Here is a 144,179-nt window from a genome sequence, read left to right as displayed (position 1 = left end):
TGTGACCTAGAGTTTATCTTAGTGGTCGTTTCCTACACTCAGCATGTGCTCTGATACCATCTTGTAGCGACCCGACCTCAGATGGTCAAGTCTCTGTGCTTCAGTGTCATCCCTGGATCGGTAATGCTGACACACACAGTACTCGAAGGATTTATAACAGAGTAGCAATCACACAGTTATTACATCGAATGTCTCAAGAGAGAACTTATTACAATAATATGGCTTAAGGCCATCTAATATGATAACAGCGGAAGGCTTGGAAGATAAAGTGAGTCCATCAACTCCAACGGCATAGCTGAGCTGCATGGCAATGACCTAACGAACCTTACTCCTCGTCTGAAAAGTCTGCAACATAATACGTTGCAGCCCGAAAACGGGTCAGCACATGGAATATGCTGGCAAAATAACACAGTAGAGCAAGAACAGAATAATGCTATCACTACATGCATATATGGCTGGTGGAAAGCTCTATGGTTTATAGTTTTGCGAAAAGCCAGTTTTTCCCTACAATAAAGGAATAGATTTTAATTTTACTATCATGGTAGTTGAAACAACATTGAGAAGGTTCCTCCAACTCAATCCCAATTGAAGTGATTAACAACCCAACAATATTAATTAAAAGTGATGAGATACATGTGATAACCCAAGTACTAGATACTCAAGAATTGTCCATAACTGGGGACACGGCTAACCATGATTAGATTGTACACTCTGCAGAGGTTTGCGCACTTTTCCCCACAAGACTAGACCGCCTCCGTTGGATTTCTCGCACTATGGGATGTTTGAGAAACGGATGACCGAGACACAGTCTTTCAGAAACATTAACTCTCTACTCCGGACAGACCATACCAAACCTACATCCCACTACCTGCTAATCCGCCTCTTCAAGAGCTTCACGTAACTTACTCAACCATGCTAGAGCCCATAATAGCTTGTGGCTGCACACGGAAGTTTCTAGAATGAATCATCTCAGTTCCCTTTGAGCCTGGGTGGCGGTCCATAGGAAGATCACATGGGTACTCCGGGATTTCCAAAAAATACAGGCAACACTGGGTACTCCAGGTGCCTCAATCCACCCAGTTGTTTGATTAAGTTGCCACCTTAAGTTGAACCGTTAATTTAACAATCTCACATCTGTCATGGATTTCACTCAAACCCAAACCATGTCTACGAGCATAGCATAGCATAGTAATATAAGCAACGCGTAGAGTAACTCCCAAGGGTTTGAATGTCACAGAGCAATAGGTTCTGCCTCATCAAATACTTCCCAACCCACAAGTTAATGACATCCTAATCATGCAATGTTTGAGGATTAGAACTAATGCATAAAAACTGGGTGATAAAAGGGGTATGATCAAAGTGTTACTTGCCTTGCTGACGATCTGCGAAACCTAGGAACTCGTAGTAGCACGCTTCGCACTCCGGGTGTTCTATCGCAAGCAAACAATAGCATACATAAGTAACAAGCAACGATGCACAAGAAAAACTCAAATAAAAGAGGTTGACCAGAAAGTTCAAATTAAGAACTGCGGTTCGCAAAAAGAATCAAATCAAACGGAGCAACGAAACTCAAACGGCGAAAGAAAGAAGCTTCGTTTACTAATCTGAAACTAGGTCAAATTTTACAGTAGAGAAAACTTGTTTGAGTTGGTTAAACGGAAAGAGGGTTTCGAGATGAAACTCTAGGCGCTTGAATCGCCTGATTCCGACTAACGAGCGAAAAGATAAACAGAAACTAAGATCGGATCAGAAATCGCGGAATAAATCCGATAAAAGAAAACTGACGAACAGACTAACGAACGAGCGTTCGTTAGCTGTTTCTAACGGGCGAAGAACCGTTCGTTAAAACGAACGTTCGGACGAACGTTTTCTAACTAGAAGAACAGAGAAAAACCGGCGAATCCAAAAAAAAACGGATATAGGGTTTCTAAAAAAACCAAACGGTTTTTATAAAAAAACCGGCGGCGGAGTCCGGTGACTACCTCCAGCGAGGCGGGGCAGCGGCGGGGCGGCGGCTCACGGGGCGGCGACGGCGGCGAGTGGCGGCGGCGGCTAGGCGGCGCGGGCGGCGGTGGTGCGGTGGGGTGTTGGGGTGGCGGGGGCGGCGGTATATAAAGGTGGGGCGGCAGCTTGGAGTAGGGGCCAAGGCGGGGCGGCGCGGAGTCCAACTCGGACTCCGGTCCGAGTGGCGGCGGCGGCGTCGGCTGGGCCGGCCTGGCTCGGCTGGGCCTTAGGCCCAGTCGGGCGCGAAACTTTTTTTTTAAAAAAAATATATTCCGCCAACAGAATAAAATCCTAGAAAAATACAAAAAAAATCTAAAAAAGCCAAAACAAATTTTCACCGTCTAAATAAAATATTTAGAACAAGATGAACATTTTCTTGGCCCTAAAATGCAATTTCGAAAACATGCAATTTTTCTAATGCAAATAAAATCTGAATAAAATCAAATAAAAAACAATTTAATGATTTTAATATTTTCCCTCCAATATTTCATTTATTTTGGAGAAGTCATATTATCTCCTCTCTTTAATTTTTAATGTGAAATATTTTTCAGAGAGAAATAATTAAAATCAAATCCTCGTTTTATTATTTGATGAAAGAATCAAATATGAAAACCGGGAAATCCCCAACTCTCTTCGAGGGTCCTTGAGTTGCTTAGGATTTCGAGGATTATGGCACGGAAAAACAATAAAATATGATATGCAATGATGATCTAATGTATAACATTCCAAATTGAAAATTTGGGATGTTACAATTTGGGCACCTCATTAATGAGAAAACTGAAATTACTTCTCTCTTGCTTTCTTACCAAAACGAATCTATTAACGAGATAAAAGCTAGCCTAGATGCCAATTTCCGCAACATTCTTAATCTTTCTTCTACCATTAATGGATATGTGCTCTGTCAAAATAGAAAGATTAATTCCATAGATAACAAGTTTGCTCTCTTTTTCTCCAAAACCAAAGATGGCAATACCTAGATCTATCCTCGCTTTTATGCCTAGCTAGGGGCGTTAAACGATAGCGCTTGTTGGGAGGCAACCCAATTTTATTTTCATTCCTTGCTTTTTGCTCCTGCTTAGTAATAAATAAATTATTTAGCCTCTGTTTCGATTGTGTTTTTTGTGTTTAATTAGTGTTTGTGCCAAGTAGAACCGTTGGGAAGACTTGGGGAAAGTCTTGTTGAACTTGCTGTAAAAAACAGAAACTTTAGTGCTCACAAGAACTTCTGTAATTTTTATTTGAAGAGTGATATTTAGTTAATTCTTTTTTCAGATTATTAATAGATAAATTCCTCACGTCCAGCAATTTATTTTAGAATTTTTGGGTTCCAGATCTTGCGCTAGCTACAGATTACTACAGACTGTTCTGTTTTTGACAGATTCTGTTTTTCGTGTGTTGTTTTCTTATTTTGATGAATCTATGGCTAGTAAAATAGTTTATAATCCATAGAGAATTTGGAATACAGTAGGTTTAACACCAATATAAATAAATAATGAGTTCATTACAGTACCTTGAAGTGGTCTTTTGTTTTCTTTCGCTAAAGGAGCTCATGAGTTTTCTATTTTGAGTTTTGTGTTGTGAAGTTTCCAAGTTTTGGGTGAATTCTTTTGATGGATCATGGAACAAGGAGTGTCAAGAGCCTAAGCTTGGGGATGCCCATGGAACCCCCAAGATAATCCAAGGACACCAAAAAGTCAAAGCTTGGGGATGCCCCGGAAGGCATCCCCTCTTTCATCCACTTCCATCGGTAATTTACTTGGAGCTATATTTTTATTCACCAACATGATATGTGTTTTGCTTGGAGCGTCTTGTATTATTTGTGTCTTTATGTCTTAGTATGCCACAATCATCCTTGCTGTAGACACCTTTTGAGAGTGCCATACATGAATTAAAATTTGATAGAATACTCTATGTGCTTCACTTATATCTTTTGAGCTAAGTAGTTTGCTCTATGTGCTTCACTTATATCTTTTGAGCTAAGTAGTTTTGCTCTATGTGCTTCACTTATATTTTTTGAGCATTATATCCCTACTCACTCACATTGATATCTATTGATGGGCATCTCCATAGCCCGTTGATACGCCTAGTTGATGTGAGACTATCTTCTCCTTTTTGTCTTCTCCACAACCACCATTCTATTCCACCTATAGTGCTATATCCATGGCTCACGCTCATGTATTGCGTGAAGATTGAAAAAGTTAGAGTATGAAAAAAATTGCTTGGCTTGTCATCGGGGTTGTGCATGATTTAAATATTTTGTGTGGTGAAGATAGAGCATAACCAGACTATATGATTTTGTAGGGATAACTTTCTTTGGCCATGTTATTTTGAGAAGACATAATTGCTTTATTAGTATGCTTGAAGTATTATTATTTTTTATGTCAGTATAAAATTTTGTCTTGAATCTTTCTAATCTGAATATTCATACCACAATTAAGAAGATTTGCATTGAAATTATGCCAAGTAGCACTCCGCATCAAAAATTCTCTTTTTATTATTTACCTACTCGAGGACGAGCAGGAATTAAGCTTGGGGATGCCTGATACGTCTCCAACGTATCTATAATTTTTGATTGCTCCATGCTATATTATCTACTGTTTTGGACTATATTGGGCTTTATTGTAACACCCCGGATGTAATTTACCTTATTTGTACTCCAACTCTTGCCGTTTCCGGCACTAAGTTATTTTATTTCTCCGTTGTCGGGGTTTTGTATCCGTGTGTTGTTGTCTTTGTCATGCATCTCATATCATGTCATCATGTGCATTGCATTTGCATACGTGTTCGTCTCATGCATTCGAGCATGTTCCCCGTTGTCTGTTTTGCATTCCGGCGCTCCTATGTCCTCCGGTGGTCCTTTCTACCTCTTTCCGTGTGTGGGGTTAAACGTTTTTGGATTGGACCGAGACTTGTCATGCGGCCTTGGTTTACTACCGGTAGACCGCCTATCAAGTTTTGTACCATTTGGACTTCGTTTGATACTCCAACGGTTAACCGAGGGACCGAGAAGGCCTCGTGTGTGTTGCAGCCCAACACCCTTCCAAACTGGCCCAAAACCTGCCTAAACCCCTTCTATCATCTAGAGCGTTCGATCACGATCGCATGGCTGCAAAACGCACCTCATTTGGAGCTTCCTAGCTCCCTCTACCTATAAAATATCATCTCCCTCAAAAATTCCGGATCCAAAACAACCCTAACCTAGCTCCTCTTCCACCGCGCCGCGCCGGACACGTCCGTGCCGGCCGGACAAGCCGCCGCCGCTGCCCGCGACGAACCAGGGCGCGCCACACGTCCCGGGTCGGCCCCCACATCGCCGCGCCGCCCGAGGCCCGCCGAGGCCTGCGGGAGGCCCCCGCGGCCCACGTCGCCCCGCCGCCTCACTACCGCGCGCCCCTTCACCGGACTTGCTCCGCGCCGCCGGAACGCCCTCCGTCGCCGGAGTTGCTCCGCCCTGCCGCCTCCTCCACGCCGGCGCGCGCCGCGCCTCACAGCCGCGTCCCCGACGCCGGCGAGCGCCGCGCCTCGCCGCCCTCCGTAGCCGGGGCCTTCCCCAGGTCCGGCCGGTCTTCTCCTCCACGCCGACGCCGACTCCGCCCCCCCCCCCCGCTTCAAGTCCGGCCACTACCGCCATTAACCCCGACGAACCTCAAAAATCGCGCCCCGATCCAGATCTGAGCGAGGGGTTGACTTTTTCTCCTCTAACCCTAATTTTCTTGCCTACTTTGATATGCCATAACTCTGCATCCGTAGCTCCGATTCGTGCGTGTAGCATATCAAAATGTTCGTCTCGACGAGTACATCATTTCATCTCATTGCATCATTTTCATTTGAGCTCATCTTGATGCCCGAAATGCTGTTGGAAGAGGGCTATGTGATGAATTTGTCAGATTTGTTTCAGCAAATGGCCTTTTGTCATTTTTGCTATGATTAATGTGTGCATGCTATGATCCTGAGCTCTACATGTGTTTTGTTGAATGCCATTCCATCTTTACAGGGGTGTATGCCATGTATTTTTATGATCTTTGTGGTGACTAGCACAAGTATGCAAAGTAGCCTACTCAATGATGCTGATTTCAGGGGACTTAGAATTTCACTAAATCCTTGTCCTGATATTGTTTTTATGCCATATGTTCATGTTGTTTCCTAGTGATCCATGCCTCTTTTGAGGATGATCAGTAAGGATGTTTTGTTAATATTGTGGTGATCTATCCATCCATGTCTTTGTTTGCATTTATGGAGCACCCTAGATTGAGTCAATCGAGCTCTACTTTTGCTATAAAATGTTCCTGGCAGATTGTTGACATGTTTAGCGATTTTGCCAAGGATGTTGCTATTGATCCGTGCATGCTATGTTGTTGTTCTTGCCATGTCTAGCTTCTATGCCATGTATTCTTGATGGGTGTATGCTTAGATTGTCATGCCATGTTCTGTAGTGAGTGCATCGAGCTCGAAAACATGCCTACTCGTTAACTGTTTTGCATGCTCCAGTTTTTCACTAAGTCTGAATCTGTTTATGTTTTTGCCATGTTCACATGCTTGCAATTGTATTTTGTGATCCCTTTTGACTCAAGGTTACTAAGGGACTTTTGTTAAGTGCTTTGAGTAGCTTCATGCCATGCCTTGCTTTGCCATGTTAAGTTCCTGTAGCATGTAGTTTTCATGCTCTAAAGATTGCTTCCTGATGATAAATTCCAGACTTGTGTTAATTTCACTAAGTCTGAAGCCTGTTATCATTTGCTCTTTTGTCATGCTTGTTTGAACCTGTTAATGGATGAATTAGCCGTAGCTCAGTGTTCATCTTTTGTCAAGCATCATGAGTGGATCCCCACCATGTATTTTTTGTCATGTTTGAGTGCTGTAGCATATTTATCTTGTTGCATTTAGATGGTCACTTGTTGATTATCGCAGACCGGTGCCATATTCGTTTTGCTTCCCATTTCCAAACCGTGCATCCGATTCTGGTGATCTTTATATCGATTTCGATCGAAATCAACTCACCTTTCCAGTGGCACTTTTGGATTCCCAAGTTGAGGCCAGGTTCAATCATTCCTTTGTAAATCATGCATAGGCATCACATATCGCATCCCGCATATCATACCATGTTTGCATCATGTTGCTTGAGCATGGCACGTGGTTGATTGTGTTCCTTTTGCCTGTTGTTCTTGTTTGGGTAGAGCTGGGAGATGAGTTCGTGAACGAGGAGCCCGTTGAGTTCGTTTACGAGGATCAAGGCAACTCTGAGAACTTTGCAGGCAAGATGACCATACCCTCGAAATCACTTCTATCTTTGCTTGCTAGATGCTCGCTCTTTTGCTATGCCTATGCTACGATACCTACCACTTGCTTATCATGCCTCCCATATTGCCATGTCCAGCCTCTAACCCACCATGTCCTAGCAAACCATTGTTTGGCTATGTTACCGCTTTGCTCAGCCCCTCTTATAGCGTTGCTAGTTGCAGGTGAAGATTGGAGATCGTTCCTTGTTGGAACATTGTTTATTGTTGGGATATCACAATATTATCTTGTTTATCTTAATGCATCTATATACCTGGTAAAGGGTGGAAGGCTCGGCCTTATGCCTAGTGTTTTGTTCCACTCTTGCCGCCCTAGTTTCCGTCATATCGGTGTTATGTTCCCGGATTTTTGCGTTCCTTACATGGTTGGGTTATAATGGGAACCCCTTGACAGTTCGCCTTGAATAAAACTCTTCCAGCATGGCCCAACATTGGTTTTACCATTTGCCACCGAGCCTCTTTTTCCCTTGGGTTCCGCGGACTCAAGGGTCATCTTTATTTAAACCCCCGGGCCAGTGCTCCTCTGAGTGTTGGTCCAACCTATCAGCTGCCGGTGCCCACTAGGGGCAACTCTGGGCTGGCCTACCGGAACCTTGGACAATCTGGTGTGCCTTGAGAACGAGATATGTGCAGCTCCTATCAGGATTTGTCGGCACATTCGGGTGGCTTTGCTGGTTTAGTTTTACCATTGTCGAGGATGTCTTGTAACCGGGATGCCGAGTCTGATCGGATTGTCTTGGGAGAAGGAATATCCTTCGTTGACCGTGAGAGCTTGTGATGGGCTAAGTTGGGACTCCCCTGCAGGGATTTGAACTTTCGAAAGCCGTGCCCGCGGTTATGGGCAGATGGGAATTTGTTAATGTTCGGTTGTAGATAACATGAAACTTAACTTAATTAAAATGCACCAACCGCGTGTGGAACCGTGATGGTCTCTCGGCGGAGTCCGGAAAGTGAACACGGTGTTGGAGTAATGTTTGACGTAGGTTGTTCTAGGATCACTTCTTGATCATAGTTGTTCGACCATGCTTTTGCCTTATCTTCTCGCTCTCTTTTGCGAATAGGCTATCCACCATATATGCTAGTCGCTTTCTGCAGCTCCACATCATACCTTTGTCTTACCTTTTAAGCTTAAACAGTCTTGATCACGAGGGTGTGAGATTGCTGAGTCCCCGTGACTCACAGATTACTTCCAAACCAGATGCAGGGACCGATGATACCGCTCCAGACGATGCGCTTGAGCTCAAGTGGGAGTTTGATGAAGACTCTCGTCATTACTATGTGTCTTTCCCAGATGATCAGTAGTGGTGCCCAGTTGGGGCGATCGGGGACTTTGTCGCATTTGGGGGTTGATCTTTATTTTGGTACTGTAGTCCGACCCTGAGTGTATTGGATGAATGTAATGACTTATTTATGTATTTGTGTGACGTGGCGAGTGTAAGCCAACTATGTACCTTTCCCCTTTATTTATTTACATGGGTTGTTGTGAAGATTACCTCACTTGCGACATTGCTTTCAATGTGGTTATGCCTCTAAGTCGTGCTTCGACACGTAGAAGATATAGCCGCATCGAGGGCGTTAAATTTATTTTCCACTTTTATATTATTTTTGGGACTAACCTATTGACCGGAGGCCCAGCCCAGAATTGCTGTTTTTTTGCCTATTTCAGTGTTTCAAAGAAATGGAATATCAAACGGAGTCCAAACGGAATAAAACCTTCGGGAACGTGATTTTCTCACCGAACGTGATCAAGGAGACTTGGACCCTGCTCCAAGGAACAAAAGAGGCGGTCACGAGGGTGGGGGCGCCCCCCTAGGGCGCGCCCCCCTGCCTCGTGGGCCCCTCGGTGCTCCTCCGGCGTACTTCTTCCTCCTATATATACACACGTACCCCCAAACGATCAGAACAAGAGCCAAAAACCTAATTCTGCCGCCGCAACTTTCTGTATCCACGAGATCCCATCTTGGGGCCTGTTCCGGAGCTCCGCCGGAAGAGGACCGTCATCACGGAGGGCTTCTACATCATCCTAGCCTCTCTGATGAAGTGTGGGTAGTTTACCTCAGACCTTCGTGTCCATAGTTAGTAGCTAGATGGCTTCTTCTCTCTTTTTGAATCTCAATACAAAGTTCTCCCCCTCTCTTGTGGAGATATATTCGATGTAATCTTCTTTTTGCGGTGTGTTTGTTGAGACCGATGAATTGTGGGTTTATGATCAAGTCTATCTATGAATAATATTTGAATATTCTCTGAATTCTTTTATGTATGATTGGTTATCTTTGCAAGTCTCTTCGAATTATCCTTTTGGTTTGGCCAACTAGATTGGTAGTTCTTGCCATGGGAGAAGTGCTTAGCTTTGGGTTCGATCTTGCGGTGTCCTTACCCAGTGATAGAAGGGGCAGCAAGGCACATATAGTATCATTGCCATCGAGGATAACAAGATGGGGTTTATTTCATATTACATGAATTTATCTCTCTACATCATGTCATCTTGCTTAAGGCGTTACTCTGTTTTTAACTTAATACTCTAGATGCATGCTGGATAGCGGTTGATGAGTGGAGTAATAATAGTAGATGCAGAATCGTTTCGGTCTACTTGTCACGGACGTGATGCCTATATACATGATCATGCCTAGATATTCTCATAACTATGCTTAATTCTGTCAATTGCTCAACAGTAGTTTGTTCACCCACCGTAGAATACTTATGCTCTTGAGAGAAGCCACTAGTGAAACCTATGGCCCCTGGGTCTATTCTCATCATATCAATCTCCATCACTTTAATCTTGCTTTGCTTTTTTACTTTTCTTTTACTTTTTACTTTGCATCTTTATACCAAAAATACCAAAAATATTATATCTATCAGATCTCACTCTCGTAAGTGACCGTGAAGGGATTGATAACCCCTAATTGCGTTGGTTGCGAGTAGCTATCGTTTTGTGCAGGTACGAGGGACTTGAGTGTGGCCTCCTACTGGATTGATACCTTGGTTCTCAAAAACTGAGGGAAATACTTATGCAGCTCTGCTGCATCATCCCTTCCTCTTCGGGAAAACCAACGCAAGCTCAAGACGTAGCAATACTCTTCACAAATCTGAAAATTTTGCCATACTTGAATATTGTTATGAGAATTATGCTTCTAATGCTTATGTTAAACTATATATTGAGGACTACTTCGCTGTCCAAGAAGAGACTAACATTTTGCAGGAGTCTATGGAAGAAGAAATTGATGAAACTGTTAGCTCATTGGATGAAAAAGATGAGGAGGAGAGCGAAGAACAAAAGGAGGAAGAGCGGATTGTTCACCCGTGCCCACCTTCTAATGAGAGTAACTCCTCAAGTCATACATTGTTTAATTCCCCTTCGTGATTACCGAAGGATGATTGCTATGATGACTGTTATGATCCCTATGATTCTATTGAAATATCCGTTTTTGATGATGCTTGCTATGCTTGTGGCCAAGATGCCAATATGAATTATGCTTATGGAGATGAACTTGCTATAGTTCCTTATGCTAAACATGAAATTGTTGCTATTGCACCCATGCATGATAGTCCTATTATCTTTTTGAATTCTCCAAACTACACTATATCGGAGAAGTTTGCACTTATTAAGGATTACATTGATGGGTTGCCTTTTACCGATGCACATGATGATTTTGATGAGTATAATGTGCTTGCTGCTCCTACTTGCAATTATTATGAGAGAGGAACTATATCTCCACCTCTCTATGTTTCCAATATGATAAAATTGCAAGAAACTGTTTATACTATGAATTGGCCTTTACTATGTGTGCATGAATTGTTATTTTATGACATGCCAATGCATAGGAAGAGAGTTAGACTTCGTCATTGCCTGATATATGTTGCTTTGTGCTCACTACTAAATTACAAATCATTGTTAATTAAAATTGGCTTTGATATACCTTGGGATCCGGGTGGATTCACTACTTGAGCACAATATGCCTAGCTTAATGGCTTTAAAGAAAGCGCTGCCAGGGAGACAACCCAGAAGTTTTAGAGAGTCATTTATTTCTGTTGAGTGCTTTCATATAGTTTAACAACAACAAAAATAAAGAGGGGAACCAAAAACTTTTCAAAAAGAAAAGCGAAACTGAGAAAGACAAGCATTGTTGAAGTGGGAGAGCTCCTTGAACTTTGTTCATGCTCACATAAACTTTGGGAATCTTGATTACAGAAACTTTTCAACAAAAATAATTATCCCCTTGTACAATTCCATTGTATTATAAAAATAATGTGCCAAGGATTGCCTTTAGGATGTTTACGATGCTTGTTGGTTTGTACGGTGCAGGACAGAAACTTTGGATGTAGTGCGCGATTTTACATTTTTAGCTGGAACGTCAAATGGTTCTGATTCTTTCTGCACTGCCTTCATATACAAATTGTTTATTTTTCCTAATTTCGGTAGAATTTTTCAAGTATCAGAAGTATGGTGAATGTTCAGATTATTACAGACTGTTCAGTTTTAGACAGATTCTGTTTTTGATGCATAGTTTGCTTGTTTTGATGAAACTATCAATTTATATCAGTGGATTAAACCATGAAAAAGTTATACTACAGTAGACACAATGCAAAAAAAAATTATGAATTGGTTTGCAACAGTACTTATAGTGGTGATTTGCTTTATTATACTAACGGATCTTACCGAGTTTTCTGTTGAAGTTTTGTGTGGATGAAGTGTTCGATGATCGAGAAGGTCTTGATGTGAGAAGAAGGAAGAGAGGCAAGAGCTCAAGCTTGGGAATGCCCGAGGCACCCCAAGTAAATATTCAAGGAGACTCAAGCGTCTAAGCTTGGGGATGCTGGGGAGGCATCCCCTCTTTCTTCAACAAATATCGGTATGTTTTCGGATTCGTTTTGTTCATGCGATATGTGCAATCTTGGAGCCTCTTTTGCATTTAGTTTTCATTTTTCTTTTATGCACCATGCTGGTATGAGATAGTCCTTGGTTGATTGATAGAATGCTCTATGCACTTCACTTATATCTTTTGAGTATGGCTTTATAGAATGCTTCATGTGCTTCGCTTATATCATTTGAAGTTTGGATTGCATGTTTCTCCTTACATAGACAACCGCCATTTGTAGAATGCTCTTTTGCTTCACTTATATTTGTTAGAGCACGGGCATATCTTTTGTAGAAAGAATTAAACTATCTTGCTTCACTTATATCTGTTTAGAGAGATGACAGGAATTGGTCATTCACATGGTTAGTCATAAAATCCTACATAAAACTTGTAGATCGCTGAATATGATATGTTTGATTCCTTGCAATAGTTTTGCGATATAAAGATGGTGATATTAGAGTCGTGATAGTTGAGTAATTGTGAAATTGAGAAATACTTGTGTTGAGGTTTGCAAGTCCCGTAGCATGCATGTATGGTGAACCGTTATGTAACGAAGTCGGAGCATGAGGTGTTTATTGATTGTCTTCCTTATGAGTGGCGGTCGGGGACGAGCGATGGTCTTTTCCTACCAATCTATCCCCCTAGGAGCATGCGCGTAGTACTTTGTTTCGATGAATAATAGATTTTTGCAATAAGTATGTGAGTTCTTTTGACTAATGTTGAGTCCATGGATTATACGCACTCTCACCCTTCCATCATTGCTAGCCTCTCTAGTACCACGCAACTTTCGCCGGTACCATAAACCCACCATATACCTTCCTCAAAACAGCCACCATATCTACCTATTATGGCATTTCCATAGCCATTCCGAGATATATTGCCATGCAACTTCCATCATCATCATATACATGACTTGAGCATTCATTGTCATATTGCTTTGCATGATCGTAAGATAGCTAGCAAGATGTTTTCATGGCTTGTCCATTCTTTGATGTCATTGCTACGCTAGATCATTGCACATCCCGGTACACCGCCGGAGGCACTCATATAGAGTCATATCTTTGTTATAGTATCGAGTTGTAATATTGAGTTGTAAGTAAATAAAAGTGTGATGATCATCATTATTAGAGCATTGCCCAAAAAAAAGAGGCCAAAGAAGCCTAAATAAAAAAGGGGGGCCAAAGAAGCCCGCAAAAAGGGAAAAAATATAAAAAGGGGCAATTCTACTATTCCTTTTTTCCACACTTGTGCTTCAAAGTAGCACCATGTTCTTCATATAGAGAGTCTCTTGAGTTATCACTTTCATATACTAGTGGGAATTTTCATTATAGAACTTGGCTTCTATATTCCAACAATGGGCCTCCTTAAGTGCCCTAGGTCTTCGTGAGCAAGCAAGTTGGATGCACACCCACTTAGTTTCTTTTGTTGAGCTTTCATACATTTATAGCTCTAGTGCATCAGTTGCATGTCAATCCCTACTCCTCACATTGATATCTATTAATGGGCATCTCCATAGCCCGTTGATACGCCTAGTTGATGTGAGACTTTCTCCTTTTTTGTCTTCTCCACATAACCCCCACCATCCTATTCTATTCCACCTATAGTGCTATGTCCATGGCTCACGCTCATGTATTGCGTGAAAGTTGAAAAGGTTTGAGAAACGTCAAAGTATGAAATAATTGCTTGGCTTGTCATCGGGGTTGTGCATGATGTGAATGCTTTGTGTGGTGAATATTGAGCATAGCCAGACTATATGATTTTGTAGGGATGAGCTTTCTTTGGCTATGTTATTTCAATAAGACATGATTGCTTGGTTGGTATGCTTGAAATATTATTGTCTTTATGTGAAAGGATAGATTATTGCTTTGAATCACTTGTGTCTTAATATTCATGCCATTATTAGATTACATGATCAAGATTATGCTAGGTAGCATTCCACATCAAAAATTATTTATTTTATCATTTATCTACTCGAGGACGAGCAGGAATTAAGCTTGGGGATCCTGATACGTCTCCGTCGTATCTGTAATTTTTGATTGTTCCATGCCAATATTATTCAACTTTCATATACTTTTGGCAACTTTTTATACTATTTTTGGGACTAACATATTGATCCAGTGCCCAGTGCCAGTTCCTGTTTGTTGCATGTTTTTTGTTTCGCAGAATATCCATATCAAACGAAGTCCAAACGGAATAAAAACTGACGGAGATTTTTTTTGGAATATATATGATTTTTGGGAAGAAAAATCCACGCGAGACGATGCTCGAGGGGCCCATGAGGTAGGGGGGCGCGCCCCAGGATGTCAGGCGCGCCCCTGACACTCGTGGCCACCCCGTAAGGCGGTTGGAGCCCTTCTTTCGCCGCAAGAAAGCTAATTTTCGGATAGAGATTGTGTCAAAGTTTCAGCCCAATCGGAGTTACGGATCTCCGGGAATATAAGAAACGATGAAAGGGAAGAATCTGAGAACGCAGAAAAAGAGAGAACAGAGAGACAGATCCAATCTCGGAGGGGCTCTCGCCCCTCCCGTACCATGGAGGCCATGGACCAGAGGGGAAACCCTTCTCCCATCTAGGGAGGAGGTCAAGGAAGAAGAAGGAGGAGGCGGGCTCTCTCCCCCCTCGCTTCCGGTGGCACCGGAGTGCCGCCGGGGGCCATCATCATCACCGCGATCTACACCAACACCTCCGCCATCTTCACCAACATCTCCATCACCTTCCCCCTTCTATCTACAGCGGTCCACTCTCCCTCAACCCGCTGAACCCTCTACTTGAACATGGTGCTTTATGGTTCATATTATTATCCAATGATGTGTTGCCATCCTATGATGCCTGAGTAGATTTTTGTTGTCCTATCGGTGGTTGATGAATTGCTATGATTAATTTAATTTTCTTGTGGTTATGTTGCTGTCCTTTGGTTCCCATCATATGATTGCGTACGTGGATCACACCCTAGGGTTAGTTGTATGTCGATAGGACTATGTATTGGAGGGCAAGAGTGACAGAAGCTTCAACCTAGCATAGAAATTGATGCATACGGGATTGAAGGGGGACCAATATATCTTAATCCTATGGTTGGGTTTTACCTTAATGAACATTAGTAGTTGTGGATGCTTGCTAATAGTTCCAATCATAAGTGCATAGAATTCCAAGTCAGGGATGACATGCTAGCAGTGACCTCTCCCACATAATACTTGCTATCGGTATAGTAAAGTAGTCAATTGCTTAGGGGCAATTTTGCAACTCCTACCACCACTTTTCCACACTCGCTATATTTACTTTATTGTTTCTTTATCTAAACAGCCCCTACTTTTTATTTATGTACTCTTTATTATCTTGCAAACCTATCCAATAACACCTACAAAGTACGTCTAGTTTCATACTTGTTCTAGGTAAAGCGAACGTCAAGCGTGCGTAGAGTTGTATCGGTGGTCGATAGAACTTGAGGGAATATTTGTTCTACCTTTAGCTCCTCGTTGGGTTCGACACTCTTACTTATCGAAAACTGTTGCGATCCCCTATACTTGTGGGTTATCAGAGAACTATAGGTCCAAAGAAATCACATTCCAAGTGGCCCCGTTTAGTAGTGGATACCACGCCCTCTTGGGATGGGAGGCGTTCACGATCTTCCAAGCCATACCCCATTATGGGTACATGAAGCTCAAAATGCCAGGCCCAACGGAATCATCACTCTCATTAGTGATCCGGACACAGCACTCCGCGCCGAAAACAAAACAGCCGCATTAGCCCTCGAGGCATTATCCGAAGCCCTTTCGGCCGAGGAATTAACTACGCTACGCTCCACAGTGGACAGGGACGATGTGATACTTGACAAGAGATCCAAGTCCACCTCTTTTAAACCAGCGGATGAAATAGTCAAATTCCAAGTCCACCCAACGGACCCTACAAAAACTGCCTCCATCGGGGCACAGTTAAACCCCGCCGTGGACGCCGCACTACGAGAGTTCCTGCGTGAGAATTGAGACATATTCGCCTGGCACCCCTCAGACATGCCAGGAATCCCACGTAGGCTAGCTGAGCACAGCCTCAATATCCTAAAGGGATTCAAGCCGGTCAAGCAGGCTCTTCGGCGTTTCTCTGAACCTAAGAGACAGGCTATGGGAGAGGAACTAGCCAAGTTATTGGAGGCCGGATTCATTAGAGAAATAAAACACCCGGACTGGCTAGCTAACCTGGTGATGGTACCAAAGAAGGATAAATCCTGGCGCCTATGTGTCGATTTCAAGGACCTTAACAAGGCTTGCCCAAAGGATCCCTTCTCCCTCCCCCGCATCGATCAAATTATCGATGCCACCGCAGGACACGAGTCATTGTGTTTCCTCGACGCATACTCCGGCTACCACCAAATCAAGATGGCAGAGTCCGACCAAGCCGCAACGGCATTTATCACACCATACGGCCCATTCTGTTTCAACACAATGCCTTTTGGGCTCAAAAACGCCGGCGCAACGTATCAGCGCATGATTCAGACATGTCTGGAGAAACAGATCAGCAAAATAGTAGAGGCATACGTAGATGATGTGGTCGTCAAAACCAAACACGTCGACTCTCTAATAGACGACTTGAGGCTCACATTCGACAACCTCCGAACATACGACATCAAGCTCAATCCGGAAAAATGCGTTTTCGGCGTACCAGCCGGAAAGCTCCTGGGTTTCATTGTCTCCAGTAGAGGAATTGAAGCTAATCCGGCCAAAATTCGAGCTTTGTCACAGTTGGCTACCCCAACAGACCTCAAACAAATCCAGAAATTAACTGGATGTGTGGCGGCTCTAAGCCGCTTTATCTCCCGCTTAGGAGAAAAGGCATTACCCCTTTATCGCCTCCTTCGGCGCACCGAACACTTCGAGTGGACGGACGCCGCCATAGCCAGATTGGAAGAAATAAAAGCCATACTGGCAACCAACCCAATCATGGCCGCGCCAAACATTGGCGAACCAATGCTGTTATACATTGCGGCAACTCATCAGGTTGTAAGTGCAATGCTCGTCGTCGAACGAGAAGCGGACGGACATAAATTCCCTCTTCAAAAGCCGGTATATTATGTATCCACTGTCCTCACTCCATGCAAATCACGGTACCCACATTATCAAAAGATAGCCTATGCAATATTCATGGCATCCCGGAAGCTGCGACACTACTTTCAAGAGTGTTCGATTACGGTAGCCTCGGAAGTGCCACTTAATGATATTATAAACAACCGCGACGCCACGGGCCGGATTGCCAAATGGGCCATTGAGCTCCTCCCGTTCGACATAACATACAAACCTCAACGAGCCATTAAATCGCAAGTATTAGCCGACTTTGTCGCCGAATGGATGGAAGCCGAACTCCCAAAAGAGTACGGCGCATACTCCAATCGGATCATGCACTTCGACGGCTCCAAAATGCTGGCCGGTCTGGGGGCTGGCGTCGTCCTGACGTCCCCAACCGGAGATACCGTTTAGTACGTACTGCAGATACTGTATACAGACTCCAATAACGCAGCCGAATACGAAGCCATGTTGCATGGTCTTCGGATGGCAGTCTCCATGGGCATTCAACGCCTGGAGGTGCGTGGCGATTCGAACCTCGCAATATCCCAAATAAATGGAGACTTCGATGCCAAGGATCCGAAGATGGCGGCCTATCGAAACACTGTCCTAAAGATGTCAGCTCGGTTCAAGGGGCTCGAATTTCACCATGTGGCTCGGGAAAACAATCAGGCGGCGGATATCCTCGCCCGCATCAGCGCAAAACGCGACGCGGTCCCCCCCAACATCTTTTTGGAGAGGTTGTTTAAGCCATCGGTGGTATGGGAAGGGGACACTGGTAACAATAGTCCGGACCCGGCCAAAATGCCCGATACCGAACACTCTGACATAATCAGAGGCTCTGCCACCGAAATAACACCTTCAGCCCACATAATAATGGTCATCATCGCCCCGTGGACAGAACCATTCCTAGCCTACCTAACTAGGCAGGAACTTCCCGAGGACCAAAATGAGGCACGCTGCATAGTGCGGCGATCTAAAGCCTACAGGGTCCACGAGGGAGAGCTGTATAAGAAAAGCACTACCGGAGTCCTTCAAAGGTGCATCTCCGAAGAGGAAGGGCGGAAGCTTTTGGCAGAAATTCATGCCGAACTCGGCGGCCACCACGCCACAGCCCGGGCCCTTGTAAGCAAGGCCTTCCATACAGGTTTTTATTGGCCGACGGCCCGGGCAGACGCACAAGACATGGTCCAACACTGCGCCGGTTGCCAGCTTTTTGCAAACCAAAGCTATATGCCACCCACCGCCCTCCAAACAATCCCCATTACCCGGCCTTTCGCGGTCTGGGGGCTTGACATGGTTGGACCCTTTAAAGGGGGAACCCATAAGAAAAAAAATACTTACTCGTCATGGTGGATAAATTCACCAAATGGATAGAAGCCAAACCTATTAAAACAGCTGAATCCGGACCGGTGATAAACTTCATATCCGGGGTTGTACACCGTTATGGCGTCCCTCATAGCATCATCACTAACAACAGCACGAACTTCACGGCCGACGAGGTAAAACTCTGGTGCAGCAACATGGGCATCAAGCTCGATTATGCTTCTGTCTATCACCCACAAACCAACGGCCAAGTTGAGCAATGCTACGTCTTGAGCTTGCGTTGGTTTTCCCCGAAGAGGAAGGGATGATGCAGCAGAGTAGTGTAAGTATTTCCCTCAGTTTTTGAGAACCAAGGTATCAATCCAGTAGGAGGCCACGCTCAAGTCCCTCGTACCTGCACAAAACGATAGCTACTCGCAACCAACGCGATTAGGGGTTGTCAATCCCTTCACGGTCACTTACGAGAGTGAGATCTGATAGATATAATATTTTGGTATTTTTGGTATAAAGATGCAAAGTAAAAAGTAAAAGCAAAGTAAAAAAGCAAAGCAAGATTAAAGTGACAAAGATTAATATGATGAGAATAGACCCGGGGGCCATAGGTTTCACTAGTGGCTTCTCTCAAGAGCATAAGTATTCTACGGTGGGTGAACAAATTACTGTTGAGCAATTGACAGAATTGAGCATAGTTATGAGAATATCTAGGCATGATCATGTATATAGGCATCACGTCCGTGACAAGTAGATCAAAACGATTCTTCATCTACTACTATTACTCCACTCATCGACCGCTATCCAGTATGCATCTAGAGTATTAAGTTAAAAACAGAGTAACGCCATAAGCAAGATGACATGATGTAGAGAGATAAATTCCTGCAATATGAAATAAACCCCATCTTGTTATCCTCGATGGCAACGATGCAATACGTGCCTTGCTACCCCTTCTGTCACTGGGAAAGGACACCGAAAGATCGAACCCAAAGCTAAGCACTTCTCCCATGGCAAGAACTACCAATCTAGTTGGCCAAATCAAACGGATAATTCGAAGAGACTTGCAAAGATAACCAATCATGCATAAAAGAATTCGGAGAAGATTCAAATATTATTCATAGATAGACTTGATCATAAACCCACAATTCATCGATCTCAACAAACACACCGCAAAAAGAAGATTACATCGAATAGATCTCCACAAGAGAGGGGGAGAACTTTGTATTGAGATCCAAAAAGAGAGAAGAAGCCATCTAGCTACTAACTATGGACCCGAAGGTCTGAGGTAAACTACTCACACTTCATCGGAGAGGCTATGATGATGTAGAAGCCCTCCATGATGATGGACCTCTTCCAGCGGAGCTCCGGAACAGGCCCCAAGATTCGATCTCGTGGATACAGAAAGTTGCGGCGGTGGAATTAGGTTTTTGGCTCCTGTTCTGATCGTTTGGGGGTACGTGTGTATATATAGGAGGAAGAAGTACATCGGTGGAGCATCGAGGGGCCCACGAGGCAGGGGGGCGCGCCCCCCACCCTCATGACCTCCTCTTTGACTCCTTGGAGTAGGGTCCAAGTCTCCTGGATCACGTTCGGTGAGAAAATCACATTCCCGAAGATTTTATTCCGTTTGGACTCCGTTTGACATTCTGTTTCTCCGAAACACTGAAATAGGCAAAAAAACAGCAATTCTGGGCTGGGCCTCGGGTTAATAGGTTAGTCCCAAAAATAATATAAAAGTGGAAAAATAAAGCCCAATATAGTCCAAAACAGTAGATAATATAGCATGGAGCAATCAAAAATTATAGATACGTTGGAGACGTATCAGGCATCCCCAAGCTTAATTCCTGCTCGTCCTCGAGTAGGTAAATGATAAAAAGAGAATTTTTGATGTGGAGTGCTACTTGGCATAATTTCAATGCAAATCTTCTTAATTGTGATATGAATATTCAGATTCGAAAGATTCAAGACAAAAGTTTATATTGACATAAAAATAATAATACTTCAAGCATACTAACAAAGCAATTATGTCTTCTCAAAATAACATGGCCAAAGAAAGTTATCCCTACAAAATCATATAGTCTGGCTATGCTCCATCTTCACCACACAAAGTATTTAAATCATGAACAACCCCGATGACAAGCCAAGCAATTGTTTCATACTCTAACTTTTTCAAAACTTTTTCAATCTTCATGCAATACATGAGCGTGAGCCATGGATATAGCACTATAGGTGGAATAGAATGGTGGTTGAGGAGAAGACAAAAAGGAGGGGAAGATAGTTTCACATCAACTAGGCATATCAACGGGCTATGGAGATTCCCATCAATAGATATCAATGTGAGTGAGTAGGGATTGCCATGCAACGGATGCACTAGAGCTATAAATGTATGGAAGCTCAACAAAAGAAACTAGTGGGTGTGCATCCAACTTGCTTGCTCACGAAGACCTAGGGCACTTGAGGAGGCCCATCATTGGAATATACAAGCCAAGTTCTATAATGTAAAATTCCCACTAGTATATGAAAGTGATAACATGAGAGACTCTCTACTATGAAGATCATGGTGCTACTTTGAAGCACAAGTGTGGTAAAAGGATAGTAGCATTGCCCCTTTTTATTTATTTTCTCTTTTTTGGGGGCCTTCTTTTTTTCTTTTGCATTTCTCCCTTTTTTGGGACAATGCTCTATTAAATGATGATCATCACACTTTTATTTATTTACAACTCAATGATTACAACTCGATTCTAAAACAAAGTATGACTCTATATGGATGCCTCCGGCGGTGTACCGGGATATGCAATGAATCAAGAGTGACAAGTATGAAGAAATTATGAACGGTGGCTTTGCCACAAATACTATGTCAACTACATGATCATGCTAAGCAATATGACAATGATGAATGTGTCATGATGAACTAGATGGTGGAAAGTTGCATGGCAATATATCTCGGAATGACTATGGAAATGCCATAATAGGTAGGTATGGTGGCTGTTTTGAGGAAGGTATATGGTAGGTGTATGATACCGGCGAAAGGTGCGCGCTATTAGAGAGGCTAGCAAAGGTGGAAGGGTGAGAGTGCGTATAATCCATGGACTCAACATTAGTCATAAAGAACTCATATACTTATTGCAAAAATCTAGAAGTTATCAAAGCAAAGGATTACACGCATGCTCCTAGGGGGATAGATTGGTAGGAAAAGACCATCGCTCGTCCCCGACCGCCATTCATAAGGAAGACAATCAATAAATAAATCATGCTCCGACTTCAGGACATAACGGTTCACCATACGTGCATGCTACGGGAATCACAAACTTTAACACAAATATTCTTTAAATTCACAACTACTCAACTAGCATGACTTTAATATTATCACCTCCATATCTCAAAACAATTATCAAGCTTCAATCTTTTCTTAGTATTCAACACACTCAAAAGAAAGTTTCACAAATCTTGAATACCAAGCATATTATTATTAAGCAAATTACCATGCTATTAAGAGACTCTCAAAATAATTTAAGTGAAGCATGAGAGATCAATAGTTTCTTTAAAACAAATCCACCATCGTGCTCTAAAAGATCTAAGTGAAGCACATAGAGCAAAATTATAATGCTCAAAAGATATAAGTGAAGTACATAGAGCAAAATTACTTAGCTCAAAAGATATAAGTGAAGCACATAGAGCAAAACTACTTAGCTCAAAAGATATAAGTGAAGGACATAGAGCAAAACTACTTAGCTCAAAAGATATAAGTGAAGCACATAGAGTATTCTATCAAATTTTAATTCATGTATGGCTCTCTCAAAAGATGTGTACAGCAAGGATGATTGTGGCATACTAAGACACAAAGACACAAATAATACAAGACGCTCCAAGCAAAACACATATCATGTTGGTGAATAAAAATATAGCTCCAAGTAAATTACCGATGGAAGTGGACGAAAGAGGGGATGCCTTCCGGGGCATCCCCAAGCTTTGACTTTTTGGTGTCCTTGGATTATCTTGGGGGTGCCATGGGAATACCCAAGCTTAGGCTCTTGCCACTCCTTGTTCCATAATCCATCAAAAGAATTCACCCAAAACTTGAAAACTTCACAACACAAAACTCAAAATAGAAAACTCGTGAGCTCCGTTAGCGAAAGAAAACAAAAGACCACTTCAAGGTACTGTAATGAACTCATTCTTTATTTATATTGGTGTTAAACCTACTGTATTCCAACTTCTCTATGGATTATAAACTATTTTACTAGCCATAGATTCATCAAAGCAAACAACACACGAAAAACAGAATCTGTCAAAAGCAGAACAGTCTGTAGTAATCTGTAGCTAGCGCAAGATCTGGAACCCCAAAAATTCTAAAATAAATTGCTGGACGTGAGGAATTTATCTATTAATCATCTGCAAAAAAATTAACTAAATATCACTCTTCAAATAAAAATGACAGTAGTTCTCGTGAGCGCTAAAGTTTCTGTTTTTTATAGCAAGTTCAACAAGACTTTCCCGAAGTCTTCCCAACGGTTCTACTTGTCACAAACACTAATTAAACACAAAAAACACAACCAAAACATAGGATAAATAATTTATTTATTACTAAGCAGGAGCAAAAAGCAAGGAATAAAAATAAAATTGGGTTGCCTCCCAACAAGCGCTATCGTTTAACGCCCCTAGCTAGGCATAAAAGCGAGGATAGATCTAGGTATTGTCATCTTGATTCTTAATTCTTTTAGCGATGTTATGCTCGAATCCGGGAGGTTCCTTACGTTTCCCTTCATATTCAGAGATCTTGAGATCTAAAGAATCCAACCGCTTATTGCATAGAGTAATCAACATATTCATGCGGTGAAGATTTACGCTAACACTCTTAAGAGGTTCAAGAGATTTCTGTAAAATCTTAGTTACTTCGCAAATTTTCTCAAAAACTTGCGTTTTCTCTTGGGTATGATGGGGCCCCTTTTGTTGAGGTAAAGTTCCTACTATACCTTCTATAATTTCATGCACGATACTGGGATCAATTTCAATAAAATTGCCTTTGGCAACACAATCCAAAAGTTGTCTATGAGACATATTAAGCCCAACATATAAGTTGCGAAGCAAAATTCTGAAATTTACTTCTAGGGTGCATTTACGATAAGATTCCATTATTCTAAACCAAGCATCCTTTAAGTTTTCTCCTTGCTTTTGTTTGAAGTGGAGGACTTCAAACTCAGGGGACAAAGGAGCAGAAAGAGGACTAGCCATGACGACAAACAAACAAACTAACACACGAGCAAACAAGAGCAAACGGGCAAAAAAGCAAATAGAGAGGGAGGATAGAGAGAGAGAGGGCGAATAAAACGGCAAGGGTGAAGTGGGGGAGAGGAAAACGAGAGGCAAATGGCAAATAATGTAATGCGAGAGATAGGGATTGTGATGGGTACTTGGTATGTTGACTTTTTGCGTAGACTACCCGGCAACGGCGTCAGAAATCCTTCTTGCTATGTATTGAGCTTGCGTTGGTTTTCCCCGAAGTGGAAGGGATGATGCAGCAGAGTAGCGTAAGTATTTCCCTCAGTTTTTGAGAACCAAGGTATCAATCGAGTAGGAGGCCACGCTCAAGTCCCTCGTACCTGCACAAAACGATAGCTACTCGCAACCAACGCGATTAGGGGTTGTCAATCCCTTCATGGTCACTTATGAGAGTGAGATCAGATAGATATAATATTTTTGGCATTTTTGGTATAAAGATGCAAAGTAAAAGGTAAAAGCAAAGTAAAAAACCAAAGCTAGATTAAAGTGATGGAGATTAATATGATGAGAATAGACCCGGGGGCCATAGGTTTCACTACTGGCTTCTCTCAAGAGCATAAGTATTCTACGGTGGGTGAACAAATTACTGTTGAGCAATTGACAGAATTGAGCATAGTTATGAGAATATCTAGGCATGATCATGTATATAGGCATCACGCCCGTGACAAGTAGATCGAAACGATTCTGCATCTACTACTATTACTCCACTCATCGACCGCTATCCAGCATGCATCTAGAGTATTAAGTTAAAAACAGAGTAACGCCTTAAGCAAGATGACATGATGTAGAGAGATAAATTCATGCAATATGAAATAAACCCCATCTTGTTATCCTCGATGGCAACGATGCAATACGTGCCGTGCTGCCCCTTCTGTCACTGGGAAAGGACACCGCAAGATCGAACCCAAAGCTAAGCACTTCTCCCATGGCAAGAACTACCAATCTAGTTGGCCAAACCAAACGGATAATTCGAAGAGACTTGCAAATATAACCAATCATGCATAAAAGAATTCAGAGAAGATTCAAATATTATTCATAGATAGACTTGATCATAAACCCACAATTCATTGGTCTCAACAAACACACCGTAAAAAGAAGATTACATCGAATAGATCTCCACAAGAGAGGGGGAGAACTTTGTATTGAGATCCAAAAAGAGAGAAGAAGTCATCTAGCTACTAACTATGGACCTGAAGGTCTGAGGTAAACTACTCACACTTCATCGGAGAGGCTATGATGATGTAGAAGCCCTCCGTGATGACAGCCCTCTTCCGGCGGAGCTCTAGAACAGGCCCCAAGATGGGATCTCGTGGATAGAAAAAGTTGCGGCGGTGGAATTAGGTTTTTTGGCTCCTGTTCTGGTCGTTTGGGGGTACGTGTGTATATATAGGAGGAAGAAGTACGTCGGTGGAGCACTGAGGGGCCCACGAGGCAGGGGGCGTGCCCTAGGGGGGGGCGCCCCCCACCCTCGTGACCTCCTCTTTGACTCCTTGGAGTAGGGTCCAAGTCTCCTGGATCACGTTTGGTGAGAAAATAAAGTTCCCGAAGATTTTATTCCGTTTGGACTCCGTTTGATATTCTATTTCTCCGAAACACTGAAATAGGCAAAAAACAGCAATTCTGGGCTGGGCCTCGGGTTAATAGGTTAGTCCCAAAAATAATATAAAAGTGGAAAATAAAGCTCAATATAGTCCAAAACAGTAGATAATATAGCATGGAGCAATCAAAAATTATAGATACATTGGAGACGTATCAAGCGAGCAAATGGTCTTATCATGAGCGGCATTAAACCCAGATTAGTGCGGTCCTTAAAGGAGTCTAACACGCATTGGGTAGAGGAGCTCGACTCCGTACTCTAGGGGCTGCAGACCATGCCGAATCGCACTACCCGATATACACCCTTCTTTATGGTGTACGGCGCAGGGGCAGTTCTGCCCTGCGACATAATCCATGACTCACCTCGAGTGCGCATGTACGAAGAAAGAGAAGCCGAGCTCGATCGGCAGGATAGTCTGGACACCCTAGAGGAGGAGCGCGACGTGGCAAAAGCCCGTTCCGCATTTTATCAGCAACAGGCTCGCAGATACCAAAGCAGAGAAGTACGGGCCAAAACTTATAACGTTGGTGAGTTAGTTCTACGCCTACCGGAGAAGAAAAAGTCCAAGCTCGAGCCCAAATGGGAAGGTCCCTTCATTATTGACCAAGTCCTGACCGGTGGAGCGTACCGTTTGCGGGATGCATCGAATAATCGACTTGAGCTGAACCCATGGAACGCAGCCAGGCTCCGAAGATTCTACGCCTAGCGCCGGACTCTATGTTCGTCTCCTTCCTGTGTCCATTTTTTGCACATACATTATTTGTATTTTTTCTCTTTCTTTCTTTTATTCTTTATCTAGGCCTTCAAGGGCCAACTTGTGCCTCGCTTGCACATTATAGATGCGCTAACCGCGCTCATTATACCTGGGGGCTTCTTACACAGAAGCTTAATTATCTATCTGGGCTTCACGCCCCGCACATGTGTTATTGATACGTCTCCGTCGTATCTATAATTTTTGATTGTTCCATGCCAATATTATTCAACTTTCATATACTTTTGGCAACTTTTTATATTATTTTTGGGACTAACATATTGATCCAGTGCCCAGTGCCAGTTCCTGTCTGTTGCAAGTTTTTGGTTTCGCAGAATATCCATATCAAACGGAGTCCAAACGGGATAAAAACGGACAGAGCTTATTTTTGGAAAATATGGAAAATTCGGAAGGAAAATCAACACGAACTAGTGCCCGAGGTGGTCACAAGGCAGGGGGCGCCCCCCCCCCCCCAGGGCGCGCCCCTACCCTCGTGAGCCCACCGTAAGGCGGTTGACGCTCTTCTTTTGCCGCAAGAAAGCTAATATTCGGAAAAAAAATCATGGCGAAGGTTTCAGGCCAATCGGAGTTACGGATATCCATATATATACAAAACGGTGAAACAGAGCCAGAAAAGAACGCCGAAACAGAGAGAGATAGAGAGACAGATCCAATCTCGAAGGGGCTCTCGCCCCTCCCATGCCATTGAGGCCAAGGACCAGAGGGGAAACCCTTCTCCCATCTAGGGAGGAGGTTAAGGAAGAATAGGAAGAAGGGGGCCCCTCTCCCCCTCTCCTCCGGTGGCGCCGGAACGCCGCCGTGGCCATCATCATCATCACCGCGATCTCCACCAACACCTCCGCCATCTTCACCAACATCTCCATCACCTTCCCCCCTCTATCTACAGTGGTCCACTCTCCCGCAACCCGCTGTACCCTCTACATGAACATGGTGCTTTATGCTTCATATTATTATCCAATGATGTGTTGCCATCCTATGATGTCTGAGTAGATTTTCATTGTCCTATCAGTGGTTGATGAATTGCTATGATTGATTTAATTTGCTTGTGGTTATGTTGTCGTCCTTTGGTGCCCATCATATGAGCGCGCGCATGGATCACACCATAGGGTTAGTTGTATGTTGATAGGACTATGTATTGGAGGGCAAGAGTGACAGAAGCTTCAACCTAGCATAGAAATTGATGCATACGGGATTGAAGGGGGACCAATATATCTTAATGCTATGGTTGGGTTTTACCTTAATGAACATTAGTAGTTGCGGATGCTTGCTAATAGTTCCAATCATAAGTGCATAGAATTCCAAGTAAGGGATGACATGCAACTCCTACCACCACTTTTCCACACTCGCTATATTTACTTTAGTTGCTTCTTTACCTTAACAGCCCCTAGTTTTATTTTCGTGCTCTTTACTTTCTTGCAAGCCTTTCCGAAAACACCTACAAAGTACTTCTAGTTTCATACTTGTTCTAGGTAAAGCAAACATCAAGCGTGCATAGAGTTGTATCGGTGGTCGATAGAACTTGAGGGAATATTCGTTCTAGCTTTAGCTCCTCGTTGGGTTTGACGCTCTTACTTATCGAAAACTGTTGCGATCCCCTATACTTGTGGGTTATCAAGACGTTTTTCTAGCGTCGTTGCCGGGGAGAAATAGCGTGGGGTGAATATTCTCGTGTGTGCTTGTTTGCTTTATCACTAAGTAATTTTTATTTGCTGTTCTTAGTTGTTCTCTATCTTTAGTTATGGATATGGAACACGAAATACAAAAAAAAATTAGGTGTAATTTCTGCTCATGGAGATGGGGAACCTCCTAAAACCCTCGATGCTGGTTATATGAAAGATATTATGTACTACTTTAATAATCCTGAGAAAACCCCATTCAATTATGTAATGGGAGTAATGTTGGATCAACGTGAATATTTTAGGATTACCGCTTGACACAAAAAGGGAAACTATTATGGGATCAAATTTATATATTGAAGTGGTATGCTAGACAACTATGCTTGGAATATGATTATACTTGTTGCTCTAGGATGAATTCTCCACACCTCCCCTTTTCATGCAAATTTAATGATAATGAAACCTTGGCTTCTTATGCTAGAGGTATATATGATTACTATGATGTGGAACAAATAGAAGAATTTGTTGCTTTTATTGGTGCTTATGAAATTGAATCTATGTTTAAAGAGTTTGATGATATTGATGATGCTTGTTATAGATCTGAAAATTTAGCTATCCTCAAATATTGCTATGAGACTTATGAATACAATTATGAAATTAATGCACTTATTAAGAAATTCTCCGCTGTCCAAGAAGAGACCAATATTTTGCAGGAGTCTATGGAAGAAGAAATTGATGAAACTGTGAGCTCATTGGATGAAAAAGATGAGGAGGAGAGCGAAGAACAAAAGGAGGAAGAGCGGATTGATCACCCGTGCCCACCTTCTAATGAGAGTAACTCTTCAACTCATACATTTTTTAATTCCCCTTCGTGCTTACCGAAGGATGATTGCTATGATGACTGTTATGATCCCTATGATTCTTTTGAAATATCCCTTTTTGATGATGCTTGCTATGCTTATGGCCAAGATGCCAATATGAATTATGCTTATGGAGATGAACTTGCTATAGTTCCTTATGCTAAACATGAAATTGTTGCTATTGCACCCACGCATGATAGTCCTATTATGTTTTCGAATTCTCCCGATTATACTATATTGGAGAAGTTTGCACTTATTAAGGATTATATTGATGGGTTGCCTTTTACCGTTGCACATGATGATTTCGATAAATATAATATGCATGTGCTTGCTGCTCCTACTTGCAATTATTATGAGAGAGGAACTATATCTCCACCTCTCTATGTTTCCAACATGATAAGATTGCAAGAAACTGTTTATACTATGCATTGGCCTCTACTAGGTGTGCATGAATTGTTCTTTTATGACATGCCGATGCATAGGAAGAGAGTTAGACTTCGTCATTACATGATATATGTTACCTTGTGCTCACCACTAAATTACAAATCATTGTTAATTAAAATTGGCTCTGATATACCTTGGGATCCGGGTGGATTCACTACTTGAGCACTATATGCCTAGCTTAATGGATTTAAAGAAAGCGCTGCCTGGGAGACAACCCGGAAGTTTTAGAGAGTCATTTATTTCTGTTGAGTGCTTTCATATAGTTTTAAAACAACAAAAATAAAGAGGGGAATCCGAAACTTTTTCAAAAAGGAAAGCGAAAGTGAGAAAGACAAGCACTGTTGAAGTGGGAGAGCTCCTTGAACTTTGTTCATGCTCACGGCAACTTAGTGAATCTTGATTACAGAAACTTTTCAAAAAAATAATTATCCCCTTGTACAATTCCATTGTATTATAAAAATAATGTGCCAAGGTTTGCCTTTAGGATGTTTACGATGCTTGTTGGTTTGTGCGGTGCAGGACAGAAACTTTGGCTGTAGTGCATGAATTTTAATTTTTTACTGGAACGTCAAATGGTTCTGATTCTTTTTGCACTGTCTTTCTGTACAAGTTGTTTATTTTTCCTAATTTTGGCAGAATTTTTCAAGTATCAGAAGTATGGTGAATGTTCATATTGCTACAGACTGTTCTGTTTTAGACAGATTCTGTTTTTGATGCATAGTTTGCTTGTTTTGATGAAACTATCAATTTATATCAGTGGATTAAGCCATGAAAAAGTTATACTACAGTAGACACAATGCAAAAACAAAATATGAATTGGTTTGCAACAGTACTTATAGTGGTGATTTGATTTATTATACTAACGGATCTTACCGAGTTTTCTGTTGAAGTTTTGTGTGGATGAAGTGTTCGATGATCGAGAAGGTCTCGAGGTGAGAAGAAGGAAGAGAGGCAAGAGCTCAAGCTTGGGGATGCCCGAGGCACCCCAAGTAAATATTCAAGGAGACTCAAGCTTCTAAGCTTGGGGATGCTGGGGAGGCATCCCCTCTTTCTTCAACAAGTATCGGTATGTTTTCGGATTCGTTTCGTTCATGCGATATGTGCAATCTTGGAGTGTCTTTGCTTTAGTTTTCATGTTTATTTTTTGCACCATGCTGGTATGAGATAGTCCTTGGTTGATTTATAGAATGCTCATTGCACTTCACTTATATCTTTTGAGTATGGCTTTATAGAATGCTTCATGTGCTTCACTTATATCATTTGAAGTTTGGATTGGCTGTTTCTCTTCACTTAGACAACCGCCATTTGTAGAATGCTCTTTTTCTTCACTTATATTTGTTAGAGCACGGGCATATCTTTTGTAGAAAGAATTAAACTCTCTTGCTTCACTTATATCTATTTAGAGAGATGACAGGAATTGGTCATTCACATGGTTAGTCATAAAATCCTACATAAAACTTGTAGATCACTGAATATGATATGTTTGATTCCTTGCAATAGTTTTGCGATACAAAGATGGTGATATTAGAGTCATGCTAGTGGGTAGTTGTGGATCAGTAGAAATACTTGTGTTGAGGTTTGTGATTCCCGTAGCATGCACGCATGGTGAACCGTCATGTAACGAAGTCGGAGCATGATTTATTTATTGATTGTCTTCCTTAGGAGTGGTGGTCGGGGACGAGCGATGGTCTTTTCCTACCAATCTATCCCCCTAGGAGCATGCGCGTAGTACTTTGTTTCGATAACTAATAGATTTTTGCAATAAGTATGTGAGTTCTTTATGACTAATGTTGAGTCCATGGATTATACTCACTCTCACCCTTCCACCATTGCTAGCCTCTCTAGTACTGCGCAACTTTCGCCGGTACCATAAACCCACCATATACCTTCCTCAAAACAGCCACTATACCTACCTATCATGGCATTTCCATAGCCATTCCGAGATATATTGCCATGCAACTTTTATCATCATCATATACATGACTTGAGCATTTGTTGTCATATTGCTTTGCATGATCGTAAGATAGCTAGCATGATGTTTTCATGGCTTGTCCGTTTTTTGATGTCATTGCTACGCTAGATCATTGCACATCCCGATACACCGCCGGAGGTATTCATATAGAGTCATATCTGTGTTCTAGATATTGAGTTGTAATATCGAGTTTTAAGTAAATAAAAGTGTGATGATCATCATTATTAGAGCATTGCCCCAGTGAGGAAAGGATGATGGAGACTATGATTCCCCCATAAGTCGGGATGAGCCTCCGGACTTTACAAAAAATAAAAGAGGCCAAAGAAGCCCAAATAAAAAAAGCAGGCCAAAGAAGCCCACCAAATTTTTTTTAATAAAAAAACAAAAAATGAGAGAAAGAGAGAGAAGGGGCAGTGCTACTATCCTTTTTCCACACTTGTGCTTCAAAGTAGCACCATGTTCTTCATATAGAGAGTCTTGAGTTATCACTTTCATATACTAGTGGGAATTTTCATTATAGAACTTGGCTTGTATATTCCGATGATGGGCTTCCTCAAATGCCCGAGGTCTTCATGAGTAAGCAAGTTGGATGCACACCCACTTAGTTTCAGTTAGAGCTTTCATAGACTTATAGCTCTAGTGCATCTATTGCATGGCAATCCCTACTCACTCACATTGATACCTATTGATGGGCATCTCCATAGCCCGTTGATACGCCTAGTTGATGTGAGACTATCTTCTCCTTTTTGTCTCCTCCACCATCATATTCTATTCCACCTATAGTGCTATGTCCATGGCCTTCGCTCATGTATTGCGTGAAAGTTGAAAAGGTTTGAGAACGTCAAAAGTATGAAACAATTGCTTGGCTTGTCATCAGGGTTGTGCATGATTTGAATATTTTGTGCGGTGAAGATGGAGCATAGCCAGACTATATGATTTTGTAGGGATAACTTTCTTTGGCCATGTTATTTTGAAAATACATGATTGCTTTATTAGTATGCTTGAAGTATTATTGTCTTAATGTCAAAGGATAGACTATTGCTTTGAATCACTCGTGTCTTAATATTCATGCCATGATTAGACATATGATCAAGATAATGCTAGGTAGCATTCCACATCAAAAATTAATTTTTTTATCATTTACCTACTCCAGGACGAGCAGGAATTAAGCTTGGGGATGCTGATACGTCTCCGTCGTATCTATAATTTTTTATTGTTCCATGCCAATATTATTCAACTTTCATATACTTTTTGGCAACTTTTTATATTATTTTTGGGACTAACATATTGATCCAGTGCCCAGTGCCAGTTCCTGTCTGTTGCATGTTTTTGGTTTCGTAGAATATCCATATCAAATGGAGTCCAAACGGGATAAAAACGGATGGAGCTTATTTTTGGAAAATATGGAAAATTCGGAAGGAAAATCAACGTGAACCAGTGCCTGTGGTGGTCACAAGGCAGGGGGCGCCCCCCCTAGGGCGCGCTCCCTACCCTCGTGAGCCCATCGTAAGGCGGTTGATGCTCTTCTTTTGCCGCAAGAAAGCTAATATTCGGAAAAAAATCACGGCGAAGGTTTCAGGCCAATCGGAGTTACGGATCTCCATATATATATGAAACGGTGAAACAGAGCCAGAAGAGAACGCAGAAACAGAGAGAGACAGAGAGACAGATCCAATCTCGGAGGGGCTCTCGCCCCTCCTGTCGTGGTTTTGTCACGGCAGATGTCCTAGAGAAAGGACTTAGTCATGGAGCCATCGCGACGGGTTAGCTTGAAGGGGTTAAGGCGGACACAGGGACGCAAGAGAGTTTATACTAGTTCGGCCCCTTCGATGAAGGTAAAAGCCTACGTCTAGTTGTGATGGAATTGATGGGGTTTCGATGACCAGGGAGCAAACAAGCTTCGCCTGTCTCTCGAGTTGTTGTCTGTTGTCCTTGAACCGCCGCCGGGTCGTCCCCTTATATACACGGGTGACGCCCGTCGGTTCACAGAGTCCCAATACCGGCTCATAGATGTGTCCGGTTTGGTCTCTACTTATTCCTAACTTACAATACAAGTTAAATACCAACGCCGGTTTACGGCTACAGGCCTTGAACCAACTATGGGCCTTGAGCCCTCATCTGCCTTCTTGGGCTTTAACATACTTAACTACTAACGAAGTTAACCCGGCCCAGATAGGCCGGTTTATGCCCGGTAGTGATATCGCCAACATTAGGCCCCAGATTGATTTGAACATGTTCATGTCAATCCTTTAGCAAAAATCTTCATCTTTAATATCTTCTTGTAGTTTGTTGAACCGCCGTGATGTCATCTTCTCTGGTCGTTGTAGACCGGCGTGGCGTCACCTGTTATAAAGGACCTTAATAGTTCTGCGACAATTAAGGCGACATCTTCGTTTCCAAACCCACGGTCCCTTGATTTTTGCGCCTGACTCCTGTCCCTTGCCTTATAAATAGGACCGAAGGGTCATTTCTTTTTCCCCTCCGTGCCCTTGTGCTTCGTCTTCCTTGCGTCGCCCAGCTTCGGAGCTCCGCCGCCACCGTCAACCTCTGCATCAACCTTGGCCGCTGCATCAACCTGGGCGCACCAGAGCACCGCGGCAACCTTCCGCATCTTTCTCATCTCCAGTAAGTCTTCTGTTCTTTTCAACACAGATCTGCTCTAGGGTTTCATGTTCTTCTAGTGTTCATCACCTGTTTTGTGTTCATCGTCTATTTCGTGTTCATACGATAACTCCTAGATGCATCTGTGAATCCTTACTCTGTGTAGCGGTAGTTTTTAGCATCCGCCTTCAGTTTCATGCCTCAAGACCATAGATCTATATGTATCTCTGCCCATTGATTCAGTACTGTTCTTTTTTGAACCTTGAATATTTTCCTTATTTTCTGAACTTGCTTCAGATCCGTCGCTGTAGAGAAGTCTTATGAAATCTGTTTCTGTAAACTTAGTCATCTGCTTCAATGTTTAGACCAGGCGGTTTAACTTTGTAGAAAAAATTTCCAAACCGGTATATACCATTAGTCCCCTTGTTGAACTGCCAGATGTTGTTGCTTCATAAAACTCCGATTTAGATAGATCTGTCTCCGGTTTAACATTGCACATACCAATGTACTTTAATCAATGCATTTTTGAACTGGGATCACCTACCTTGTAGATTTCATCATGGCCAAGCAAGTATATGAGTGCAACTGGGTTCCTTCTCGCGTCACAGAGGCTCAACTGGACGATTTAGTCCTGATCGGCGCCTTAGGCAGCAAAGATACCATCCATTGGAGGGCTCCTAGCAAAGAATGCCCTCCCACACCTCAAGAAGGAGAGGGCGGCATTTTCGTAGATCACTTAGCCCGGGGCTTTAAGCCGCCTGCTTCTAAATTTTACCGGGACGTTTTAGCCGATTTTAAACTCCACCCACAAGACACTGGTCCCAACTCTGTTACAAACATGTGTCACTCCCAAGTGCTCTGTGAGGCGTTCTTTCAAGAGGATCCCACAGTGGAGTTGTTCAGAGACTGTTTCCATCTAAACCGCCGTACTGAGTTTTCTGATGGTTCCAATACGGAATTGGGCGGTGTGGCGATTAAGAAAAGGAAAGAGGTCACATACCCTCATGCCAAGCTGCATAGCCACCCCAAAGAGTGGAATCAAACATGGTTCTATTGCGAAGACACCTCCCCTGCTGGTGAAAATCCTTTGCCTGGCTTTCGTCCGGAGTGGCTTAGCAATACACACCCCTTTTCGCAAAGGTTGACTGCCAAAGAGAGAAGCAAATACGCTCCTCAACTGTCCAAACTCAGAGCCTTTATAGCCAATGGTTTAACAGGGGTTGATCTCGCTCGTTGTTGGATATCATGGAGCATACTACCCCTTAGTCAGCGCTCCGGTTTGATGTGCGAGTATACTGGCAGTGTTGATGACCCACTGCGACATGCCAACATCCAGCTCACTGATGAAGAAATCACAGAGGCTGTGAATAAGATGCTGAATGAACCGGAACACATATGTGCTAAAACCGGCCTACTTCCCTTCTGTGCCACCAACAAACCGCCAGCTGTAAGAGTTTGATTTTACTTTTTGCTGAATCTATTATTGATATATCTGGTCATTGTTTAATATCAGTGTCTGTGTAACCAGGGCAATGATCCGTTTTGGAGCAAGAAACTGCCGCAGGAGAAACCAGAAAAACCAGACAAACTGGAAAGAGCAACCCGGCAAAAGACTAAAGCTGTGAAGAAGACTGCCCACAGGAAAAGAACCACTGCATCCTCTAATCCGGCCCCTGATGATGATGTGGATAATCCGGACCTTGAGGTAGGGCTTGACTCACTTGGCTTATTTTTCATGTGTCTTATTGATGATGATATTTGTCAGGATGATGCCGAAGCCAGCCATGCTGATGCTGCAGAGGTAATTATTCTCTCTTCCGATTCAGAACCTTTGCCTTCACTAAAAATCCGTCAGGCAAACCGGAAAGTTAAATTTTCTCATCCTCTTGCTTATTTGGATCCCAAATTTCTTATGAAGACCCAACAGCACGAAGCTCGTCGCACAACCCGGCACAGCGGCCAGGTAGTTACCTCTGCCGGTTTACCGAACAGTCCGGTTCGGAAACGCCAATCAGAGGTCTCTAATTTTCTTGTCAGTGCTTGTCCTAAAGCGGGCTGCTTTCGTCAACCTCTTAATCCATCTGAGTCCAATTACCAGGTTACTTCCCACTCATCCTCTGGCCATTCATCGGCTACTCAGCTGCCACCGCTCAAAATGGTGCTTGGGTAAGTTATACTTATCATAATATTTGCAGTACATCACCTTGGAACATATGTTGTATTTGATTTTGTTATTCCTTTCAGGGCCAAGCCTAGGCCAAGCAAGAAGGCTCGCCTGGACAAAGCGGCCGAAGAGGATGCCGTCCATGAACCGGGCAAAACACCGGATCTTGAAGCGGCTATTCCTGAGGATATACCCAATGATCCACCGTAGCAAGACGACGATCTTATTGCTGAAGAGAGACCTGTTGATACCTCAAGTCCTGTCAATCAGCCCACAAGCTCCATCCGAATTGAGAAATCCACCGGTCCGACAAAGCCTACTGACAAGCCAACAGCCCCAGTGCAAACCGGCGATGCCAAGGATGATGAGGTTGTCATTACTGGCATTGGCCATACAGAGCCAAGCAATCCTGTCGCTTTGTCCAAACATACTGCCAAGGAAGAATTTGCTGCCTTTGGCAAAGGCAAGTGGAATGCTAATTTGGCGACTTACGCTGCTCTGAATGCCCAAGATATCCATTCCGGCTACCTGAACCGGCTGTATACCAGTCGTGACTATGAAGCCGGTCTGGTTAACATGATGAAAGATAAATATGAGGTAACTTCCATATGCTCTTTCCTGCTTGTATATTTCAATTCTTGTTGACGCTCCTAGCCCCCGAGGGCCGGTTTGTAATCTTCTTTCAAACCGGGACTTACTAATATAAATCTTTAATGCTTTGAAATTCGCTGATGTAGTCCCCAAGGGCCGGTTCAACTTAGCGTAGTTAAACCGGGACTTTTAAGTAATTGAGATCCCCGCATCAGAATATATACGAGCAAATAGCCATTAGCCCCCAAGTGCCAAGTTGAATACTTGTATTGATCTTGGGACTTTGTAAGCAATTGAAAAGATGAAGATCGAATATGCATTAGCCCCCAAGTGCCAAGTGCATAACTTGTTATGTGGTTGGTACTTCAATCCTTGTACCGTTTTGCTGAATCATATAACTGTCTGCATGTAGGCTGAGCTGAAGACGAAAGAAAGCCAAGTCGCCGATCTCCAAGAAAATCTGAAATCCCAACAAGCTGAAACCTCCAAAGCAAAAGAGGAATTAACCAGCGCTTTAAGCGCCATGGAACAGCTTAAGGAGAGCTTCAAGAAGAAGCGGGCGGATTGGGCCACTGAAAAATCCGCTTTAATCAAACGAGCAGAAGATGCCGAGGCTGCACTAAAACCGATGGTGGATGAACTGACCAGCATAAAGCGGCACGTGCATGCCATGACCACTGCTATCTTTGGTAAGCCGGTTTGACTTCTGAATTGATTCAGCCGTCTTACAGAGCTGCCGGTTTGTTAACCCTTTATGATATTTCAGGGACACGCATTGGTCACTTGGGGTCAGATGTGCGGAAGAAATTGAAAGCTGCCTATACGTTGATCGAACAACTGTACACTGGTGCACAGCGTATCATCTGTACTGCATCCCACAACAAACCGGCGCCCACTTTGATTCAGGACACTCTGATGAAACTGTCGGTGCTTCCTGCCCGGGTTGAAGAGCTGAAGAAATCTGCTGCTCGAACCGGTGCGATCAATGCCTTAATCCGGGCAAAAGCTTGGGTGCCGGATTTTGACCCTATTGAAGCGGCTCAGGGCTATCCCAGCTTGAAGGAAGACGGGTCAGAGTTTAGTGAAGCGAATCTGCGAGCTATAAACCGGGAGGTGCGTCCGCTAGCTTGTCAATTGGCTGAAGAAGCAGACTTGTCTCATTATCAAGCCCAATATGACAATCAAAACAAGCGAGTAGCTGCACCAATTCATGAAGCAGAAAATCTTATCCCTCCAATCCTTAAGCATACTTACGCTCCCGATATTGACCCGTCTTTGCTGATCCATGATGAAGCTGTCTTTCAAGCATTAATGGGAATCGACTGGACAACTGTTGATTTCCAGCCGCTGGGTAGAGAAACTGAAGCTGAAGCAGCGCGGGATGACCCACAACCATCAGGACGGGCTGGTGACCAAGCTTGAACCGGAAGCCGGTTTAAAACTGCTTCTCCCTTATGAAAAACAATGATCTTATTGTGGGCACCATGTTGCCTTGTAATAGGCTAGCTGATACTTTTGATGCTGATATGCCTTCGTGCATAATTACTGCAACTTGCTCTTCCTTTGGGTGATGAACTTTCCAAAGTACTTTCTGCAATAAAAATCTTAAAGTGCCACCACGGTTGTACTGTCAGGCGGAATATGATGTCTGCATACATGAAATCAAAACATCCGATTTTTTTAAGTATATGACCAAATTTTGAGATACATAATATCTGCCGTCGTTTGGATGTGAAGTTGGCTTGGCCAATCTTGAAGTGGAGTTTTATAAACCCACACTGTTGGAGGAGATAGCAGCTCCTGTATATATATGATGCCGGTTTACCATGTAAACTGTGCCGGGTTATAATAAACACCGTGTTACTCCGTAATAGGATGTCAACAAAAAATCAAACCGAGCAAATAGTCTCCGGATTAAAATGGACCGTGTTCCGTCAATTGACAGTTTGAACCGGCTTTAAAACTTTGTCGGTTTAAAGAACGCAATAAAAAGAAAGAAATATCTTTCAAAGAAAAAGGTGAAGCAAAGGCAATGACAAAACCGTTTGCAAAAAGAGGCTTATTTGAGCTGATCAGATGGCGTTACCATGGTCGGACACGACCAAGCTCCCGATAGGTGTAGCTATGGTTCAAGTCAGCCAGGTCCCCAAATGAAACCATGGCATTTATGCCGATCAAGTGGCATGGCAATGGTTCGGGTTCGACCAAGCCCCCAAGTGATTCTGTGGCCTTAGGCCGATCAAGAGGCATGACTGGTTCAGACGTGACCAAGTCCCCAAGTGATCTGGTGGCTCTCGCCTATCAAGAGGTATTGCATTGGTTCGGACACGACCAAGCCCCCAAGTGATATAACATGATGCTTTTGAAAAGCTAACTCAAGGGGTAAACCAGAGGCCGCTTTAGAACAACTCCGTGTAACCACACATGATGTAAAAGAACAGATACCCCGCTTTAGCTGAGGTTCCGGTTTATTATATTTAATCATAATATATACATCGTCGTAATATGTACATAGGTAGAGCCAATGGCTCAGGTATAGTAAGGCCGAAGATGAGCTATGTTCCACGGCCTGTTGGTCTCCTCCTTTGATGTACATGAGTTTTTATGCTCTCGAATATCGATCAGATAGTATGACCCATTGTGCAGATTCTTGCTGACCATGAAAGGCCCCTCCCAAGGTGGGGATAGCTTATGCATATCAGTCTGATCTTGGATGAGCCGAAGCACCAAATCTCCTTCCTGAAAGGTTCTGGTTCTGACTCGGCGACTGTGATAACGACGAAGATCCTGTTGGTAAATCGCCGATCGGGCGGCTGCTATGTCACGCTCTTCCTCTAATCGGTCCAAAGCATCTTGCCGTGCTGTCTCATTGTCCGCTTCAACATAAGCCGTCACACGAGGTGAATCATGACGGATATCACTGGGGAGAACCGCCTCTGCTCCGTAAACCATGAAGAATGGTGTGTATCCTGTTGATCTGTTGGGTGTGGTATTGATGCTCCATAACACAGATGGTAATTCTTCTACCCAACAACCCGGCGTTCTCTGCAAAGGAACCATGAGCCGGGGCTTGATGCCTCTCAAGATCTCTTGATTAGCCCTTTCTGCTTGACCATTGGACTGTGGGTGTGCCACTGATGAAACGTCAAGCCGGATGTGCTCCCGTTCGCAGAACTCCTTCATGGCACCCTTGGACAAATTGGTACCATTATCTGTGATGATACTGTGTGGAAAGCCAAAACGGAAAATCACTTTTTTGATAAACTAAACCGCCGTGGCCGCATCACACTTGCTAACCGGTTCTGCCTCTACCCACTTTGTGAACTTGTCAACCGCCACCAGGAGGTGGGTCTTCTTATCTTTGGACCTTTTGAAAGGCCCAACCATATCTAGCCCCCAAGTCGCAAACGGCCAAGTAATTGGAATCATTCTCAATTCTTGAGCCGGCACATGAGCACATCTTGAAAACTTTTGGCAACCATCACATCGTCTGACCAGATCCTCCGCATCAGCATGAGCAGTTAACCAATAGAAGCCATGGCGAAACGCTTTAGCTACCAAAGATTTTGAACCGGCATGGTGACCACAATCTCCTTCGTGGATCTCACGCAAAATTTCACAGCCTTGTTCAGGAGACACACAGCGTTGAAACGCCCCTGATATACTGCAATGATGCAAGTCGCCATTGACAATAGTCATGGACTTGGATCGCCGGACTATCTATCGGGCCAGAATCTCATCCTCTGGTAACTCGCCCCGGTTCATGTACGCCAGGTAAGGAAGCGTCCAATCCGGAATGACATGAAGAGCTGCCACCAATTGAGCCTCCGGATCAGGAATAGCCAAATCCGCTTCACCAGGGAGCTTGACCGACGGGTTGTGCAGCACATCCAAAAAAACATTGGGCGGGACCGGTTTGCACTGAGAGCCCAGCCGGCTTAAAGCGTCTGCCGCTTCATTCTTCCGTCGGTCCACGTGGTCCACCTGATAGCCTTAAAATGACCTGCAACAATATCCACCTCACGAGGATATGCTGCCATGAGTAGGTCCTTGGAGTCCCAAGTGCCAGACACTTGTTGAGCCACGAGGTCCGAGTCACCGAAGCACTTAACTCGACTTAGGTTCATCTCCTTAGCCATCCGAAGACCATGGAGCAAGGCTTCATACTCAGCTGCATTGTTAGTACAAGGAAACATTAAGCGGAGAACGTAACAAAACTTATCACCTCGTGGGGAAGTTAATACGACTCCAGCCCCCGAGCCTTCCAATTGCCTGGATCCGTTAAAATGGATGGTCCAATATGTGTGATCTGGCTTTTCCTCACGTGCTTGCATTTTCGTCCAATCATTGATGAAATCAACCAGTGCTTGAGACTTCACCACCCTCTGAGGCACATACTGCAATCCGTGCAGCCCAAGCTCTATAGCCCACTTGGCAATCCGACCAGTCGCTTCCCGGTTCTGGATGATATCCCCCAAAGGAGCAGAACTGACCACCGTAATTGGGTGCCCTTGGAAGTATTGCTTAAGATTCCGGCTTGCCATAAAAACTCCGTACACCAGCTTCTGCCAATGCGGATACCTTTGCTTGGACTCAATGAGTACCTCGCTGATATAATAGACCGGACGTTGAACCGGATGCTCCTTACCTGCCTCCTTTCGCTCCACCACAATAGCCGCACTGGCCGCACGAGCATTAGCAGCAACATATAGCAGTAACGGCTCCTTGTCAATAGTAGCGGCGAGCACAGGCGGATTGGCCAATTGCCGCTTTAAGTCCTCAAATGCTTCATCAGCAGCAGAACTCCAGACGAACTGAACCGTCTTCTTCAACATCTGATACAAAGGGATTGCCTTCTCACCAAGGCGGCTGATAAACCGGCTTAACGCGGCAATCCGGCCTGCCAGGCGTTGAACATCATTGATACACTTCGGTTTAGCCAGGGAGGTGATGGCTGTGATCTTCTCCGGATTAGCCTCAATTCCCCTGTTGGACACCAGAAAACCCAATAACTTGCCCGCCGGTACACCAAAGACACACTTGTCCGGATTAAGCATCATCTTGTACGTCCTTAGGTTATCAAAGGTTTCCTTCAAATCGTCAACCAGAGTCTCCTTCTCCCTGGACTTAACCACAATATCATCCACGTAAGCATGTACATTACGGCCAATCTACTTGTGAAGACAATTTTGTACACACCGTTGATAAGTTCCCTGGGCACTTTTGAGCCCAAAGGGCATAGACACATAGCAGAAGGCTCCAAAGGGAGTTATGAATGCCGTCTTCTCCTGGTCCTTAACTGCCATTTTGATCTGATAATAGCCAGAATATGCATCCAAAAAACTTAAACGCTCACAACCCGCCGTAGCATCAATGATTTGATCAATACGGGGGAGGGCAAAAGGATCTGCTGGGCAAGCCTTATTAAGATATGTGTAATCCACACACATGTGCCAGGTGCTATTTTTCTTAAGGACTAGCCCCGGATTGGCAAGCCACTCAGGGTGAAAAACTTCAACAATAAAACCAGCTGCAAAGAGCCTGGCTACCTCTTCTCCAATCGCCTTGCGTCTTTCTTTGTTAAACAGGCGGAGGAACTGTTTCACCGGTTTGTATTTAGGATCCACATTAAGGGTGTGCTCAGCGAGTTGCCTCGGTACACCTGGCATGTCAGAGGGCTTCCATGCAAAAATGTCCCGATTCTCACGGATGAACTCGATGAGCACGCTTTCCTATTTCGGATCCAAGTTGGCACTGATGCTGAACTGCTTGGACGAATCACCCGGTACGAAGTCAACAAGCTTAGTTTCTGCTGCCGATTTGAACTTCAGGGCCGGATCATGCTCCGTAGTTGGCTTTTTTAATGGAGTCATGTCCGCCGGATCAACACTGTCCTTATAATACTTCAGCTCCTCGGTGGCACAAACCGACTCTGCGTAAGCCGCATTTCCTTCCTCGCACTCCAAAGCGATTTTACGGCTTCCGTGAACCGTTATTGTCCCCTTGTAACCCAGCATCTTGAGCTGCAAATACACATAATAGGGCCGTGACATAAACTTGGCGTAGGTCGGTCGCCCAAACAGGTGATATGGACTTTGGATTTTCACCACTTCAAACGTCAATGTCTCCGACCTGGAATCGTGATCATCTCCAAAGGCCACTTCCAGAGCTATCTTACCAACAGGATATGCTGACTTGCCAGGTACTACACCGTGGAACACCGTATTAGACGGTTTGAGATTTTTATCTGTTAGTCCCATACGACGGAAGGTCTCATAGTATAAGATATTAATGTTGCTCCCTCCATCCATGAGAACTTTGGTGAACTTGTAACCTCCCACCTGAGGCGCCACCACCAGAGCCAACTGACCCGGATTATCAACCTGGGGAGGGTGATCCTCTCTGCTCCATATGATTGGCTGTTCAGACCGGCGTAGATAACGGGGCACGGCCGGTTCAACAGAGTTGATTGCCCGCCTCTGAACCTTCCGGTCTCGCTTGTCCAAGCTAGTGGTAAAGACATGGTACTGCCCACTATTCAATTGCTTTGGGTTGCTCTGGTAACCTGACTGTTGCTGCTGCTGGTTGTAACCACCCTGGTTGTTCTGATTATTTTGACTGTTATGTCCGCCCGGATTACTGTTAAATCCTGAACCGGAATTTCCTCCACCGTAACCCGGCCCGGATCCTGAGCCACCGCCGGAGCCGTGATCATACCGGAAAGCATTAGAATTCTTGAACTCCTGCATAATGAAGCAATCCTTCCAAAGGTGGTTTGCTGGCACCTCCTTCATCCCATGTCTTGGACAGGGCTGGCTCAGTAGATAATTTAGGCGGTCCGGGTTAGGGTTGGGTGCCCCACTGCAATTTTTCGGTTTACCCTTGCGTCGCTGGCCATTGTCCTGCGCGTTGGTATTAGACACAAAGTCCATGTTACCATCCGCTTTACGCTTGCCTCCACCACCATTGCCTGCCCAGTGATGCTGCTGGCCTTTGGAGTTGTTGTTCCTCTTTCCCTTCCCTACCTTGTCATCATCAGATTCGGGATCCTTGGTACTATCAGAATCAGCATACTTTACCAAAGCAGCCATGAGGGTCCCCATGTTAGTGCAATGGCGCTTCATCCATCCCAACTTCAGCTTTAGGGGCCCAAACCGACAGTTGCCTTCTAGGGTTAAGACTGGTGTCAGCGTTGATGCGTCTGATGAATGCAACACTTGTGAGACCCGGTGCACCCAATGAGTCGTCGATTCTCCTTCCTCCTGGACACAGGCAGCTAAGTCTACTATCGACATGGGCTGCTTACATGTATCCTTGAAATTATTGATAAACCGGGCTCGTAATTGGGCCCATGAACTGATAGAATTGGCCGGTAAGCTTTTTAACCAAGTGCGAGCCGTTCCTTCAAGCATCATGGTGAAGTATTTCGCACATGCCGCATCATCCACATCCAGCATCTCCATGGCCATCTCATAGCTCTCCACCCATGTCTCTGGGGTTTGATCCGCTGTGTAATTTGGTACCTTGCGCGGACCCTTGAAATCCTTGGGCAGGCGCACATTGCGTAAAGCGGGGACAAGGCAAGGCACCCCCAAAGAGCTAGAAGTAACACCGGGTTCGACCGAAATAGTTGGACGAACCGGCGTAAGCTGCCGAGCCTGATATTGTGCGGCTAACTCGGCCTCCCTGCGTGCTCGGGCCCGGTCCACCACTTCCTGAGCGTTATCAGCACCACCCGTCGGGTTGTTGCCATGGGGTGCTCCACGTCGTTCATTACTTGATACTGCCAGTTCCTCCATACGCCTGCTATAGCTCCGGCTTGGGCGAGGGGTCGAGTGGATCCGGTCGCGGCTGTACGAGTATGCTTCCTGTTGGTCCAAAGCTGTCCTAAGAAGCTCCTTGACCCGTCGCGTCTCTATCGCCTGCAGTGAGTCACCTTCAGTTGGAATGGCCTCCAGCCGTGCAGCAGCGGCGACGAGATTGTCCATTGGGTTGGAGTAGTGACCCGGAGGTGTTGAAACAGCCTGAGGTATAACGGTGTTTTGACGAGGCGGATCCATCCGACGAGGCTGAACCGGTGCACCGGTCCCAGGAGCTTCCGCCCGGTTTCCCTCCTGCGGATTACTGGTTCCTGCTCCCGGGGTGTTGAAAAGTTCTCTGGCCTCGAAAACCGGAGGCAAACGGGATTGGTATTTCCTCCTCATGACTTCATGCGACGCGTTCTGGTCCAACATGAGCCTGTAGGCTTCTGCGTCTAGAGCGGCCCGCTCTGTGGCCATCCTGGTATCCTCAGCTGCCAAGTCCGCCTTGGCCTGGGTGATCTGCTCCCTTACCTTTGCAATCTCCGCGTTGTGGATGTCCTGATCCGCTGGATTAGCTTCCGCCATAAGCACAGCCAATGCATCAAATAGCTCTGATAGAACTTGAGCCGGCGGGCGCACAGGGCCTCTTGCCCCGGCAGCCGTCGCCGCTGCTGAACTGGAGGTTGTTGCCGCAGCGGTCGAAGAATGAAGTGTTGCTTGTGTGCTGGCCATGAATATTCCAACTCGGTTGGGCAGATCAGAGGGGTCCGAATACTGTCGCCGTCGGAACAGCCCCCAATCCAGCCATCTTGTAGCTGATATAGAGATTCGGTTTCTCCGGTTGATGACTCATCGCTGGAGTAAATGACAGTCTCGCCGCCAGATCCCGATCCATCCTCATGACCTCCTCCATGGATGACTCCCTCGAAGGCAAGCTTCATGGCCGGTTTAACCCGGGCAGATCGCGCACGCTGAGCCGTTTCGACGAGGTCGGTGCAGATATCCGGCTCAGGGCCCGGTTCTCCGATCTTGCCGATGAAAACGTGTATGCCACCAAAGGGGACCCGGTACCTGTACTCAACTAAGCCGGCCTCGGGGCCCCAGCCTGCATCGTCGATGTAAAGCTTGCCGCGACGACTCTTAGTCATCCGGCCTACGGCGTAGCCCTCGAGTCCTTCAAAGCGGCCCTCCAAGAACTTGAAACCATCGTGCGATAGCCCCACGGTGGGCGCCAACTATCGTGGTTTTGTCACGGCAGATGTCCTAGAAAAAGGACTTAGTCGTGGAGCCATCGCGACGGGTTAGCTTGAAGGGGTTAAAGTGGACACAGGGACGCAAGAGAGTTTATACTAGTTCGGCCCCTTCGATGAAGGTAAAAGCCTACGTCTAGTTGTGATGGAATTGATGGGGTTTCGATGACTAGGGAGCAAACAAGCTTCGCCTATGTCTCGAGTTGCTGTCTGTTGTCCTTGAAGCGCCGCCGGGTCGTCCCCTTATATACACGGGTGACGCCCGTCGGTTCACAGATCCCAATACCGGCTCATAGATGTGTCCGCTTTGGTCTCTACTTATTCCTAACTTACAATACAAGTTAAATACCAACGCCGGTTTACGGCTACAGGCCTTGAACCGACTATGGGCCTTGAGCCCTCATCTGCCTTCTTGGGCTTTAACATACTTAACTACTAACGAAGTTAACCCGGCCCAGATAGGCCGGTTTACGCCCAGTAGTGATATCCCCAACACCTCCCATGCCATAGAGGCCAAGGACCAGAGGGGAAACCCTTCTCCCATCTAGGAAGGAGGTTAAGGAAGAAGAGGAAGAAGGGCCCCCCTCTCCCCTCTCCTCCGGTGGTGCCGGAACGCCGCCGTGGCCATCATCATCATCACCGCGATCTCCACCAACACCTCCGCCATCTTCACCAACATCTCCATCACCTCCCCCCCTCTATCTACAGCGGTCCACTCTCCCGCAACCCACTGTACCCTCTACTTGAACATGGTGCTTTATGCTTCATATTATTATCCAATGATGTGTTGCCATCCTATGATGTCTGAGTAGATTTTTGTTGTCCTATCGGTGGTTGATGAATTGCTATGATTGATTTAATTTGCTTGTGGTTATGTTGTTGTCCTTTGGTGCCCATCATATGAGCGCGCGCGTGGATCACACAATAGGGTTAGTTGTATGTTGATAGGACTATGTATTGGAGGGCAAGAGTGACAGAAGCTTCTACCTAGCATAGAAATTGATGCATACGGGATTGAAGAGGGACCAATATATCTTAATGCTATGGTTGGTGTCGGTGTCAAAACCGGCGGATCTCGGGTAGTGGGTCCCGAACTATGCGTCTAGGCCGGATGGTAACAGGAGGCAGGGAACACGATGTTTTACCCAGGTTCGGGCCCTCTTGATGGAGGTAAAACCCTACGTCCTGCTTGATTAATATTGATGATATGGGTAGTACAAGAGTAGATCTACCACGAGATCAAGGAGGCTAAACCCTAGAAGCTAGCCTATGGTATGATTGTTGTATATGGAGTTGATTGCCTACGGACTACAACCCTCCGGTTTATATAGACACCAGATAGGGTTAGGGTTACATAGAGTCGGTTACAATGGTAGGAGATCTTGAATATCCGCATCACCAAGCTTGCCTTCCACGCCAAGGAAAGTCCCATCCGGACACGGGACGAAGTCTTCAATCTTGTATCTTCATAGTCCAGGAGTCCGGCTGAAGGTATAGTCCGGCTACCCGAACACCCCCTAATCCAGGACTCCCTCAGTAGCCCCTGAACCAGGCTTCAATGACGACGAGTCCGGCGCGCAAATTGTCTTCGGCATTGCAAGGCGGGTTCCTCCTCCAAGTCCTTCATAGAAGATTGTAAACACCAAGAGTAGTGTCCGGCTCTGCAAAATAAGCTCCCACATATTGCCATAGAGAGAATGATATAAACACAAATCAAATCTGCTGACGTATTCCGCAGTGCGTCATCACACTACGGCCAAGTCCTTTACTCGAATCGTTTTTACTTTTCCACCTCAGCATGTTTTGTGAGGCGGTTTCCTTGGCACGTCTTGTCAAAGCAGAGATCGTGTACCCCCTTTACGGGATTCTCATCAATACGGACGTGGGTAACCCAACCGCGCCATTTATCACGTCGCTTGGGAGGCAAGCGAGTTTTACTATGCTGGTGGGGACGCACAACCGCATCCGCCCATATAAGGGGATAACGATCCACCTTTTTACCTACGCCTTCTTCCTCCTTTGCCTATCCATCTCCTGCGCACTCGAGCTCTAGCGCCCAAGCCCGCACTTCCCACCTCAACCTTCTCCAGCAATGTCCGGAGCGGGAGGCAAGTGGATGGTCTCCTCCGCTACGGAGGGCCAAGTCAAGAAGCTAAGGAAGGCCGGATACCTGTCTAAGGACATCGCGCACCGGCTTCCCGAAAAGGGGCAGCTTCTCCCCACCCCAAGGCCCCATGAGAGGGTAGTATTTCTTCCCCACTTCCTCCGTGGACTGGGTTTTACACTCCACCCATTTGTCCGGGGGCTCATGTTCTACTACGGCCCGGATTTCCACGATCTGGCCCCGAACTTCATCCTCAACATCTCGGCGTTTATCGTCGTGTGTGAGGCTTTCCTCCGCGTCCGCCCTCATTTCGGCCTCTGGCTCAAGACCTTCAACGTCAAGCCCAAGGTGGTGCGCGGCAGCCAGGCGGAGTGCGGAGGCGCCATGGCGGGCAAGATGGTCAACGTCCTATGGTTCGAGGGCTCTTTTGTGGAGACCCTAAAGGGGTGGCAATCCGGGTGGTTTTACATCACCGAGCCACGCGATTCGAAATGGACCGCAGCCCCCGAGTTCTGATCTGGACCCCCCACGCGGCTTATGTCCTGGAAAGAGACGGGCCTGTCGTGGGGTGACGAGAAAGAGGTGACCGGACTGCAAACATGCATCCAGTCCCTGGTGAACAAGCCAATCCGGCTTGTTAATGTAATCCAGGTTATGCTCGTTCGCCGGATCCTCCCGTGCCAACAACGGGATTTTAATCTGTGGGAGTTCGACCCGGCGCAGCACCAAACCCTTAGCAGGCTCTTTGACACGACGTACGAAGATGCTTGGAAGGTGCTATTCAAGGGCGCCAAGGCTCCCGCATCCGCTTCCGAGGACCGCGGATACAGCTCGCAGCGTCACGCTAGCGAGGTAAGCTATCTTCACCTTTTATAGGATGTTAAGCTTTCTTCATAGTTTGACTCTATGCGGGATCTAAACTCCCTTACCTTTGACAGGCTTGGCGGGCGATATCCGGACCGATTAACTGTCCGGCTCCGCTGCCCGAAGACCCAGCCCCAGCTCTACTAGTGAAGCTGCTGGTTCCGGCGCCTTATGTGGTGCCGGAGAAGAAGGCCAAGAAGAAGAGGACCACGGGGACTCGAAAGAGTGCCCGTAACGTGGTGGTGTCGGACTCGTCATCCGACGAGTCCGAGACGCCCTCTTCCCGTGAAAACGAGGAGGAGGAAGAAGAAAACTCTCCCCCCCAGCGGAGGGAGGAGAGAAGAGGAAGGCCGCCCCAACGGGGGAGGTCGAGGGGTCTAGGAAAAGGAAGACCCCTCCGCCGGACTACTCCCCCAACGCCGAAGAGGGCGAAGAGGAGTGGCCAAACAGGGCCAAGCATCCGACGAAATCGTAAGTTCGGACATCAGAGTAACTCATGATGTTCCTTTGTTGCATAGCTTTCCCTAATGTCGAACGTAATTATGCAGCCCGCCCCAGGCCGAGTTCAACGAATCGTCGGGCGGCTCCCTGGACTCATCGGACGTGAACTCAGTTCCGCCCACTGCCTCCCCCTGCACTGCAGACGATGCCAAAGTGGCGTCGTGACAAGCTCCGGGGCAGGAGGAGGTGGTCCCGGAGGAGCCGCAAGGCAACCTCCCGGACTCCAGGAGTGAAGGGGATAAGGCCCCCCAGGGCTCCAAGTCCGGCTTTGTGCCGGACACCGCGCCGAAATCTTCCACAGTTCCGGACCGCGGTAGGCGAACTCCTTCCAAGAGGAGCAAGCCTTCTGAGCCGGCGGCTTTCGTCCAACCGGAGGTGCCGGACAATCTGCTGGAGGTGCTTGACGGTGCCTCCATCGACGAGGGGCACCGTACTATTATGAGTACGGTGATCCAGAAGGTTCAGTCCGCCAAGAGCGGACTGACTGAAGCTTGCGCTAGCCTTCTAACAGGCTTCGAGGTAAGTAAAAATATGTAAAAATATTACCGCATAGACAGTAGCCCCTGATGCTCTGTTTGGCGTTCGGAAAGAAAAGCCGAATAGAGGATCTATTAAATTTCGCAGGAGTCTAACAAAAAGAGTCAATATGCGTATGCAGGCTTCACTGCTATCCACCGCCGCACTAACTGCGGAGGTGGGTGTCCTGAAGGAGGACCTCGAGCGGACCGAGCAAGAGCTCGGCCTTGCCAAGCGGCAGCTCAAGGAGAAAGAAGGTAAGAAATACCTTACAGAAAAAGTGCCTATAAAAGGCTTGATTGCAAAAAGAGTAACAGGATTGTACTGCTTATTGTAGGGGCCACGACTGAGGTGGCGACCCTTAAGCAGGCGCTGTCTGAGGCTGAAAAGAAAACGGCCGTGGAGCGCATTGAGCGAGACAGACTTGGGGCTCAGGTCGGCGAGGTGCAGCAAGAGCTTCAGGCTCTCATGAAAAAACATGAGAGTTTGGAGCTTGAGTCAAAGGCGCAAGCATCCGAGCTCGCGACGGCCCTTGAGACTGCCAAGTCTGCCAAGGCCGAAGCCCAAAAGCCCTCCAAGAGTTGGAGGAGATGAGGAAGATAGCAGCGGGTAAGGCATTCTTCATGCAAAGCAGAAATATAAAAGTAAACTACTTGTTACTTACCCGAATCCGGAGCTCTCCAGGGGCATTCGCAGATCTTCCCCGCAGCGTATCCGACGCCGCCGCATTCTACCGAGCTGAAGAGGGCAGCTCGACGGAGAAGGTGTTCTGGTCTCAGTATTCTGAGGCCGGACACCCTGTGCCTTTGAGCGACCAGCTGAAGCAGCTGGTCGAGCTCCACGAGGCGGCCGAACAGGCCATGAAGGGCTTCATAGTTCAGCTGTGGCCTGGAGAGGCCCTTCCTGGGAGCTATTTCTGGCTGGTGCGGCGGCTGGTGGAGGCCTGTCCGAGGCTTGAGGTCATCAAGCGCTCCGTCTGCATCGAAGGTGCCCGTCGGGCCCTTGCCCGTGCAAAGGTGCACTGGGGTAAACTGGACGGTGAGAAGCTTGTGAAGGACGGGCCGCCGCCGAGGAAGGAGCATCGCAAGCCCGAGAACTACTACAAGGATGTTCTTGCAGGTGCCCGCCTTGTGGCGGATGAATGTACCAAGGATGTGATTTTTGAATGAACTCGCTCGTGTTTATCCTGTGCGCTGAAAACTTGTTCATATGCGCTAAGCAATGCTTATTGAATTTAAAATATTACTTTCTGTGCGGCCGTTTATCAAAAAATTGAGAGATGGCCACTCGTCGGCTTCTGCCCCCATGCCACTAGTGCTGGGGTGTTCGGGATAAACCTGAGCGCTCTTTTTCCCATAGTTGGGTCCTTCGAGGGAGGCGCTCAGCACAACGAACCAGGCAATCGGACTATAATGCTTGAACACTCTCACTTAGCCATAGAACTCTATAATTTTAAATTTCAACTAAGCCCCTAGTTCGGAAGACCGAGTTCGGGGCGCTATCCACGCCTTGGCCGGACAAAGCCAGCTCCTCGCTCGAAGCGGCATAAGTCTTTAGGGACTCGAAAAACCTCTCGAACAGCGACCGGTCTCTCGCCTCATCATGACAGTCAGTTTTAGCTTTCTCCACTGAGGTGCTTAACACAGCTGAACCGGGGCACAATCGCAGTGGTTCTCCTAGTGCTACCTTAGCCGATAGAGCGGAACGTAAGGCACCAAAACATAGGAGCCAGGCAAACCCAACTATTGACCCAAATCATGATTCGGAGCCGATGCATATAGTGCTATAAGTTCGGGGTGCCGCACTTGTGAAAGTGTACGAACTTCTCACACCATTATGAGGGGTACTGAAGCCCCTGGCTTGTTTGCCGTACCATGGTGTACGGGTGCAATCATGTCATTTAATAAACATAAATGTGAAAAGAAGATAATGCAAAAAATAGACAAGAAGCTAAGCATTGTTTATAGAGAGGCTATTTATCAAAGCCGAACGATACAAATAGTGCGGTAAGCAAAAGATATTGGACTATTCAGTATGTCCTGACCAGGGGCAGGCCGTGGAATTGTATTTAAAACAGGTATACCGCTCATAACGGAGACCACCTGGGAGTTCCATAATGCGGCATGGCTTGTCTGCCTCGCTGGATCTTGCATCGTTTGTGCGGCAGCCGAATTGCCGAACAGGTCGTCCGAAGTATGGAGTCTTGAAAGTAAGAAAAATTAAAAAAAAAAAGAATCCGGCAGCCCCTAGTACGTTTTAAGCCGTATTTTGGGCGTGCCGTTATTGTGCCCCTTCCCCTGTGCCCATGGTATTTCAAGGGCGTAGTTATGTACGCGAGGTACTGGTTTCACTATGTCGCGGAAGCTGGGGTTGGGGCCGCATTGCTACGCTTGCTCAGAGTGTGCCGGGCGGTCCTACTGTGGGTTACTCCGGGCGCGCTTGGCAGTGTCTGGCTTTTTAATGGCCGGACTGGAGAATTACCTGAGAAGGCTACTTTGTACCTCCGCTGCGAGAGCCGCCGTATGCTCCTCCGTACGGAGGGAGCGTTCAGTGTTTCCGTTGACCGTAATTACTCCTCGAGGGCCTGGCATCTTGAGCTTGAGATATGCGTAGTGCGGCACCGCCTTGAACTTTGCGAATGCGGTTCGTTCGAGCAGGGCGTGATAGCCACTGTGAAGCGGGACTATATCAAAGATTAACTCTTCGCTTCGGAAATTGTCCGGGGATCCGAAGACCACGTCAAGTGTTACTGAGCCTGTACAGTTGGCTTCTACACCTGGTATAACGCCTTTAAAGGTCGTTCTTGTGGGCTTAATCCTTGAGGGATCTATGCCCATTTTCCGCATTGTATCCTGATAAAGCAGGTTCAGGCTACTGCCGCCGTCCATGAGGACTCTTGTGAGATGAAATCCGTCGATGATTGGGTCTAGAACCAATGCGGCGAAGCCGCCATGACGGATGCTAGTGGGATGGTCCCTTCGATCAAAAGTGATCGGGCAGGAGGACCATGGGTTGAACTTTGGGGCGACTGGCTCTATCGCGTATACGTCCCGTAGCGCACGCTTCCGCTCCCGCTTGGGAAAGTGAGTTGCGTATATCATGTTCACCGTCCGCACTTGTGGGGGAAAGCCCTTCTTTCCATTGTTGTTCGGCGGCTTGGGCTCCTCGTCGTCCCTGTGCAGCCCCTTGTCTCTGTTTTCGGCCCTTAACTTACCTGCCTGCTTGAACACCCAACAATCCCTGTTAGTGTGATTGGCTGGCCTTTCGGGGGTTCCATGTATCTGGCACAAGCGATCGAGTATTCGGTCCAAAATGGACGGGCCCTGAGTATTCTTTTTGAATGGCTTTTTCCGCTGACCGGATTTATAGCCTTTGAATCCGGCATTGACTACCGTGTCTTTATTGCTGTCGCTGTTAATGCGGCGTTTTTGCTTATTCCAACGTGTCCTGCCACTTTTGTCCTTGGTATCCGAATTACCAGGGTTCTTTGATAACTTGTTACTGCGAGCTAGCCAGCTGTCTTCTCCCACGCAAAAGCGGGTCATGAGTGTCGTGAGGGCTGCCATGGATTTCGGCTTTTCCTGTCCCAGGTGCCGGGCAAGCCACTCGTCGCGGATGTTATGCTTGAAGGCTGCCAGGGCCTCTGCGTCCGGACAGTCGACTATCTGGTTTTTCTTTGTTAGGAACCGTGTCCAGAATTGTCTGGCCGATTCCTCTGGCTGCTGAATTATGTGGCTTAAGTCGTCGGCATCCGGCGGTCGCACGTAAGTGCCCTGGAAGTTGTCGAGGAATGCGGCTTCCAGGTCCTCCCAAGAACCGATTGAGTCTGCTGGCAAGCTGTTAAGCCAATGCCGGGCCGGTCCTTTAAGTTTGAGCGGGAGGTATTTGATGGCGTGTAGATCATCGCCGCGCGCCATGTGGATGTGAAGGAGATAATCCTTGATCCATACCGCCGGATCTGTTGTGCCATCGTATGATTCGATGTTTATGGGTTTGAAACCCTCTAGGATTTTATGATCCATTACTTCATTCGTGAAGCATAGCGGGTGTGCGGCACCTCTGTACTGCGCTATATCACGACGCAGCTCGGAAGAGCTATGTCTGTTGTCTTCGGCCCGGCCGGATTTGTTGTATCCGGCGTGAAGATCATTGTCACATGTCGTAGGGCGCCTGCGCGATCCGTAGATCGATCTTGTTTGTCTTGCCTTATCCTCCAGTATGTCTCGCAGGTCGGGCGCATTTTCCCGTGCCTTAGTTGAGCGGCGTCGGGGCATGGCTTGGGTGGAGGGCCGAGAGGCCTCTCTGTCGCGGCCGCGAGGTGGCCGGTCTGCCATGTCATGCACTGGTGATGTAGGTGCTTCCTCCTCTGATCGGGGTAGCGGCCTGCGCTTCGGGTAACTCTTGGAGGGGCGTTCGAGTTCATACTCTTCGGCTGCAAGGACTTCAGTCCATCTGTCAGCTAGCAAATCTTGGGCAGCTCTAAGCTGTTGCTGCTTTTTCTTGAGGATGCTTGTTGTGGCTAAAAGCCTGCGTTTAAAACGCTCTTGTTCGGCGGGGTCTGATGGTATGACAAATTCATCGTCATCGAGGCTTGCCTCGTCTTCGGAGGGAGGCGTATAGTTATCATCCTCGACCTCTCGGTCTGCCGCTCTCTCATGAGGGCTGGCTTTTCCATCTTCCTGTGCCGAATCTTGCTGAGGTGGGTGTTCTTCGGCACTATCCGGGGTAGTATTATCTCCCGTGCCGGAATCACCGTTTTTGCTTTGGCGGGATTTAGAGCGGCGCCGCTGACGCCGGCGCTTTGGCTGTTTCTTGGGGGCGTCATCCCCCACTGTTCCATCGCCATCTCCATCTTTTGGAGTATCCACCATATATATGTCATATGACGAGGTGGCCTTCCAGCGCCCTACAGGTGCTGGTTCCTGTTCGTCTCCTACATCGTCGTCCATGCCGTCGATGTCTTCGGAGCTGAAGTCAAGCATGTCGGTTAGATCGTCGACAGTGGCTACAAAGTGGGTGGTGGGTGGGCTTTGAATTTCCTCATCGTCCGTATCCCACCTTCGCTGACCATAGTCCGGCCAGGGCTCTCTTGATAAAGAGAGAGACTTAAGAGAATTCAGGATGTCGCCAAAAGGCGAATGCTGAAAGATGTCTGCGGTGGTGAACTCCATTATCGGCGCCCAATCGGATTCGATTGGCAGGGGCGCGGGGGGTTCGTAGTCCGGGGAGGAGTCCGGATCCTCGGAGTCACAGGTCGTGCAGAGTGCGGGGCTAGCGTTCGGCTCGATCGCTTTCGGGATCGCAGCCCCCGAGGTGACGTCCAACCGCTCATCCTCGATTGGCGCAATAGGCTCCGAGTTAGGGGTCAGAACCGATGCGTGTGCGGCCTCCAGGACACTGTCCGGGGGCAGAGCTCGATCATGCCCCTCGAGATAGTGCGGCGCGCTTGGCCGTGGCTCGAGCCCGTCGAAGATCAAGTCTCCGCGGATGTCAGCCGTGTAGTTTAAGCTTCCAAACCTGACTCGATGGCCAGGGGCGTAGCTTTCGATCTGCTCCAGGTGGCCGAGCGAATTGGCCCGCAGAGCGAAGCCGCCGAAGACGAAGATCTGTCCGGGGAGCAAAGTCTCACCCTGGACCGCATTGTTGTTGATGATCAAAGGAACCATCGGGCCTAAAGGCGACGACACAGAGGAACTCTCAATGAAAGCACCAATGTCGGTGTCAAAACCGGCGGATCTCGGGTAGTGGGTCCCGAACTGTGCGTCTAGGCCGGATGGTAACAGGAGGCAGGGAACACGATGTTTTACCCAGGTTCGGGCCCTCTTGATGGAGGTAAAACCATACGTCCTGCTTGATTAATATTGATGATATGGGTAGTACAAGAGTAGATCTACCACGAGATCAAGGAGGCTAAACCCTAGAAGCTAGCCTATGGTATGATTGTTGTATATGGAGTTGATTGCCTACGGACTACAACCCTCCGGTTTATATAGACACCGGATAGGGTTAGGGTTACATAGAGTCGGTTACAATGGTAGGAGATCTTGAATATCCGCATCGCCAAGCTTGCCTTCCACGCCAAGGAAAGTCCCATCCGGACACGGGACGAAGTCTTCAATCTTGTATCTTCATAGTCTAGGAGTCCGGCTGAAGGTATAGTCCGGCTACCCGAACACCCCCTAATCCAGGACTCCCTCAGTTGGGTTTTACCTTAATGAACATTAGTAGTTGCGGATGCTTGCTAATAGTTCCAATCATAAGTGCATAGAATTCCAAGTAAGGGATGACATGCTAGAAGTGGCCTCTCCCACATAATACTTGCTATCGGTCTAGTAAAGTAGTCAATTGCTTAGGGACAATTTCGCAACTCCTACCACCACTTTTCCACACTCGCTATATTTACTTTAGTTGCTTCTTTACCTTAACAGCCCCTAGTTTTATTTTCGTGCTCTTTACTTTCTTGCAAGCCTTTCCGAAAACACCTACAAAGTACTTCTAGTTTCATACTTGTTCTAGGTAAAGCGAACGTCAAGCGTGCATAGAGTTGTATCGGTGGTCGATAGAACTTGAGGGAATATTTGTTCTACCTTTAGCTCCTCGTTGGGTTCGACACTCTTACTTATCGAAAACTGTTGCGATCCCCTATACTTGTGGGTTATCAAGAGTTATTCTTCCACATGTACCTTTTCTTCGCCACTATATGCATCGATATGACTTAAGTTTTGGCCAAGCTGGGTTGCCTGGCTCTTGTATTTATGCCCTACGTTCCCGTTAATTCGGCTAGGGCATAAGGGGAGCACCTCTGCGATTGTTACTGCCGGGTCAGCCGGATGTGTACCTCAGACTGGGTGAAGTCGAAAGCTAGCGTTCTTAAGGAAATATTCGGTCGGCGAACAAAAGATGATTTTTATTTATTTATTTTCCATATGTGCCCCCAGATGTTTTTGCCTGCGTTTCCTCTCGCAATACGGACATGCACTTTAGGGCAAGCATACCCAGGGAAAGGAACCCTTAACGGAACCATTCTCCCTGGAAGATGTTTCTTACTACCCATGTAATATACCATAACTAGTTGGGCACTTGTCTGTTCAAGCACTAATGACCCCTACGCCTGGTTTCCATGCATACCCCGGTTCTTATATAACTAGACGGGTATTCGGACACACTCCGGACTATTGGGTCCCGAGGTTGAAGCGAAAAGGTCCACCATGACAAATGATCTACAATCCGGCTAAAAGGCATTATACATGTCACTTTAATTACATAGTCATGTAGACTGACTAAATTCCTCTTCTATACCATCCAACAGGCGGTCTAGCCTACAATCCTATTGGAAATACTTTGCGGCTAATTCTACTTGCCCATACACTAAGCTAACGGGGATCTCTTTCCCATCGGGCCCCACAGGTCCGACCTCGGCCATGTGGTTCAGGTCAGTCTTGGTATACCGCGTCTTCACCATGGCCCAGGCTTCCCTGGCACCTTGACGGCAGGCCGATATCTTCCATAACCGGAAGCGCCGCCGTGCTCCCTTGAGCTTCTCCGCAAGCTCTCCAATGCCTTCTGGCAGGGAGACGGCTGGCCACAAGGCCTGGGCAACACCTTGCATCACCTGCCAAACTTGTTCGTGCAGTTGTGAGAGCTCGGATAGAAGATCACCCGCAGACCCGGGCATCTCCTTCGCGCGACGACCCGTCAGCATACCTGCAGACATAACTCTATTGGCCGGCTTCTCCACCGACCCCATTTTTAAGGGTTCATTCAAGCACTTACTGAAAATGTCGCGTCGAAGCCGCTTATTCTCCTTCTCGGAGTCCGCAAGCTGGGCTCGAACATCTTTCAGTTCCACGCTCAGCTTGGTATTGGCGTCTTGGAGATTGTTTTTCTCCCGCCTGACCTCAGTCAGCACGCGTTCACCAGCCTTTAGCTGTCGTACGGCATGCTGGTCCTCCGGATTCTCTCCGGATTCATCTGCAATATCTATTGTTAGATCTGCAGCCACGCCGCACGCTATATGGTACCTGTCATTCTTTGAAAGAAATGTTACCGGCTGGGGACGTTTTAGGTTCCTTTAATGCGGCAACAGCGGCCCGAAGTTGGGTCTTGCATTCCTCCAGCTCCTGTGACAGTCGAGTATTCTTCTCTGTAAGAACCTGCACAATAAGATGATCCTTAAATCAGTTCTGCTAACTGTTTCAAGTCTCAGGGGCTACTGATACATATAATCGTCAGATTTGCTTACCCGTACATCCTTTACATACTAGTCCATGGCTCTGGCTAGACCATTTTGAGCAGCACGGAGGTACGCCTCTCCAGAATTGAAGGCATCAAATGCCTCTGGTGAGAAGCAAGCGTCGCGGAGTACGGCCCGGCGACGCCTATGATTCATGGCGCTCTCCACTTCTGAATTCGTAGCGGATAGCCTATCCGCATCCTCTGTAGGGGGAGTATCCAGTGTCCGCCCCATGTCGGCTTCCGCCTCCATGTCCAGTCCTGGAGCCCGACTAGTGGAAGCGTGATCGGCAGCCTCACCGGACATATTCCGGTGAGCGTTTTTTGTGTTAAAGAAACATGGACGTCATTACATTTCAAGAAAGACGACAACCACGGAGCGGGGTTTCTGTCATACCTCTGCACCGGCGTCTCCGTCCTGACCGCCTTCCTTTTTGGCCTGCCCGGCCTCGGTGCCTCTTGTTGGCGAGTTGCTGCGGGTTCGGCATGGCGTCCCGAATGCCTTCCCTGTAAAACACCATATGTATATGGTAGGTGAAGTGTCTAAAAGGGGATCCTAGTTTTTGGAGTTGGGATTTTTGGTTTTTCTTACGTGCGACGCAGGAAGCAGTCCGGGATAGTCGGCCGTAATGGCCACCATGGCGTCATCACAACTTAATTGATAGAACTGCCGGTCTATCAGCTCTATGAATATGTCCGGATCTTCTTCAAGTCCGGGACCGAGGGCCCGGTCAGGGTCCTTTGGTTGTGGAGATGTGTTGCTGACCTCCCTTATGGCTTTTCGTAGTTCCTGCCACAAAATGGCAAGGTGAGTACCTACGACAAAGAATGCGGGAAGAATGGGAGTAAGGAAATATAACTCACCCAAATTGGAGGCTTGTACATGGAGAATCCATCCCGTGGCTTGATGCGGATGAACTCCTCTTCCTCTCCCTTGAACAATTCAGACAAATTTTTTGCTAAAGCGGCAGCGTTTTCCGGACCTTTACGCCCGCAACGGGTGGCGTCATCTTCCCCGTTAAAACACTACAAGGGGTGCCCTTGATATTGAAGTGGTTGCACTCCCCGCATTATGCATATTGACATAACCTCGATTACTGTCAATCCTGATTGAGCCAGTGCTTTAATCCGGTTCATCGGGTAAAGCACTTCTCCGTTGTCTTCCTCCTGGGGGCTCCGTGGGCGCCAACTTCGGTGTTTCTTCAGAGGAGCATTGCTGAACTCAGGAAGACCCCGCGAACAGGGTCCGGAAGGGGGACGTCCTCCATATAAAACCATTCCGAAGGCCAGTCTTCGGACGTCTTCTTCGGAGTACCGGACAGGTATCCGGTTTTGGCGATGCGCCATATTTCGGCTCCGCCCACTTGATAAAGTGACCCCTTCTGTGTGCGAGGGACGAGGCAAAATAACCTTTTCCACAGCTCGAAATGAGTCTCGCAGCCCAGGAATAACTCACAGAGGGCAACATAGCTGGCGATGTGTAAAATGGAAGCAGGGGTGAAATTATGCAATTGAAGGCCGTAAAACTCCAGGAGCCCGCGGAGGAATGGATGAATCAGAAATCCGAGTCCCCTCAATAAATAAGGAACAAGGCATACCCGCTCCCCCGTAGAGGGGCTGGGGAAGCTCTCCGCTTGCTCCCCGCCATTGTAGGTGGCGAGCCCGGCTCGGACGGGCACCATATACACTGGAGGGAGAAATCCCTTAGTCTGCAGTTCGACTAATCGACTGTGTGGGACTGAACATCTCTCCCAATCACCGGGCTTAGGGCTACGGGGCGGCAGGAGGAGCTATGGAGGTCGGCCATGCTGGAGTGGATCTTTCCGAAGCGCGCTCCGATGGATTCTCGCTGGGGGAGGATGGTATGGATTGGATCTAAGAATCCCCATCCCTTTAATAGACAATTTATTTATCTGGCTAGGGGGGCGAGTGTAAAAACGCCCTGGCGCCTCGCATTCATTCGACGCGTGGAAGATAGCCCTTATTGGGCGCAGAAGCCAAGAGGTTAAACATTTATGGGACCGGACACTGCTTAACAAACGTTCGAAATTTGGAGAAGAACCTGCCTTGCAATGCCGAAGACAACACTGCATGCCGGACTCATCGTCATTGAAGTCTGATTCGGGGGCTACTGAGGGAGTCCTGGATTAGGGGGTATCCAGACATCCGAATTATATCCTTTGGCCGGACTGTTGGACCATGAAGATACAAGATTGAAGACTTCGTCCCGTGTCCGGATGGGACTCTACTTGGCGTGGAAGGCAAGCTAGGCAATACGGATATGTATATCTCCTCCTTTGTAACCGACCTTGTGTAACCCTAGCCCCCTCCGGTGTCTATATAAACCGGAGGGTTTTAGTCCGTAGGACAACATACAATCATACCATAGACTAGCTTCTAGGGTTTAGCCTCTCCGATCTCGTGGTAGATCAACTCTTGTACTACTCATATTATCAAGAATAAATCAAGCAGGACATAGGGTTTTACCTCCATCAAGAGGGCCCAAACCTGGGTAAAACATCGTGTCCCCTGCCTCCTGTTACCATCCGCCTTAGACGCACAGTTCGGGACCCCCTACCCGAGATCCGCCGGTTTTGACACCGACAAGGAGCCCATGTCTACGTCTCCAGCCAGTCCCAATGGATTGAGGGAGTCGCAACCCCGTGACTACCGGCGGCCGTCCCCAAGCACGCTGACACGACACCAAGCCGTGGTCATCAACGCCGATCTTCTCGACGTAGAAGCAGGGTCCTGACCACCAAGAACAACCACCACACCCGTGAGGAGAGAGAGCTCACCGCTCGCGGGCACCACCCGGACCGCGTCCAACCTCACTTACCATAACCGAGTGCCTCGACCTGCCTCGGGCCTATATCTGCTTTGCCCAAGCACGAGCCCCAGGTCGGAGCCGCCACCACCGCTTGTGCCACTGGTATCGCTTCCAGCACCTGCTGAGCCTCGTGCACCGCTGGCTCAAACCCATGAGAAGAGAAGGTCGTACCACCACCCTGTGCCGCCTACTGGAACATGGCCATTAGATCCGCGCCACCATCACCAACACAAGCACACACACACCCCCATACTCGGCTGCCCGCAGCCACACGAACCCGCTGGAACGAGCCAACCGAGCCGTCACCACCTCCACGAGCAAGACCCACCATGCTACCGCCTCCACCACGCTGTTGTCGCCTTGGCAGAGGCCACATGCCCATGCTGCCCGCAGCCCGCGACGCCGGCCACCGTCAGGAACCAGATCAAGCCGGATCTTGATCCGCCGCAACCACGAATGCTAGCCCATGCCACCACCACGAAGCCACCGATCCCAAGAGCCAGTGCCGTGGGGAGCTGACGCCGCTCCCCCGCGCCTAGGGCTGAAAAAAATGTTCGAAGCTTGCGAGCTAAACAAGTAGCTCGTGACTCGGCTCGAGTCGACTCGAACTCGAAGAATAACGAGTCGAGCCGAGCTTTAGTTTAAGATCGTTTATAGACCAAGTTGAACGAGCCAATCTCAAGAGTACTCATATAACTCGTTAGGCTCAATACAAAAGATCAGCCACTCCCAATACAAAAAAAGACCATCCACTCAGCACCTATGTCCTAGGCGCACAACATAAGGCCTAGTTTTCGAAGGCCCAGCCGCCCAAGAGACTCATGCGTTACAAGAAAATTACTATTGTTTAGTAATATATATGTTTAATATATACATAATTATTTTTATAATATTTAAGGATTTTATGTTCATATCTTTAACGAGCTTAACAAGCTTAAGGAGCCAGCTCGCGAGTTATACGAGTCGAGCCAATCTTGAATTTGAGCTCGTTATAATAACGAGTCAAGTCGAGCTAGCTCGTTAACAAAACGAGTTCTGGCGACTCGGCTCGAATTCCAGCCCTACCCGCGCCCGACGCCAGCGTGGCGTCCCTGTCCTACGGCGCCGCCCTGTGACGAAGTCCCTACGCGAGGGGCGAAATGCCCCGCTGATGCCAGCTAGCCACTGCCTGGCCGCGCCCCGTGGTGGCGATGAGGGGGAAGGAAGGGAGAGAAGGAAGTTTGCTGCGGCGGTGGGCGGACCCTCCTTGTCACCCATGGGAGCGACGTGGTAGGAGAAAGGCAGATGAGTTCAAACACAATCTGCACCTGACCAGGGCATCACTTTTGTGATCCATCTTGCGCCTCTATAAAGTTCTGGTTCGTCTTCATCATCTTCATCTTCATCAATCGCTTGTCATCCTACTCCCTCGTGACATTCCAAGAAGAAACCTACACTCCACAAGTCACACCATATCGGGACGGAAGTTGTTCTCGACATGGACGGCACCACAGCCAACACGGCCACCACGACCAGTCCCGGGAAGGGGCCTAGATCTTGATTGTAATAAATCTTAACTTAAAATAAGGAAGCATATGTACAGAAGTACAACGCACAACCTTTTATTTGAAATAGACAGTAGTGTTGTTGTTTTTAACACAATATAGACGCAAGCGCTTATACATATGTACATATACTCACTCCTATGAACGTATACACGCACATCCTACTTCTATTAGCACCTTCAACAGATTGAGCTAGCATATCATCATGACATAAAAAATTACTGTTGCTAACAAACAAGTGATGACATACGTTCACCGGACCGCTGCTACCCCATTTTTTTTCTTGGACAGAACTTTTGGATCTCACGTGCGAGCGCACTCTGTGTGCGCAATTCTTTTTAATAATTTCAAAAAACAAAAAAATGCCGAATCTGTTTTGGAATGAAATATGATCAAGTGTTGTACTCGTATAAAAAGTTTGGTCAAGAATAGATTTCCGTTGACTTGAGGGCAAAAACATAAATTTATGACGACAACATAGCATGAATAGTATTTGTATATAGCATTTTTTGACGAATTTTAACCCCGGATATATTGAAAATCATTCCCTGATTGAACCTTTTTATATGAGTAGAATACTTGACATGTTTGAGCCGAAAAAAGTTTCAGAATTTTTTGACTGTTTTCTAATAATTACTAAATTATTTTGCATGTAGGGTGGGCTGGCACCCAAGAGCACCAGTGTATTTCCTAGTACACTACCGGATATTCGATTCTGAGCCCGTGCTCAACTGATCCCGAAATCTCGCATGTTCGTTCGCATAAAGATCAGCGCCCTCAAACGTATTACAATCGGTATTCGGTCCGTATCGTTTCTGATATAGGCGGATGCGCTGGCGCATTTATTTCGACGGAAGAAGTTAATGTAGTCGCGGATCAGCTGAAACGTAAACAGCCCAGTCTGTTTCCTGAACCAGGCTGAGCCGTCCCGGGGCCATGGCCAATATGGACGTCTGCACGGCCCGTCCCTTATCATCTATCCCTTGACTCGATTCCCAGCACTCCTCATCAAATAAGTAAATAAAACTCGATTCCGAGCTGCATCGAACTCTTCTTCAAGCGAGCCACACTCCATTTCGTCGTGCACCTCCTGCTTACAGCTGCTGGCTACACAGGCACAACTTCACCCTGAAAGTCATGGCGTCCTCACATACTGCGCGTGCTCGCCAAAAGAACGAAGCATGAACTGCTAGGACTACCAGTGTTCACCTCGAATACAACTTCCCTCGTTTGCTCCGGTAGGCAGGCCGGTCGTGCTCCACGCGGCCGCCGGCGAGCTCGCCGTAAAAGAGCCAGTGAACTGCAAAGCTCACGAGGTAAAGAGAAAACCCTCCAACAACAGCATTGTGTGGTTATCTCAAAATGTAGGAAAGACATAAGTCATCATCACACCATCGTCACATATAGACAATATCAGAGCAATTAGCTATCTCCCAACCATGTGCACACCTACAGAACATGCCAACCAAAGCACAAGCAAGATCATAGTGAACAAAGTTTACTCAGTACTATAGTTTGGCCTCAAGTCCCGAACTGGACGAATAAGCGTGGAGCAATGCTCACTGAAACACACGAGAAAAATCCTCAGACTACAACACACATACTAAAAAATATATAGTTAGCATATTTGATTATGATTAGTGATCATCACCAAGCAGCCAAGTGCACGTGTCCAGGTGGCGCCCTTCCATTCCATAGTTCTTGCATTTCCCCGGCCTCCGCCGTTTCTTCAGAGCATCCGCCCCGGTCAGGGCAAGTGCCCAAGCCATCCCTCTTCTCTGCAAATGGTGCACCGCTCACCAGCAATGCCTTCAGTCCAGCCAACATATGCTCAAACGCTTCCGCACTGGCATCCCCCATCCGAACAACATTCATGGCCTGAACATACAGAGTCGAACAACAAATTGTGCCAAAACAGCTACCAGTGGCCCCAGGGAAACTGAAGAACATCACAAAAACATTTTTCATAATGGAGAGATCTTTACCCATGCACACAGAATTGTTAAACACAACTAATGGCTATTCTTGGCCTCCGGCTTGCCCTTCACACACAAAAATAATAATACCGTCAGGAATAACACAACTAATTCACTCAGTGCACACAGAATTGTTAAACAATTGTCCATACGCACCAAGCAACCACAAGCGATCTCCTGCATTGATTTCGTAGTCTGCTCTTGACATACCATATCCCGAACCCAATTTCCCAGGTTGTAGAAGTCATATGCCTCACCGAGCGAATAAAAAATGAGTCTTAGTTCTGGGCACACCATGCTTTTTGTAGGCTCCTCTGCGTACTTGCGGATTGACTGCTCAAACGGACTCATCCTAGATGGACATAGTGTTCTATCCGGTCACACACTCCCGAGGCGTAATCTGAATTTACAAGCAAGCACCAACTATGTAAGTCTCGACATGATAAAACAGTCAAAATATTTACACCTGATATGAACACTCCCAGTCACCCCACCTTGTTTTTTTTACTCAGATGTTCACAAATGATCTAAACAAGGAAGACAGCTCTATGGAGTATTAGCCGCAAATACTACGAAATCATGAATCAGAGTATTATTCTGATCATATTTCAATTCCTAAGTAACCAGTCCGTTTTTTTTTCTACTTCATCAGATTTCTGAATATATACGTATCACTACCTGACAATTGCATTTCCATAAGTAATTTTTTCGTCAAAGTCTAGATTCAGTTTGATGCAGTCATTTTTTTGTTCAAGACCAAGAACTATGATTTCTAAGTATTTTCACTGATTATCATGGCTCCATGCTGGAGTACTAGGAAGTAGGAAAAAACGGAGCAGCTACGAACAAATTAAAATGCAGAACAGAGGAACAGAAGTGGTTTGCGGCTGCACCTTTTTGTCCATCCAGGGGGCTCAGGATACACTCTGTTGGCAGATTATGCGGATCTCATCGGCGAGGCCTCCCGTCGACGCTGCTCGTCGGCCTCTGGGTGCCCCTGGCTAGCGCCGCCCACTCTCTGCGCGCAGCCGGACCCAGCGATTGAGTCAGCAGGCTCACCGCCGGTGCCATCACCCAGCGGGACGACTGCAAGCGGAACTGGATCTAGGTATTCGAAGTTTTCCGCGTACTCCTCCCGTAGGGGAATCTGCCAGACATAGCCATTTGCGGGCGGCGTAACAATGGTCAGCCGTCGCGCCATGTCCACTGCATTGCCAAGAAAAAAAGATAGATCTCCAGCCAGAGGGCAGGGTTTCCTTACCTGTCGACCGCGTCCAGCAAAAACTCCATGCTAGCGCCCTCCATCTTTGGTTACCTGCAGCCGCTGCAGCCTTCAGCCGGATGGAGATGTGTTGTCCTCGGCGGCGGCCGGTTGGTCGGCTCAGCTTTGACACGTCCGCCTGTCCCGTAACTCCCTTCCACGGCTCAGGTTACAAAAGTAAACGATCTGGTCCACGGACCAGCCAGGCCCGCGCGACGACGGACGTCCACACATACGATTCCGGCCCTCATACACGCACTGTTCGCTACATACACGGCGAAGTATATCAGTTTTCCAGCGTACCGGCACAGATCTGTCAGAAGGAGTTATGCGAATCCCTAGGTGAGAACAGATGGTAAAGATTTCGGATGCCGCTGCGCCCGAGCACCAAAACGCCATGTCCAACCCTACTATATTAGTTAACGTGCAAAGGTAGTAGGAGTACCAGACTTTAATAATTAAGTGATTGATTTCTATGTTGAACTGATCTCCTCATGGGACGTTAGCACATACGGCCGGGACGTAACACTTCCGTTCGTCATTGATGACGTCCTCATTTTGTAGCATAATATAATGCGTCTTCATCGGATGATCATCATATATCAGCATACAATATATACGGATAAAGTGAGCATCCAGGTTCGTTCTGTCTGCCACCTTGAAGTTCTAGAGTACGTAGAACCTGAGAAGGTTCGGTGCCCATTAGAGTGTCGGATGCATGCAAGTTCAAACACGGTCTCCACCTGACCTGAGCAACACGGTTGCGATCCATGTCGCGCCTGTATAAATGTCCAGTTCGTCTTCTTCACCTTCATCGATCACTTGCCATCCTTACTCTCCTGTGACATTTCAAACACAAACCTACACTCCACAAGCCACGTTCTTGTCGCCAACATGGACGGCACCAAAGCCAACACCACCATGATGATCAGTCCCCGGAAGCCGCGGGTGATGCTCTACTCCTCCCCGCTCATTGGCCACCTGGTCTCCATGGTCGAGCTCGCCAAGCTCTTCGTCGCCCGTGGGCTAGCCGTCACCATCGTCCTCATGGACCCGGTGTACGACACCGGCGCTACGGGGCCCTTCCTGGCCGGCGTCTCCGCGGCCAACCCCTCCATCTCTTTCCACCGTCTACCACAGGTCAAGCTCCTGGAGTCTGACCACTCCATGGTACCGGCCTTAGCTATCGCCCGCCACTCCAACCCGCACCTACGTGACTTTCTCACCGGCGCCTCCCCAGACGTCCTCGTGGTGGACTTCTTCTGCAGTGCCGCTGTGGACGTGGCCGCGGAACTCGGCATACCCGTCTACTTCTTCAACACCTCCGGCGCCCAGATCCTGGCTTTCATCATGCACCTCCCGGTTCTGCATGGTAAAAGCACGAGGAGCTTCCGGGAAATGGGCGAGGAAATCGTGCACGTCCCGGGGATCACCTCCTTCCCGGCGACCCACACCATCCAGCCGCTCATGGACCGTGACGGCGCGTCCTACAATGCGTTTCTAAACGTCAGCCTCAACCTGTTCCGGTCACAGGGCATCATCGTCAACACCTTCCGCTCGCTGGAGCCTCGTGCCATGGACACCATCCTCACCGGGCTCTCCGCCCCACCCGGCCTCTCGACACCCCCGGTCTACTGCATTGGGCCGTTGATCAAGTCAGGCGAGGTGGGCGTGAAGCGCGGCAATGAGTGCCTCACATGGCTGGACATGCAACCCAGTGCCAGTGTGGTGTTCTTGTGCTTTGGCAGCCTTGGCCGATTCAGCGCTAGACAAACCATAGAAATGGCCACTGGGCTGGAGGCTAGTGGACAGAGGTTCCTCTGGGTTGTGCGGAGCCCGCCAAGCGATGACACGACGACAGAGCCGGACTTGGATGTGCTGCTTCCAAAAGGTTTCCTAGAACGAACCAATGGCAAGGGCCTTGTCGTGAAGTCTTGGGCTCCACAAGGTGACGTGCTAGCACATCAAGCCGTGGGTTGTTTCGTGACACACTGTGGGTGGAACTCGGTGCTCGAGTCTATTATGGTTGGCGTGCCTATGGTGGCGTGGCCGTTATACGCGGAGCAGAGGATGAACGCTGTATTTCTCGAGGAAGAGATGGAGTTGGCCGTCCGGATGAAAGGGTATGACAAGGAGGTGGTGGAGGCTAAGGAGGTTGCCAAGAAGGTCAAGTGGATGATGGATTCAAAAGGCGGGAAGGTGCTCCGAGATCGGACTCTAGCGGTGATGCGGCAGGCGAAAGAAGCTCTCCTCGAGGATGGAGAATCAGTGGCGACATTGACAGGGCTTGTGGATGCGTGGATTCATGCTTGACATGTGCAACATCATTTATAATTGTTTGTGGAAATAAGGAGTGAGTGTTATATATTTCACTTTCAGGTGTGATTTTAGTTTCTTCATTTCTGTAACATGTACTGCCTACACATAATGGAGAAATTTCCATACATGCCACTCCAAGCTTCCCATATGCTGATATTTTGTCTAAAAAATTCACAGATCTATAACCCTATCAGATTCTTCTCGTATTGACTATCTTACCCCGTGAGTCTAGGGGGTGAGAAAATGGATAACAATGAAGGTAAACTAATAGATGTGGTGCATTTCAAACTCGACCATGGCCAATCTGAGAGGCGATCAGAAGTAAAAGTCCCCTACCCGCACCAGTTAATCTGCTTCCACGCCCCTGTCGGCGATGCCGTTGGCACACTTGATGTTCCGTTCTCCTGCGTGGTTCAGGCAAAGCCACATCGAGGACGCCGTGTCGAGCCTTGATCTCACATGTGGGAATTGACTGAACGTTCTAAAATTTCCCAGATGACTGATTAATAGCAAACGCAAATAAAATTTTGTATCAGTTGCTTACCACTATCAATATTTGATCATGTTGAAGATCCAAAACCCAATCGGATTCTTCTCAGATTGGCCAGAGGTCGAAGAATGGAGAGCATTGACGGTCTAGAAACCGATGTGGTGCGTTTTTACCCCGTTGTTGATTTTAGTGGCATCTTTGTATTCCTTAAGTTTCACCGTGTTGAACAATATATTCGGAAAAATTAGCAAAAATTCTAAAACAAATCTGAATTTTTTGCACATGAAAGTTGAGAAAATCTTCTAGGTGCGTGCTAAATCGAGGCGTAGAGCCCAATGGGCAAATCGGCCCATGGAAAACCACCCGGGCATTTGGTCGCTCGCTCGATGGGGATATTCTTCCCCAATTCTCATCCTTTCCTTGAGTGAGAGATCCACGGCTAGAGAGACCGTGGAGAAAATCCACGACTGGCGCACGAGAGGTAACGGTGCAAGGCACACTTAGCGACCTCCTCCGGTGATTACCCCAAGCACTACGCCTAGCGGTTTTTTGGACATGATCTCCTCCCTCTCCCCTGTCATCCAAATTGACGTGGTGATCTCCCCGTGGTGGGAGGAGAGGATCTCCAATGGCCATGGAAACCCCCCTGTGAAGGATTAGATCCCTGGGATGCTTTCTCCTTGCAACCAAATTAGGCCTAAGGAAGGGAGCTGACGAACGCTAGGGGAAGTGGTCCCGACGAAGGATTCGCTCAATCCAGGAGAAATGATCCAACGAACTTAATCATTCGCTGGAGGACAACCCTCCCAGCGAACACCCCCCCCCCCCCCCCCCCATACATCATCTCTGTGCCTGAACCATCAGGTAGGGCCAGAAAGAAAAGGCCATTTTGTTAGGATGCACTGCAAATTTTAGAACTGTTATTTTGGAACTCATTTGAGTGCAGAATAAAATGCAGTCACGTTCAATGATCAGGTATTGTACACCCTCAAACGAACAAAAAATAAAAAAAAAGCGTATATAAATTCCATGTGAGAAATGATTCAAAAACTGAAAATGTTAAAGATCAAAAAAAGAATTTTCCATTATCAAAATATAATAAAAATTCCTTGACATAAAAATACAAATGCCATGATCCAAATATTAAAATTGCTATGCTTCTGCATTTTCTTTGTTATGATCTCAATAATCAAAATGCCATGATCCAACTAATAAATTTGACATGCTATTAATAATAAAAATTGAAGAAAATATGCCCTAGAGGCAATAATAAAGTTGTTATTTATATTTCCTTATATCATGATAAATGTTTATTATTCATGCTAGAATTGTATTAACCGGAAACTTAGTACATGTGTGAATACATAAACAAACATAGTGTCCCTAGTATGCCTCTACTTGACTAGCTCGTTAATCAAAGATGGTTAAGTTTCCTAGCCATAGACATGTGTTGTCATTTGATGAACGGGGTCACAACATTAGAGAATGATGTGATGGACAAGACCCATCCGTTAGCTTAGAATAATGACCGTTTAGTTTTATTGCTATTGCTTTCTTCATGACTTATACATGTTCCTCTGACTATGAGATTATGCAACTCCCGAATACCGGAGGAACACCTTGTGTGCTATCAAACGTCACAACGTAACTGGGTGATTATAAAGATGGTCTACAGGTGTCTCCGAAGGTGTTTGTTGGGTTGGCATAGATCAAGATTAGGATTTGTCACTCCGTGTATCGGAGAGGTATCTCTGGGCCCTCTCGGTAATGCACATCACTATAAGCCTTGCAAGCAATGTGACTAATGAGTTAGTTGCGGGATGATTCATTACGGAACGAGTAAAGAGACTTGCCGGTAACGAGATTGAACTAGGTATGATGATACCGACGATCGAATCTCGGGCAAGTAATAGACCGATGACAAAGGGAACAACGTATGTTGTTATGCGGTTTGACCGATAAAGATCTTCGTAGAATATGTAGGAACCAATATGAGCATCCAGGTTCTGCTATTGGCTATTGACCAGAGATGTGTCTCGGTCATGTCTACATAGTTCTCGAACCCGTAGGGTCCGCACATTTAACGTTCGATGACAATTTGTATCATGAGTTATGTGATTTGATGAACCGAAGTTTGTTCGGAGTCCCAGATGAGATCACGGACATGACGAGGAGTCTCGAAGTGGTCAAGACATAAAAATTGATATATTGAAAGGTTGCATTTGGACATCGGAATGGTTCCGGGATGTTCGGGCATTTTTCCGGAGTACCGGGAAGTTACCGGAACCCCCCGCGGAGTTAATGGGCCTTCATGGGCCCTGGTGGAGAGAGGAGGCAGCGGCCAGATGGAGGCGCGCGCCCCCAAGCCCAAATCAAATTGGACTAGGGTTGGGGGGCGCCCCCCCCCCTTTCCTTCTCCCCTCTTCTCCCTTCCCTCCTTCTCCTAGTCGGAATAGGAAAGGGGGCCGAATCCTACTTGGACCGAGAGTCGAAGTAGGACTCCCCCCTTTGGTGCGCCCCCTCTAGGGTCGGCCTCCTCTTCCCCCCTCCTTTATATACATGGGAGGGGGGCACCCCAAAGGTACACAAAAGTTTCTCTTAGCCGTGTGCGGTACCCCCCTCCACAGTTACACACCTCAGTCATATCGTCGTAGTGCTTAGGAGAAGCCCTGCGCCGGTAACTTCATCATCATCGTCGCCACGCCGTCGTGCTGACGAAACTCTCCCTCGCCCTCAACTGGATCAAGAGCTCGAGGGACGTCATCGTGCTGAACGTGTGCTGAACACGGAGGTGCCGTACGCTTTGGGTCGTGAAGACGTTTGACTACATCAACCGCGTTACTAAACGCTTACGCTTTCGGTCTACGAGGGTATGTGGACACACTCTCCCCGCTCGTTGCTATGCTTCTCCTAGATAGATCTTGCGTAATCGTAGGAATTTTTTGAATTACTACGTTCCCCAACAAAAATACCATGCTATTAAAAATAAATTTCCATGTACATATCAAATTTTACGATGAGAATGATTCAAAAACTGAAAATGCTATAGAGCAAAAAGGAATTGCCCATGATCAGAAGAGAATAAAAATCCATGGCATAAAAATAAAAATGCCATGATCCAAAGAAAAAAATTGCCATGCTACAATATTTTCTGCCTTGATCACAATGGTGAAAATGATATGATCCAAATAATAAAACTACCCTATTAGTAGTAAAAATGTCATGCTCTTCAGAACTTTCATGGTCTAAAGAAATAAAAATGTCATCATTTTAATAATAAAAAATTACATAGAATAAATAAATAAAAATGTGATGTTACCTACACTAAGACTACCATGGTCTGATTAAATAAAAATTCCATGGTCTAAAAAAATAAAAAAATCCATGATCTAACTGAGAAAAATGCCATGGTCTAAAATAATAAAATGCCATCGTTTTAATAATAAAAATGCCATAGTCTAAAAAAACTTAGAATGCCATGCTACCTACACTAAACTACCATGGTCTAATTAATGAAAATGCCATGGTCTAACAAATAGAAGTGCCATGATAGCTTTGTCATGTGAACATATAGTTTTTTTTAGGAAATTTGGTTCTTTTTGAAAAATATGTCAAATTAAAAGAAACCATGGCAACTAGTTTGACATGGCAAAATGTGGAGGGGACAAATATTCTATGAAGAGTTTTGTAATGGGCATTATACAAGAAATTGCCCATGAGGCAAGACCCTATAATACACACATTAGCATATAGAAAAAAAAACACAAGTTTTGAGTCGACAAAAGCAAAAACAAAAAAATCATACTTCAATGTGGAATACATGGCAAAGAAAAATTGCCAATGGCAAAATTTTGCCAGGGGACAAAACATTGTTGTCCTTGGTGCTTTCGCTGGGAATTCCGTCCGAGCGAACGTTCGCCAAGTAATATTTCCGTTTTAAAAGGGAAAATAACTGATACTACTACTAGAAACAAACCAGTGGACTGTAAGCTGCGCTGCCTATCCTTCCACGGTTTCCACCTACCCACCGGTCAGCTCAGTCCACGGCACCGGAGCATGCTCTCCGTCGGCGGCCGCTTCCAGGGCGGAGCTCCCCCATGGCGACGGCCCCGGCCACGCTCGCGCCTGGCGTCTCCGCCGGCCTCCAGCAGCGGCGCCGGCGACTCCGAGTTCGACCCTCGATTTCACCGCTCCCTTTCTTGAATTCCTGCCGCAATTTCTCATTTTGATGGAAACGTGTCTGGCTCCTGCAGAAAGGCCAGACCTTTGCTCGTGGAGAGGTACCGCGACGGCGCCGCCAAGAGGTCTCTTCTCTTCTGAAATCCATGTGTTTGCTGATACGCCTGACTGAATTTGTTTGCTGATACGCCTGACTGAATTTGTTTGCTGATACGCCTGACTGAATTTGAAGAGTTATCATGTCTGTATTTGCGACGAGTTTCTCATCGTCTGATTGATGTGGCGAACAGGTATATGTTGGACGGCGACTCTAAGCTGCAAGTTCACTGGGAGAAGCATGATGAATCTTCGATGAACACTGTCGAAGATGAAAAGGCGAATTCTTCGATTCCCCGGGCTGTTAGTGATTTTGTGCTTCCAGCAGGTTTTCCAGGTGAATGCTGGTATCCCTCTGTGGTTTGGTTATGCATCTATGCATTACTTTTGCTCTTTGTCATGGAGTATGAACTGTGGAGGTTCAGGTTTACAATCTAGGAAATGCAGTGATTGAGGTGTTTTCTAATCATAATGCAGCAAACAAATTGTTTTGCTAGTTCTCTCAGTATGCTGCATAAGAGGTCATTATTGCAATTTGCAAAGTTGCAGACTGACACAATGTCTGAAACTATATACCAATTCTCAAACCTATAACTCTCTGCTGTCCCTCGTTTATATTTCAGAATCTGTCTCGGATGATTACCTGCAGTACATGCTATTGCAATTCCCCACAAACGTGACAGGATGGATCTGTCACACGTTGGTTACATCAAGTCTTCTGAAGGTATCCCATAATCTATTAATCAAGATGTTTGCAGAAGTAAACAATGTTGTAGTGACTGAAAAGATGGGTTGATACATCTTACGTGATGTGGTATATGATCATATGGATTGCATTATTTGATAGCTCCGAAATGGCTTCAAGATTTTGCCACGTGCTCTCAAACAATCGTAGTCTGAAAAGACTTCCAAGTCATGATCTTCAATTATTATGTCAAAACTGATGATTAGCTGATCATAGATTGGCACAGGCTGTAGGTGTTGGGTCCTTCACAGGAACTTCAGCAGCTGCTGCTGCCGCTGCTATCAGGTCATTACCATCTTTGTTATGTTTTATAGGCTATTAAGAAACCCGGAACTTTAGTATTAATTTATGTTCTTTGGAAGACAAAGAATCTTCGTATAAGTTTTAGCTTAGTTATGTTTCATCCTGATTTGATCACTATTATTATATTTGTATACACAACTCATGTCTTAACCAAATAATGTATCAACAATTCAACATACCAGAGGGCACATACCAACATGCTAACAGTCAACAAGAAACATGAATGCAAGTGGATCAGCTCATTTTATGCTCGTGGTTAACTCACCTACTTTGTATTTGCTGATGTAAATCCTCTTCTGTAGATGGGTATCAAAAGATGGCATCGGAGCTTTTGGGCGTCTTCTTATTGGTATGATTATGCCTGACTATTTATTCAGAATATTTTGTCCTGGAATATCAATGAATGACTTGTTTTAGGTGGACGATTTGGAACACTTTTTGATGATGACCCAAAGAAGTGGCGGATGTATGCTGATTTCATTGGGAGTGCTGGAAGGTTCATGCACTAACTCTGTTAAATTATAACAGCAAATGTATAAAATCAAGTGAAGAAGCAAACCCCGCTTAATATCATCTATTTATCTGTGCAATATGGCAGCATCTTTGATCTCACCACTCCTCTCTATCCTGGCTACTTCCTCCCACTTGCATCATTGGGGAATCTTGCAAAGGTATATTGAAAGCAGCACATGTGACTAAAGCCTGACTCGAACTTTGTAGAGAGCTCCCTTAGAAAATGATTTGACTCTGGACTTCTTAAGCAGGCTGTAGGAAGAGGATTTAGAGATCCTTCCAATCGTGTTATCCAAAATCACTTCGCAAAATCTGGAAATCTAGGGGAGATTGCTGCGAAGGTACTAGCTATTTCAGTACTCTTCTCTCTAATAGTCAGTTCAGTGTCCTATTGTTCAGTCAATTCTGTGAAACCGCAGAAAAATGGTACTGGTTGTATAGGAAAAAAAAATTATTATGAGTATCCAAGAGTTCCTTTGGAGTTTCATGATCAAATGGACTTAAAACTTCTTCCATTATGCACCAATCATGTTTTTTGGTTCATTACTAAAAGATCTTGCTGAATATTTTGCAAAATTTTCACCAAGCAAATGTTATGTTTTTTTCAGGAGGAAGTATGGGAAGTAGGAGCTCAGCTGGTAGGCCTTTCTATAGGTGTACTTATTCTGGTAATACTATTTATTAAGTTCTCTTTATTTGTAATAACCAACCTCCTTCAAGTATAACAACCTTGAACTTTCCTCACTGTTTGTATTTCATTCCAGGACACGCCAGGTATACAGTCTTCATACTTAACTCTTACTCTGACATGGCTGGGTGTTCGTCTTCTGCATCTTTGGTTTCGCTACCAGTCCCTAGTAGTTCTCAAGTTCCGCACAGTAAGGTGCTGGACTTAAATTATGTTTGCTCAATTTAATAAAGCTCCATGTTTGCACTTTTAGACCATGTATTTTCACCCATATACACAAGTATATAATATTAGTGTACTGGTTTTTAATTCATTGCCTTTATACCCTCTTCATGTCTATTGGTAGGTTAACCTAAAACGTGCTCGGATTCTTGTGAGGTCACATGTTGCAAATCATACAGTTCCTGGTGACATGTTCTTCACTTCTTGATTTTGCGTTTTTTTTTTCTTGGTTGCTTTTGGAAAAATTGTTGATACTTGTTTTATCCTTCTGTTCTAGGCTATGTTGCTTGCAATGAGGAAGAGAATATTTTAACATGGGAGAGATTCTTGCAACCCCGAATTTCTTTTGGTGTGCCCATGGAGAGGATGCTCGGTGGAGAGGAATCCACTCACATGGACATGGTTTGTATCTTTAGCAATTTTTTTCTTTTATGGTATGAGTTTTCGGAATGCAAAACTGGGAAGTTGTTTCTTGACTTCATCATTACAATGTTTTTTGTAGTTGAGCTTCCTTGGTAACTAGTAGAACTGAAGGGACAAAAGGGAGTTTGCTTTGTTAAATATCTACATAGCGATATGTATAGTCGTAACAATTGTTTAAGGACTTGTCCAACACCTAATTTCCAGTGAGGCACTGTCATCGATTTGCACCCAGTTTTAAACGTAAAAATGCAACATCAAGTGGAACTCACAGCCAGAATCTTGTAAATTTGCCTGCCACGCCAAGCTGCAAACTTCTCCCCATTAATGCAGTCATTTCACAATAGTGTCGTGAAGTAAAATATCTTGCATCAAAGACAATGCAAAATTAGTCAGTGTGAGCATAAACCAGCTGTATCAGTCTGGTAGAGTTGAAATCACCAGAGCCATTTGCTGGTGGTTGCCTTTCAGTTTCCGAGTGGTACTTGCAACCAATTTCATAACTCCACATATGGCTTTTGGTACCACTTGCTCATGCGTGTTCTGAACTCCCAAAACAGGTGAATATGCTGCTGAAGCTATACAAGAATGAGAAGTACATCCTCTGTGTTGAGCAGCTTGGGTCAGAAGAGGCAACATACCTGGTTACATTCAAGGTAAAGTACTGCTAAACATCGGTGTATGGAAATAATTATGCATCATGAATCAACAAATGCATGCTTGTTTTCAGGAGGCGGCAACGAGCATGTCGGTCCTAAGGAGCCTATGGCAAGCCCACTGGCTTCACCAAAATCGACTGAAGGAGGACGACGTTTTCGCCTGGCTAGAAGAGAGCCTCGCTGCATTGGAGGATGGGTTTGCAAACTTCATCAAACAGATGGAGGAAGCTGGCTGGGATCAAAGCCAAATCTTCTTGAAGGTGCCAAAAGAACCTGTCTTGGTGTTGGAACACCTTGACCAGGAGGTGTGAGATGACAGATGGATCATTTTTGGGGTTTGACCAATGCTAACCAAATCAGTTCCAACCGAACAACAAACTGAAGCTCAAAGCCTCTGATGGTAGATGCTTAGTGAGCTAGTAACAGTCTACAATGAAAGAAACATTGTTTGGCATGTGGCTCAATGTTTTGTACTGTCAAAAACAGAAATTCACGGTTAATCTAGCATCACTCAGCAGTCAGTATAGTGGCATATTGGTGGATTTCTGACCCAGTGACATAATCTCAGGCATTCACATGATGGCACACTGTTGTCCAGTTGCTATAGTTAGTTACTTTGCTTAGACATACCATTTGTGCATATTAATTGCTTAACTTCGTGGACAAGAAGCAGACAACAAACACTGAAACACATATGGCAAATGGTCAGTAACTTGTGTTCGAAACTGCATTCAAGCAACTGAGTAGAAGCAGATATAAGGAGGCATATATACACATATTTTAACCCCTAAAGCACACCAGGATGCAAAAGCAACACATACCTAATTCTAAATGTTTATTGCTTAAGATGGCTGTGGCATACTGCCATAGTACCACAAGGCTTCAGCACATCAGGATTCAAAAGCAACACAAAACTAACTCTGTTTGTTGCTTAAGATGATCGTGGTATACTACCACAGGGCTTCAGCGTGTTAAGCTAGGACTAAGACGGGAGATGGTACCCAAAATGAGCTCCAGCAGCGGCTGTCAATAGGTTCTTTCTGCCAAAATAGCTGCTGCACTAACTACATCTATATCATCAAGCTTTGGATTTGCCCTTTCCCTTTGCCGTATGAGTGAAGCGAGTCTTCTTCGCCTTCTTGCTCTTTCCACCACCACCATCCGAGTCGTCATCACTACTGTTGTCGTTCTTGCCATCTGGTTTCTTCCGTGAACCTGACCCGTATACATATTCCTTGACCTTCTGGCTGGTCCTCTCTTCCGTGGGATCGATGTCATTCTTTGGTTTCCAAATGAAAATGGACCTGCATGGACAGAACCTCGTAAGGGTGAAGAAGATCTAGCATTGGTAGATATGATGCTGGGTAAATACAGATCGAATGGTCTACCTTGAGCTTCCTGTGGCTAGGATATCATCTTGAGGATGTAGCTTGTTCACTGGGCTGATAGTGGTTATGTCGGGGTCCATCACCTCGGCCAGAAGCTTCCCAGTGCTGGTGTCTATGAAATCAATGGGATGTAGAGCAACCCCATTGTAGTTTTCACTTATGTAACGACCAATAACTGCAACTGTTTCTGAGTAATCCTGCAGAACAATAACATTTCATATCAAAGTTGGCATGTTGCTTTTTGCAACTTGGCAACAAAAACAAAATGGAAGGAAAAAAAAAGGGAAACAATTCATAGCTAGAACTGAACCTTTGGATCCCACTCTGCTTTGAAGGGAGTCAAATGACGATTGAAATCATGGCTGTGAACAATTTCTCTACTTGGGGATTCCAGATTACCAAAAATATAATCCCAAACACGAATTCGATTGTCCTGACATGTTGTCATGATCTTATTCCCACTTCGTGGAGAAAAATATCCTGAATTAACAACCCGTCCATGAGCAAGGCTGGCAAGAGCGGACTTGGGATCAAGTTTCCTTGTATCCCAAATACGGGCCTACAATCATAGAGTGATGTGAATTATTAGATATCGGGTAAAGAAAGGGATTTGTATGTATGCATAGCAGAGCACACTCACAAAGTGGTCATTCCCGCTGCTCAGAAGAACTTCAGGTTGTGCAGGGTTGCAATGAAGGCCAGTTACCTTGCTACCTTTTTTATGTATAAGAACTGGTTGCCCAATTCTTTCCTTCGACCGTCTATCCAATCTGCAAGAATTAAGGTGTAAAACATACATATAGCTAACAAGGCAAGATACTCTGATACGGCAAAGGCGTATATGGTATATGTCACATATGACAATGTACAGTCATATCTCTGAATCACATATGGCAGTATACGTCTATATCTTGAACTCAAATAAAAATAGAAACTCATCACTGATAACTTCATTTGGAATTGAGTTCCCAAGAAAATGCATGGAATAAGCCATATTAACATCCAAGTCAACAGTTTCAAAAGAAGCTGCATATACTGCATGTAAGCTATTAATTTCAGAGAAGGTATGAAAAAGCTCCTGGGGATACTCATTTACTCACAAGTAAAGAAACCCAAAACTATCTGCCACCAAAAGAAGACCTTTCTCGGTGTTTAAGTCCATCCCATATATCATGCGCCAAGTGCTTGGACCCTGTTAAAAGCAACAAACAGGGGTGATTAAATCAAGTCCAAAGTGGATGCCAAAAAAAATTCAGAACTATGCAAAGAAATGTTCACCTAACACAGCACAAGATGTATAAAGATAATATCAAAATGCAATGTGTACAAAATCCATTTTAGCGCAGCAATCTGTATAAGCTTGATCAGAAAGCAATGGGGAAAACTTACACTCCAACCATCTGGGTTAAGATTTAACAAGGGCGAGCCAATTCCAGTGTCTAAGTCTGTGCTGCTGATAGTCCCATCAGACGAAGCTGTGTATAGCACTCCATCATTGGTGGTGTCGAACCTGAATAAGATCATATCAAATTGCCACATTTCACCCTTGGAGAACAGAACTGATAATAGCCATCAAGCTAATGCTCTTACTTCATACTGTTCAGAATGCAGGAGTGCACAGAATCATAAGTGATCTTCTCATGCAACTTAACATAATCCCAAATGCCTAGTAGCCCTTTCTGTGGAAGAAAAAGAAAGGGGAAATTTTTAGTCACCTAAAAATACCTGCAATGTGACCATACTTACAAGGAACTAAGTGGACAACACAGCCAGGTGGTAGGACCGTAATACCTTGTCTCCTGATAAAAGCACATTGTTCTTGGTTGGATGAAATTCCAGGCAGGTCACACGTCTTTGGTGAAACTTTATGTTGCCACACTCCAATTGATTAGGTACCAGAAACCGAGGCTTAACCTAAAATTAGGGAGAGGAATTTATTTTAAACATAATTTGTACTAGAGAAAGCAGTGATATTTAGTGCTGCAACTGATAATGATGCGGAAAAAGGACAGTGGTCATCAACTCACGAACCATGGAGATCTTGCCTTTGACTTGACTCTGGAAGACATAATCCAGTGAAGTGTTTGTGTTCCTTCTAGGGGCTGGGATAACACCATGCTCCATTGCTACCCTGTGTGGGCAAGTCAAGGTCGTATGGCCTGCAAAGTGCAAACGGCGAAACCACCAGTGACCCTGAAAGTCTCCATCCATGCCAAGCTTTCGAGTAGTAAATGCCAAATGCATAAGTTACTATTAAACACTCAAAAGGAAACAGCAATCAGAGATTCATGTCTGCAGATACATGAGAAAATGGTATGTGGAGGTTCATCAATACTGAACTATTTTTATCCATCTTATCTCAATAGAAACGCAGACTTTTTTCAGAACTATCTGGAACAAGCAGTTAGTCTAAAGTCTAAACTCCAGTGAGTATGCACACAAGGAAGTACTAATTCATAAAACAGAGTTCCTGAGCTGTCCTCTTCTCACTGGGATATATACTGCTAGTGTCTACTTCCCAGAGCACAAACGAACAAACAAACAAGCAAGCGAGCGTAGTTACGGATATCAGGACCTGGCATCTTGCATAGGAAGCAAGGCTTCATGGGGCAATCGATGTACACCGCGCCCTTGAACCCTGCCTCATGCCCTGTCTTCTTGCACACCTGCAACCAGACATAACAGAGCACACATCAAAATTACTACAGTAAAAGAACACTCAAAAGTTCAGACACCATCAAGGATAAAAAATTTCCCAACAAAGAAGCTTGAAACGATGCTCAAGTGGGCAGATCCTAAATTAGTCCTGATAAATGCAGAATGAAGCAGCCATTTCCACAGCAAACGCAAGGGGAAGCAACCGCCTCTGCTCTGAACTGAACTCCCAAAACATCCGCGGAGGCTAAGCGACTGCGGCACGGAACTTCAGCCCGAAATCTCGGAAATACACATTCTTTACGGGAAATCGTGGACAGCGCGTGGCAAAATCGGGAGCAAAATGCTCCGAGAAAACAGGGGAAACCCCGGCGGCGGCGGCCGGCCGGAAACTACCTTGCAGACTTTCTTGAGGCTGATGGTAATCGGTCCCTTCCTGCCGCCCCTCCCCGCTGCTGCGGGGGACTTCCTGGCCGCTGGCTCGTCGGCGACCGCCTCTTCCTCCTCCTCTTCGGAACCCTCGACCTCCATCTCCTCCTCTTCCTCGTCGCCGCCGTCGTCGTCAGAGGAGGACGAGGAGGAGGCGTCCTGCTGCTCGTCGGAGGACTCGTCGGCCGCGCGGCGGCGGCTGCGGTTGTGGACGAAGCGGGCGCGGGCGGGGGCGGCCATTGTGGGCCCCGTGTGTCGGCGAGGCGGCGGAGGGGGGCCTGGGGAAGCGGGAAGAGCGAGGGGAAGGGAGGAAGGTGTGTGGTGTGGGCAGAGACGCGACGGCGGGGAACCAAAGCGGTTGGGGTGCTTGGGGTCGGTTGGGCTCGCGCCGTTTGGGCTTGTGCAAGGCAGTGATCTAGGGCACACCTTGGCTGGCTTTCTCAAGAAAAAATTGCTTATATTTCCTCTGTACAGGTTTATAAATCTCACTTATATATTTTATCAAAATTTTAATTATAGATTTAACTAGAAAAATATAAGTCATACGTCATAAAATTCATATCATTGAATTTGTATTCGAAAGAAATTCTGAATTGTATTCTTTTTATACATATACTGCCTTAGTCCGAAATTACTTAAATTAATTTAATTTTTATTCAGAAGAATGTATCTAGTATTTAATTAATTAAATTTAGGGCCAGAGTACGACACAGTATATGAAGGGGGCTAATAAACCTGGGCAAAGGGGTGCCTTGCAAATAAAGTTTTGTTGAAAAAAAATTCCTAAAAAGAAGTGTGGTTGCAAAAAAAAGATTATTAATCCAAAGCAAAGTACGACGGCAACAAATAACAAAAAAAATCAATTGCGACAAATACAAAATAGAAAATAAAACTAAAATAGGTAAAAGAAAAAAGTTGACTAAACCTTAGAAGAGATGGAGGCATCATTTCTACTCTCTATCTCTATCTTTATCTTTACTACCTCCCCTTCATCCAACCTTTCTCGTATGATAATCAATCACCTTAATTTACTAATCTTCTGAACCAATTTCACTTTAATTTATTATCAAACTTCTCATCACAATATTAATGTAAATCACAGTAGGATTTGATAAACATATTTACACAATTGCATTAATATGGGTAGGTAAATCACAAGTTAACGTACTACCCCTTCCATCTCAAATTACTTGTCGTTCAAATGGATGTATCTAGCACTATTTTAGTGCTACCGAAAAAGGCTTTACGCCCCGCTTTATAAAAGGTGGCAAAAGTTGTGTTTGCTTAGTGTCCCATGACAGCCCTTCTAAAAAAATGGTTGTCTATCATATTTTTGGTCTTTGTTTGGTTTCTTGTGAAAAAATGATTGCAAGTGAGCATGAAGGATTCCTTGACAGAAAATTCACAAGCTAGTTCTTGCCAACATTAGCTAGGACCAAAGGGGACATAAACCAAATATACCCTGAAAAAAGTTATATCACCTAAACTTATGTTGACATATGTATAAAGTACCCTTTTGCCTCCTCATGTGAGTACACGCGCAATTAGGGTTTCTTGACCTCCCGTCGGTGCCGCCATCGGTCTGCTTCGTCTCCAGTGGCCTTAGGTCCATGGAGCGAGTGGTGGACCTCGGGCCTTGCTAGTGAGAGGGTTCCTACTTCATTGTAGGTGCTTTTTCAAGGTCGATTAGGGTTTCTGGCATGCTTAGAAAGGCATGGTGGCGGCAGCTCCCTGAAGATAGAGTAAAGACCTCCCCGCCTTGCCCCTGTTCCAGCGGTGCGTCTAGCATCATCGTAGGGCGTGTGAAGGTGTGCCTCCGACAAATCCTGTGGGCTTCAGTCGGTATTGGTCTATGATGGATGTCCGTGGATCCATTCTTTCTTCGTGTGTCTATAAGTTGGATCCTTCCGGTCTACGCAGTGACAATTGATGTTTTAGTGCACTGGTCATGTGGGGCCTTAGTACGACGTCTTTCCAAATGTCTATTACAACAAGTTTTTCCGGCTTTGGCAAGGCAGGGGCAATGACGGCAGCGCTCCTTCGGCTCGCTCCGATGGGTGTCGTCGCTAAGTGGTCTACGAATCTGGATATAATTTTTATTATTTTTTATGTTCTTTGTACTGTCGTGACATGTGATAAATAGATGGGAAATTTTTCCTTCAAAAAATAATAATAATATGAAGTGTTTGCATTTACGATAACTTGATAAAGATGTTCCTGTAGGCGGCTCATTCGACCGCAAAGGCAATGACTAATGCCGGACATGCGAATGTGACGACTTGTTTGCATGCATGAGAGATGCCAGCCAAATATCACATTCGCTGACTTGGTCTCCCTGAACCAGTTTGGCGACAACAATTTCTTCGACATCTCCCTCTACCATAGCTTGAGTTCCTGCCAATGTCGGTTAAGGGACGACCTAGGTGCATCAAGGGGTCGTGTTGCGCGGCCAACATGATAACCCTAGATGCACGGACCCTTACGGGACTTTTACAAAATCTCCTTCTAACTACCCCCCCCCCCCCCCCCCTGATTTTGGGATGGGATGGGCTCCATCCTCTTTCAATCTTAAATCTTATTGGTCCACAGTCGATAGTCCGTTAAACCCATAGAAGAACTCCCCGTTGATGTAGCATTACTCATGCCGCAGTGTCTAAGCAAGCTCAAGGCATTGGGTGGCTGTGCTAGAACAAATGTCAAGATTTTCTCAAATTAATATTGGACCAACACATGTTCTAGCCACGTACCCTATTGTTGAACCACCTTGGCGCGCCTTCATGCCCGGTTGTCGCCATACCTAGGGCACATTTGGTCCATTTGTCGTGTTCATATTGTTAAACCATTAGAATGTTAAATTGTTAGATGAATGTTAAAAATATACATAACTGGAGTAATATATTAAAAACTTATTAAAAAACTCAGCATGACTTTCACTAAAAGTGAATCAAATTGGGTGCCAGAAAATTGGTGAATCAACATTTCATCAAAACATTGACACTTATGTACATTTTCCTGAAAAAGAAACCACACAACGCAATACACATATCACAAAAAAATTCCTTGGCTTGATGGTTGTTACCACATGCATGTCATACACACATAATCATTCATACATACATGAAGAAATTGAAAACAATGTGGAGTCTTTTCATATGATGACGTGGCTCCTATCCATGCTTCAAGATTTGTGCTACGAATCGGACGACAACCAATGCGTTCACGCCCAGAGACAAAAATCTAACATGAGATCTTTAGTGTTTCGGTAAATTAGCAAAACAAGAAGGGTCTAACATGACATCACCCCTCTGTTTGTGGTCCTCACGTTGTCAACTACGCTCTCTTCCTTCCCAGTGTGTCGCTGCCGTTGTCAACGTTGTCTCGTGTTGTTTGTCTAGCCCAAAACCACGTTGCCACACCCAGCCCCGCTTCTGATGTATTGAGAAGAGCAACTAATTAACGAGTGCTCCTTCGGAAGCCTCGCAATGATCAGCGCCATTTGGCGCGTTCTCAGCCATTCGCCACGTGTCGTGCTCTGGGCGCTCCCTCCGAATTTTATTTTTTAAATTTTTTTACACGTGTTTTTCGGCTTTTTAAACGGTTTTTTCTCTGGGTTTTTCCAACGTTTCAGTTTTCTACCAGTCTTCCTTAGCTTTTAGGTAAAAAAAATCGTTTTTTTTGCGCGAATAAAATGAGTTTTCTTTTCTGGATACATTTTTCGAGACGTCATATAAGTACACGTAAAGTTTGGATGGCATGTATAGAAATTTCTCTATTGTGTGTTGATAGTACATGTTACAGAGAGGAAGGAACAAAAATCACACTTTTAAGACTCAATGCTCACTACTTATTTCCATGATCATTTATAAATGACGGTGCACATGTCAAGCTTTAATCCACGCATCCACAAAGCCCATCATGGTCGCCTCTGATTCTCCACCCTCGAGTAGAGCCTCATTCGCCTGCGGCATCACCGCTAGAGTCCGCTCTCGGAGCATCCTCCCGCCCTCCGAATCTATCATCCACCTGACCTTTTTGGCAATCTCCTTTGCCTCCACCACCTCCTTGTCTTATCCTTCCATCACAACAGCCAACTCCATCTCTTTCTCGAGGAACACCGCATTCATCTTTTGCTCCGCGTACAATGGCCAGGCCAGCATAGGCACACCTGCCATAGTAGACTCGAGCACCGAGTTCCACCCGCAGTGTGTCACAAAACTTCCCATAGCATGATGTGCTAGAACGTCACCTTGTGGTGCCCATGACTTTTTTTTTGAAATAGACGCAGGAGAGCTGCGTATTTCGATTGATTAGAAGAAGCGGTAAAGAAACCGATGCTCCGTTAATTAAGGGAAACTGAGCTAAAACCTTTACAAAGAGTACACCACACCTAGGCTCGGGCACAACAGGACATACAGGAGACAGCTACGAGCATGTAAGACGACATCACCGTCGCCGGAGAGAAACGACATGTCCGACGAAAGAGGAGCGAACAAGTGCCTCTCCGACCCCGAGAGGGCACCCAACCTGACTCGCCTGGCGCCGCAAGCATGTCGTGTGCGCACCAAGTGCCCACCACCATCGCCCCCGACGGACATGTCACCGAGGGGAGCTCCTGCCGCATTCCTGCCGACCAACGACCAGCCCAGACGGATGCACCACCAATGGCACCAAGCACACCAAAACGCTGCCCGCTTCAGATCCACCGCGCCACCACTATCAAGTGCTCCGAGCATCCAACTTGGCTCCAAGGCAATGCTTTCAACAAAGTAATGACGCCAATGGCGCCACCATTACACACGGTTTTCACCGGGAGACAAGTACTCGAAGCAGGGAGAGGTGTCGGATCCCCTCGATGGCGCCTCCAACAAGGCAAAATCACACCCGAAGGCATCATTCGCCACCAGCCCAGACCGAAGTCGAGCATGACTTTTGTCAGGGAGCCGAGCACCTATGCCGGAGACGGCGTCTCCAACACACCACCACCAAACCGGAGCAGCAGACGCCACCTGCTACACCGCCGAAGAACCAGCCGAAGCGCCGCTGGCACGCAAGCCAGAGCAACCCGAAGGCCGTGCCCCGACCATGCCACCGCGGACCACCATCCCTACAGGAGCCACCAAGCAACCCGACTGCAGACAGTCGCCGGCTGACCCACCTCCGGGCCTCCGGCCGCCAAATTCCGGATCTGGCCGCTCCAGGCCAGAGGCCGCCCGCCGCCCGCGCCCCTAGCAACACCGCCAGCCATCGATCTGGACCACCTCCAGATCCACCACGCCCGCCGCACCGACGACATCCCAGCATCACGCTGGAGGAGAGAAGCAGGGCCGCTGGCGAGCGCCCGGGCCACCACCACCCTCGCCGGACCAGATCTGAGCAGGGGACGCCCCGAACCGTCGCGAGCAGGCATCACGGGCGGCCACCACGCTGCCCCCGCAGCCGTAGCGGCGGCGCCACCGTCGAGAGCCCCTGGGGCCGCCGCCCCAGCTTCCTGGCGCGGAGCCCTGCCGCGGCACCGCCGCCCGTAGCTCCATGCCTCCGCCGTGTCACCGCGTAGATCTGGATGACATCTCGCTGCAGCACGGCACCTCGCGCCCGTGCCCCGCGCCCAAAGCTTCCCTGCCGCCACCTTCCTTGGGTCAGCCCGAGCTTCGCTGGGATGAGCCCTCCGGCGGCGGCGGGACGAGAGGAGGAGAGGAAGAGAGCTGCGACGGCTAGGGTTGTCTCCCCCGAGCCGCCAGGGAGGCGACGCGGGGGTCTGGTGCGCTATTGGTGCCCATGACTTCACAATGAGGCCCCTGCCCTTTGTCCGGTCCAGGAAACCCTTCGGAAGCAGCACATCCAAGTCTGGCTCTGTAGTTGTGTCATCGCTTGGCGGGCTCCGCACGACCCAGAGGAACCTTTGTCCACTAGCCTCCAGCCCGGTTGCCACTTCCCTGGTTTGTTTGGCGCTGAACCGGCCGAGGCTGCCAAAGCAGAGGAACACCACACTGGCCTTGGGTTGCGTGTCCAACCATGCGAGGCACTTGTCTCCACGCTTCACGCCCACCTCCTCTGACTTGACTAGCGGCCCAATGCAGTAGACTAGGGGCGTCTAGAGGCCAGCTGGGGCGGAGAGCCCCGCGAGGATGGTGTCCATGGCACGAGGACACTACTAGGGAAAATCCTATACACAGAATCGTACCAGCAGCGCGCTTTAAAATCAGGCGCTGCTGCTAAGTAGCAGCAGCGCGGGCCGTAGAAACTCGCTGCTGAAACAAGTTTATCAGTAGCGCGTGTCGTGGTTCTAACTCTGACAGTGATGTAGGGGGGTGTGTATGGAGAGGCTAGATCTCAGCTATCGGGAAGTTGTAAACACACGAGGATTACGAGTTCAGGCCCTTCTCGGAGGAAGTAACAGCCCTACGTCTCGGTGCCCGGAGGCGGTCGACTGGATTACGTGTGTATGAATAACAGGGGTGCGAACCCTTCATACTGAGGAGGGGGTGGCTTGTATAGAGTCCGCCGGCCCTCTCCTGCCCTCAGTGATGCAGGGTTTAAGGTACATTTAAGGTTGGGCGTTACTGGTAACGTCCCTAATAAAGTGCTATAATGACCATAAAGACTACTTAATAGCCGACCGTTTGCCTGCGGAGTGACTTTAGGTCTCCTGGCAGTCGAGTGGCTGGCTTCATGGTCGAGTGATAGCTTCTTGGTCGAGTGTCTTGAACCCGTCGAGTGGGATACCTTCAAGTCGATTGAAAGGTGACTTCTTCTAGGGATGTCCTTGGGTAGGGCTCTTTGGACAGGTCCGTGCCCCTACCCTAGGTACATAGTTTCATCGTTAGCCCCCGAATGGATCGAGGTTTGAGTGGGGAAAGAGTTGGAGATCCTTCCGACTGGTTCTTTGGGCTACATGAGTGCCTCGTTTTGGGTCAATTGTCACGGATGACGTCATCAACCTCTCCCAGTCGCCTTGATCCATTCCAGGCCTTTCGTCGAGTGAATTTCTTTACTTGTGACATACCGAGTGTCGGCGCAAGCGGGGTCTTCTGTTTTGACAAGTTGTTTTGCAGCCCGCGGATGTCGTGGGATTCGGATTTCGGGAAGCGCGTAGGACGGGAGCGGCCGCAGTAATCGGAAGCGATAAAGCGGAAGCTCCTAGATTTTCGCGCCACCTTTTTCGCCACGTACTGCGCACGCGTCCGTTGCGGGATTTGACTAGATTGCCTGGGCCTACCAGTCAGCCACTCGGGAGCGGCCTCTTATAAGTAGCCGGCTCGGGGTTTCCAAACAGTGTGCTATCTTCTTCCTCTCTCCCTTCGCAAGCTCCTCCGCCACCTCCGCTCTCACCCTAGCGCCGCAGACCCGTGCGAGATTTGCTGGCGACGATGGCGAAGGAAAAGACATCCGCTCTGGAGCGCGCGAAGAAGGCGGCGGCGCAGGGGAAAGGGGAGAGATCTGCTCGGGGCGGATCTTCCTCAAGGTCTGCTCTGCCCCGCGGCTGGATCTAGGGCGACTGGATGCTGTCGGTGATCCGGCAAGAAGACCTCGACGACATGGTCGAGGGGGGAGTCATTCCCCACGAAGCTGCGCGTCTCCCGGGGAGAGAGATCGAACCTCAGCCTCGCGACGGTGAGTGTGTGCTCCTAGCCACCCATATTGACCGAGGGTTTTCTCTGCCGCCCCATCCTTTTTTCCGGAGCTTTCTGAACTTCTTCGGAGCGCAGCTCCACCACTTCACTCCCAACTCCATCGTATATCTTGTTGCTTTCATTTCCATGTGTGAGGGTTTCTTGGGTTGCCGCCCCCATTGGGGACTCTTCAAGCACATCTTTACCTGCCGTTCTCAATCGATCAAGAAGCCAAAGTTGAGTGACGAAAGGACGCAGGTGATTCAGCTGTGCGGGGGCCTGGCGATCCAGACGAGGGGAAAGAGTTGTTTTCCATCTATCATTTTCCCGGAGTCGGTCCGCGGTTGGCAGGCGACCTGGTTTTACTGTCAAGACCAGGCGACCCCAGGACAGTCGACCGGACTTCCCCCTTTCTCTCTCGACCGAGCTGAAAAACCTGCTTCTCTGAAAGTGACGCCGGAGGAAAAGGCCCAAGTCAAAGTACTGGCTGGTCGAGTGGTTGAGCTTGTCCGTGAGGGCGTGACTGGTATGGACTTGCTGGAGGTCTTCCTCCGGAGGCGCATCCAACCGCTGCAGGCTCGTGACCACCCGATGTGGCTGTACTCGGGTCTCGACGACACCACTCGGGTCCACCCGGAGGAGATTACTGACGAGATGCTGGAGGGGTGGCTGTCGAGCATCACGGGGAACAAAGGCAACCCCCGAGGAGCCAGGAGGGTAATTCCACTCAACAACTCGTATGACGTGGACCAGGTATGTCTTTATGCTCCTGACTGAGATCTTGTTTTCTTCATTGGTCTTCTTTGAGTAGGTCGATTGACTTTCGTCTTGTCTGTTGTTTCTCAGGCGACTACCGAGATGTACTCGACGCCCAATGGGGCACAGGGGCCAACTGAGGAAGGGGAGGCGAGCGGAGGTGAGAGCGGAGACGATCAAGGCGAGTGGGAGTCCGACAGTGAAGGAGAGGGAGGCGACGACGTCGACTCCAGCGAAGAGGAGGAGGAGGAGGAGGAGGTTGAACCCCCCCGCCCGGAGGGGCGATCCAAGCTCACACACGACCCAGCGCGGGAGCGTGGTAGGGCGACTGCTCCTGTTGGGCAGTCGTCGAAACGCCCTCGGACCTCTTCTCCTACGTCGACTGGAAAGGCTCCCAAGCACCCACGGGCGACGCCGTCCAAGCCGCCCAAGGCTCTGCCCAAGATGAAGATGGCCGTCCCCACCATTTCTGGGTAATAATAAAACTTGTTTTCCTTTGTCGACCGTGGACAGATCCTTGGTCGATTCATTGAGCCAACTGACTGACTTTCGAGACTTGCAGTGCTGCTACTTCTGAGATCTCCGCCAAGGACGACGACCAAGAGATAGAGGATGCTGTTACCTCCAACCCTGGTACGATTACTGACGTTCCGCTTTGAGTCGACTGAACATTTATTGCAACTCTGGTCGATTGAATGTTTCCCTTGTAGCCCCTCCTCATGTTATCGACCTCCCGGATGATGACGACAACGAACCGCTGAGAGTGAGGAGGAACAAGAGGGCGTCGACTGACAAGACCCCCCAATCTGCTCCGGCGTCTGAGGCCGTAGCTCGGGATGGTGGTGACACCGCTCGGGCTTCTGTGACTTTCGCCATTCCTCTGACAAGTGTGCGGCCTTCGACGTCGACTGCGGATCCGCCTTCGCTTTTTGACGCGTACCCTGTCCCTGAGGACCAAGCGGCTGCCGCAAAAGAGGCTATACGCCAGGCGGGGATCATGATGGAGCAAGTGAAGGTGGCTCGGGAGGCCAGCCAAGCAGCTTATGACGCAAGCTCGGCTCTTCAGAGCAACGTCCAGGTCAGTCGACTCAACACTTGGTCTGTTATGATATGCTGTTTGAAGAATCTCTTTTCCGAAGATCTTTGTATCTGTACGCCCACTGGGTGTGTCTGCCAATTCTTGGACGAGTGGGGGCACGCTAAGTGCACCCACTGGGTGTAGTCCCCGAGACTACGGTGGACTGCTGGCAGTCGACTGTAGTCTTTATATTGTGTTGCCGTAGCTGTATTTCTTCACTCGGTTTGGTCAGGCCATGTCGAATGGGACTGTATCCGGTCGACTGCGGGCAGTCGAATTTTTGTTTTTTTTATAGTGGGGGCATGCTGAGTGCACCCACTGGGTGTAGTCCCCGAGACTACTGTCGAATGTTCTTGATTCAGCTGTAATCTTAGAAACGTCATCATTGTCTCTTAGTTACTCGGAAGCATCTTATTTTGGACGTTTGTCGACTGATTTTTCTTTTTACAGAAATCCTGCGAACTTGTAGCTCGCTATACTGAGTTGGAGAATCAGCAGATCCAGCTCAACCTTAACTTGAAGCTTGCTCAGGAGAATTTGAAGAAGGCGCAAGAAGAAGCAAAATGTATGGCTGGTGAGGTTCTCCATTCTAGACGAGTGGTTCTTTCTTGTCCATTCTTGATGTTGATTTCACTCGATGCGCCGCAGATAAACTGGAGGAAGCTCTGAAGAAGAAGGATCAAGATCTTGTAGAGGCACAGAAGGAGGTCTTGGACAAAACGAGGCTTGCTGAAGAGAAAATAGCCTCGGTCGGAGCTCTTGAGCAGGAGAACTCCAGACTGAAAGCTGCTCTCGAGGTAGCCAATCAAGAGGTCAGCCGACTGAAGAACGACAACGTGGCTCTGCACGACAAGGCAGGTGAGCTGGCGGGGAAGAGGAATGATCTGGAGGCTTATCTCGGTGGACTCGCCAAGAAGCTGTTCGTCGTGCTCGAAGGTAATTACTCTGCCCCGACTGTCTTGCAGTTACCAAGTCTATGTAGGGTCACCGTCTTATTCTTGAATCGTGTTTGCAGAATTCTGTCAGAACTTTGAAGAGGAGACCAGTCGAGTGGAGCCAGGCTTGGACCCTGCTAACTCCCTTGTGAAGGACGAGGCTGCAATGAACGTGCTCCGTCTGGAGTCTCGTATTGCCAGCGTGGTTGACTATCTTGCTCGACTGAAGGTTGCAATGTCGCGGATCGACACATCACTCTGGCCTGGGACGACGCTTCAGAACGACCTCGAGTCCCTGATGGCTCGACTTAATGAAGTCCCAGGTCGAGTGGCGAAATGGAAGAAATCTTCTGCTAGATGTGGTGCTGATGTCGCTCTGTCTCTGGTCCGCGTCCATTGCAAGGAAGCGCGAGAAGAAAAGTTGGCCGCCATCCAAGTTGCCAATACCAGGAAGCACAACTTCCAAGACTTCATGGAGACTTTCATTGCTGCCGCCACTCGCATTGCAGATGGGATCGACTTGGACGAGTTCGTCGCCCCTTCTAGTCCTCCTCCTGAGGAATGAAAAACTTTTATGCTTCACTTTAAATTTGCCTCGGAATGCCGAGTGGATTTGTAACCGTTAAACTCCACCGAGCCGAGGGCTCGAGTACTTTGATCTGAGGTCTGGGACCTTTTAGGCTTTATCTGAACTTGATTTCTCTTTAAATATCTTCATGGTTTGATCCGTCGAGTGGAATTCGATCTTCACTCGGAATAACCTTGTATTTGCGGCGCAGCTCCGAAGGAGAAGGTAGCAGTCGACTTGCGCCTCGTCGTCCTTGCGGATTGGGTTGTGTCCTGTACTTAGGCGAGTACTGGGCCGCAGCTAAGTCCCCGAGTGGGAGGTTTGCTCTCACTCGATAGGGTTTTTAAACACTTAGGCGAGCGCTGGGCTGCAGCTAAGCCCCCGAGTGGGAGGTTTGCTCCCACTCGGTAGGATTTTTAAACACTTAGGCGAGCGCTGGGCTGCAGCTAAGCCTCCGAGTGGGAGGTTTGCTCTCACTCGGTAGGATTTCTAAACACTTAGGCGAGCGGGGGGCTGCAGCTAAGCCTCCGAGTGGGAGGTTTGCTCTCCACTCGGTAGGATTTTTCAAACTTAGGCGAGCACTGGGCTGCAGCTAAGCCCCTGAGTGGGAGGTTTGCTCTCACTCGGTAGGATTTTTTCAAACTTAGGCGAGTGCCTGACTGCAGCTAAGTCTCTAGGTGGGAGAACTTAGGCGAGTACTGGACTGCAGCTAAGCCCCCGAGTGGGAGGATTGCTCTCCACTCGGTAGGATTTTTTCAAACTTAGGCGAGTGCTGGACTGCGGCTAAGCCCCCGAGTGGGAGGATTGCTCTCCACTCGGTAGAATTTTTTCAAACTTAGGCGAGTGCTGGACTGCAGCTAAGCCCCCGAGTGGGAGGATTGCTCTCCACTCGGTAGGATTTTTTCAAACTTAGGCGAGTGCCTGACTGCAGCTAAGTCTCTAAGTGGGAGAACTTAGGCGAGTACTGGACTGCAGCTAAGCCCCCGAGTGGGAGGATTGCTCTCCGCTCGGTAGGATTTTTTCAAACTTAGGCGAGTGCTGGACTGCAGCTAAGTCCCCGAGTGGGAGAACTTAGGCGAGTACTGGACTGCAGCTAAGCCCCCGAGTGGGAGGATTGCTCTCACTCGGTAGGATTTTTTCAAACTTAGGAGAGCGCTGGGCTGCAGCTAAGCCTCCGAGTGGGAGGTTTGCTCTCACTCGGTAGGATTTTTCAAACTTAGTCGAGCACTGGGCTGCAGCTAAGCCCCCGAGTGGGAGGTTTGCTCTCACTCGGTAGGATTTTTTCAAACTTAGGTGAGCGTTGGGCTGCAGCTAAGCCTCCGAGTGGGAGGTTTGCTCTCACTCGGTAGGATTTTTCAAACTTAGGCGAGCACTGGGCTGCAGCTAAGCCCCCAAGTGGGAGGTTTGCTCTCACTCGGTAGGATTTTTCAAACTTAGGCGAGCACTGGGCTGCAGCTAAGCCCCCGAGTGGGAGGTTTGCTCTCACTCGGTATGATTTTTTCAAACTTAGGCGAGTGCCTGACTGCAGCTAAGTCTCTAGGTGGGAGAACTTAGGCGAGTATTGGACTGCAGCTAAGCCCCCGAGTGGGAGGATTGCTCTCCACTCGGTAGGATTTTTTCAAACTTAGGCGAGTGCCTGATTGCAGCTAAGTCTCTAAGTGGGAGAACTTAGGCGAGTACTGGACTGCAGCTAAGCCCCCGAGTGGGAGGATTGCTCTCCACTCGGTAGGATTTTTTCAAACTTAGGTGAAACGGATTCGCAACTAAGTCACCCACTGGGGGATTTCGTATGCAAACAAAAGTGACAGCAATTATTGGAACACTCTTGTCTTTGATAAAAATGTACTGCAGAAATTTTTTCCTTATTACATCTTGTCCGAGGGAGAACTCAAGTGTAATAGGGGCGGAGCAGTTCCGCATTCCAAGCTCGTGGCTCGATCTGGCGATCAACATTGTAGAGGTGATATGCTCCATTGTGGAGGACTCTGGTGACGATGAAGGGGCCTTCCCAAGTAGGAGCAAGTTTGTGTGGTTTCTGCTGATCCACTCGGAGGACCAAATCTCCTTCTTGGAAGGCTCGGCTCTTCACATTTCTGGCATGGAATCGACGCAAGTCTTGCTGATAGATGGTCGATCTGATCATGTCCATTTCCCTCTCCTCCTCTAGGAGGCCGACTGCGTCTTGCCGGGCTTGCTCTGCTTCGTCTTCGTTATAAAGCTCGACTCTGGGGGCGTTGTGAAGTAGATCGCTTGGCAGGACGGCTTCGGCTCCGTAAACCAGAAAGAATGGCGTTCTTCCAGTCGACCGGTTCGGGGTGGTCCTCAGTCCCCACAAAACCGACGGAAGCTCGTCGACCCAAGCGCCTGCTGCGTGCTTGAGATCACGCATCAGTCGAGGCTTCAGTCCTTTGAGAATTAGACCATTTGCTCTTTCAGCTTGTCCGTTCGACTAGGGATGCGCGACCGATGCGTAGTTGACTTGTGTGCCTTGAGAGGCGCAAAAAGCTCTGAACTTGTTTGAATCGAAGTTTGACCCATTGTTAGAGATGATGCTATGCGGGACCCCATACCTGAATATCAATTCTCTGACGAAACTGATAGCAGTGCTAGCATCAAGATTTTTGATAGGCTTGGCTTCAATCCATTTGGTAAACTTGTCGACTGCCACAAGCACATGTGTGAATCCGCTCCTGCCTGTTCTTAGTGGACCAACCATGTCCAGTCCCCAAACAGCGAAGGGCCAGACGAGTGGAATGGTCCTCAGAGCTGATGCCGGCTTGTGCGACATGTTGGAGTAGAACTGGCAGCCTTCACACTTGTCGACTATCTCTTTCGCCATTTCGTTTGCCCTGGGCCAGAAAAAACCCGCTCGGTATGCTTTGGCCACAATGGTCCGAGAGGACGCATGGTGACCACAGGTCCCCGAGTGGATATCATCAAGGATCATCTGACCTTCTTCTGGCGTTATGCACTTCTGACCGATTCCAGTCGCGCTTTCTCTATACAACTGTCCTTTTATGACTGTGAAAGCCTTAGATCGACGGACGATCCGTCGAGCCTCTTCTTCGTCCTCTGGAAGTTCTTTCCTCAAGATATACGCGATGTATGGTATCGTCCAGTCGGGAGTGATAGCCAAGACCTCCATGACTAGGTCGACCACAGCAGGAATTTTTACTTCAGTCAGATCTGTGGCACTTTTCGGTTGCGGGGCTTCTTCTGTGAAAGGATCCTCCTGGACTGACGGCGAGCGGATGTGCTCCAAAAACACATTGCTGGGAATGGCTTCTCTCTTGGAGCCTATCTTTGCCAGATCATCAGCTGCTTGATTTTTCAGTCGGGGGATGTGATGAAGCTCTAACCCCTCGAATCTCTTTTCTAGATTTCTTACTGCGTTGCAGTAGCCAGTCATAGCTGGGCTTCTGACGTCCCACTCCTTCATCACCTGATTAACCACCAAATCTGAGTTGCTGTAGACCATGAGGCGCCGGACGCCGAGTGAAATGGCCATGCGCAACCCATACAAGAGTGCTTCATATTCTGCTTCATTATTGGAGGAATCGAAGTGAATCTGGAGAACGTATCTGAGCTTATCTCCTCGGGGGGAGACCAATACTACCCCAGCACCGGAACCATTCAGCATCTTAGATCCATCGAAGAACATGGTCCAGTGCTCCGAGTGAACTTGGGTCGGAAGCTGCTGTTCAATCCACTCGGCGACGAAATCTGCAATTGCTTGGGACTTGATAGCCTTCTTTGCTTCAAACTTGATATCTAGGGGAAGGAGTTCAATCGCCCACTTCGCCACTCGACCAGTTGCATCTCTGTTGTGCAAAATCTCTGACAGCGGAGCGTCGCTGATGACTGTAATGGAATGGTCAGAGAAGTAGTGTGCAACCTTCTTCGTGGTCATGTAAATCCCATATACAAGCTTCTGGTAATGGGGATATCTTTGCTTCGAAGGAGTCAAAAGTTCAGACACGTAATATACTGGGCGCTGAACTCTGAAGGCCTTTCCTTATTCTTCCCGCTCAACCGTAAGTAATGTACTGACAACTTGTCCCATGGCCGCAATGTAAAGCAGCAGAGGCTCTTTACTGATTGGGGCAGCAAGCACCGGCTGGGTGGAGAGCAGAGCTTTGAGCTCTGCGAACGCTGCATCAGCTTCTGGAGTCCACTCGAACTTGTCAGACTTCTTCATCAGTCGGTAAAGAGGCAACGCCTTTTCACCGAGACGAGAAATGAATCGACTTAGAGCGGCCAAGCAACCTGTAAGCTTCTGGACATCGTGTACACGCATAGGACGCTTCATCCGGAGTATGGTGCCAACTTTCTCGGGATTGGCGTCGATTCCTCGTTCGGAAACGAGGAAACCGAGTAACTTTCCACCTGGAACTCCGAATGTGCACTTTGATGGATTGAGCTTGATATCATATCTCCTGAGGTTAGCAAAGGTTTCGGCAAGGTCAGTCAGTAGGTCGGAACCTTTCCGTGACTTAACCACAATATCATCCATGTATGCTTCTACGTTCCGACTGATCTGAGTGAGCAAACACTTCTGAATCATCCTCATGAACGTGGCTCCAGCATTCTTGAGGCCGAAGGGCATGGTGATGTAACAGAAGCACCCGAATGGAGTGATGAAAGCCGTTTTGATCTCGTCGGGTCCATACAGACGGATCTGATGGTACCCTGAATAAGCATCTAGAAAAGACAAACGCTCACACCCCGCGGTCGAGTCGACTACCTGGTCGATGCGGGGGAGAGGGAAATGATCTTTCGGGCAGGCCCGATTGATATGTTTAAAGTCAATGCACATGCGAAGTGACTTGTCCTTCTTGGGGACCATGACAACATTGGCGAGCCACTCGGAGTGGTAAATCTCTCGGATGAACTCCGCTGCTAAGAGCCGAGCCACCTCCTCACCAATAGCTTTCCTCTTCTGGACGGCAGACCGTCGAAGATGTTCTTTCACAGGCTTGAACTTCGGGTCGACTCGTAGACGGTGCTCAGCCAGCCCCCTGGGAACTCCAGGCATGTCAGAAGGCTTCCATGCGAAGATGTCCCAGTTCTCACGGAGGAACTGGATGAGCGCTTCTTCCTATTTGGAGTCGAGCGTCGTTGAGATGTGAGTCGGGGCAGCATCGGGGTCGGTCGGGTGAATGTGGGCTGGCTTTATTTCACCGGACGAGTGAAAAGTAGATTCTGAAGCAGGCTTCTTGGCTCGTAGCAATTCACTCGGATCAGCAGTCTTCTGGTACTCTTGCAGCTCAAAAACTGCCATCTGAGCGTCAGCAATCTTTGAGCCTTTCTGAAAACACTCTTCCGCCTTCTTCCGATTGCCTGTAACAGTGATCACACCTTTGGGACCAGGCATCTTCAACTTGAGATACACATAACATGGTCGAGCCATGAAGCGTGCGTAAGCTGGCCTGCCAAAAATGGCATGATAAGCACTTTGGAAGTCCACAACCTCGAATGTCAACTTTTCCTTGCGGTAATTCTTTGAATCACCGAAAACCACATCGAGAGCGATCTGGCCGAGTGATTCGGCTTTCTTCCCAGGAATGACTCCGTGGAAGCTCGTGTTACTGGTACTGAGCCTGGACATCGGAATGCCCATTCCTTTCAATGTTTCAGCATACAATATGTTCAGGCCACTGCCACCATCCATCAGGACTTTGGTCAGTCGAGTGCCTTCGACAACTGGGTCGACCACCAAAGCTTGCCTCCCAGGGGTGGCAATGTGCGTAGGGTGATCAGACTGGTCGAATGTGATGGCAGTCTGAGACCACTTCAGATAACTGGGTGTTGCCGGAGCAACCATGTTCACCTCACGGTTAATGACTTTCAGTCGACTTTTGCTTTCGACATCAGCAAAAATCATCAGGGTGGAATTGATTTGGGGGTATCCATCGTCACTATCTTCCTTGTACTCAACTCTATCCGACTCTTTTTCCTTATCTTTGGACTGTTTGCCCTGAAACTGCTGGATCAGGAGCCGGCACTGTCGAGTGGTATGCTTTGGGTAAATAAAATTACCCTCTTCATCTTTCTTGGTGTGGATGTGACATGGCAGATCCAAAACACCATTTCCATCTTGATCCTTGACTTTCTTGGGCTTCCAGGGGCCTTTGGGTTTTCCCTTGAAATTTCCCTGGGTTACGGCCAGGGCCTCCCCAGGGGCGGCTGGCTCGGCCTTCCGCTTCTGCTTCCGACTGGAATTGCCTCCGGTTTCCTGGGCGACTGCTTTCTACTTGCCAATCCGGAGTCGATCTTCATCTTCTCCATTAGCGTATTTGGTGGCAATTTCCATCATCCGATTCAGGGACATTTCTCCGGTCCGACCGAACTTCAGGTTCAACTCTCTGTTCTTGACGCCTTCTTTAAAGGCACAAACTGCTTGGTGATCCAGTACGTTCTCAACTGTGTGATGCAAAGTGATCCACCTCTGGATGTAATCCCTCAGAGTTTCACTCGGTTTCTGCACGCAAGACCGCAATTCTGTAAGGCCTGCTGGTCGCTTGCATGTTCCTTCAAAGGTCGTGGCAAACACTTGAGAGAGATCCTCCCAAGTGTAGATGCTGCTGGGTGCTAACTGATTCAGCCACGCCCTGGCCGAGCCCTCTAACAGGAGAGGCAATTTCTTCATAGCCACCTCATCATTGCCGCCACCAATCTGGACAGCCACTCGGTAGTCTTTGAGCCAAGTGTCAGGCTTAGACTCGCCGGTGAACTTGCTGACTCCAGTCGCCAACCTGAAGTTGGGAGGAATCACTGCGGCTCTGATGGCTCAACTGAAACACTCTGGCCCCGAAACATGTACTCTGCTGCGGGCAGGCGCATCTCTGTTGTGGCCTTCCCGATGAGCTCTGTTCCTGTCAACCAAACCTTGAACGAGGATAGATCTCGCGTCAAAGCCTGGGTCCCTGGGGTCGACTGGAATCCTCTGCCCAACGCTATGAGGGCGCCTGTCATCTCGATGTCGAGGCGCATATGACCCACTCCTCGGGGGAGGGGTTGGCACTCGACGTCGATCATCGCGATCGGATTGGTGATCATACTGCTCATTCCTTCTGTACTGATCATGCCGGTCACCACGTCCCTCACGCCTCGGGGGCGATCTCAGGCTGTGAGCTGACTGGACTGTATCTGTTGCAACGGATCGACTGTGGATCTTATTCCGCGACTGAGAAACAGCGGAATTCTAGTTTCCCGCCGCCCGGAGCAACGCTCTGATCTGCAACAAGCCCCTGCCAGCCTCCGACTGGGAGGGCTGAATCGATTCTGCTATACGGGCCGCGGCGGCCAAATTCTGAACTGGGGTTCGGTATACCTGCGTCGGCGGGAAGAGCTGACGTCGACTAGACTCAGGAGCCCGCTGACGCGCTTGCTCGTCGAGTGCTCCCTGGAGATTCTCCAGTCGAGTGCGCTCGGCCAAGTTAGCCAAGCGCGCGTCCTCCAAGGCCCGGGCCTCGGGGGTCTCTCCGACGATAGGAGTGTGGAGTGCGTCCATGTTCCGGCGGCGAAGCTCCTCTCGCTGTAATGACGTGAGAGGTTCGGGGAGATACTCATCGTGGGGATGCGACGGGTCGCCCCCACCCGCGCCTCCACCAGCGCGAGGGAAACCGGGAGGACTGTGCGTTCCATCGACCGCCAGAACCTCAGCCGCTGGGTCACTGCTGTCGCACTCGGATGCGGTCTACGCGGAGCCAGTCGACAGGTCGAACAGGCCGCAGAGGGATTCGTCGGGCTCGATTGCCGCGACTTGTGGGGCGGCCGACTGGCGAGCCACGGCATGCCTCACCCACCTCTGAAGTCTCGACCGACCGGAGTGCTTGCGCCGGTGGGAGACAGAGCGGGGAGACGACACGGGGGCCGACCGATACTGGGTCGACGGCTGCCGCAGGAGGACGCCACGAACGCATGCGCGGAAGTGCGTCGCACCACGGACGGGGAGCGCGTCGATGTCGAGTGGTGCCTCCTGAAGCCAGACGGAGTCGTCAGCGATGAACGTGAGCGCGCCGAGGCGGATCTCGCGGCCCTCCACCAAAACTCCGCACGAAACCATGATCAAAGGGATCGGAAAAATCGCAACTTCTCCAATCAGGCGCTAAGATTCCTGCCCCATGGTGGGCGCCAACTGTCGTGGTTCTAACTCTGACAGTGATGTAGGGGGGTGTGTATGGAGAGGCTAGATCTCAGCTATTGGGAAGTTGTAAACACACGAGGATTACGAGTTCAGGCCCTTCTCGGAGGAAGTAACAGCCCTACGTCTCGGTGCCCGGAGGCGGTCGACTGGATTACGTGTGTATGAATAACAGGGGTGCGAACCCTTCATACTGAGGAGGGGGGTGGCTTATATAGAGTCCGCCGGCCCTCTCCTGCCCTCAGTGATGCAGGGTTTAAGGTACATTTAAGGTTGGGCGTTACTGGTAACGCCCCTAATAAAGTGCTATAATGACCATAAAGACTACTTAATAGCCGACCGTTTGCCTGCGAGTGACTTTAGGTCTCCTGGCAGTCGAGTGGCTGGCTTCATGGTCGAGTGATAGCTTCTTGGTCGAGTGTCTTGAACCCGTCGAGTGGGATACCTTCAAGTCGATTGAAAGGTGACTTCTTCTAGGGATGTCCTTGGGTAGGGCTCTTTGGACAGGTCCGTGCCCCTACCCTAGGTACATAGTTTCATCAGCGCGTGCACTACAAGAAGCGCTACTGCTAAAATTCCCACGACGCCGCCGCGAGGCCAGTTATAGCAGTAGCGCGTTAAAATAAACAGCGCTACTGCTACGTAACATAGCAGTAGCGCATTCAGGCAATAATCGTTACTGCTAAATTAACTACAAAAATTTAGTCCCACCTCGCTCCATGAAGAGAGTTTTACCCACCTTAAATATGTTTCTTCTACAACTTTCACAAGCACTTGGTTTTCATAGAACTCTATGTGTAGGATCTGTGGCCGCAATAGGAGTCCTCGCCAGTTCTTAAACCAACCGGCGAGGATTCCTATTGACAAATCAGATTGTACACAAAAAGACCATTGATTATCAATGTATTTTTTATGTCTATGTCTATTTCTACATACCGACACATAGCAGTAGCGCGTTCAGGCTGAAAGGCGCTACTGATAGGTCGTTTAGCAGTAGCGCGCTACTGCTATGCAATTCCATCCCCCCCTCACTAGCCTCATCCACAGATCACACTCACACACACTCACGGTCTCGATCCTCCTCACCCCCCGCGCCGCCGGTCCTCCCCCGCGCGTCGCCCCTCCCTCGATCTGCGCCGCTGTCGCTTCATCCTCCTCGCTGGACTCGGTACCGGCCTCCTCCTCCGTCCTCCGCTCGCCGCTGGCCGCCCCCTCCTCGCTCCGCCTTCCTCCTCGATCCGTCCTCCCTCCACTCGCCGCCGGCCGGCCCCTCCTTGCTCCGCCTTCCTCCTTCGTCCTACTATCTTCTCCCTCCTCGAGTCGCCCCTCCTTGTCCCTCCTCCTTGATACATTTTGATTTAGTAGGATTTCATATGTAACATTTTGATTTAGTTGATTTAGAACATTTTGATTTAGTTTATTTAGTAGGCTAGTTGATTTAGTTGATTTAGTAGGCTAGTTGATTTAGAACATTTTGATTTAGTTGATTTAGTATGCTAGTGGATTTAGTATGCTAGTGGATTTAGTTGATTTAGTATGCTCGATTTAGTTTTTTTGTAATAAGTTATTTTTTGGCAAAATGTAGGTGCCAATTTAGTTAAATTTGCCACTTGTTTCTTGTGAAGTGAATCGTTAATCCTTTGCTCATATTGCTTTAGGAAAATGGCGCCACCACCAGCATCACTATGTCGACTGTGCAAGTCAAGGTGCGCCAGCAGCCTTGCAACTGGCAAGCTGTTCGGCATCTACTTCCATCCGAGTTTTCGTCATGCGGCGGTAAGATATTAGATGAAATGTAACAACTATTTTATTTTTAGTGTTGGCATTACTGCATTGTGTCATTTTGCTTTTTCTTACACAGATCGTCCCATGCAATGTGAGGTTGAAATTCAACAAGCTGACAGGAGACACTGTGACATTTGAGGCTCCTGGGGGGCCGTACACTATGGAGGTCGAGAAAGGACGCAATATGTCGCAGATTGGAGGAGATGGATGAGCCCGTTTCCTCGCTCGCATCCGTCTTACTGGTGGTGAGTTGATCAGATTCTCCTTCAGAGAAGAAAGACCCAAGCTGATTGTCATTTATATCAACCTGGTGGAAGATGATGAAGATGACGAAGATGATGAAGATAATGAGGACCCACTCAATGAAGATGATGAGAACCCACTTCATGAAGCCATCATAGCTCAAAGAATGAGGCTAAGCGAGGAGGGGGTGTGCAACCTATGGGACATAATTCCGCCACGTGATGACTTTGTCGGGGTGCCATTCGTGACCCGCCTGACAAGTACCATGGTCGATCGGCATGAAATGGTATGTTATACGTACTGCATGTAGTAATTTGATGATATATATATATGCTTTATTGTTATACTTACAAATGCAAATTATCCGATTATATGCTTAGTGAATCCGATGATATGCTTAGTGTAGAGTCCAATGATATGCTTTGTGGAATCTAGTCGATGATATACTTTAATTTAGTGTAGAGTCTGATCACATGCTTATTAGTGTAGAATCCAAGGAATTATTAATAGTATAGATAATCCATATATTCTTATTAGTAGAATTCATGATTAATTAGTACAAATGCGTAGTACTGTGTCTTTTGATAGTGTAGAAATCTAGACTTAGTAGAAATATATTTGCAAGAGTATGTGTGAGGCTATTTATTAATTGATATGTTTTTCTTATTCAGAGATTGCCAAAGAACCTATCTGTGAGTTGTGGTATCGAGCCTGATGAAGAAGGCTCAGTTGGACTACGCCTTACCGCAAGGGGCTCCGTCACCACATGTACTTACCGCATGGACACAGATGGTCGCACACACTTGAACTCGGTTGGGTGGAAGAGATTCCTCGTTGGCAAGAATCTTCGTGTTGGACAGGCCATCCTAATTACTATCAGGAACACCCACCGCCCAGGCTTGAGGATGATGATCGTCGTCGATATCATCTAGAACTACATATGTGTGTGTGGCTATATCATCTAGAACTACATATGATGATCGTCGTCGATATCATGTAGAACTACATATGATGATTGTCGTCGATGTCACCTTGTACTGCTTGAGGATGCATGTTGAGTATATATGAAATTGTTATCTAGTACTCCCTCGGTTCCAAATTACTCGTCGTGGTTTGAGTTCAAATTTGAACTAAAACCACGACGAGTAATTTCGAACCGAGGGAGTACTACCTAGTACCTATAATGCTTTATGAAATTGATATCTAGTAGTACCTAGTATCTGAAAATTGCAGTTTATCGAAGCTGGAATGGGGAAATGGTGAAAGATATAACAGTAGCGCGGGACCGGGAAATCGCTACAGCTAAATAATAGCAGCGCATTCTTGAAAAGCGCTGCTGCTATAGTCAATAGTGGTAGCGCGGGTACAGGCAGCGCTACTACTAAGAGTTAACTGTAGCGCCTTATTGGTAGCGCGGGCACCCGCGCTGCTGATAGGCCTAAAACCCGCGCTGCTACTAGCCTTTTCCCTAGTAGTGGGATGGTGTCCACGTGTGGGCGATTGTGCCACACACCGGACGTGCGGGCTGTGGCTGGGTGCGCCCGGATGCTGTCGTGCGGGCGGAGTTGTTTTCATGCCACATAGGACGTGCGGCACAACCCCCTAGATGCCACACGTGTGGCAGTTATCGGCGTCCTTTTTCTTTCTTAGAGCTTAAACGCTTTTGTATAGTGCTGCTACAATTTCTTAAACAAAATCAATAATAGAACACGCACTAGGAGAAATCCTACTGTTTTCCGTCAAAAATGAATGGGAAGTAACCTGTTAATGAAGCCAAACATGGCAGTAGCGTTTCCCTCTCATGCAGCCAAGAAGCAGAGCACCCTGTATTCTAAAAGAAGCAGAGTCCCTTCGATGCTGCAAGAGATGAAGACATCTCTGAATATCCACCTAGTGAAAAATGATTAACATTGTCTTGAAAGATCATCCACACCGAATAACAGTAGGATGTAACATTAGTCGCGAAAGAACCGTTTAATCCTGCTCATCAGGAAAACATTGACGTATAAGGTTACTATTATATATGCAACCATATACGTTTAGATTACATGCCATCTGATGAATCCAAACCCCTGACGACGTTTCGAAACAATCCATGACCTGCTGATGACAGAGCTTCTTGTACTTCTTAACAGCTGAATCAGTTCGAAGACTAGTAACTTTCTACCTCCGAAAGTTCTCAAGTTTTTGGACACTAAGTTCAAGCTTGAATCAGTTTATCATAGAACGGACGCGCAATTTAAAGGGTTCTTACACACTATATCAAGCAGGCAACATGACAATGCTTACATCCTAACACTGACAGCAATGTACATGTGCCTAGCTAAGCAGCCCTCTCCATGGCACTCCACCAGTCAATGTTTATTCTGGCCATGGAACCGCAGTAGGGCGCCCATTGTAACATGGCCCTGCCAATTAGTTGTGAAATGTAGGGTAATGCATGTCAGAATAGCAAGAAATGAAGAAGAGAAGAACTATATCTAAATCACATATAATTAGAATCGGCTAGCTCGTAGGTTCATGACCATGCAAATGCTGCACTTTTTTAATAAGCAGTATTTTTAACTTTCACATAGCAGGCAAGAGAGAAATGAAGTACTGGAGCATAGAAGTTTCTGAACCTACCATTTTGAGCTCTGCACTTCCTCCCATCCTGTCCACTTGATCGCGCTACACAAGTTCAATGCTAACATGTGGATTCCCTGGATGCTTGTTGATCGCCTTCCTCAGCATTGCCTCAATACTATGTTTGTCCCACCGTTGAATATCTTCCACGTGCGGCTTCTTGGAAAGATTCAATGTCAATGGATACAACATGCTGAAATTCTCCTGGTTACAAATGTACACCTTGAATGTCTCTAGGCTTCCCAGATGCTCGATGCCATCAAGTACACTATCATCACCTTGCAGCTCTGCTTGTGCATAACACTCTATAGTGAGGCTCTGAACCCTGGGCATGGCCCCTGCCTCGAACATGAGGAAAGGCACTTTATGCCTGAACCAAAGTTCTTTCAGGTTTGGAAATGCTCCACCTCGGATGACTAAGCCTTCCAGGGGAACATGCTCCCTAACAAATAATGTAAGGTGCACCAGCATGGTCAGCCTGGCCAGAACCTCCACACAATCTCTCAGCAGTGACCGAACTTCAATTTTCAGGCTTCTGAGTTGGTTGAGTTGTGCAACCCAGTCTGGGACGATAGAGAAGGTGAAGCCCTGCGCATGTAATCTATGAAGATTGCTTGGCGGTGGAGCGGACCAACAAGTTAAGACATACTTCGTCAGGTAAGTATATCTTGCGAGACCGTGGAAGGTTATGGATTGAAGCCTGCCAAGTCTGCTGAGGGAGAGGAGTAGAGCATCATAAACAGAATCATAATTAGAATCAGAATCAGGAACAAAAGGCCCTTGAAGATATAGCTCTAGCTCACTCAGATTGCTCAGACCACCCAGGGCCTTCATGCTCTTCACATCTCGGCGAAGTATGGAAAATCCAACCAAAGTACAAAGGGCTTTCATCCTGCCGATCTCACCAAACAGTTCCACACTAGTCGGAACAATCAGGTGGCACAGCGTCGAGGGTAATATGCTGACATCTAGCCGAAAAGACCCTACACCACTAGCTAGCTCCAATGTCTTCAAATGTTTTAACTTATGCAATTCTCTTAGCTGTTTCTCACAATGCACACCTCCAATCTTCAAATAACTCAGTTGGAAAAAGTTGCATATGGGAGATAGATCATAGTGTTGATATTCGTCGCCGCGAGCATAAAGATGCAGAACTCGCAGAAGTTGAAAACTTGAGAGACAAGGCATACATTCTGGTTCACCCCAAAAGTTCAAAGACCTAGCTTGGGTGAGAACGGTGTTATCCAGCACCTGAGTGCATTCTGAATTACCAACTTGGAGGGATAGCCGGCGGAATTCGAAATGGCCTTTCATGTTGTGTGCACCATTAACTGTAGGTGGTTCCTTGATTACAGTGATAAAGTTTTCTTCCGTGGACTTCAGTATGATAAAGTCAAGCATTAGATCATGCACTCTACACGACAGCACATGCCCACAGTCATCGTACTCGGCTATTTGGATCATGTTTCTGTTGATGAGCTCACTAAAGTAGCTTTTGGCAATCTCCTGATGGCTATAACCATGCTTTTCAATAATAAAACCCTCGGAAATCCATCTCTTCACCAAATCTTCCTTCTTTATTTTATAAGCCTTCGGGAATATACCAAGATACAACAAACATGTCTTAAGTTCCAAAGACAAATCATTGTAGCCAAGCGTAAGCACATGCCTCATCCATTCTAATGCAGGGTGTCCTTCCAATGGAAAACCAAAATGATTTTGCATCTTCTCCCATGTTTCCTTTGAGTTTACCTCTTCATGACTAGACAAACAGCTGGCTACACTGAGAATAGCTAATGGAACACCATCACATTTCTTCAATATTTCATCGGCAAAATTCTTTAGTTGCTCGGGACATACACCATCAGAATAAAATACCCTTCTATAAAATAATCTCCTTGAGTCAAGATCACTAAGAGGTCTGATCCTATAGACATGCCCATGAAAACAAGAGCAGCATGCCTTAGCAACATCTTCAATTTGTGTAGTTGTTATAACTCTGCTACCAAGATTATTCTCCACAAAAGAACCTTTAATAGTGTTCCATGCGTTGATTGCCCAGATATCATCCAGCACGATAAGGTATCTGTAAACCAATACAACATACAAATTATTGTGTTAATTGCATGAATGCATGTACAAACTGTGTAGGATTCTAACCTATGGTTTCTCCTTAGAAGTTAAAATTACACGCTCTGCATGTACATCGTTCATCGTTCCCTTGCCATAACCTTATATTTTTTTAGAAAAGGAGGATGACCCCCGGCTTCTGCATCTGGGCGATGCATACAGCCACTTTATTAATTATTATCATAAAACCTTATAAAGCAATACAACAGCAAGACTAAAGCCACCGTCTAAGCAACAACTGTCGCTACACATATCCAATTGATGAAAGGGCGCAGATAGTCTGGGCCTAATACCAAACATACATCGCAGCCAAACCTAAACATCTAAGATCTGAGGTCCCAACTAGGACGCCTGCCGGGTATGGGGCACCTACCAGTCCGGCGCACTCCTCAACCAGGACGTCTGCCGGGTATGAGGCCGCCGCAGCCACATGCCACAAATCCATCTTCAGAGCTGTACTGTTGCATGTACCGTGCCAGGTCTCTCTGCCATCGACGCCACCACGATGCCCGACAGCGTCGTCCTCCTGCGCGAGTCCATCCTCCCACAGCGAACTCCGAATCTGCACTGCGCCACGTCGTCAAGATCCGTCGCCATCAGTGTGTAGGATGAAGCACCGCTCCACCAAAGAATCCGTCCTCTGGTCCCTCGATCACGTGTGTACCTCCAAAAATGACGCCCCCAAGGGAGGAACGACACCAGAGCGCCGCCGTCATCCGATCATCCGATCTAGGGTTTCCCCCGGAGGTAGCAGAGAGTGGCCTTGAACTTCTCCACGACGATGTCTTCAAGAAGGGAACGAAGCAGATAGCGCCGCCACCACCGGCCTTAGCAGAGCCGAAGGCAAGTTTTCACCCAGATCAGTTCGAAGGAATCCAACTCTCGTGCACGGGCCGCCGTCATCACCAGCACCACCAGGCAGACCTTGGAGTACCGGCAGATCAGCGAGCCACCGGCACCACCGCATCCAGATCGCCGGCCACGCCGGGCCGCCGCCATCCCGCGCGCCGTCCGGGTCAGAGACGGAGCTGCCGACCGCGCACAGGGACCGCCGCCGCCTGCACACGTCGGAGCGCCGCCGAGATCCTAGCGCCCGCCACCGCTTGCCGACGCCAACCGCCGCCCGAGCACTGGCGCCACCGTGGAGCCATCAGATCGGGGAGGGAGACGTCGCGCGCCGACCACCCTCGCGGACCCAGCCGCACGCCCGAGCGCCGGCGCCACCGCGGCACCATCAGATCGGGAGGAGGAGGAGCCCGCGCCTCGCCGCCCCGCGCAGACCACGCCGCCACCATCGCCGCAGCGCCACCAAAGGGAGCCCCGCAGATCCGCCGGCGACCGGACCTGCCGCCGAGCCGAGCGCCGCCGCGAGGGCCGGCCGTCCCGCGCCGCCCAGGAACCTCGCGAGGAGGGAGGGAGCCCCGCCGCCGCCGACGCACGCGCGGGCTTTTCCTGGCGGCGTCCCCTAGCGGCGGCGAGGGAGAAGGAAGGCGAAGGAAGGGAGCGGCGGCGGCGATCTAGGGTTATTACTCATGAGAACATACCTTTTCTCTTTGAGGTACTTCCGGAGTTCCTCGATGAGTTTGCGTTCATCATTCAGGCTAGAGGACACCCAGCCCTGAAATCCTTGCAATATATCTGACAGAGCCTCCACAGTACTGGGATTTGGAGACACCGTTATGAAAGCCTTGGCATCAAATTGGCTTTTGATCTTAGTATAAACTTGGTGGGCGAGAGTTGTCTTGCCCATACCCCCAGATCCAACAACAGCCACCACTTTTAGGCGATTTCCACCCACCTGCTCCTGACTGAGCAACTTGATGAGCTTCTCCTTTGGGCCATCCATGCCCACAAGGCTGTTGGCATCTACATAGAGTGCCTCCATTCGAGGGTCAATAGCGACCAGGCCCCGAGGAGGAGGAATGCAGTCAGGGGAACCAACACACTCATCAGTCTTATACCTATGGTGGCAGTTGCTTACTTCTAGCGCTCGAGCCTTGAGTTCCTCGATGCGGCTCGCGATCTTGTGGCGCGTCTTGATCTTCCTGAGCCTGCGCTTAAGCCAGGCCTTGCCGCCATGGCCGCCGTTGAGGTCGTGGGTGAAGATGTCGACGCAGTCCTCCATGTCGTAGGAGAGCTCACGCACCTTGTCACGCCAGTCCCTCTGCTGCTCGTCGAGCTCCGCCGTCCGGGACAGCTTGAGGAGGAGGGCGTTCATGCTTCTCATCTCGTTCCTCAGCAAGACGATCTGCTTGTGGACGCCCCTGGACAGCTTGTACTTGCTCGCCAGCAAGGCGGCGAGCTTGGGCAGCAGCGTTCTCATGGCCCCTGTCACGGCGCTCACCACCATCCCCTCCATTGGGATTCAGGAGGGAGGAAAGATCTTCTTTCCCTCAGTCACAGCAGTGTGTGTGTGTGTGTGTGTGTGACTATGATGAGATTTTAGGAGGAAGAATCAGCTTGCCTTGGAGTGGTATACGCCTAATGTGGGCCACTGTTGAGTCATGCTGGTCATTCCAAAGTTTGCAGCGCAATAATTTTCCACGTTGATCTGGTCCACCAAGCGCGTGGTGCACTCTACCTATAGACTGCATTATTGCAGCACCGACAACATTGAATAGGGTGCTTGTACACTTTTCCTGTTATTAGTCTTCGCAGAATCAATTTCAGATATTGGGCATTGGATCCTACGTCCTTCTAGATGGGTCAAGTCAAGATCAGATTTTGGGCATGTCAAACACATCATGATAGACCACCCGCACCTCACTGGATGATTGCACGCGCGCTGTTGGCTTGGAGTTGTACCGGCTTAGGAGTCTTATTGAGATAGGTGCCTCTGTAGTTGTTTGTTGTGTTTTTGTTTCTAGTGTTGATTCTTTAAGATATGTTTCTTCCCTGTCATGTTTACTAAATTCCTTGATTTGGTTTATTTTTTCAGATCTGGGAAGAGGGCCGCGTGTATGCCCTCCTCCTGCAGGATCCGTGATGCGACCCACCCCGCAGCCGGCAGTTGAGGACGAGGATGGAGGTGACGAACGCATGTCCTCCTCCTCGACCTCCAAGGACGTAGGCCTTGGATCCGTGCTCGCAGGCCCCAGCCTTGGCTTCTTCTGTGACTACTGCATCAGCCATGGCGTCCACCTCCCTACAGTCGCTGACTCCCAAGGTCCGGTCCGCCTCACGCCCTTCCTCCTTTGATTCTCCCTGTCCATCTGTCGAGCCTCCCTTGAGTAGTAATAGTGTGCTACTGTTTTCGATCTATTAGTGTAGGTTTCGTAATAGTCTTGCAAAACACGCAAAAATATTGAGGTTTGAGTCTACTTTTTTGTTCCAAGTGGTGTGCCGTTCATGAAATGTCGTAGACTGTTGTTCGTCATGGTAGTAGTTTGGCATTGGCAGCAGTTGTAGCATAGAGCTTAATGTACTTATTTACTGTTTTGCTTGTTTATGATGAATTCATGTTCGCAATGCTGATGCTTTAAGTACGTTAAGATTCCATGTTAATTCCTATTTGCATCTTGAGTCAAATATCTAAATATTTATGACACCTTCCATCTCTGTGTCTTGCAGCAACAGCAGCATCAACCGATCCCACCCCCCTTCTCTCAGCGTGGCACATCGGCTGCGGTTGGCCTTGTTGGTGGCTAGGACCGTCATGGGTGTCACCTGTGCCCTCTCCGTTGAACTGTTGGTCGTCGATGCGGCGGCAGCAGCATCTTCGACCCCCTTCCTCACTGGCCACAGGTGGATGCTGAGGTATGCATCCCCTCTCCTTCCTTCCCATTCCTGTCACGGGCAGCATCCATATTGTTTAATTTGACTATTCGCACATATTGCTGCTGCTGGGACGCTTTTGGATTAGTAGTATTATCAAGTTTGTCGTGATTGTGTCAATGCTCTTGGATAGTGACTATCATTATTTGTTCGTTGGGCTAGTGCTATGCATGTAAATGAACTGTATATTTCTGTGCTCTCTAGTTAATTATCTTTGTGATGTGTGTCAAGTTTTCCTTTTGGTTATTGGTTGTTTGTTTGCAACATGAAGAATGCTTCATTCATTCATTTGTGCCAAGTCTGTGCCATTTGCTACAAAGAAGATGTTGATTTAGCACTCTAGTCCATGCCATTTGCTACAAAGCAGTTCAAGAACATAGATGTGGTGCTCTGTTTTTAAACTGCTTGTGTCGACACCCAACTACTAGAGGAACTTTGGAATTTCAAGTGGAATTCTTTTTGTCTTTGAACATGTAAATACTCCAAAAAATTGTTTCTTTGATGACTGGTTGCATCCTGTTACATTGGTACTTTAGTCATCGAGATAGAGTTCATTGAGTTTTGTAGATTCATAATCAATGCACTTGTGTTGGATAACTCAGCCTTGCAAATCACATGGCAGTGGAGCGATTTGCTCTTCTTCAGAATTGAAGTGAGATTTTTCAGTTGTACTGTACATGCTTCTTCCCTTCATTTAATTGTCTGCCACTTAATCTTCTGCATCTTTCTTTTGTTGTTGCCCACACATCAATAATGTTTATTTGTGTTTGCGACAATGGATAAAATTAAACTTATTGGGCTGATTTGCATCGACAAGATTGCCATGCGCTACTATTTGTTGTGGTTGAATTATCCAGAGTCCAACCTATCTTTCTGCTGCAGGTACAAGACCTGGATAGGAGATCCGGTGGGGTTGCGACGGGCTTGAAGACGTAGTAGAGGTGCAGCCTCCTGCCCATGGCTTCCAAGACTTCACGACAAGGCCCCTGCCCTTGGTTCGTTCTAGGAAACCTTTTGGAAGCAACACATCCAAGTCCGGCTCTATCTTCGTGTCATCGCTTGGTGGGCTCCGCACGACCCAGAGGAATCTCTGTCGACTAGCCTCTAGCCCAGTGGCCATTTCTCTGGTTTGCCTAGCGCTGAATCGGCCGAGGCTGCCAAAGCCCTGTGTTCTCCATTCTTCGACCTCTGGCCAATCTGAGAACAATCCAATTGGGTTTTGGATCTTCTACATGGTCAAAGATTGGTAGTGGTAAGCAACAGGTACAATTTTTATTTGTGTTTGCTATTAATCAGTCAACTGGAAAAAATTCTCGCGTTCAGTTGATTCCCACATGCGAGAGCAAGGCAATGCTGAGACAGAGACATGCTCAAAACGGCGTCCTCGATGTGGCTTTGGCTGAATCACGCAGGAGAACAGAACATCGAGTGTGGCAACGGGGTCGCTGGCAGGGGTGAGGAAGCAGATTGACCGGTGCGGGTAGGGGACTTCTACTTCTGACCGCCTCTCAGATTGGCCATCCGGTCTAGTTTGAAATGCACCACATCTATTAGTTTACTGTCAATGTCATCCATTTTCTGACCTCCTAGACTCACGTGTAAGATAGCCAATATGAGAAGAACCTGATAGGGTTCTAGATCTATGAATCTTTTAGACAAAATATTAGCATATGGGAAGCTTGCAGTGGCATGTATGGAAAATTCTCAATTATGTGTAGACAGTACATGTTATAGAAATGAAGAAACTAAAATCACACTTGAAAGTGAAAGACATAACACTCTCTCCTTATTTCCACAAACAATTATAAATGATGTTGCACATGTCAAGCATGAATCCACACATCCACAAGCCCATCCAATGTCGCCACTGATTCTCCATCCTCGAGCAGAGCCTCTTTCACCTGCCACATCACCGCTAGAGTCCGCTCTCGGAGCATCTTCCCGCCTTCTGAATCAATCATCCACTTGACCTTCTTGGCAACCTCCTTAGCCTCCACCATGTCCTTGTCGTACCCTTTCATCGGGACGGCCAGCTCCATCTCTTGTCCGCCATGACCGCCTGAGCAAAGGATTTGGATCCGCCCCCAATTCCCTCCCTGATGATCTTAAGCTGTGTCGGAGGAGGATCAAACAGGCGGAGATGCTTGACAGGGAATAGATCAGATGGAGAGAAATATCCGGAGCGAGCCAGATCTTTCCGGAGCCATCCTAGAGTGGTAGTGGGTTTGCATGGTGGAAGAGGACTAGGCTGGCGACGGCGGGGGGAGGGAATGGAGCAGAGCTGTCCAAAAACCCTAGAAATAGTCTCATCCGCGCCGTCGTGAGCAGTAGGCGTATTCGCCAAAGGCGTTTTCACCCTCTCGCACCTGATTGGTGGGAGCGATGTGGCAACGGGGCCCACACCAATCCGACTGGGTGATCTCTCGCATCACAGGGGAAAAATCCCCCAACTTCTGGCGATTTGGACCTCGCCGCCAACGGCAAATCCTGATTCTCCGAGCACAAGCTCTGCCTAATCCCCACTGGTTTTAACACCATCGTTGACTGTGAGATCATAAGACAAACCTGTTTCCTTGGGATAGAAATCCCCTCACGAAACCTCGAACGAGCGCCCGGTGGAACCTCGCCACGTTCTACGAACCACGGCGGCTCCAGCATGTCGCGGCGAGGCAGTGATGTCGCCTCACCCGCCACCATCCTCACGCGCTCGGCGGAATCACGCCAAGGATGCATTCCCAGCGGAGGGCTCGCAGTGGCTCTTCTGATTTTGCTTCCGCCCTCGCCCAAACCACGAATTCGGCCGGCGGGGAGGACGGAAACGGGGGCATCCTTGCCCTCTCCTCCAGCGTGGCCTCCTCGTAGATTTGCCGCGCCAGCTTCCTCTGCTCCACATCCGCCCTCCTTCGATGAATCTCGGCAACCTTCGCGGCTGCAGATCTCGCCTCCGGTTCGGTCGCCGCCGCAACCGCCCAGTCCACCGCCTTCCACTCCTGCACGCACCGGATCCACTCGAAGGTGGCGTCCTAGATCCTGGTCGCGCACTCCGTCCACCCCATGGCCCTAGTCGCCATAAGCACCGCCTGTGGGACTGGAGAAATCAGTCACAAGATCTCTGGGAATCTCTCGTGTATGGCCGGCGCAAGCTGATACGTCTCCAACGTATCTATAATTTTTAACTGTTCCATGCTATTATATTATCTGTTTTGGATGTTTATGGGCTTTATTAAACACTTTTTATATTATTTTTGGGACTAACCTATTAACCCAGAGCCCAGTGCTAGTTTCTGTTTTTTTCCCTTATTTCAGTGTTTCGCAGAAAAGGAATATCAAACGGAGTCCAAACGGAATGAAACCTTCGAAAGAGTTATTTTTGGAACGGAAGCAATCCAGGGGACTTGGGGTACACGTCAGGGAATCAACGAGGAGAGCACGAGGCAGGGGGCGCGCCTACCCCCCCCCCCCCCCAGGCGCGCCCTCCAGTCTCGTGGGCCCCTCGTGGCTCCCCTGACCGACTTCTTTCGCCTATATATATCCATATACCCTAAAACCATCGGGGAACAGAATAGATCGGGAGTTCCGCTGCCGCAAGCCTATGTAGCCACCAAAAACCAATCGGGACCCTGTTCCGGCACCCTGCCGGAGGGGGGAACCCTCACCGGTGGCCATCTTCATCATCCCGGCGCTCTCCATGACGAGGAGGGAGTAGTTCACCCTCGGGGCTGAGGGTATGTATCAGTAGCTATGTGTTTGATCTCTCTCTCCCGTGTTCTTGAGGTGATACGATCTTAAGAATGAAATTCTCATCATGCTAATGAGCATTGTGCAATTGTGGGTGCTCTCATGTTGTAAATGTACACGTGCAGAGGGTACATGTTCATCCATTTTATAATGCCCAGTTCAAAACTTGTTCATGGCTTGCATATTGAATCGACTTCTTACATCTCTATGTTATGCAGCAACACTGGGTTGTCGTCGATGGATTGCGCCGAAGACGAGGAACCTTGTGGCGGCAGGCTGGCTGCCTGATGGAGTTCGTCTTAGGGCCGGGTGTACCACTACAACATGGCTTGAGCTATAGATCATGTTCAATTTTTCAAAAAAGTGTACGTGTTTTCAGTGTATACTAACCTGACACCTATGGGATGAAGGTGGCTGCATCGTAACCTCCATGTCCGGCTACAGGGATTCTGGTGAGTGCCTCTCTTTCCTCTCTCCCTGTGCCTTGAGATGAGGTTATGGCTCCTGATCATAAGCATGATTGTTTATTCATGTATGTCCTTTGGTCCCATGCGGTTTTTTTGGCCCATGAACAGTGGATATGTTGGCTTGTGAGCATGTAAACTGCCAGTTTTTCCGGTCTTTGAAATTCAGACTATACTAATAGATGTCGATCGTTTCTTGTTCTATGAAACATTAGCCTCCATTTACTTGGTTAGAGCAGTGTCAAGTTTCTGTGCTTTTGTTTGATTTTCTGTTAGTCTTGGAACCGAACACCTGGTTCTGTTCAGGACGGCTGAAATATGTTGCTATGAAGAACTTCTGGTTTGGCAATTTTGTTGTGTAATGTGTGATGTGCACTAGAAGAAACGAAGCTATCTTTGAGCGCAAAAAATCCATCCAGCATCATACTGACCCTGCGTCATGTTTTGGGAGATTTTACGATGCATTATAATACACTAGAGCACATGTATTATATGGCCGATCTAACGGATAAGAATAATTGGGCCTTTTTAAGCCTAAGGGTATTTTCGACCTAATTTTTTTTACCTTTAATCGGCCCAATTTGGTCCTGGGGTATTCTCGTCCTAAATTTTTCGATTAAATTAATTGCATTAATGAAGCACTTCATTATAGAGGTCCCATCATCGTGCGTACTCTTTTGAATTTCGGTTCGAGCGGTTCGTCCTCTCTCCTCCTCTCGAGCCCTAACCTCGGGCGCCCTCGATCGCTGCCGATCGCCCCCGGCGCCCTCCCGATCGCCGCCGATCGCCTCCGGCGCCCTCGATCGCCGCCGATCGCCCGCGACGCCCTCGATCGCCGCCGATCGCACTCGCCGTGTCTACCCCTCCTGCTCCTACTCCCCCTCACTCCCTCCATCGCAAGTCACCCCAGTCGGGTCGCGGCGCCAGATCCTTCCCCGAGCGGACGCCACCTTCCCCGACCCGAGAGGCCACATCATCCTCATCGACGTGCATCAACTTTTTCACGCCGGATCTTCGCTGTAAGTGCCTAGCCATCTCAAATCTTTTCTGGTCCCTTCTGCATATAGAACCAATAGGGGTCGGATTTGATTCGGGTTTAGGATATGTCATGTGAGGTTTAGGGTTTATTGTTTCAGAAAGTTGTGAGGAGCTGTCGGTCGGATTTGGTTAGGGTTTAGGATATGTCATCTGAGGATTAGGGTTTATGTTTTCAGAAAATTGTGATGAGATTACGATTGAAAGGAAGTGTAAGTCAGATGTAGCTATGACATATTGAAGGACTTAGTTAGGATTATGTGGCATGAGAAAGTTGTCAGCAGATTTGGATTCTAAGAAAGTTATTTTGGATTTAGTTAGGAGATACTTTTGAATTGAGTTTCGAGATATTTTGGATTTAGTTAGGAGATAATTATTTTGTATGGAGTTTGGACTTATTTTGGATTTAGTTAGGAGATAATTTGGATTTAGTTAGGACATACTTTTGGATTTTGTTACGAGATAATTTGGATTTAGTTAGGATATAATTTTGAATGGAGTTTGGAGATAATTGATCTATCAGGGTGGATCTATCAAGGCATTTGAAGGACTCGTGGACTTTGGATTTAGTTAGGAGATCATCAGTTAGAGCTAGTACATTCAATTACAAATTTCTAGATTTAGTCAGGGCATATTTACTTACAGCTTTTGAAGGACTGAGTTAGGTACATGAATCCAATATGAAAAATTAAATCAATTATTTAAGCAGAGTAGTGCATAATTTCGGTAACGTATGCTATTCATCCGTAACATTGACTATCTGTTTCTGCTGGCAGCATAACGACATGGATGATAAAGGCAACGATGGCAAAAACATGGGTGATACAGGCAAGGACGACAAGGACATGGGTCATAGAGGGAACAAAGGCAAAGGCATGGACCCCAAAGGAATGGATGGTATGTGCATGGATGATAAGGATAATGAGGATGCAGGCAAGGATGGCATAGACATGGATGATGTACACATACAAGGTAAAGGAATTGATAATAAAGGCATGGCTGGTTCAGACCTGAATGAGTGTATGGAATACTTAGAGATTGTGAAGAAGACGTTCAGGACTAAGGAAGAAGCCTACATGTTCTACGTAGGCTATGCGAGAAAAAAAGGATTTGGTGTTAGAAAGGATGATTTGAAGTACAGGGGTCCGGGTCCGAAACAAAATGCATACAGAAGGACATACAAGTGCTGCAAACAAGGATGGCGGGCCCTTAAGTACTTTAACAGAACTGAAAGAAAAAGAACACTGAGGGGTCTTTCCCAGTGTGGGTGTCCCGCTCTTTTTTAGGTTGAGCTACAAGATAGCAGTGGCCTCTGGTTCGTCAAGAATTTTGTGGACAAGCATAACCATCTGTTTGTCCCTGCTGACCTGACTCCGTACTTGTCGGCTCATCGTAGAATGACTGACGCACAAAAGGCCGATGTCATCGAGTATGCTGTCGGTGGACTTTGAACACATCAGATTATGAATGTAATGGAGAAGAATGCCGGAGGTCCCGACAAGCTTGGATTTATAGATCGAGATCTATACAACCATGTTTCAGTCCAGAAGAAGTGCAAGATAGAAGGCAGTGACGCTAGATATTTGCTCACCTATATGATTGCACAGAAAAAAGCAGACCCGGAATTCTTTTTCAAATACACAAAAGACAGCGAAGGCCATTTGAGGAACATATTCTGGGCTGACTCACAATCCCGCATTGACTATGTTGCCTTTGGTGGTGTCGTGGTGTTCGACAGTACATATCGGTCTAACAAGTACAGGCTTCCGTTTGTTCCATTTGTTGGTCTGAACCATCACTGCAGCACAGTTTTGTTTGGGGTCGGTCTAGTGTCAGACGAGACAGTTGCATCATACCAGTGGCTTCTTCATGTATTTCTGGAGGCAATGTCCCAGACGGCACCAATTTCAGCAATCACCGATGGGGACGGTGCAATGGCTAAAGCAATAGCTACTGTCTGGACCGGAACAGATCATCGTTTGTGCACGTGGCATATCGAGGAGAATATGGTGATGCACCTCCGCGAGGAAAAGCTGGAGCAATTTAGGGAATTCATTTATCGTCGTTGGGATGTTGATGAGTTTGAGAAAAGATGGGAGGCTTATAAGGTTCGGTTCAAAATAAAACCAACGGGCAAGAGGTCGTCATGGGTTAACAGGATGTACGAGCTGCGACACAAATGGGCTGCTGCGTACACAAAGGGTAGATATTTCCTAGGCATGATGAGTAATTAGAGGAGTGAGTCTCTCAACTCAAGGCTTCATGTGCACCTGAACAGGAAGATGCAGCTTGTTGATTTGTTGCAGCATGTTGAGCACTGTGTATCCATAATGCGTAAGACTGAAGCAGCATTAGACGCAGTAGCAACACATACGATACCCTTCACTAAGCTGAATGCACACCCTCTGGAGATTGCTGCGTCTTATATTTATACAACTGTGATGTTTCCAAAGGTAAAGCGTCAGATTGTCGAAGGGACAAATTGGCAGGTCACGGACCGGGTAGCATGTGATGGTTTGGTCGTGTTTGGAGTTTTGCACAAAGCCCCATATGATAAAGTCCCATATGGCAGGGATGCTAGAGAATTGTAAGGTAAGGAAGGTAAGTGTGCTGAGGACTTGCATGCAAAAAATTGGATGCTGAGGATCCCAATGATTTGGAAGGTAACGATGCTGAGGACTTGCATGCAAAAAACTTGGATGCTGAGGATCCCAATGACTTGGAAGGTAAGGATGCTGAGGACTTGCATGCAAAAAACTTGGATGCTGAGGATCCCAATGACTTGGAAGGTAAGGATGCTGAGGACTTGCATGCAAAAAACTTGGATGCTGAGGATCCCAATGACTTGGAAGGCAAGGATGGTGTGGACTTGCATGCCAAAAACCTAGATGCTAAGGATCCCAATCACTTGGAAGGTAAGGACAGTGAGGAGTTGGAGGCAAAAAAGTTGGATGCACAAGGCGTGGATGCTAAGCCTGTGGATTTTATATATCACGTGACTTGTCTGTTTACAGGAGCAAGACTGGATGATGCAGCTTGTAAATGTAAAAAGTTGGAAAGTCAGGATTACCCATGCGCACATATATTCTGCGTTCTAGATCATCTTGGTGTACGCACATTTCCAAAAAAATTTGTCAAGAAAAGATGGACAATGCAGGCCAAGCCAGCGTTCCCTTCTTCGAGGACTGCGAATACTCATGTATGGTCTGATCACATGAATAAGTATCATCAACTACGCAACATGGCTAGTGACGCTTTATTCATAGCCGCAGCCAGCGATTCACAGTCAGAACAGGTGATGGAGTTCCTCCGGAGTATATTGGTTGATGGAGAAAAAACTGATTTGGATGAAGGCCATAAATTGTTTGTTCCTTTGCCGGCATACTTCTCTGCTGCTCGCGAATGCTGCACTGATGACGTGGAAAATCCAATCAAAATAGTTTCAAAAGGGAGACCAACTACCGAAGAATCGAACAAGAGGATTAAATCCAGGCACGAGTGGATGAGAGGGAAAAAAAGCAACGAAGTTAGTGCACATGTTTATCTCATTGTTCATTTCCATACATGCTTACAATGTTAATATGTTCTCTCTTTTTCTTCAATTTACTCAGGAACAAATCGGGGAAATCAAAGGTCACAAGGAGGAAGAAGCGAAAAGACAAAGACTCAGAGACAGAAGAAGACACAGATTCAGATATAGAAGAAGAGGAAGATTCAAAAAAAGCAACAAAGTTAGTGCACATGTTTATCTCATTGTTCATTTCCATACATGCTTACAGTGTTAATATGTTCTCCCGGAGAGTGTTCACATGTTTTTCTTCAATTTACGCAGGAAAAAATCGGGGAAATCAAATAGCACAAGGAGGAAGAAGTGAAAAGACAAAGACTCAGAGACAGAAGAAGACACAGATTCAGACATAGAAGATGAGGAAGATTCAAAAAAAGCAACAAAGTTTGTGCACATGTTTATCTCATTGTTCATTTCCATATATGCTTACAGTGTTAATATGTTCTCCCGGAGAGTGTTCACATGTTTTTCTTCAATTTATGCAGGAAAAAATCGGGGAAATCAAATAGCACAAGGAGGAAGAAGCGAAAAGACAAAGACTCAGAGACAGAAGAAGACACAGATTCAGACATAGAAGATGAGGAAGATTCAAAAAAAGCAACAAAGTTAGTGCACATGTTTATCTCATTGTTCATTTCCATACATGCTTACAGTGTTAATATGTTCTCCCGGAGAGTGTTCACATGTTGTTCTTCAATTTACGCAGGAAAAAATCGGGGAAATCAAATAGCACAAGGAGGAAGAAGCGAAAAGACAAAGACTCAGAGACAGAAGAAGACACAGATTCAGATATAGAAGAAGAGGAAGATTCAAAAAAAGCAACAAAGTTAGTGCACATGTTTATCTCATTGTTCATTTGCATACATGCTTACAGTGTTAATATGTTCTCCTGGAGAGTGTTCACATGTTTTTCTTCAATTTACGCAGGAAAAATCGGGGAAATCAAATAGCACAAGGAGGAAGAAGCAAAAAGAAGAGACATAATCAGATACAGAAGAAGAGACAGAGGCAGATACAGAAGAAGAGACAGAGGCAGATACAGAAGAAGAGGAAGATTCAGGTACAGAAGAAGAGGAATATTCAGGTACAGAAGAAGAGGAAGATTCAGGTACATAAGAAGAGGAAGATTCAAATGCAGAAGAAGAGGGAGATTCAGATGCAGAAGAAGAGGGAGATTCAGATGAGGAAGAAGAGGAAGATTCAGATGCAGAAGATGGTGGGCTGAGGAGGGCTAGAAAGAGACCATTGGAGGTTGCAGAAGAGGATTACGCAAAACCAAACAAGTGGGCATTAGCACAATTGTGCGTACTTAAACATGTTTTCGAATGCTCGCTGCAGATTCATCTATTTCATTTTTTGCAGGAAACGCAAGGGCGCTCCAAATGTCAATGCCGGGAGGACGAAAAAGAACGATGACAAGGGTGCACGAGGAAAACCAGTGAAGTTAGTGTCTGTACTTACATGTCCGCTCTATAAGTCGGGTATTTGCTAGTACTGTGTTGACGTTTCTTAACTTTTCTAGGAAAGACTCTAGTAAGGGCGGTAAAGAACACGCCAAAGGGGTGATGAAGACAAAAAGGCCTGATAGGAATGTACCACAGGCTGAGCGAATAAGAGCTGTCTAGTTATCTTCTGTAGCTATGAAGAGAAAATCAGTGAAGTTAGCGTTTTTTTTTCTGTTATAGTGTACTGTACATGCTCAAATTTTCTTTGCTATCCTATTAACAAACGTTGTTTCATGCAGGAAAGCTAAAGTGAAGTCGAGACAGGATGTTTAGATGCACAGGGTCAAGCAGAGAAAACAAAAGGATTTCAGGGGTCGAAAAATTGAGAACAAACTAAAGTAGACAGTTTTCCATGCCGTGATCCACCTTGTTTCTCATGTATTAGACCTATTTGATGGACTGCCACTATTTTTCTGAATTCCTCTTTTGATTGGTACACCCTCATTTTATTATGGACGGGTCGACATGGTAGGCTAGTTATGATTTATCAACATCGATGAAACAATGCATTTTTAGTGCAGTTGGTTTTTTATATTTTTTTTCATTTTTTACATAAATATATTGCTGAAATTTGTTCAAAGTGTAGTCAAATTTCATACTTGAAATATAAAATAGAAACCAAAATTTTTTATATATAAGAAAATAGAACGTTAATAGAAACCTCGTTTTCAAATAACATTGAAAATCGTTTATTTTGAAATAGAAAATAAGCATACTAATATTTTAAAAATAGCATGCTCATTTGAAAAAAACATGTTCAATTGAAAATAAAATATAATGAATATACTGATTTAAAAATATCATGCTGATTTTAAAAATAGCATGTTGATTTTAAAATTATGCTACTTTTAAAATAACATGCTAATTTCAAAAATAGCATGCTAATTTTAAAAATAGCATGGTACTTTTAAAAAGATAATGCTCTTTTCAATATGCTACTTTTAAAATAACATGCTGTTTTTGAAATCAGCATGATATTTTTTAAAAATAGCATGCTTATTTTAAAAATATAATGCTTTCAATATGCTACTTTTAAAATAGCATGCTGATTTCAAAAATAGCATGATGATTTCAAAAATAGCATGATGATTTCAAAAATAGCATGCTGATTTCAAAAATAGCATGCTGATTTCAAAAAAATCATGTTCTTTTGAATATGTTGTTTTTAAAAATAGCATGCTGATTTCAAAATAACAGCCTCATTCTAAAAATACAACGCTGTTTTTAAAAATATAACGCTGTTTTTAAAATATAACGCTGTTTTAAAACTGATTTCAAAAAATACATGCTTTTTAAAATATGCTGTTTTGAAAGCAGCGTGCTGATTTTGAAAACAACATATTTTTAATTATGCTTTTCAAAAGATAGCATGTTTTTTAGTATATATTGTTTTTCAAATTAAAAGAAACATCATTTTGAAAATAGCATGCCATCTCGAAAGTAACAGAAACAGGTCCCGCTCTTTGTTTTGCATCCCATTTTTTTGTGTGACACACATACAAACCGCATTTTCAAAATAACTCGTACTAGCCAACACACAAACCTCGTTCAAAAATGAAAGTAGTGTCTAATCCATTTGAAACCCGGTTAGATTTGATTCTAAAAATACTAGCATCACTGTGGCAAAAAAAAGGAAATATAATTGCAGGCCATAAAGGTAATTATATCAAGGAGGGTACCAGGGTGCGTTATATATATAGACTTGCATAGCAAGTACATTACGCCACATAGGGTTCATACTACCACCAAGTTACTGCCAAGTTCCACTTACTGGACGATCTTCATATCCAGTCGGACCCAAAAGTTATACCACCAAAGTACCAGTTACTACCAAGTACCAATTACTACTAAGTTGCACTTACTCGACCCTAAAGCTGATACTACCAACTTGCAGTTACTGGCTAGTACATACAGATTATAAAACTAGCGTCAAACTACTGCGGTGGGTCAACGAATCCTCATGCCACTAACCATGTTCACCCTAAGCCCACCTCCACTCCTTTCCATGAACCCGAAGATAGCCATTTGATCTTCTTTCATTCTGGCGCCCTCGACGACTTCTCTCCAGTTCTTCGTCATGATCGCTCGCCCGTCCTTCTTGCCCATCTTGAACAAGACCTTTTTATTACCTTCAAAATGTTCGTTGGTGACACGCACAACCATGGGCTTTCGCAAATAATCTTTGAGGCAGGCCTGACTGTACTCCTTTGAGAAGCACTGATTGCACAGGGAAATAAATAATGTTACATAAAAAATGAAGTATGATTTGCACACAAAAAAGTAAGTATGATTTGCACAATCACGCCCGTCCTCCTCTCTGTCTCTACATGATGGCATTTTCACTAGTGAAGTATGATTTGCAAAAAGAAAAGTCCAAGTGTTTACCATCTTGCTCTTCCCTCTGATGACTGCCGAGCGAGTGACGGTGCTGACATAGTATGGTATGGGAGGTTGGCACTGCTTTACTATGGATTTGAGACATTCCCACCGATCCTCGTTTAGCAATACATGGTTGCCGTAGAAGATGCGATCCTCGAAAGTTCCTTTTCTCACATGGTATCCCGGACCTGTATCAAAAAAAAATGAAGATGACAGAGTAGTAAATAATTTCATATGTAAGATCTAGAACATCAGCAATGGGTTAACGATCAATGCCTACTCCAATGATCAAGAAATGAAGGACATAGATAACCCAATCACATCCACCGAGCAATATCTCGTAGAAACATGGGCGAATTGAATATTTGATTTATTTAAACTAACAACTAAACACTGCTCTATGTAAGCTCTAGTTCAGTCAATGTTGATTTGGAAGGTCATTTAGAACCCAAACAGAGTAATGTGTGGTAATCAAGTGTCACTCAAACATCAACTTTCGATATTTCACGGTTCATTTAATATCTGACCAGCCAAATAGAACTTTACCCCGTAGTGCCAAGATAGGATCGTGGTCCACATCTCCATCTCCATCAGAACTATCATCAGTGTCATAGTCGCTAGAGGTGTCGTCATCACCGCTATAGCCGTCACTCCCACGTGAAGTGCCATCTGAAGCATCATCTGAGGTGGTCCGGTGATCACTCTCTTCACTGCTGATGAGGATGGTTTCCCTTGCCATTCAAACCTGTTGCATGCATTGCAATGAACAAATGTTAGTTATTGACATATGAAATCAGTCTTCCATTATGACTTGTTAGCACCATATACAATGTGAATAATCTTTTCGCATACTTCTTGCTAAGTACGTAGTTCATGTATAAACATCTACACGAAAAAGCTAGTCAACAACTATTCGCACGACTAGTCAAGACTAGTGGTTAGACTCATAATCATTGGGTAGACATAACCAATTAGGATATTTCAAGGTTACAATTTTGTGAGCTGGACAAGAAAACTTGGTAACCAACCAATTAGTAGCCATGTAAAAATGAACCATGATTGACTGCTCTCATAGAGCAATACGTGAAACTATAACTGATCCGCCTTTGATCACTGCAAATTTCCTGATGGGCTGTTGTGTGGTACCATCAGGTAATAAATATAAAGTCTTTAAATTGTCCCAACAAAACAAATAATGCATTTTCTGCTGTACATAACATTTTTAGAGGTAGCTGTGGAGGTTAATTTTCCAATTTCCAGTGAGAATAAGGACATGATAGAATCTCTCAAGCAAGATGACAGCATAGTGAAGGCTATGAGAACGAGCAAGGTATGCTGACCAATTGTCACCCTTTTGTATACTTGCTATTTATTTACTCATTACTACCCATACCAACAAGTAAAATCATGATTATGAAGTATAATGTCAGAAAATCCAACAGTGAGGAATTTGTTGCAATGTGTACTACTAGCTCACAGGAAATTTTCATTGACCCAACAAGCCCATACCATATCTTGGAGATAGGCTGACATAATTCAAGTAAGCAGTAACAACAATCAGCAAAAATATGCACCAACCAAAAATATTACATGTGTGCACATATCATCAAAAACATGCACCAATCAAGAGCAGTCTATACTTGACAAATCCTTCAAAATATGCACTAATCATCATACCACCATCGAGTAATACATGAAACTATAACTGATCCTCATTCCATCATTACAAATTTCCTCATGGACTGCTTCTGTGCTCGCCTTTTTAGTTTTTAATAACTAAGCATCAGCAAATACATATACACAGTCTTCAAACTATCCCAACAAACCAAAACATGTGTATGCTCCTGTGAATATACTTTTTCTATATCTAGCAGTGGGGGGGCCATTTTCCAGGGGAAAAAGTACTTGATAGCATCTGTCAAGCAAGATGATAGCATAGTGAAGGCTATGTCGACGAGCAAGGTATGCTGGCCAACGCCCACCTTTTTCTCTTACTTGCATGAAAGTGTTTACCCATTACTACCCATACGAACAAGTAAAACCATGATTACGCAGTACATTGTCAGATTATCTTGCTATAAAATTAGTTGTTGCAATATGACCTACTAGTTGATAATAAATCTGCGAATACCCGAAACATGCACACAAGCAAGTGTCAGATTTTAACTTGGGCGGTGCTGCTAGATCGCAAAATTAAGGTCAGATCGACATTAGAAGGGCAGGGAAGATCAATCTTACCTGCGAAGTGGTACCAGATGGGGCTGGAGTAGACTTGTTCGAAGCTGGCACTACCGGAGCTTCGGGCGGCGCGACAAGGATTGGGGAGAAGAGGTGCCATTGTCGGACCTTGCTGTCGATGAAGCAGTGGAGAATCGTGGCTGGAGCAGGGGGGAGTGGGTGGCCTCGCGGTTCCGGCCGATTTGACGACGACGGGGGCGGCCAAGGTGACGGCTTGGCAAACCCTAGCCGTCACCCTCCGCGTCACCTCTCTGTCTCTGCAAAGAACGAAGTGTGGTGGGATTGGGAATGGGGGTGGGGTTGGGGTTGGGGCCATCGCTCGTTTTTCTCTCTGCCTCCCACTTGTGCAGACCCACAAAAGGAACAAAGTGTTGGGCCGGATCAGATGCAGATTTGGCAGCTTTACCAATTCTGGCCAAACACAAAAGATCAGCATGACCAGAGGTGTTCTTTTAAAGAAACCCTAAAAATACACTGCTGTTTATATTGCATGTGGATGAGTCTTTCAGTACCAATTGATCTTGAATAATTTTAAGCACTCCACAGTATATATATATGAAAATAATGGTTAACCAATAAAATGGTAAACTATTAGATGCAAGGTTGCAAATATTTGAAAAAATGAATAATTGAATTGTATGCATTTTTATGATTAAATTTAATAAATGTAACATTTTTGCAAAAACTATGATAAATTAAAATATTCATTGGTATTTTAAAAAAAACCACGAATGACTACTTATGCCAACCAGAACTTCTTCATGGTTTCGTTTATTCATCTATTCTTTGGCATGCTGGTTCTCATAACGCCTTCTTCGGACCTTCTCTTTGTCCGACAAATTTCTGAGATATTGGGCTAGCGCCTTGTGTTTCGCCCTCACACCATGCTTCATTTGGTATCCTTTGGCAACTCCTTCGGCGTGCTCAAGAATACTAACAAAAGCCGGATCCAGATATTTGCCACAGAACGCGCAACGATATGCCATACGCTTAAGCACGTTGCACTGTCCATTCTGCAATTCTTCAAGGGTTTTCTGAGTGTGTGCATCAATCTCTCCTTCGGAAATGTCCGCATAATCATGAGAATAAGGCTGCAAGTTTAAATTATGTATGATATAAGTTGCACCATTGTTTACAGTACCTAATATTCCCTAAGTTTCATACAGTAGTGCCTATAAATTATTTTTAAAGTAAATATTTATTAACTTTGAAAATTTAAGGAGAAAAAAGCAATATCAAATCCATATGAAAGCATAAATCATATGATGTACTTTTAAAAAAATTGTCAATAAACATGCACAACCTTTATGATGTTTGACTTTTAGCATAAAACCAAAACGCACTAAATTGTGGAGTGGATGAATCATTAATTTCTCAAACATTGATTGAATAAATAATGATCATTATGTACTGATGATCAACACTATATTTAGAGCTAGATTCCATTATGCCAATTCAACAATGTATTGATGGTTTAATGATTAACCTCTAACCTTAAACTTGAAGACAGATCTAGGGTTAAAAAATTAAAATTACCGTAACGGAATTCCAGTCCATGCCGTGCATGTGCTGCTGCTTGTGATCGACGACGGAGTACTACACCTTGTTGACACGATGCTTCTCTGGGTCGGACACCGAGTAGTCCAAAGCTTTCTCGTGGGGATCCTCATCCATGCGATGGACGACGACGTCGGTGGTTAGCTCCGCAAGTCCACGATCTGTCACGACGGCGTCCATGACAGGCCCCCCACGTCCATGGCCCCGCTCTGTCACGACGGCCAGTCGACCTCCACGAGTGGATTTCATATCCGGCAGAAGCGAGGCGGGCGTGTGAGCGGCGGCGATCGTTTTAGAGCGTGCCCTAGGGGGAGAGATGCGAGGAGTAATTGGTAGTTACCTACTATAGCGGAAATACTTCGGCGTTGGGCACCTACAATGCAGCCGGCTTATTTAGGCGCTTAATTAGGATCCTGGAAAAAAATCACAATCGTAGGTGCTTGGGGCAGGCGCTAGGAATTGGATTTTGTACATCTACGTGATGCAATCCAAAGTTCGTGTCCGGGGTGGATGGGTTGGGGATTGAAAATTTTGTACATAAACCCTGGTGCTCAAGACTTGTGAAACATCAGATCAAATTGTCATCAATTGATCTAGAAATTTCAAACTGAGAAAGAAATGTACGCAGAGGCCACTATAGTATTACTTGTATCGAGACTTTGTGATCATCATGTAGCCACGCCACAACCAACACGATGGTCTCCGTGGCCATGTTGACATCACACCATGCATCGTTGGCCGCCTAGAACCTCTAGCCATGCATCGATAGTCGTCACGTCTCGCATGCATTTGTGATGCTAGCAATGTCATCACGTGATGTCATAAACTAAAAGGCGTGTGACAATAATTTGAAAAGCAACAAGAAAATACTCCGTCCCAAAATTTTGACTAAAACATGATTTGATACGTTGGTATTTACACAAATCAAAGACAAGAATTTTGGGACGAATGGAGTACTAAAGCATCATTATTCCAATCCTAGGTTGCTATAAGAGAAGCTTGGATTTCCATCTACCAAGCTGAATGCAGCTCAAGGCTACAATTCCATTGCACTGGTACGTTAGATATGTAGTCGGCACACAACTTAACATGCATAGTTGTACCATAGTTGAACAGTAAGCATACGGTACTTCTTAACATAGTTCATCCATAAACATACGGTACTTCTTAACTAGTGCATTTCCTTTTTGAGTCACCATCTTCCTTCTTGAAAACCACATGTACACACTCATCATGTATACCATAACACATCAGAATCTGTTAACGAGCGCTCACAAGCTTAACTAGCTTCAAACGAACCTAGCTAATCAGGGTTTTATGCTACTTAATCTAAATGAGCCGATGATTAATGAGCACGAGTTTAACAAGCAGAGATGCCAAACCACACACCAATTAACATAGTTCCACCTTAGTTCAACACTTCCATATATACAAAACCAAGCACCACTTAGTAGTACTGGTGCACATAGTTCGACCATAAACGTTCACCAACAAAGTATAGCATAGGGTAGTACTTAGCATAGTTAAAACCAAAAGAGCATCAGTTCTAGCTGCGAGGGTGCGCACTTCCCTAAAGCCTCAAAGAAGCCTCATCAAGTACTCGGCATACGCGGCGTGCTTCACCCTGAAAGCGTAGCCATTCTTGATGCTGCCTTGGGATGTTCCGACTGCATGGTTGATGGTACTTCTCTGGTCGCCTTTCATCAGCTTGTTGCAGTAAGGGCATCCGTAGCCCCCCTTCCGATTCTTGGCCTGATACGTTTCTCGAGCACACCATTGTTCAGCTCCCTCGCCTTTTGCCTCCTGTAGATCCTTTGGGTTTCTTGGTCGCTGTCGACGTCGTCACTTAGGACCTAGATGTAGTACCAAATGTTGCGTAAGTATATCTAATATGAGAATTCAGCAGGCACAGAGTCTATGAAACATAATGTAATTGATGACAGCGTAAAATATCTTCAAATGATGTTGAAAAAATAAATGCATAACTTATTAGTTGGTACATAAGCAACTAAATGGGATAGTACCATATAGTAAAAAAATGAAGGATCAATCATACATGTCGAAGAGAGCACTAGCATTGCCACATTTTGCCAACTAACCTTAGGCAAGTTTGGGAAAAATTTGTGGCAAAATGTGGGACCCAAGTGTGGCTTGCCTAAGGTGTGGCTGGAACCAAACACTCACTTAAGTTGGTCAAACTTGCCTAACCTTAGGTATGGCAATCTTTGGCAAAGTCACTAACCGAACAGCCTTTAGTGCAACAAAATTCACTTGTTACGTAAAAATGCATGAACTAATGATGTAACATGGCAGAGTAGCATACAGATGTACTAATGCAAAAAAAAGACTTATAACTTACATGCATGACTAGATAAAATAGCTCGTGAGCTGTATCTATTTAGGGTTAGAATTTTGTGTGTTTATGATGATGGATATTGAAAGTCCACATGTTATCGTCGTGGAAGTTTCCCCTGTTGATTGATACCCCACCCATCAATGTTCCTGAACCATTCAACGTTCTAGGTAAAGTAGTTAATTATTATGAATTCTGACAATAAGTGATCCCAAATGTTGTATTACCAAAAAAGGGTTTTTATCATTTATGCCACCAGTTGTGTCCCACAATTAAGTATCACCACTAGGAATTTCTACTGCTAAAAAAAGCCATCGCTTCTTTAGACACATGCTCAAAAATGCCACTGCACATCATTATTATGATATCAAATCTATCTTGACATGCTATAATGGCATCAATACCTATGGACCAACATGCCAGCTCTCCTTCTATCTCACTATAATAAAGTGTGGGCCCACTTGATCCCAACAGCGTTCTTATTTTCCTGTAAAATTATTCGCTTACTCACTCCTCACAAGTGGGGCCATACTTATCATTGTGAGATAGAGAGAACTGAAATGTGGGCCTGGGCATTTTTTTGTCATATTGGATGGTCAACAAGTTTTAAATGAAAATAACAATGTCTAATGGCCTTATTGAGCAAACATCTAAGGAAGGATGGCATTTTTCATACATCTAATGGCATTTCTGAGTAAGCATGTCACGAATCGATGGCATTTTTGAGTGGCTGTAACTTCTAAGGGAAAAACTGAGTACTGGGATACAACTGGTGGCATAAATGATAAAAACCCTACAAAAGAACTAATTAAAACAACTCAAGTAAAACATTGATGATATGCAATTTGTTTCTAAAATAGCCATTTCTTAGAGATAATCAATGTTTAAAATCATTGCCACAACCACTTATGGAACATTTAAACCAAAGATCGATCAAGTGCAACCAAACATGTACTCAACATTTTAATACCTTATTTGCCTTGTACAGACCAGAGAAAACCTAGGATATTACAAAATAAATAAATAAATAAATAAATAAAGGGGATAGATGACTAACCTCTTCTTCGTTCTCGTCGGCGATGGCCACAGGTGGGGGCAGGGGAGGCAACATCCGCGGCAGACGAACACCCGGCTGAGGCTGAGGAGCCACCACCTGCTCCGGCAGAGGAGCCAGAGGAGCTACCTGTTCCAGATTATTAGCAGAATAATTTATATAGGTCAAAAACTGACATATACATGCCTCAATAAATGTAATCTAGCTACACAGCGACGGATCCAGGATTTCATACTTGGGTGTTCAAAAATTTATATTGCAAACTAAAACCACAACAATATTTTTCAAATGAAGGGAGTAATATCTAAAATTTTCATGTGAAAGATTCTTAGTCCATCGTAATGATAGTAGTGACATGAATGACAGAAAATGAAGATTATTTACTTCATGACCATAAAATATGACATTTTCATAAACAAGGCATGGTGTTGTTATCCTTAAGTTGCAGAAAATATTTTCACAATCACCTACGTAGGCAATTCAATTCCAAGGTCAAGCTACGTATTTGTATTAGCACAGTCACCAAACCTAGGTGGCTTTATTAGCAGAATAATTTATCTACATCAAAATATTGCCTATACAGGGCTCAACACATGTAACCTAGCTAGTTACCTAACAAATCTACAAAATATTGATATGGAGTCCATCGATCAAAGATAAAAAGAAACCCTGACCTTCCCCAAAAATAGAGAAAATGACTGACCAGAGCACACCTAGGATTTTACAAAAAACTAAAGGAGATAGATGACTAACGTCGTCTTTGTTGACGTCGCCAACGACCACAGGCTCGGGCACCGGAGGCGTCACCCGCGGCAGAGGAGACACCTGCTCCGTCTGAGGAGCCAGAGCAGCTACCGGGGCCCACATAAATGGCTGTGCAAGGACAGTTTCATGCCGGTCAAGTACCATATATAAGAAATTTCGGCCAAAAAAAAATTCGGGTGCAGTACTGTACGTCTGTACCGGTGCTGCTGCTATCAAAATTTGGCATCAACACATTTTGGATGCACGAGAACCATGAGATCCGAGTGGTTCGTAGATCTTAAATAAATATAACCTATACAATGAGGAGCGGACCCCCACACCCATACACCCATGTGGATCCGCCCTGAAACCTAACGGATCTAACGAATCTACGTTGACACCTAGGATTGACCAGAGCACACCTAGGATTTTACAAAAAATTAAAGGAGATAGATGACTAACGTCTTCTTTGTTGACATCGCCGACGACCACAGGCTCGGGAACAGGAGGCGTCACCTGCTCCGTCTGAGGAGCCAGAGCAGCTACCTGGTCCCACATAAATAGCAGAATATTTTATATAGATCAAAAAATGTCATATACATGCCTAAACTAATGCAACCTAGCAACACAGCTTCGGATCCAAGATTTCAAAGTTGGGTGTTCAAAAATTAATATTGTAAACCAAAACCACAACAATATTTTTCAAACGGCTGAGATCAAGTTGGCTTTTGAGTCCAGAAGGCATTCTTCTGCCTCTGCTTCTGTTACTCAAGAAATTAAAGAGTTAGGAGTAATAGCTAAAATGTTCATGTGAAAATATTATTTTTTCATCATACTGACAGTACAGACATGAATGACAGAAAAAGAAGATTATTTAGTATGACATTTTCGTAAACAAGGCATGGTGTTGTTATCCTTTACTTGTAGAAAATATTATGCTGAAAATAAGCAACCAAATAATATATTTCAAATAGGGATGATAACAAGTCAATAATATTACAGCCTATGGTAATTGGACTCCAGGAATCAAGCAATTGGTGTTGAGCAAATTGAACGACAAAAAATGTGTCTGCTGGATTAAGCGTAAGAGGCTAGTTTTATACAAATTGACATGAAGTTTAGTGCATAAACTACACCACTTTTAGTACATTTAAAATAAAAGAACCATATATAAGAAATTTGGGGCAAATAATTTCGGGTGGTTGGTAGATCTATCTTAAAATTTGGCATCAACACATTTTGGATGCACGAGAGCCATGGATCGGAGTGGTTGGTAGATCTTGAAAACAAGATAACCTATACAATGAGGAGCCGACCCCCACACCCATGCACCCATGTGGATCAAACCTACCAGATCTAACGAATCTAGGTACGGATTTCATATATGGAAGAAAAGCAGAAACCCTATCCATGCCCAAAAATAGATAAGGGACTGAACAAGGAAACCTAGGATATTTCCTAAAATAGGGCTGACCTCTTCTTCGTCGTTGTCGCCGTCGACGTTGACCACGGGCTGCGGCAGAGGAGGCAGATGGCGTGGCAGAGGAGTCACCTGCTCCGGCGTAGGTGACACCTGCACCGGAGCCTGGACGTGGTCGATGACGTCACGGCCGCCCTGCTGCCGGCTGGACCCCTCGCCGGCAGGGAGGGGTTTCTCCATGTGCAGCTTCGCACGGCGCTTGGATGCTTCATGCGCCATGGTGTCGGCCCCGGCGTCGGCCCTCCCTCCCATGGTGCGCTTGGGCATCTCGACGGCGGAGGTGCAGCGGCGAGAAGGGAGCAGCGGCGGGAAGGGAGCAGCGGCGGGGTGGGCAGGCGAGTGGTGAGGCGTGGGAGGAGAAAACCCTTGAATTTGTAGATGGGGAAGAGGACGGGAAGAGGGCGGCGGCGATGTGATAAATGCTAATGGGGAAGCGGAGCGTGCTATGGGGAAGCGGAGCCGCCGATTTAGTCGTGGGCAGTCAAAAGGAGTTGTTGCCACGTTCACACCTCCCCGTGCATTGTTCACACCACCACGTCTTGCCACGTCAAAACGTAACTTCTCACTTCTCACTAAAATGAATAGCCCGATCCTGCACATCCATGATTTAGGAGTAATGCAACTTCCCTTCAAAAAATTGTGTAATGCAACTGCTCCCTCATTACACAGAACAAATTCATACAGTGGGACAACTGAATTTGTAGGCTTGTTTCATCTGCACGTGTCATGTTTTATATTTGTCCTAAAATATGTTGTAAAACTTTACAAACAATGGAATGGAAAATGGATGTGACAAAACTTAATCAGCAACCGCGCGGATTTGTCTGCCATATATCCGATGTCCGGTACCGAGGAGGGGAATGTTGATCCACGCGATGCCATGTGTTTCGTCTGGACTCATATCATGCACCCCGAGCCAACCGGGCCAAAACATGCGCCGCTAGCCTTCTCGATCCAAACAACAAGCTAGTGTCCACCATGCGCAGAGATGCTCATGCGGACAGGTTTGCTAGCACTAGTGAATGATGTCGGATCTCGGTGTGCAATATGTGTAGCCGCGTGTCTCTTTGGCGTGCCTAGCATACCGAAGGGACTCGTCGAAGGTCTAACGAACCGCGGTGGGGTCAATGCTGGATGTATGGTGTGGGTCAACCTGGCTAACGGTGCATGGTTTGAGTTTAGGTGGCTAGGTTTGCATGGTTGGGGGGCTAGATGGCTAATGAGTGCGCATGCATCATCTGTACATTGTCAAGGTTGAATGGTGGTTGTCTATGTGTCCATGCGTGCATGCATGCTGTGGGTCCAGTTTGCGTTCGGCGCACGGGATGTGCCTTGGTGGGTAGGGCCCAAAACTTGCGACACAGAGTTCTGAAGCAGATGAAGGGGCGGGCCCCGGTCTTCGTCCACAAGCAGGACTTGTTCCCTCTCGATGGCTAGCTCCGGGATGTGTTTTGGTCTTGTTTACACACAACCTATGTGAAGGCTTATGCGTGCCGCTCTCGCTGTTCGACCACACCCACACCGCGAAAGGTCCCAAGAAATTTGGATCCCTCATGAATTTGCACGGATTATAGCTGCGGCAGACGAGACCCGGCACTTTTTGCCCTTAACAATGGCTCTGAGGCGGCCCTGCCCATTGGTCGCACATGGCACATATATGGACCAGAGCTTAGCATGGAACTGTAACCCCCAATCCCTGCTGTGATTTCATGCGGCCGCGGTATAGATCCTGAATTTCCGAGGATACTGCCCTAGAAATGCGACAAATGTCCCGAATATGGCAAGCGCGGGCTCCGAGAAAGGCCGGGACCTTGCATGCGCTTTTGGATTGTTCTCCGTTGACCCAAAAGAGAGCATCGACGAAAATGGAGGAACGGGCCCACATTCATTGCGCAAACCGGACACGTTACCTCAAGGTAGCTATATCCAAACCATGCACCCCCGCCGTCTAGACCCACGTGGTGCACCACTTAGACACTAGACCCACATCACTTACATCGGCCCCCAAGCCAACCATTCCCCATGTAGACTCATATGCCGCACCCCGCAAAATAGCTTAGCACAAGACTTCCACCCCGATTTCCACAACATGCAGCACTACACGTAAGTGTCCAAAAAATGGACTATCGCATTATCAACATTTTTTTTGCCAAAACAAGTAAGTTGTTTTTAAATTGCTTGAAAATAGCAAGGTTTCTGTTAAATTATAATTTCATTAATTACACATTATAACGTGCATTTGTTGTCCCTCAAAAAGGGGTGCATTCCTTTTTGTAAACCCACAAAATTACTTCCTTTCCCTCGAAAAAACGAATCCTTCTTCACCCTCTCACGATCACATTCACGGTGGCCTCGCCCTATAATCTAGGAGTGGTCGTTCCAATCTCCCCACGGGGGACAACTTCCACGCACTATCTATCTTGGTTGGTTGCAACCATCTCGCCATCACGGTTTTTTATGGGAAAATCACATTCTTTTGTTTTTCCTTCCAAAGATATGTGGCGAAAAAACATGGAACAAAAATTGTAGAAGGCATGGTGGGATACGTGCACATGTTGTCTTTTTGTACTACAAGTGCACTTGTTGGCAAGTTGCATATGCACGTGTCATGTTTCATTTTTTTATTGAAAATTATGTTGTACACCTTTACATAGGCGCTTGAATTATTGTTTTCGTATGTTAATAATCCCTAAATATTGAAATTCAGCATGCACATAACACATGGTTTCCAAGCTTCGTCAGCGACCGCTTGGATTCGTCTGGTATAGGCCCGCTGTCTGGTATTGGGCAGGGGAATGTGGATCCATGCGATGCCATGCGTTTCATCTGGACCCATGTCATGCACCCCCAACCAATCGGGCCGACATCATGTGCCGCTAGGCTTCTCGATCCTAACCATGCGCTAGTGTACATCATTTTGGCTGGCACTAGTGATTGACGTCGTATCTCGGTGTGCAATATGTGTAGTCGTGTGTTGCTTTGACATACCTGAAATGACGAGGGAAGGGACTCGTGTCTGAGGTCCAACGAACCGAGGAGGGGTCAATAATGGATGGATGGTGTGGGTGAACCTGGCAAACAGTTCACGGTTTGAGTGAAGCTGGCTAGGTGTGCATGGCTGGGTGCTAGAATGAGTGCGCATGCGTCTTGTGTACATTGTCAAGGTTCACCGGTGAGTGTCTACTTGGCCACGCATGCATGCATGGTGTGGGTCCAGTTGGTGTGCGGCGCACGGGACGAGCCTTGGTTGCTAGGGTCCACATCTTGCGGCACGGAGTTCTGAAGCAGATGAAGGGGCAGGCCCCGCACACCGTTCATAGGCCAAACACCGTTCATAAGCTCTTTGGTCCATATATACACTACATGCACCTAGAGCTACCTGGGCCCACAACATGCACCACTACACGTACGTGTCCACAAAACAAACTAACCCATAATCAACTTTTTTTGCCAAAACAATTTAGTTATTTTTATAATGGCTTGAAAATAGCAAGGTTTCTGTAAATAATAATTTCCTTAATTACAATAAGGTCCATTTTGTAACCACACAAAATTCCTACCTTCCCTCAAAAAAAGATTTCTTCTCTGACGATCACGATGGCCTCACCCTATGATCTAGGAGTCGATCCAATCTCCCCACGGGGGCCAAGTTGCACGCAGTAGATATTTTTGGTTGGTTGCAAATTTCTCTCCAAAACGGTTTATTAGAAAATCACCTTATATTTTTTTTACTTCCAAAGACATGTGGCGACAAAAGCATGGAACAAAATCGTAGGAGGCACGGTTGGATACGTGCACATGCTGTCTTTTTCTACTACAACTGGACCTGTTGGCAAATTGCATGTGCACGTGTTATGTTTCAATTTATCTTGAAAATTATGTTGTACACATTTACATAGGCGATCGAATTGTTGTTTTCATATGTTAATAATCCCTATATATTGACCACGTGACACATGTGGTAAGCAATCCAAACAATTCAAAAAAAAATCCCTAAATATTGAATTTAAGCATGCTCCTAGAAATTCAGTCATAGAACCAACATCTCTTTCATAGAGATTAAGGTACTTCCACATTAAATCTAATACAATAAATTCAAAGGATCAACTTAATACATTAACAACACATAGGGATGTAGCCCAGGAATCCAACGAGTAGAGAGAAAAGGAGGAACAAAAGCTGGAAGAAGAAGGATCAGCCAGCAGCAGCGCCATCAGCCTCCTAGCCTCACAACTCCAGGTCTCCAGCCTTGTGAACTCCAGTTTTTTTCCTGCGAAACACGAATGGCAAAGTTGTTGTTATAGGTTAGGACTTAGTGGAAATTATAGTTATGTTGAAACAGTTATAATGACAAACAGTGTTGACATGATGATTACAACAAGCAAACAAAACCAAGCTCACAAGTGCAACTTACTTTTAACATCAAACAATTATATTAACATGGCCACTTTAGAGCAAGATTTTACCATGCAACATAAACTTGTCATGGCAAAAAAAGGCATGGCATGAAAGTATTGACAACATAATGCAAATAAATTTTAGGAAGCATGGCCATAGAAGTTATATTTTTAGTGGCAACCTTCAAGCAAAGTTGCATAGTTTTAAAACAGAAAGGGTTGTTATTATTGGTAGAGGCACACTGAGGTTGACTAGCCATCGAGGATGACCAGTGGGCCAGGGGCCACATGACTGGGAGCATGTGTGTGTGCGTGACTGCCGTGGGACCCAGATGTCAGTGGCTTACTTTGAAAACAAAAGGGGGGGGGTTATAGTTTAGTGGGAACCATCAAGCAAATTCGCAAAGTTTTATAGCTGACAGATTTATACTTGCTGAGATGCACAGAGTAAAATGATGGCATGTTGGAGGCAATAAATAAATATGCTACATGGCTTGTCATGGCATTTATATGCACAGAATGCTAAGTACAAATAATGGAGAACAAGACATACAACATGAGCATCTCCATAAGAGCTGGTAGCTCTACCAAAAAAAAATCAACAAATCAAAAAAAAGGTTCAAATATAGTATCAAGCACTTAATAATAGAAAGACACATAACAAATTTTTGGAGTAGAAGTGCAGGTGAACATCAAATACTACCACTACAACAATACAAATTTAGCCTAGGGTTCATATACATCATAATCCAACCCCCAAAAGCATGTACTCAATCACTACCACCGCAACTGTAAGCACGAGCAGTAGGAAGATTAGGAGTGGGGAAGCTTACCCTAAACAACGGTACCGCCGCCGTTCAGACGAGGGGAGCGGCGAGGGAAGCAAGGAGAACGGCGGGGAAGCGATGTCGCGACCACTGTCCTCCTCCTCTTGCACTTCGGAGTCATCTCCGACTCGGTTGGAGGCTCCACAATCTGCAACGGCACCTCGTGCACCGTGGGTTCCTGATCCAGTGGATGTTCTACCCTGGATCTGAACGCCCACCACCTGCGCCTGTCCCACGGTCTGGACGAATTGGCCTGCTCCATCGCCCACAGGAGGATCTCGACGTCGTGCCTCGGTTGTGCGGGCGGGGGAAAAAGCTTTTTCTTCTCCCCGGATGTCATTTCCCTCAAAGTGGCCCTTGTCGTCCAATGCAACTGCCTTATGTTGTTAAACCAAGAATGGATCTCCATCAACCTGGCCATCTTTACCTGGTCGCCGCCGGCGATATCCACGAAGTCGGCGTTCTCACCGCTGGCGATCTGCTCCTCCATCGAGGTTCTTGCGTGGATGGAAGAAGGGGGTGGGATGTGGAAGAGGAGACGAGCAAAGTTGCGGCCGCGAGAAGGAGGAGAAGGAGAGGGAGAAGATGTCGCGGTTATAATGGCGATGGGTGAGGGGAAGGACGATGGCGGCGGCGGTTCTGCATTGGATGAGAGGGGCGGCGCGTGATTGTTTTCTTCCTATGACTTTTTTTTGAGACAATTTTTTACTATGACTAAAATGCCAGAGATTAAAACGGTTCCAAAAAATCCCACCCACTATAAAACTTTGTATAATAAATATAGATAATTCGGGCCAACCAAAGCCCACAACATGAATTAATAGTACGCTTACAACTTAAATAACACCAAGTCAAATATAGATAGATAGATTTTTTAGCTAAAAAAGATAGATAGATAGATAGATAGATGACCGCCGCTTCTCCACCAGGCTCCTCCTTTCTCCTCCTCCGGGCACCCTTCACTGCTCCTCCGCGGTGTTGTTGATGGGGTATGGCAGAGTGTGCATGCGCTCATCGGTGGGGAAGACGTTGTCGTAGTCCGTGAAGATGTTATGGGTGGTGAAAGCTATGAACTCGCAGCCACACCAGAACACGCGGCCGAGGAGGTAGAACGCGTCGAAGGGGTTAGTGAAGTGGGCAAGGATAGCAACCACAACCCCATTGTGGATGACCTCCTCAACTTGGTACATCCTTGGAGATCCCTGAGGGAGGTGCCCGTAGCCGGTCCGAAGGAAGAAGTCGGTGAGCCCCCTTGCGCCCCTCCACCTTGACATCGCCCACACACGAAGGGTGCTCTCGACGTACACCCCGGCGGGGTAGAGCATCTCCGGCACGGTGGGGGGGAAGCGGTAGGTTGGCCCGGTGTACTGCATGGCTGCGGTGGGCTGGTTCTTGGGGATGTTTGTCGTCAAGAAGAAGAAGGGCAGGCGCAGAATGCAGGTGGGAGAGTATGGGAGATGGATGAAGGGTGTGAGAGGAAGAGGAACATGATAGGTGGCTTAAATAGCCACCGTGGCAGTAATGGGGTCAAATGTGAACAAATTTTCCACCCACCGCGGCATCGGGAGTGTACACGCATGAGAAACTGTAGTGTGAATCAAAATGCGAAGTTTAAGTGCTGGCCTATGTGCCGTCGGTCGGGTCACCCGGGGACGGCTCTGCGGCGCGTGCTCCTTCACGTATGTGCACGCATGCAACGTAGGCTGAAGCGGACGCATGCATGCAACCGCATGCAACGTAGGCTCGCTCGGGCGCATGCAACGGCGGCAGACATCGCTCGGTCCAACGGGTGGGCTTCTTTACACAGCCCAACGACACGATGCATGGCAGCCCACCCTCGAGCGCAGAAAAAAATAGGCGCAGAAAAAAAACTTAGTATTAATATGATTTATCGACGCGAAAGCCCTAGATAATCCTTACAATGTCAAAAAGCTACGAAACTTGGCAATGATGCTAGTCATGTTGGTACAAGGTTGTTGGTCCACTTCAAGGATGTCGACAAAAACATGCTTCGAGACGGACCCTTCCCGTCCCGAAAGGCCTCCCATGGAGCAGGTTCAGAATGACACCGAATTTTGCCAGGATGTAAGTCCAATGAGATCAACACTTGTTCATGTTGGCCAATGTGGGACTGACCGTCGAAGGAGATAAAGATTGATACTTGTTCATGTGGGCCCATATTTTTTTACATTTGGTGTCGATAGAACACAAAAAACAAACTTGACTATATGCTTTTAGGTCTTCACCCTCCCCAATTTGTTGGCCAACTCAGCAGGTTTTGCCTTAAGATGCCACCTCTTTCTGTAAGCTGCAATTGCTGTGGTTTTGGAATGCTGGTTCTCTTTCCTGCAGAACGGGCATTTATAGAGACCGTTACGCCGGTACACAACCTTTGCAGCCATGAGCCACTTGAAGATTTTCTTTCTGAAAGCTTCCCTCAGTTGTAGGTAGTTCTCCCATTCTTCCGAATCTGCAATCTGGTATTAGAAGAAAAAAATCTCACGCCAGCGAATTGTACATTATATCAAAGGCAGGTAATAGATTGTTTTTTCTTTGTATTGGTTTCCTAAAACTTTGGTTATATGAAAGACAGGCATAAAATGGAATACAAATGACCCATTCATCTAAATTTGCAAACCCTAGGACTGATAACCGTACGATTAATAAAAAAAGGCGAATAGTACGATTGTCTATACGAATAGCGAGGAATAACAAGAGAGCAATTCCTAGGGTTAACCTCGACAAGGCAAATTCTAGGGTTAATATCTGCAGACACTAACCGATTCGTCGTCGTTGGTGCTGTGTTGTACCAGCTGCGGCTGCGAATCGGCGGTGACGACGTCCTTGTCGACCAGTTCCTTCATGGGGTCCACATCCGCCGCACGGAGCGCACCAGCCACGCACCCTCTCCCGGCAGGTAGGATCATCCTCGCCGGCAAGAATGTGGGCTTTTTGGCGGCGGCGAGTAGTGGGCGGCGACGAAGACGTGGGTGGATAGGCAGAGGCGATCGAGCGCTGGAGGCGGGAGCGAGATTTGGGGAGTGAAAATTCAATTTGATTGGGAGAGAGAGGTCAAGGCCGCGCACAATTCGTCACTTTTGAAATTTAGGTACAAACATGCACGTATACGGCATCGTGCACACCCAGAGATTTGCCCGAACCAACCAATCAACCAACCAAGTAAAAGAAAAAGTGCACAATGTCGGTCCACAAACGTGGCAACATAAACCGAACACCAAAATAGTGTGTTAAAAAAACAGCAAAATAGGAGGGACGTTTTTTTTGTTTTGCGCGGTACTACTAAATACTAGAAGGGAGAACTACTAAAAAAAATACTGGAAGGGACAGTTGGCACATTTAATTTCACATGGCATCTACCAGCTTTTTTGTTCATCGCTAGCTATGTTGTACCGATTAGGTAAAATGAATGGATAATTATTAAACCCTAGCTATTGTCAAGGTTTATCGGTGTGTGTCTACGTGGCCAAGTGTGCTTGCATGGTGTGGGTCCAGGTGAGTGTGATATACGGGACGGTCCTTTGTGGTTAGGGCCCACATGAAGCGGCACCGAAGTTTGAGGAACGTGAAGGAACGAGCCCCACACACCGTCCGCATGCCGGACTTGTTACCTCCCATTGGCTATATCCAACATGTGATATGGCCCCGTTTACACTTACCCCGCGTGAGGGTTTATGCATGCCCCTCTCGGTGTTTGACCATACCCTTCATGGGTCATATGATGAGACCACGCCAGCCCCGTGATGCACCGCCTAGGCACAAACCGGGCGCGTTACCTCTCGGTAGCTAGATCCAAACGATGCACCCCCGCTGTTTAGACCCAAGTGGAGTAGCACCTAGACACAAGACCCGCGACACTTGTGCCAGCCCCCGAACCATGCATCCCGGCCGTGTAGACTCACACATGGACACGTGTGCATGCATGTTGTGGGTCCAGCTGAGTGCGATGCACGGGACGGGCCTTGGTTACTAGGTCTAACATCACGCGGCACCGAGATTTGAGGCAAATGAAGGAACGGGCCCCGCACTCCCTTCACAGGACGGACGCATTCCCACTCTGTGGCTTGATCCAGCATGGGATATGGCCCCAGTTGCCCACAGCCTACATGAGGGCCTACGCATGCCGCTCTCGATGTTTTAGCACACCCTCTAGGGGTCGTATGATTACACTTGCGCTAGGTCCCATGAATTTTCGGCCCCTCGATAATTTGCATGGATTATAACGGCAGATGATGAGCATCATAGCCTAGAGAACGGCGTCGAGGCCACCCCTCCCTTTGGTAGCATATGGTGCATATATGGACCAAAGAGCTTAACATGGGGCTTTCATCCCAATCCTTGCTATGATTTCATGTGGCCGCCGTAGATCTTGAACTTTCGATGTTACAACCCTAGAAATGCGGTAAATGTCCTGAATATGGGAGGGAGGGGGGGAGGGGGAAGGCCACGCAATAAACGATCCACATAATTTTATGTTTGTTTTATCTGGCAAAACAAACAAGTATTTTTAAAATAAGGGTTTTTAGCATGTTTTAATAAGGATTTTATAATTTCACATTATAAGGTGCTTATTTTTTCCTAAAACAAATGTGTTGTAAACGCACAAAGCTCCACATTGAGCCTCTCACCATCACGTTCACGTTGAACGCACCCTAAAATGAAGGAGAGGTAGATCGAATCTCCCCACGGGGGGCAACCTCCAGCTAGTAGCTAAATATGGTTAGTTGAGAATTTCTCCCCAAGTCGTTTTTTGAGGCAAAATCACTTTCTTTTTTTCCTCCAATATTGTGGCGAAATACATGGAAGAAAAATCGTGGGAGGCACGGTGGAACGAGTGCACCTGTTTTCCCCTCCAAAAGTGCACTAGTTGCCATATTGCATGTGAACGTGTCACCTGTACAAACAATTGAATTGTCGTTTTTATTTTGTTAACAATTCCTAAATATTGAATTTCAGCATGCACCTACCCCATGTCAGTTAGGTCAAATTTGCTTTATCCAAGCTCCGCCAGCGACCGTGCAGATTCTTGTACCATGCACGTGCTGCTCCGGGCCTCTGGCGTCCGGTACCGGACAGGGGAATCTAGATGTGATGCAATACAATTCATGTTGACCCATATCATGCACCCTTAGCCAACCAAGCCGACAACATGCACCGCTAGCCACCTCGATGTAGACCATGCGGTAGTGTCCACGATGGGCAAAGATGCTCAGTTGGACATGTTTGCTTGCACTAGTGCATGATGCCCAATCTCGGTGTGCAAGACGGTAGCCGTGTGTCGCTTTGACATGCTTGGCTTACGGAGGGAGGGACTGGTTGGAGGACTAACGAACCAAGGTGGGGTCAAGGGTGGATGGATGGTGTGGGTCAACTTGGGTAAAGGGGAACAGTTTGAGGCCATTTGAACAATGGATGCCATGGCTATGGTCATGAGCTACCTCACTTGCCTTACCACGAAATTTTTCATAAGGGGACAGTGTAAACCTAAAAATTTTGAGTTTTATTTTTGGATATCCTGTTTGTTACATTTATGGCATCGTGTACAACAAATTTGGGGTAATTTTGGAGATGGTCAAAAAAATCACTTCATTACAAACGGACCGTTTGGTCTCACTTAAGCGAGTTTTTCTAACAAGGTGGTTTTTTCGACCACATCCAAATCACCTGAAATTTTGTACACATGATCTTTTCATAAACATAGACGGAATTTGAAAGTTTTCCATTTTTTAGAATTTTATATAATTTATAGTGGCTCAGTGAAACTCAGGTACATACCTCTAACTTTACCCTAAGGGGACAGTGTAAACTTCATTATTGCTGAATTTTCTTTGATAATCATGTTTATTACATGGATGTGACTGTGTTAAAAAAATTGGGTGATTTGGAAAAGAAAAAGCCCACGAACTAACAGGAGATATCAAACCCGACGGCCTGCATACGACTAGAAACCCGACAACCATATGGGTCAGGATGCAGGCCCGTGGGACGTTGATTTCTCCTGCTAGTAGGCCCCACAGGGCATACACAGAAGTGGATAGGGAACTTGCTGTTTCAGTGAGAGAGGCTCATGCAATTGGTGTCTCAGCCGCGTATATAAGTAGGTGCGTGCGCGTCTCGCTTGGCGAGGTGGGACTAAACTCCCACCACCCGTCAGTTGCGCCCGGTGCGTCTCAGCGTTGGGCCAAATTTTGTTGGGCTGTCCCAGGCGAACCTCACCCGCGTGCTGGACCACGCGTCCCTGTAGATGGTTGGGCTGGCCCATCATGTACGCATATCCTTTTTCTTTTTTGTTTTTCACATATTCTCTTTCATTTATTATTATACAGTTCTAAAACAAAGGTTGTTATAAACGCACAAAACTCCTTCTTCAGCCTCTCACCATCACGTTCACGTTGAACTCACCCTAAAATCAAGGAGAGGTAGATCGAATCTCCCCGCGGGGGACAACCTCCACGGAGTAGCTAAATATGGTTACTTCAGATTTTCTTCCCAAGTCGTTTTTTGAGGGGAAAATACATTTTTATTTTTTCCTCCAATATTTGTGGTGAAATACATGGAACAAAAATCGTGGGAGGCACGGGGCTACCTGTTTTTTCCCATGGCGTCTCATCCAAGCTCCCACATCAACCACGCAGATTCTTCTACCATGCATGTGTGCTGCTCTGACGTCCGGTACAAGAGAGGGGAATCTTGATCCGATGTGATGCGATTCATGTCTACCCATATCATGCACCACTAGGAAACCGGGCCGACAACATGCACCGCT

The 144,179-nt window shown here is 46.5% G+C and overlaps 4 protein-coding genes and 2 pseudogenes across 4 annotated transcripts; 2 read left to right on the top strand and 4 right to left on the bottom strand.

The window, feature by feature from the left end:
• Positions 1 to 66,114: 66,114 nt before the first annotated feature.
• Positions 66,115 to 67,750, top strand: LOC125547771 (UDP-glycosyltransferase 88A1 pseudogene; annotated as a pseudogene).
• A 4,326-nt stretch (positions 67,751 to 72,076) lies between these two features.
• On the top strand, positions 72,077 to 76,514 carry RUS5 (root UVB sensitive protein (Protein of unknown function, DUF647)). Its single transcript, XM_048705552.2, has 15 exons — positions 72,077 to 72,278; positions 72,363 to 72,413; positions 72,579 to 72,721; positions 73,008 to 73,108; positions 73,356 to 73,414; positions 73,735 to 73,781; positions 73,850 to 73,928; positions 74,031 to 74,103; positions 74,197 to 74,286; positions 74,554 to 74,613; positions 74,710 to 74,823; positions 74,980 to 75,040; positions 75,133 to 75,257; positions 75,836 to 75,931; positions 76,006 to 76,514. Exons 1-15 carry the CDS (start codon positions 72,166 to 72,168, stop codon positions 76,243 to 76,245), a joined length of 1,452 nt encoding a protein of 483 aa, XP_048561509.2. The 5' UTR covers positions 72,077 to 72,165; the 3' UTR covers positions 76,246 to 76,514.
• Positions 76,515 to 76,636: 122 nt separating this feature from the next.
• DDB2 (damaged DNA binding 2) lies at positions 76,637 to 80,776 on the bottom strand. Its single transcript, XM_048705550.2, has 11 exons — positions 80,374 to 80,776; positions 79,898 to 79,988; positions 79,354 to 79,481; positions 79,114 to 79,236; positions 78,913 to 79,001; positions 78,712 to 78,832; positions 78,423 to 78,514; positions 77,963 to 78,092; positions 77,633 to 77,881; positions 77,323 to 77,519; positions 76,637 to 77,238 (listed from the first exon to the last, which is right to left on the bottom strand). Exons 1-11 carry the CDS (start codon positions 80,644 to 80,646, stop codon positions 77,013 to 77,015), a joined length of 1,719 nt encoding a protein of 572 aa, XP_048561507.2. The 5' UTR covers positions 80,647 to 80,776; the 3' UTR covers positions 76,637 to 77,012.
• A 23,421-nt stretch (positions 80,777 to 104,197) lies between these two features.
• Positions 104,198 to 105,043, bottom strand: LOC147978193 (disease resistance protein RGA5-like). Its single transcript, XM_087514667.1, has one exon. It carries the CDS (start codon positions 105,041 to 105,043, stop codon positions 104,198 to 104,200), a length of 846 nt encoding a protein of 281 aa, XP_087370793.1.
• A 208-nt stretch (positions 105,044 to 105,251) lies between these two features.
• Positions 105,252 to 108,767, bottom strand: LOC125542497 (disease resistance protein RGA5). The gene is given in 3 exon segments (XM_048705549.2): positions 105,252 to 105,421; positions 105,424 to 106,238; positions 107,827 to 108,767. Coding segments are annotated over 3 exon segments (1,659 nt in total). The 5' UTR covers positions 108,642 to 108,767; the 3' UTR covers positions 105,252 to 105,392.
• Positions 108,768 to 110,942: 2,175 nt separating this feature from the next.
• LOC147978192 (uncharacterized) lies at positions 110,943 to 114,226 on the bottom strand (annotated as a pseudogene).
• Between the last annotated feature and the right edge of the window lie 29,953 nt (positions 114,227 to 144,179).

The sequence above is a fragment of the Triticum urartu genome, chromosome 3A (assembly GCF_056163025.1).
Source record: "Triticum urartu cultivar PI428250 chromosome 3A, HENAU_Tu73, whole genome shotgun sequence".
NCBI lineage: Eukaryota > Viridiplantae > Streptophyta > Magnoliopsida > Poales > Poaceae > Triticum > Triticum urartu.
Note: the sequence above shows the minus strand (reverse complement) of the source record. Positions and strands in the feature narration are given on the sequence as shown.

Excerpts from the sequence above, each read along its gene's own strand:
- LOC147978193 (XM_087514667.1), bottom strand. The coding sequence starts at position 105,043 with ATGAAAGCCCTTTGTACTTTGGTTGGATTTTCCATACTTCGCCGAGAT.
- DDB2 (XM_048705550.2), bottom strand. The coding sequence starts at position 80,646 with ATGGCCGCCCCCGCCCGCGCCCGCTTCGTCCACAACCGCAGCCGCCGC. Across the intron at positions 79,989-80,373 it reads GCCTCAAGAAAGTCTGCAAG|GTGTGCAAGAAGACAGGGCA; the intron begins GTAGTTTCCGGC and ends GTCTGGTTGCAG. Across the intron at positions 78,515-78,711 it reads TTAACCCAGATGGTTGGAGT|GGTCCAAGCACTTGGCGCAT; the intron begins GTAAGTTTTCCC and ends TGCTTTTAACAG.
- RUS5 (XM_048705552.2), top strand. The coding sequence starts at position 72,166 with ATGCTCTCCGTCGGCGGCCGCTTCCAGGGCGGAGCTCCCCCATGGCGA. Across the intron at positions 74,104-74,196 it reads CATTGGGGAATCTTGCAAAG|GCTGTAGGAAGAGGATTTAG; the intron begins GTATATTGAAAG and ends CTTCTTAAGCAG. Across the intron at positions 74,824-74,979 it reads TAGTTCTCAAGTTCCGCACA|GTTAACCTAAAACGTGCTCG; the intron begins GTAAGGTGCTGG and ends GTCTATTGGTAG.